This window comes from Lepeophtheirus salmonis, chromosome 5 (genome assembly GCF_016086655.4).
Source record: "Lepeophtheirus salmonis chromosome 5, UVic_Lsal_1.4, whole genome shotgun sequence".
Taxonomy (NCBI): domain Eukaryota; kingdom Metazoa; phylum Arthropoda; class Copepoda; order Siphonostomatoida; family Caligidae; genus Lepeophtheirus; species Lepeophtheirus salmonis.
Genome location: NC_052135.2, coordinates 69,369,579 through 69,513,757, shown reverse-complemented (window position 1 = coordinate 69,513,757; position 144,179 = coordinate 69,369,579). Strand labels below are relative to the sequence as shown.

The following is a 144,179-nucleotide window of genomic DNA, read 5'->3' as shown; positions in this document are numbered from 1 at the left end:
AAATAAAAGTTAATGATTAAAAAATCACTTATGATAATTGATACTGTCCTTCCTGTCAATGAGTCATAAATAGAGATGTTCAAAAGCTAGTATAAAAGAGGGTCAGGATTTTTTTCAGTAGTTACCTGATCTATGATGAGTCCTCCCTACTCTTAATATGGGTTTTTATTTATCAAAGCTGTTATGATTATCATTTTATTGCTTTTTATACTCACTACGCCATTTAAAAGTCAATGGAGTCAAAAAGTAAATTAGTGTTGTCAAATATGACTTAATTTTTCCATGAACTCAGAACCAATAAAATCCCGGAGCATGAAGACTCGGACTTTATTTGAACACAGAAAAGTTGGACTCAAATACAGCTCTGAGTATTGAACATTTACTCTTTTCTTTAATTATACTTAGTATTTACTATTTTGAATGAGTAATTAATAATTATTTATGGCCTATGAAAAGGATCTAGAAGAAGATGCAAAATAACTAAGTAGAATTATGAATATAGGTAGATACTAATATAGGATTATCCCCTAATATTTAGTTTCTAATTTTGATTGTACTATGCAGGTTTGATCGATGATAACCCCGACCAAAATGTGCTCCGGCCTCATTCAATCGTAGAAATTTAAGCGTACAAACTTCCCTATAACTGCGGTTGTATATTTACAGCAATACTTTACTTTGGGACTCCATTAACTTTATGATGTAGTAGCGAGAAGGAATGGCTTTGTAAATATAAAGTTCCATTAATTTTACAAGATTTGGATGAATATCATCAGAGAGTAGGACATTGCAGGAGACATGCATCTTATTCATATTTGACATAAACTATAAAAAGCATCTGGATTTGATTCATTTATATTATTTTAATTGAGCGTTAAATTATTATCGTGAATACGATTTTTACTCTGCTGATGCAATTCAAATTTTCTAAAGGCTTGGCTCCCAAAATCAAAACGACCACATGACAAAATTCTAGAAGCCTTGCCATAAATCTACACCTTTTCTCCTTCATTATTGGGGAAAAAGGAATTAAAATTTATATTTATAGCAAAATTGAATGTTATTAAATGTTAAAGAGATTAAGTATAATTGGGGTATATATATTTGCTCTTTTTAGATGCCTAATATTTTGTTTAAAGCATGTTCAAATTCTTCATAAGAAAAGTAAATACTATTGGAATTGTAGGTACAATAAAAAAAAATTCTGCATCATTTTTATTTAATTTTTAATCAAACTTTGGGAATTTCCATTACAATTACACATTTAAACAGTTTGGGTTGTCTTTTTTTGGTCTTGATGATGACGAAGGAATTTTTCTTTGACTTCCTACATAACATTGAATGCGATTCATAGCAAAGCCAATTTTGTAATTAAAAGGCTAACATCATTTCAATATTATGAAAACAGGATAATGAAATATTGCCATATCAAAGACCCATATCACCAACTCTTTCCATACTTTTATTGAGAGCAATCCCATTATAGGACACTAATCATTCAGACTGGATCCTTTTCTTCAAATTTGAACATTTGGTAAGGCATTCAATCTTGATAAAACTGAGTAATATAATGTATTAATATTGTAACCAATCTTCGCTATACAAAATTGCCTGGGAAGCTATGATATAAAAGTCATTGTTGGACTCAAATGGGAGTGTAGGATAGTCTTCGAAGTAACTCCAGGCAATTTTTTCACTATACACCGATTAGGATTGATGTCCCCTTCCTTTTCAACCCTCTTGGTGCTGCTAACAGCTAATCTAATAAAATGTCATGACAGTTGAGCTGTTCTTCTGCACTCAAAAGTGTAAAAGATTAAGAACACAAATTTTTACATGCTAAATTGGGATTCTTTGAGAAAGTAATTGGGCGCTTCCACCAATCAGAGCTTGACGGAAGCAGAGATGCACCTTATGATAATTTAAAAAGTATATTAGCTAAAATGTAAGCTCCTTTGGAAGAATCTCGAATGCATAAATATATTGAATTATTACAAGCTAAAGTAGGACTTGAAGAATCTTATACAATACAAAGTAAATTGATATTCCCATCAAATACGAATCCACCTAAAGATTTAATGAAATTTGCAACAATGAGCGAGTTCCACAAGAATGCAAGCCAATATTAAAATATCGATTTTGGATAATAATCTATTGATCGTTTTTATGCACTCTACAATGTGTTTGATTAGACATAGTTCAGTTCAACGCTATTCAAAAGAAACCTGATAAAATAAATTCATCACCTCGACATCAATCAAGAAAAAATGCTCTTATTATCAAAAATTCGGATAAGGAGCTTTGAAATGTGTTACTACATATACGTATATATTCCCCTGTTAAAATTTATTCAGTCAAATATTAATGTCATTGATAGTAATTACGGTGATTGCTTTGATAAAAAAATGAATATGAAAATTACTCTGTCTCCCTTTTTTATTTTCCAGACTTAAAAAATAAAAATAAATATTTAGTTGAGACATGTTATTATTCAAGTATTCTTCTAATCAAAAATAGTCTCTAACAACAACTATCGTCTAAAATTAAGTTCTAATAGATTATTTGCAGCCAATGGGTCTCAAATTAAAAATAAAGTACATATTGTTCATCAAATATTAAAAGATAAAATCTTTTATACATTTACAGTAGCGGAAGTCAAACACCCTATACTAGGATTCAATTTCTTCAAACGAACCAATATAACCCTCGACAACGAAGTCATTTCCTCATTCAAGGCAAAAAAACACCTTTTGAAGCATCCCAAGAAAAATCTTATCAAATATCCTCGATCTATTAATATACAACTTTTATTAAGGAAGAGTTTCCCAAACTGCGTACAAACTTATTCACATTTAGCAAGTTTATCATTGACAAGAATATATATCTCACAGTATTTTAACTGCTGGTATACCTGTACGATGTATTCGTTGTAGATTAAATAAAGAAAACTTAGAAACAGCGAAAGCAGAGCTCGATAAGTTACTCAATGCAAAAATAAATGAAATATCTGATAGCTCATGGAGTTCGCCTATTCACGTGGTTGGGTGGAGATTATAGTCTTTTAAATAATCCTACAGTCCACGACAGCTATTCACCTCCTCACATTCATGATCTTCAAAAACTTTTTAGCTGAGTATGAACTTTTTGCCAAACTGGATATTGCAAAAGCATACCACCGTGTTCCATGCTTCCCGAAGATGGAGATAAAGCTATAGTTTCTACCCCCTTCGATTCATTTCAATATATTATAATGCTATTTAGTCTAAAACATTCAGGAACAACGTTTCAAAGATACATTGGCTTTATAACATAGGGGTTCCGCGGAGTCTACGTGTATATAGATGATTTATTAATATCTAGTAAAACAATGAATCATCATCAATTGCTTGGACAGGTATGCAAGCACCAAGAACAAAGCAATCTGATACTAAACATTAATAAGTGTGAATTTGGAAAATAAAAAATAGAATATTTGGATAAAATATCAACCGATTTGGAATATCTAAAGCACTCTAAACATTAAAATCACCATCAAGAAATAAAGTTATCAGTATATGCTCATTTTGCAACACAGATAATGAAACAACGGACCACCTCTTCTGGGACTTTGACATATTAAAGGACTTGTACAAACGGATCTTGTAGCTTCTTTCTTTTAGAGAATTTTAAAGCCAAGACTAATCGAGAAAACTTTTTATCATATTCTAAAAGGCAAGAAAGAAAATAAAGTAAACCCCATACTAACAAAAACCCTAGAGATTATTTATGCTAAAAGGACGACAAAAGATAAAAATATTCGAGGCGTAATTCCTACGATAAAATTGGTGATCAAAGTTCTTAAATCAATTAAATAACAGTTTTAAATCCTCATTTAAATGTCGCATTTTATTTTCCTTATAATTTATTCATTATTTTGTTTTACATTTTCGTTATGTTGATCCTTTTAATAGAGTTTTAAAAGTATATTTTAAAAATGAACTGTGATGTTTTTGATATCACGATTAATGAAATATAGAATGCCATATGTCAAAAAAAAAAAAAAAAAAAACTATCAGTATGTTAATATGACTAATTAATTATTATCATAGATTCGTACAAAATTGTGCAAAAATAGTTGGACCTCGATATGAAAAGAAAAAAATTTGATCGGTTTTCGTGGACCTCGGATGACAAGTTATATTTCAATAAAATAAAACAACTCCTTTCCAAATAAGTCAGACTAACTTTCCACGTAACAGGAGGTCAGATTATAATTACAACTGATGTATCTGGTAAGACCATGGGAGGAGTTCTGGAACAAGAAATGTATAATGATGTTCTTCCCCTTTCGTTTTATAGCAGGAAATTAAACAGAGCTGTAAAAAAAGAAATCAACATTTGATTGTGAGCTATTATCAATTTATCAAATAATAAAAAAAGTACAATCACATGATTGAAGGTAGTGATGTTGAAGTACAAACATATCACAAGCCGATAGTGGATGCATTCAGAGCAAAAATACAGATTGGACAAACAGACAAATTTTATATTTATCTCTCAATTTAGAATACATCTCCAACTTGAGTTATAAAACAGGCCTATAAAATTTCATAGCCTGCCTTCTATCATGTCCTATAAATTCTATTACTGTTGGCCAGCCAGTTTTATCGGTAATGAAGAAAGAAAAAGCAAGTCAATACATGAATCCACTGGGAATGGTTGGCGAAACGCACCAATCGCACGTATCAAACAAAACTTTTTATTAGAACATGGAGCAATAAAAATGATTAAAAGGGATCATCAGCAACGAGTGTCATCAATGACAAAAGACAAAAATTTTGGGATCAAACACACAGCTACTCTGTCCTACAGACAACAAGCTAATTGATTTAGAGAGGAGGCACAATAAACTAAAGGAATTAATTTGAGCAAACGAGGGTAAATGGGATGAAAATCTTTCATTATGCTTGTTATAGATGAGAATCAATCAAATGACCAATACTGAGTTTACCCCAGCAGAAATGGTATGTGGAGAAAATATACGAATCCCCAGCGTAGAATCTCGTAGAGATTCAGTACCAAATTCTGTTAGAGAATCATTCAAGCTATATCGTATCCTGGAACTAATCCTCACTAACACAGCAAAGTTTTGACATAGAAGGAAATACGTCAATTTAAGAGAGTTTGGGTTAGATGATAGAATTTGCAAAAACAGAATGCTATTTAGGTGCGTATATCGTTCTGGCTAGACACAAAACAACTTTCAAAGTGGTAATAAAAGGAACGCCAGAAATAATCCCTATCAACTGACTGAAAACTGCCTTGAGTTCATCAGAATAAAATAATTTTTATTTTGTATGTGTTGCATTGTTATATTTAATTTATAATTTTGTGGTTTTTTTTTGTTCTTACAGTTTATTATTGGTTGTTTTTATTTCTCTTTCGAAAGGGGAGAAGTGCAGTAAGCACGTTTAGAGATGGAATGTGGCACCCCTAATCAGAAAAGGTTCGAAAAGGGGGAAGCGGAGTGACCATTTCTAGAAATGTAAGGGTGCATCACTAATCGGAAGAGGGGCCAGAGGAAATGAAGTAGTTAATGAAGGAAGATATAAAATAACTAAGTGTGTTAACTTCGTTTTTTATAACAAAGTCTCGTTAAGGCCCAAGCACCACAAATATACTTATATATTAGAATTCCAACTAAATGCCTTTTGTGAAAAAGTATAAAAGTGAGTATTCAAATGCGTAACTTTTGATTAAATTAATAGAATTAACAAAGTATGAACAAATTCTATAAATATTTAGAGTTAGCTCAACGGCCCTAAAGTTTTGAAGTATACTACACTTTACTGCTTGTTAATAAAATTAACAAATGTATTTAAGTTAAACGTCAGTCAAAAATTACTCATAAATTTTTTATGATAGGTCATTTTTTACGTGCCTAAAAGATTGATCAAAATATTTAAATGAAATTTAGCCTTTTTGCCATCTGTCTGTTTATCTGCTCCTCACATCCAATGAGTGGCTACTGATTGACAATAGGTTTTTTTATACTTAGATGAGCAAAAGAAAGTGCCAATTTTCATGATCTTAGCCTTGATGACCTTTTTTTTTATGAAAAACACATATATAGCCAAGTTTTATAAAATAAATAATAAACTATGTATAATAAAAAAATATTGAAAAGTAAATTTAGTAGGAGCTACTTTTACATAAAAATAACCTCCGAGGTGTTTGAAGAAAGAAATTAGATATTTATAATGAATGAAAAAAATAAAAATTAAAACATGCTTATATAAAAATAAATTATCCTCAAAAATTAAGGAATAATAAAAAAGAGTTCGTATTTTTAAAAGTTTAATTGACAGTTTTTATAGTCCAAAATAGTAAATTTGGTAAAATAGGGGGGTTTTATTTGGCATAAATGTATATTTAATAATGATATATTAGACACTTGGTATAAAAAAAACGAAATGGAGTAGTAAAAATGAAGAGAAACTTCTAAATTAAGCGCACTTAACGCCGTACCGAAAGATAATATATATATTTATTGGCTTTATGCTTGGAACTCAAATACTTATCCTTTGAGGCAAGTTAGAGAAGCATTGTTAAAATACTTTTGCAAAAATATGTTTCATCTATAATACTTAATATAATAAAAATCCTGTAACTGGTCTCAGATCGATAATTTTAAAGAAACTACATCAAAATTTCCTTTTCTTCCACATTTTACAGATTCTTAACTTTTGCCATTCCGGTACACCCTAATACGGGAATATATAATTAAATAAAAGTGGTTAAATTTTGAAAAAGTAAGTGATTTTTTTTTTCAAAACATATAAAAATAAGTAAACACAAGACTTTGACAACTTTTTATTAATGTTAATGTGGAAAGAAAACGATTGATGGTACACAAAATGTATTTTATCAATAAATGAAGCCAAATAGCTATTATTTAATATGCATTAAACTTTTTTATATACTTTTTTATTAAAAGCATGTAAACGTATCCAATGTACAGGAACTTGCTCGTTTTCCCCGATAGCTTTAGATTCTTCTAGAAATAACCATGTTGCCAACTACCTTTCCTATTATTATTTTATTCGTGCCTTTATTCAGTATTTTTTAACAGAATTTTACTTTGATTGCACAATTCGCTAGGTACATTTCAGAACCATTTCCTTGAATAAAAAAAAAGAAAATATTTTACCATTTCACAAGGACACATTGATAGTGTCACTTACTGATAACAGTAAGTTGTTGGGTATATTTTAAGAATATGCCCCCATTTTACTATTTTTTTTTTTATTTAAAAATATATAAAAACTTTTTATGATAGATTTATGAGATATTTTGTCACATATTCCTATAAAAAATGAGGTGCATTTTATTTTTGTATTGATGGATAACATTTTTTTTCTGTTTCTTATAAATGAAGATTGTATGTATTCGTGTTGAGACTCGATACAAGACCGAAAATGATTTCAGTACGGCCTTAAGGAGTTATTTTAGACTGATTTGAACGGATATTTAGGGCCAGACCACAATAAAAATCGTTTTGTAACCGTGGAGCAATTTTTTCGGTCTCAAAATAATGACGGATTTCCTTCTCTATCCTGATTGATGAGTTGAACAAAAATGATTGCTATAACACATTTAACTTCATACGACAGCATTGTATTCCGATGCTCACAATTTTGAAGTACAAAAAAACGGCATCAAACTATAGAATTGTTATTGACCAAATTTTAAATGGGATCGGTCCAGACATATTTTTTTGTAAGATTGATTCGATTTGTTAATTCACAACCTGAACCTTTAGTATGTACTTTGTTGTCAGCTGTTGATGTTTCTTCTTTGTTTCCCCATATCATTTATCTGACATTGTTTGATTCAGTTTGAGTTAACAATTGTTTTGTTGTTGTGAGCAATTTTAGACCATTATTTATAATAGTTCCACAATTTGGAAGAGTTGACTAACTACAGCTGATGTGGAGCTTCTTTTTTTAAAAAGAAAGGCTGCGTGATATAACAAAGTTAAAATGCTACCAAATTTTTACGAATTTTTCATTGAGACCCGTACAGACCAAACTACTTTAGTGGACCAAATTAGTTCGGTCCACTAAAAGTATGTATATATATATTTAATGTCTGTGTTTTTGTGTTTGTCAGACAATTTGGTAATATTTTTCAAAGAGCTTCTTAAGGCTCCAAAAAATGGTTCTGTTAATATTTTTTTTTTGCACGTCAAGGCCATGGCGGTCTTCAAATAACATTTTTCTAAAATCGAACGTTATGACAAAAAAACAAATATTATATATAAAACAAAACAAAAAATAAATAATTTAAAATTCTAAGAATGTATCTTCCTGCATCTTATTTTGTATCTTTTCACACTTTTTTATCAGAGCTTATAAGGCTCAGAGAAGAGCAAAAAAAGAAGAAAGAGTAAGACAAAGGATTTGCAACAATAATATGCAAGATGAGCGAAATATAGTTTAACTTGAATATATTTTCTATCTTACAATCGCCTTTAAAAAAAACAGAAGATTTCAGAATTAATTTTAATTTCTTTATGTCCCGAGCAAACCCGGGAAAACCTACTCTAGTTTATATTCAATATGTACTATACATAAGATGGGTTTGCTCAATATTTTATTTATGTAGATTGTATTATGAGAGTGTCACTTCATATGTTGTGTGCATTAAATTTTTTTTTTTTGTGGATCTTATCTCTAAATTTGTTCATTTTCTAACTTTTTTTTTTGTTAAATAAATAAAATTTTCCTATTATAATGGAAGGATAGTTTATAGATAAATAACATCAAACCTAAATAAGTACTGTCTATTCACACATTCTTTTCTCCTTATCTATTTCCTTCAACTAAATAAATTTAGTATTTATTGTTCAACAAAACTTTAAAAAAATATAACTATTTTTATTTGAATCTTTTATTGTAGACTTGCTTTATAGTCTTAAATAATATTGTCTTTGTACTGATTTATTCGGTTTAAATCAATTTAGTCTTAGGATCAGTCACCATTAGAACTAATTTAAAAAAAAATTAGAGATCATCAAAAACTGAAATATATCATTTTTAGGACAGAACTGAACCGTAACGAGAATGAATATAATATAAAGTTACAGGGAAAGTGTAATTTCTTGCATCAGTAGATATTAAAATATAAGTATTTATTTGAATACACTTCTGTACAATAATAAATATACAATGATTTTACACACTTAATACCTATTTTGGTTATATAAAATCAATGAGAAAATTAAACGAATCATCTGAATTTGAAAATATGAAGTACTATCATACTCTTAAAAAAAGTATCTCTTGTAAATTTCAATAGTTTATATTAACGTCTTCTGCAGTTAATATCAATTTTTTCCTACTCAATTTATTTTTTTTAAACTTTGTTTTTGGCTTTAAGTTAATTTATTCAAAAATCTTGATAAATTAGCTCAATCGCATTTGGAATTATTTTCTGTATATAAGTTTATTGTTTCGATGGGTGAAGATTTTATATTCAAACATTGAAGGTAGTAGAAAATAGGCTTCTGATCTGCCTAGTGTGATAATATGGACACCGCCTTTTTCTCGGCCAAGGACGTTCTTTGTTATCATTTTTATATATTATTTATGTTACATGATTTTTGACAAACTGTCATAATATACTTATTTATTAAATATAAAACAAAGTTTTTATGTAATGAGCGTAAAAATATGATCCATTAAATAAGTTATGAACAAAACAACAAAGAAATTATTTTTTAGTTGAGATCTCTTTACTAGGTTTTTTCTTTTAGTATCCTGCTTTGATGGGATTTCTTGGGGATTTACAATTATGGAAAATTCCTAGGAAACCTTATATCTAATTTTTTTATACTAAAAGTTTCATTTAACTACATTAGGCTGCATTATTGGTCATATAAAGTTAACATAAAAAGGGATCTTTTAATACTGTTGACCTCTTAAACTAGTTTTGGTATTTTGGAACAATTCAAAAGTTAAAAATAGTGAAGCAATGAATGCATTAAATGATAAAATTTACATCTAACACTAATGAGATAACATTTATTCTTAGATAGAGAGAGAGGGAAAGAGTTCAAACTTGTCAAGAGAAGGTCTATAGCTAAAGAAAGGATATGAGTAAAAGAAAAAACTAAATATAGCGATTAGGAAATGAAAAAAAAAAAGTTGATGCGTTAGCACTTTTTATTTTTTGCTCATTATTTAATATGTCGAGGTATGTGAACATTGCCCTATAAAAGAAGAATTATTTTTGGTGTAAATTGATTTAAAAATGTATAATAAAATAAATATATAAGAATTTAAATATAATCATTACAATATTTTCCCTGCACTAATTCTATGTATCCCTCCAAAATCATGAAACAGGCAGCTGATATTAATTGGGTTCTTAATGTAGATGTAACCATATGCCTTACTCTCACCTTCTCCTTACGTTCTGACAAAAAAATACAACATCTTTATCTACAAATAAGTATCCTTCTATGTTAAAGATAAGTTCATATTTTCATCTTTTAGTTATCAGCTCGTTAAGAGAGGGTTCATAAGAACAGCCGGTTAAGGATAACCGGGCACTCCTTCCTTGTTTTGTATTCAACCGTCCATGTAAGTTTGAAAAAGTAACATTTAAAAGAAGGTTCATGAATGAGCCTATGTAATTTGTGTGACCACGAGTCATGGTTACTTTTAAAACTGTTTTTTTTAAATTTATTATGTGACATTCGTTCATGGAAACTGGATAAGGTGACTTTCTTTGGTGACACCCTTAATTCAGATTGCCTTTATAGGAAGTTTGGTTTTAATTTTATCATTCATTAAATTAAAGGTAAAATACTTATTGAAGAATCATTAGGTTTAAAGTTTTTTGTATAATGGAACTTTACGAGAACAACAATCTTGTACGTTCCTTGTTTGTTTTTTAATACTCCATAAATACAGTATATTGCTGGATACAAGTGCCACTATATACGACTTTGAAATAGAAAATAAGTACAAGGAATCAACCCGAAAACTCACACATGGTTTATGTGTGAGGTAAATGATTTGTAAAATCTTCCATACCCGCAACAAAAAGTGTGTATTTTGTATGTAGTATTCATGTGTTTTTTAAGCAGTATGAGATGTGATATTTCAGATCTATCATATTTTTATGAAAAGAGTTGCATATATTGACATCAGGCGCGAGCTGACGTTTAACCCTAGGGTTAGGTTTTATATTTCACAATTCTACAGCATCCTCCTTTCTGGTATTTCCCAGGATTTCGTAATTTAAAAATTTGCTTTCCAGGATCACGACAAAGACAATTTCCCGGTTAAATAGACACCAATCACATTTATGTCTTATGCATTAGATTATGTAATTGATGGTCTGAATAAGCCCTTTAAATCCTGTCAAATAGCCACATATATTTTTTTCAATACTTCAGGATAAAAATTACATCATTAATTACGTCTATTACTGATTAAATTTATATCGTATTCATAAATAATGGCTATATAGTAGAATGGGTTGAAAATCAAAATGTGAGAAATCGATCATGGGGTTATATGGAAATTCATATTAGTAGAAACAGGAGGATCGAACATATTTTGAATGCCCCCAATTCAGTTAAAAATTTGTTTCAAAATATTTTATGGATTTTTAAATATTTTTTACATAAGTCGCAATAATGTCCCGAAATTTGACTCCTGGAGGAACTAAACTGATAATTTTAACCTATTAACATTTAATGGTTCAAGTTTTTTTCTTATAGAAAAAATACTTTTAATTCCACAAATCAAAAGGTTGTATTAAAATATTATTGTGTTACTTTCATCTTCATTAATTAAGAACGCAAAATTAATCTTTTAGCTTTTTCTGTCAAAATAATTATTAGTACCTAATAAGTAGTCACTCCAGAAAAAAAAATTATCGAATAATCTTATCTTTACAATATATAGAGTGAATATGAGTTAGTCATTCACACAAAATTAATCAGTGTAATAAAGTAATACATATTTTAAAAATGGATATGTACTGAGGAGTTGTCTCTGAACCCCACAACCGAAAATTATTTTTATTACAGTACAAATTATTTTTCCAACCCCCTCAAAACGACACACCATACTGTATAGTGTACAATGTACTAATGGTACTCTAAGGAATGAGTAGACAATCCAATTGAAATAATAATCAAATAAAAACCTGTATCTAAATAATTTTCACTCATTCACATACCTTCGATCAAAAATAACCATTGATGGTGCTCTTTTCAAAGAGATAACTTTGTTTTATATCTAAAAAAATCTCACTCCTAAAGATGAAGAGGGTCAAAAGATAAACTTTGCACAAATAAATAATTTCAACCTATCAGCATTCAAGCTCATAACATATATTTCAAAGACTTAAAAATATATATAAAAAAACAAGAATCAATCAAGAGAGATGGTAAATGTCTCTTTAGCGGTTAGAACCAAAATTTAGGTTCCACCCATATTTATAAAAAGGATTTGCCAATTTGATAAGAATTCTAAGTTATATATATATAAATAAAGTGAAGTTTGTTTATCTCGATGTTTGCCAATATCTCATTTTTTTTAGTGTTACTACTTGATCTTAAAAAACAATGTAGCGTGTGTATCTATAGCTCAACGTGTCATAATAAACAAAAATAATTGTCAGGAATAGGTTGGATGCTAAAGTATATTCAAAAACAGAAAAGTGCGGTACATATTTATTTTAATAAAGCAACGTTTTTCTGCCAGTCTGTTGTCGACACCTAATAACTATGAACAAAGCCGAGTATGCCTACTAATTGATTAATATGCTCTGTATATTATAATTGTAGAGTAGGTCAAACATTAAAGGGTATATGTCTAGTTTCAGAGCATCTGAAAAATGTGTCTTTTTTTTACTCACTATAAGGCTGTTGTTATTATTCTTAATAATTGAGAAGAGAACATCGAAGTATAAAGTTTATATACTCATGAAAGATGGTAACTAATATTTAGGATTTGGCGGGGGAGTTCTAAATGGGTTTTTAAAGTCCTAACTATTTTTTAGTGGGCAGTTTTGTTGTTGTCGAGAAACAAAACATGTTTTTTTTTTTTTTCTAGTTTTGCTATCATTATTATTTAATTCTTGAGGAGAGAACATCTACGTACATAGGATAATCATACGGAATTATAAGGATAAATCCTTGTTTTACTGGGAGTTCAATTGAGGATTGTCATAAGAGTCCTGCCAATTTCCTGGGTTCATACAGAGTGGCACCAGTGTTTATCCGCTTCTTCTAATAGATACTTGCGGATAATTTATCGAAAAGCCATAATAGCTTAGCTTCTTTTCTTCCAAACATTTTTCAATTTGTCATAATTACCCTTTCCCTTTCCGGTTTCTTTTTTTACATACCGCAAATCCTTACTGCTTACAACCCTCTTTGAAGAGTAAGCCCTTGTTGGACTTAGAAAAGTATTGAATATCGACACTGCTTCTAGATACAGACTTGGATTTGTATATATTTCCTTGATTTTAATAGCAGCTGATAATTAATCTGATAAATCTTCATTACAGATAAGTTGATCTCCTTCCAAACATCCTTAAAATTGTTAGGGGATACCATGTCAATTTATGATTTTTTTTTTTTAACAGACAAGTAGAATTGACAAATCTTGGACGGTGTAAGGCAATGTGTTACATAAAGGGGATCTTCAAATATCGAGCTTCTATGTTGAAATAAATTTTATCTATTAAAATCAACCAAAAATATAAACTCCCTTTTTATAAATTAAATAATTGATTTTTCAAAAATGATATGAATGAGTAAATATTTAGATTATATATATTTTTATATATAAATTATGTTCCTACAAAAAATATTTAATTCAATTACCGCACATATTCATTTTGAAAAAGATATTTTGGGAATTAGACAGTTTGAAAACATTATTCGCTTTCGTCGTAAAAAGTCAAGAACCAATCAATTAAATCTTCTTTATTCAATTAAAGGTGTTTGTATCATGTTTTCTCTTTATTTAATATGTTGTATTCCCTAGTTTTTAGTCCTTCCCCATGGATAGCTCAAAACTGGTGTACTAGGTCAATGCTGTCGTAATTTTGTGATGGACCAATCGATGGCTCACTTTGATCACTCTTTCTGTATAAATACGTCTGTATATGCTAAGGACATGATTCTAGAAATTTATAGTGGTCCACAGGTAATCGTGATTAGAAAATAACTTCCATTCGAAGATGAAAAAATTAAGACTTTGAGGATCCTTTATTTAAAGTGATTGAGTGTCACTTATATTTTATCAAAGCTGTAGACTCACGCGTACGACTCTTTTGACTCCAGTTACACTCAGGTTTAATTAAACATAGAGTTGAATCAATCATATGACTGAGTTCATAAAAGTGAAGAAAAAATACCGAGTTGTATAAAATATTACTTAAATACGTGCAAAAACTTGTTCTACATAGTTGATACTCTGAATAGTCTTGTTTATTTTTTGAAGTTATTATTTTATTATTATTCAACTCTTGAAGAGGGAACATATATGTAAAGATACATTAATTACTTGTATGGGTCCTCATTAATAACGGAGAGTAACAATGATGATTGGTCCGAGAGTTAAAAGTGTAATTCCTTGTTAGACTCTAAGTAGAATTAAGGATTGACAACGTAGTAATTCATGTATGTTTATTTGGTCTGTCTCTATTTCGTGAGAGATAATTTTCTTTTTCAAATTCTCAGGGTTACTTCTATGATTACTTGAATGTCAAAGATGCTTTAAGTTTGAAAACATGAAGCATTATTGCATAGAAAAAGTACTTTTTAATATGAAAAGACTCTCAAAAAGGCCATGCAAGAACATCTTAAAAATTGAACAGAATAAGGAGGCCCATTTGGTAGAATACAAAAATGAAGAGAAGTCTTCCAGGGTGAACAATAATTTGGGAAATGATCATGTAGAACATGGACGGACCAATTACTCGGATAAGGGAAACGAATGTTCTATTCTGGAAAGTGATGAGACGAATGATAGAGAAGTTAGAAATAATAATAATAAAAAAACAAAAAAATCCAAGTCTCATTTGGACGTCCAAACAATTCTGGACAGTCGTATTCGTGCTTTTTCTGTGGGAAATAGAAGTATTCTGAATACAGATCTTTCCTGAGTAAGAGAGAAGAAACAGTCAAGGAGCATTACCTTATTTTGAAGGTGAGACGGATATTCTATGTGATTTGCATAGAAGACGATTAAGTCTCCATGAAAACTAGAATAGCAGAATCAATTCATCGTTTAGAGGAATTAATGACTGGGAAAAAATCAATGTCCAATTACAGATTTCCCCTAATTGTATTTTTTTGCTCGGGGCCATGTAAGGTTTGATGGGTGGAGATAAGAGTTTCAAAAAGCGATTGTACTGTTTGGACTTTTACGAAGGCAAAAAGGAGCTTCTTCCGAAACCAAAGCAATTGAATTTACTCAAGAACGGAAGAAAGTATTTCTTGGGGGAAAGGGTCTCTGTCTTCCTGAATAGACTTGGCTGGATTTCTCCTACTTTGACTCATATGGTAAAAAAGCATTTTATAAACCTGAACATTCCTCTGATTCTAAATTGATTTGCTTGGAATTACAAAGATCTTATAAAACTTCTCAATTAAAAATACCAAAATGGCTGATAGAAGGCGATTAATACAAAACAAAATTTAAAAAAATAATTGTTAAGACGTTTAAAAGACTCTTTTTCGTCAAACCAAGTGGGACAAAGGCCCATAAAAGTAGTTCATTCACCGAATTCGCGGTTTCTTTTTGAGAATAGGAAGGAAACAATGTCATACGCCGTCAAGTGGATAATGTTTTCTCAATCGTGTGCGGACACATTGCCGAAAACCTTATCCAACTTTTGCCTTTTTTAATTGATTCAGGAGCATGCAAACAGAACGCAAAATTGAACGGTGTTCCATGGAACGTGCATTCATTGAACGGAAATCCAAAATATTGAAACGCTTACAAGCCTGTAAATATTTAAAGAGCCTATCAATGTTGAAGAAATTTTAAGAAAATGAATTATATAAAATTTACTACTGTTTGTCCAAGGCTCTTAAATATGTTGAAATTATATATTAATTCTATCTCATTTTTATTGAAACGGAAAGATATTTTCTTTATGCGCCTGGACTTTTTTTAGAGCAAACTGAGATCTAACTTCAGTGACGAACTTATTGATAATTTTGTATTTCTGCGATTAAATTTCAAAAATGAATATTCAGTATATTTACAAAATGATAAAATATAGTATACTTTAATTAATTTGAAAGATAGACTGTCAAATTTTTAAATTACTTACTCCCAAGTATTCTATTATTCACTGATTAAACCTATTACTAGTTACAAGTGAAAAAATATCGGAAGCACTGTCTCAGTCAAATATTGCTTCCTTTTTATTCAACAGTGTTTATAATTTAGTTCATTCATAATTTAAATTATTAAATAGGGTAATTAGGTAATTGGAGAATAATAATGAAGATAAATAAATACTAGATAGTGGGTCGTTGAGTCTGATATACATTATATCACTCTTTCTTAGTCCTTACGGTCCTCGCAGTTCTTTTCTTTTAATTAAAGTTCATAATTTTAGCTATCTAATGCAATATTTTTAAACTTTTTGAATCTTTTTGTCTTGAAGCTATGAGCCTCTGAATAGAAATCATCTATTTTCCACTTTAAACAAAGATAATTCTATTTAAAAGTATGATGCAGACATTTTAAAATTTTTTAACACTCGTCTTTAAAATATATTAACATAATTTATCCCTATCTTCAACACCTAGGGCTTAAAACAGCTTTTAACCTTAAAAATATGCAAAAATAGCAAAAAAATATAGCCTTTTTCTGAAGGCCACGAACCTATGAGAGAAAAAATAAATCCATATTTGTAATCAGGCGATCAAACTGTACTAGGTTGAGTATATACTGTTTTTGTACCATTTTTGCTGTTGGACAGTGTAACTGAAGTGTCCTCAAATCTAGACGAGCATGGACTACCTTTGCTTCCAAGTTTAACGAATTTGTCTCAGAACATTCGAAGATGGAGGCAAAAAAAAAAAAAAAAATCAGGAACCTCCAATTCCATATGGAAGAACGGGTTATGTAATTCCAGAAGAATATTCCCACTTTGAAAATGGAGAAAATTTTCTTTGATTCGTCACCGGAGTAGAAGATGTCAATAGAATTCTTGTTCTTGGAACTCAAAGTGGTTCCTCGGGAAATAAATTTTTTGAACAGGATTAGAAAAAGTCCAATAAGACATTGCTTTTACAGCCTTGCACTTCTCCCAGTTATTGATGCCATTGATGGGCTTATAGAACTCACTGACGATGATGATTTCCCTAAGAATTTGTTTCTTACTTTGAACCTAATTAAATTGGAGGGGAACGAAGTTCTAGAGAAAACTGATGGCGCGTACAACCCTCATTTCCTATTGAAATTTCACTAAAGGAGAAGGACTCAAGCTATGACAATTCGAACAAATAATAGTGTAGAAGGATTTCACAACACTTTAAAAAGCTTTGTTACTAGTATTCATCCCAACGTATGGAAAGTAAGAGACGCTCTCAAGAAGGAAGAGAGCATCGCAAAAAAAAGTGATTTAGACTACTATTTTAAATAGTAGCAATATCCAAAAAATATTCAAGTATAAATAGATGGATCCACAACAAAATTTCTTGAATATAATCCAGACAAAAGATGGAATATTAAAGAAACATAGATTGGAGTGTTCATACGTTCTAAGATTTATTCATCATTATACATTTTTTATTTTAAATATAATTTTTTGTAAAGTACTTTTTTGCTTTCTTTACATTGAAAAAAGTTATAGAAATAAATCATGTATGATTTCGGTACTTTTAAGAAACTTGGTGATAATTAATTAGAACTTGTGCTCCTTCTGTTGTGTATGTTGGATTCTACTCCAATGAAAAACACATCTTGATAATTATTCAGACTCAGACGACCTCGAGAGAGTGCCCATCAGAACTTGAGCAGGTACATAGGAGCTTCAACACATTCCATCTGAATAATTCTTCATTCACATTGTCCATTGAATCTCAATCGACACTCATTGAGTCATGGATAAATCTTAATCCACACTCGAATCCCTCTCTTCTTTAAAATGTTTTTTCTTTTTAATTCATTTATTTATTCAGTGGGCAATTGTCATGATTTTTGACACAACAGTTGTTATTGCGGTTCTAACCAACTATCGAATCATCCTCCTAATTAAATAAATCAATTAATTATGAATTATTGCAATTTTTGACAAATAATAAAACATTTTATCATTTAATTTGGAGGACATGAATGGGAATCATAATTACATAGTATTGGAGCATGAATCATCATCAAATATATTTATGATTTTATTCGGGAAAGTGGCCATTCGGAAAAGTATCTGTTCGGTAAAATGTATTTCGGCAATAAGGTTTTGGGCAATGTGTCCTAGAACCGTTCTCAATCATGTGTCAAGCATGTATTTTGAAGATTCCTATAATTTTTAAAACTGCAGAAATTACAGAGGCAGAAAAAAAAAAATGAGTTGGATCTCTGTACAGAAGGCTTAAATTTTTTTTTATTAAAATAGATTTTCTGCCCCTGGTGTTAAAAAATTATTCAGAAAGGAAAAGTTATAATTAAACAGGTAGATGTGTTAGACTTCTTTCACTCCCGTTTGCAAAACATTGTCGGCACAAAAAGAGGCCACTTTGCAAAAAGAAAGGTAATTTCCACTGTTCAGGGGAATGATATCTTCGCCAAAAATATTATTTCTAACTTTATAGGAAAGTATTATAAGGGAGATATAGCCTGTGGTCCAGATGAAGTCTTGGGACAAGGCTAGTCAAATTTTAGGGTTGAATTCATTCCGTATCTTTTCAAAATTGGACATTATATTGAAAAGTTTTGACGCCTACCCAAATCAAATCAAAGGAAGAATCACATTAATTTCGAAAAAAGGGAATGGGACAAGTTACAGACATTGGACACGAATGCCATTCTCAATTAATCCTATCGGATTATATCTGGAGTATAGGCAAAACAAATGGACCAATTCTCAACCAAAAAATGGGGTTTAACAAAAAGGATTTTTAAAGAATAGCAAAAACATCTTGGAATTTGTATATTGGTGGATCAAGTCCGTCTTCTTCAAAAGTTTTCAAATGTTTTATCACTTCATTTATAGCCAAGTATGATATCCTTATATTGTTTGGTCTCTAGAAATCACCTAATAGGTTACATACCAAAATATGACATATTGGGCCGTTTTTAAATTACTTACAAAATTATCCAGCATTGCTCGGAGAATTATACGTCGACGAACAAACAGGCAAGTATTGTTTTCATAATATAGAATATATTATGCCCCTTTATATATATATGACGTGCTGAGCTTTAGTAAGGGATGCTCGATGCTAATTTCTATTTCTTAGATCACGTAGTCACTTAGTTCTTGTGGACATCCAAACATTTTACTTCGTTTACACGGAATCCATGAAACAGAGAGGACAAAGAGACATTATGGCGCGAATACTTTAGAATTTACAATTATCAAATATCAGTAAATAATTACAGTTTTTTATTTTTAAATTACAGTAACTCCCCCCCCCCCACTTCCAAAAATTGTGTAGTAGACAAACAAATTGTGAAGTTTTCATTTTTGTTCATATAGCTTTTGTACTGAGGCACAACAGCAAATGATATACAAACGATTATTTATTTGTCAAAAAAAAAGAAGAATTTTTCATATTGTTAATATATGTATTTTTTGGTAAATGGAGAGAGAAATTGTACGCACAAACAAATAATAACAACAATATGATCCATTGTAGCTCTGTTTACATCATTCCAATTACGTATTTTACAATATTGTACATATACTTAGGTAACTTATAATAGCCTATTAGGCTCTCCAAGAAATATGTATATAACAACAATCTTACATTTGTATGTAAATAGACTATGTATTAATTAGTATGCATCTGGATAGACAATAGGTACGCAAATAACATTCCTCCATTTAGTTGAAAAGAATAATTAAATATTTTTTCTTAAATGTTTAAAAGGGATTAATCCTGTGAAGATTTCATTACTTGAAAATGATTCAACTAATGTAGTGCTCCAAATACAAAAGACAATTCGTACTCATCGTCAAGTTAATATCAATTTAATGAAAGTGATTAACAAATATCGTTCGAAAGTTAAGGGTAAGCAAAGTCTTGTTTGTTAAGATGGTTGAGGGAGCGGGGGGGATCAATTATCAAATTACCAAACTGGTGCTTGCAAAATCTTTGAACAGACAAAGGGAATATTCAAGGAAACTTGTAGCAGGATTGACTGCCAAGGATGATCCAAATCATCGTACACACCCACTTGAAAAAAACTTTGAACTATTTTTACAACAAACCTCGTCTGCATCCCAAGCTTTCTGAAGATCAAATAAAAGGTCAAATTGAATCCTCCCGTGAATGTAAACTCTAGATCGAGAATGAATAGAAATGTGTCCTCTTTAGTGATGAGACGGCGAAAACAAACTGTAGCAGCCGAATATTATGTGATAGAGATCCTCAATAAATCTCTGTTATCAGAATCTAGTAAACTCCCCCAAGGAATAGGAGAATGTTGTTTGAAAAATCAAAGGCAATTTTCTAACAGGTACTTAGCTCACCACTCAAAAAAGGAAGATAATTGTGTTCAATAAATAGGATTATTTCTAGGGTTAATGTAGATAGTCCCCAACAGTTCTGACCGAACAGTATAATCAAAATTTTTGACCTTTAGTCCAGATGTACCTAATAAACTTAAGCAACGTCAGAAGATAACTTCGGGAACAAAATTCACCTGAGACTTTTGTGCAATCTACTTGAGGGAATGCCAAAGCACATTAAGAAATGTATTAAGCTTAAAAGTTGACATATAAGAATGTAAGTACATTCATTTGAAAAAAAAAGAAAATCATATGTTTTGTTCATTTTTTGAAGCTATTAAAAAAACTAACATCAATTTCTGGACACACTGTATATAATTCAATCTGAAATGTCCCATAATATTGAGTATGAATTAAATATTTTTTTTTTAAAACTCATAGGGAAAAAGTTTTAAAGAAGAAACTGAAATGATTTTATAAATTATCTTTTTCATAACAATCTGTGTTTCACAACTGTCCACTCCTTCATATCTTTGATGCATGTTGTCACTTGTATTCGAGAAGAGTGTCTACAGATAAGCTTATTATCATCACTAGAAAAACTCATCAAATGAACAAATCAGTCACTATTTCTAATAAGTAAAAGTTTAAAAAAATGTCCTTTTGATAGGACTGTGAAAATGTACTTATACATGTGGTTCATTCCTGCAACATTTATTATTATGCACTTATATTGAATATGCAAGTATATATGCTTTCTGCTTGACTCTACAGCTGTCTCTATTTAGAGAGAAAAATTTAATTTAACTAAAACCTAAGTGTATTTAGTCTCATTTAATGAAAATAGTCCCTATCTTTGGTCAAAGCTCAAACTAGAGAAGAAGTCGGATTTATTTAATTTTAAACTATGAAAGTGATGTTCTACTTAATACGTTGTTTGTATAAAGTTATACAGCCAGAATTTTGGACTGCAAATTCTTTTAGCTTATAAACTTTAATCTTGTCTCTCTTACTTCCTTAAATCAAATATTATAAATAGTAAATCAAAGTTTAAAATACTACCCAATATGATCTATAATTTATTTACATAACCAATGTGACTTTCTTTTAAAAAATTGAGCCAGCCTTTACTGTTCATTTCAATGTTTCATTTGTACGAGGATAGCCAATATTCTAAAAATGAGGTTTTGAGCACCTTGTCTCGGTTATGAAAGCTACAACTATTTACCTGCAGAGACGATTTGAAGCATAATATCTTAAATTGAATAGCATATTCAGATATAGAGTAGTACTTCATGTCCTCTGTATAGTATAAAGGTAGTATACGGGGAGAGAATAAATAGTTATTTGTCGCAACAAGTATACGCTTTATCATCATAATTTTGGGTGGAAACTTCAAATTTATGGTGTTCAAAAGTTCCTTTTTGGAAAATTTATCGTGGGATTACTTGCCTTTTTTATTTAGTATAAATATGAAGGTTTTAAAAAACTTATTTATGAGGCTAATCATCTTTCATAGTTGTAGGAAAGCATTGCACAAGTTTATTTATAAGAGTTATCCTAATACAAACAAACTAATCCACTCAGATCAACACTAACATATCAATTTCATATCATAGATGTTCAAATAAAAATTTATACTACATAAAATGACCTTAGAATGGATCAATGTCAAACTTTTAAGCACATTTATAATTCAAAGTTCTGAGATTGTAAGTGTTTTATTTGAAGAAATTTGGTTTTACCAAGGTTAAGAGAAATAAAATAGACTTGATATAATTTTCAATCTGATGTATTGAACCGACTGCATGGCAAGACAGACAGATTCTAACAAAACACTGCAACCACTCATAGTCTATGACGTCACTACTGCTAGAATTTTTCATGTAATGGATCGCATCGACTACTGGGCAAGAAATACAGATTTGGACAAAACCTGCAACCACTCATCAAGTATGACTTCAATATTAAAAGCGTGGTGGAAATAAACCATCAGTTGTACATGCGTTATTAACCTTGGGGTTTACAAAGTATCTATGAAATATCAGCTGCCAATAGATATGTAAGTTGTTTTTTTAGTCATGATAAGAATAACATGGGTCAGACTCCAGCTGATATTTCAAAGTTAATTAGAGTGGCCAGTAAAAATGTTTACAATATTAAAACAAATTTCCGTATCTTAAGAAATGATGGAGCTCCTAAAAACACAGACAAAATGACTCAATCATTCTTGGCTAAAAATAGCTACTACTGAGAGATGTCGAAATGACTGCTACTCTATAGCCCCCATGCTAATCCCCTTGATGTCTCCCTCCGATCGGATGTTGAGATGAAGGTTCGTAGAGAATGTCATGAAAGTATGGAGTAAATGAAAACAGCTTTTAGGCAAATTAAGCTTGGAATGGATCCGGATACATCCGTAAGCCAAGCATATCTTTCCGTAAGGAGATTACTGCCATACTCAAGAATCCCAGAGACAAAGTATATTAGAGACACTGTTTTCATTTGACAATCAATGCAGGGATGAAACTACAAATAATTAATTATTTAAAACGTCAAGAAGTAGTTTAAAATAAATAAATAATTGATTTACCTTGGTGCTAACTATCTTGGCCATAGGGTGAGGGAATTGAATGGACAAATAGCGAAGAGTTTTGTAGATAACATATATTATAAGAAATATATAAGACCTTATAGTAAGTACATCCCTAGTTTCCACCCTGTAAAATAATATCCTTTCAATGAGCGCTCTTTTATACAACGGCGTTCCCTATTTCTGTGGAGCACAAACCAAGACGTAGAAGAATAAGAGGGAAGGTATTGAAAGAAAATGAGTAAGTGAGAGTTGTACTGAAGACAAATATACAAAACAGTCCAAGAGCAGCTTTTCTTAAAAGAACAACTAATTCGTCATTCAAATAAAAATAGAAAGCGGCCGGTTACCAGAACATGAAAAGTGTTGATGAAATATATAATAACGGATATTAATAAATCATGATTATTACATTGGGTAAGATTTGTTTCTCATTAGAACATTTTTTTGTTATGTAAACCCTTTGCCAACATGTGCAAAATAAAAATAAAAGAGATAGTAGAACAAGAGAAAAAGCAAAGATTTTTAGTCACTTTTTTTTCTAATTTATTACTTCATAAAGAAACTAGAGGTATATAATTCATATAATATATAAAATTCAACTCTTCAATAATTTCTCCACATTATAAATACTCTACTATCAACTCCTTATTTAATTTTCTGATACTCGAGTGTACATTTAACTTTAATTCAGCTGATAAATGTATTTCTTATTTTTTATGTTTTATTGAGATATTTTAATGAGTAATACCCTTAGATACTGTATTACAGATTTATTCCTCAATTTCTATCAATACATTATTCTTATGAAACCTTGGGTTTCAAATATGTTTTTCTTGAGTACTCATTGGAGTTATAGATCTTCCTTACTTGATAAAAGAAAACCATTTGCGGCCTATTTCTATTAATAACTTATTCTTACTAAACCTTGTGTTTAAAATATGTTTTTCTTGAGTATTCATTCGAGTTATAGATCTTCCCTACTTGATAAAAGAAAGTCATTTTGTGTGGCTTTCCAACACAAAAGGAATTAAAAATGATTTATCGCAAAATTGAGTGTGAATTAAATTTGTATACTTGAAACAATTAATATGTATTAACGCTTTTTGAGAGTTGCCAATTGCTTTTAAAGTATTCCAAATTGATAATCATACTAAAAGAGTGATAAATTAATGGATTTTTATTAGAAAGGCCGTATTGGGACTAATATAAGTATATTAACTATAAAGCTTCTAAACTATAGTTAATATTCTTAAGTATCTTAAATGATCCTACAAATATTGCATAATATGTTTAATAAATATGAAGCTCTATATATTTATGATGTAAAAAATATATTGATATTTTTTTTTTCTTTTGATATTTGTTCAAGATTTTTTATTTTTGTTTACACAACATTTTTTTTCTTAAAAAATGTTTGATTTTAAATATTTTTTTGCCTTTCTATTAAAAAAAAAAAAAATTAGGTTTTAAATTTACATAAAAAGTGTATATATATTTACAAAAGCAAATGGAAAAAATTGATTTTTGTAAGCATACAAAAGTTTACCAATCAACGTGTGTGTTGTGTATTTTATTTTGTTACAAAGCTACATTTAAGATTTTTTAATATTTAATTTTTTTCTTCAAATATACATAATATTTTATTAATTTGTTATAATTCCTAAGAAATCCATTCTCATTATACTTTTAAAAAATAATTTAATTTATGTTAAACAAATGAATATTTTTTTTTTTTCCTAAAATCCTTACTTTGTTAGAAACTTTTCATGGTGTTGAAACATTTTAGTATTCAAACTAGTTTATTCATTAAATATATATTAATGTATATTTTCTATTTTTACTGCGCACTTTTTTTAAATTAGTTTCTTAGAAAGGAATGAATAAATACATAAATTAGTATAATTGGGATAAATCAAAAATAAAAGAGCACATTTTTTAAAGATATGAAAAAAATATATATTTTACAAATAAAAAAACATCCAAAAAATCCTAGTTTTTTCCCATTCAGTCAACAATTTTTCCTTTCCTTTTTTGAATGTCCAAAAAGAAGCATTGAAATTCAAGCATCCCAGCCTCCGTCATAATAGGTCATGATTAGATAAAATAATATAAATATTCTCCACAAGGTGGAGTGATACCCTGTAGCTTGTTGTATAAAACTTATTGTTCTTATAAAATTGCACATACGGAGAATTATTTTCACAGCACCGTCTGTTTGAGTGACAATTACTTTTTATATTCAATAATATTATCATTGAGGGAGTTGTATTATTTTGCCAGTATCGAACGCTTTGCTTACAAACTCATATAAGTAAACAACGCTTATCCCCCATTGTAAAGAGTGCTGTTGTGTCGACTTGAGTCGAGTATTTACAGAATCCGAGTCGATAAATTAGAAAAGGAAAAAGGAGATTTTTTTTTATCTACTATTATTGAGTTTCGGTCGGAAAATACAAGAACGTTGTAGCTTTTAGTGGACCTTTAAAGAAGTTTGGTTTTACTGGTTAGAAAGAAAAATTTGGTTTGGATCGGTATAAAAAAAAAAAACAACGTCTAGATTTGAGGCGAATCAGGCTAGAAAATATCTGGCTTTGGGCTAACTTGAGCTAGAAAGCGTTGGGTTTCTGGCCATCATCTCACGGGCTTTTGGGCTAAAATATGATAATATTTTCAATAAAATATAATCTAATATATACTTATAAGCCCTAAATATTTACAACACCAGTATAAAATGACTAATTCATAGAGTCATATATCCCACAACCAAATCTCGATCAATTTAATAAAAATAAATTAATTTTGAAGCTTTAAATATTGATAAACTTATCAAAATGTGCTTTTTTTGATCTTACAAATACGCCAATATTTCCATTTCTAATAATGGAGGTTGGTTGATTAAACATTTTAAGTGCTTTACATACGTTGCTTTAAAATTCATCATACAAATACACTCTAAAATAGATATTTGTTATTGCAACACTTATAAATAATCAATAACGTCGTCCTCAGTTTTACTTTCCATAAGGTGTCAAACAAAAGATGATGTGATCTATAAGTTGTAAAGGAAAAAATTTAAATTAGAAATAAATATCGGCCTGGAAGTTCGAGCTTGGCAAAATGATGTTCGGAAGCAAATCCACCTCTTTTCTGGATTTGTCTCATTTAAAATTTGGTCTAGAGCGATTCCATATATGTATATATTTTTATTTTTTTGTACCTCGGTACAACTATATTTCCACTTATTATTTTATGAAAAAATTACTTTTAATTTTTTAACATATTAAATACAATATTCTTGTGCATCTAAACTTAATTCACAGAACTTGTACTTTTGCAGGTATGTGATTAATTTCCGCTTGATATGGGGCGGTATGAAAATAACAAAAATCTTTATGCACAAGACTTAACTTAAAATTTAAAAAAAAACTCAATCACTTGGTTCATTGTCCTAATTATATGAGTACACTCAAATAAAAAATATTGAGAAGTCTCAAGTGATTGTTTACAGAGGAAACATGTTTCCTCTTCCAATGTTCTACCATATAAACTAGCCAATGTTACTAAGTTGGTAACTACTCTGAACTTGATCCAAAATAATGAATAGTTTATCATCCTATTAAGGCCTCTGATTTTATCCCCGACCAAGCCATTAAAGCCTATCCTATCTTTCTTGATATGATATATATCAAAAGAAATTATCGATGGTTGTGAATTATCTTTGGAATGGGAGATTCCAGTGAAGGAATGTTTCTACAGAAGTTAGAAGCCATGATATGTGTAATGTGGTTGACACTTCTATATACCCATCTTTTGCAAACAAAATAGATTTACGACAATATTATTCTATATTTCCCAAGAAAATTGAAGTCCAAAGACCAATTGTGCCATTCAAATCAAGGTTAGCTACGATTTCAGTATCATTGTTGAGAAAGTGTACTCCATCCCCTACACTAAAACCTTTTATTGAATATCTGAAACGAAGAACAATTAAAAGAAACATACACGAAGTTATCGGAGCCTGTAGTAGTAAACTTCTAACTTCTACAGAAACATGGTTTACTTATCGTAAAATATCCAGTACCCTGGAAGATGGAAGTAAGAATTATGAAGACAAACATGGAGAATGCCATTTTTTCTGTTTAATGGAGACTACATTCTTGAGAGCAGAGCCTGTGTACCTCCCACTAAGAATTTGGACGATCTGAAGGTCAAACTGATGGCTGCCTGTGACTTCATCCCCGTATACATGGCGCATGAAGCGTGCAAGTTCCTTCCAGAAAGACTTCGAGCTGTGGTCAAAGCTAAGGGTGACCATTTGAAATGAAAGTTATGTCACATGTTTTGTAACTTGTCTCAACCTATGTCCATAATTATATGTAAATTATGTAATTTGTACTTTAATAACCATTCAACAGAACTTTCTGTGGACCATGTATATTCCTTACTTGATAAAAAAAACTGTTTGCGGCTTGTCAGCACGAAAACAAGCTAAAATGTTTTTATCAAAACTAACTGTGGATTACTTTTGTATTCTTCGACAAATTATCGTCAATTTCTATGAACAAATTAATTTAATAAACCCAATGGATACACCGTAAATTAAACTTAAAGTACCCAAAATTGATCATCTTAATAAAAGAATGATAAATTGATAGATTTTATTTAAACGAGCATATTGGGCCTATATAAAACTAGTAAGTAATATGAAATTTGACTCAAATATATCATAAATTGGGAGACCAATTTTTTTTCGGTTTGATCTTAAGTTACTTTTTCTAGACGGATTTGGACCGAAATTTTTTTCCCTGTCTCAATGTATGGACCAATTTTCCACCTTATCCACCAGATTTATGGGTAACACAAATAGGACTTATACATCACATTTACCTTGATATGACACAATGATTCTGATTGTTACAATATTAAAATACACATGACATATCAACCATTAATCAACAGAATCGCTCTAGGCCGAATTTTAAATGAAACCAACCCGTCTAGGCCCGAGCCCAAAAGCCTGCTTTCCGAACATGATATTGCCAACCCTGAAAATCAAAAATTTTATTTACAAATTAAACATAAATATGATAAAATATCTGTTTCATGCATTAGCATTAATTCTAGACTGCTCTAAAAGAGAGTATATTAAAGTAGGTATTAGATTGAACGAGGAAAGGAAGAGGAGGCATGCTAACCTATTCCTAGTCAAGGCAAGAGATCTAAGTATTGTAGATACAGTTACGAATGAAGAATTACAATAAATTCTTCGAACTACTTCTCAAGGGCATTTAATTAGGCCTCGGCTCAATTATGTTCCAAAAGAATAGGTACCTGTCATTTGGATAAAACGAATGGAACGAAGTGGTATGGCCAGGAAAGATTTCTGGATGCATGAGGCAGAGTGGAAACAAATCCAAGGAAGATGACCAAATTGTCTACTTAATATTATCAGGGAATGTTTAGGTGCATAAATTGTATGTATAATAATGAAAAGTCATGCTTAAAATGTACTTTTAACTCAACATACTTTACTGGTAAGGTTAAAAATGGTGAATGTAACAAAAATGGATGAGTCTTTTAAGAAGTCGTTTGAAGGGAAAATTGGTGTTGAAGAAATTACATAATTTATACGGTCATATAATAAAAAATAAATCCCCTGGACCTGATGGCTTTCCAATGGAATATTATACGAAATATACTATACTTTTTCCCCCATTGTTAGAAGAAGTTTTCAAGGAAAGGATTTCTAACGTGTTTTTTTTTTTAGATACACATTTCAATAGGAAAACTAATTCTTATACATCAAAAGGATAAGGATCCAAGATTTATAGAAAACCTTCGGCCTTTCACTATGCTCAACCTGTCGTATAAAATCTATAATGGAATCATAGCAATGATATTAAGCAAGGTTTTGCCTCATATTTTAAACTTGTCACAAAAAGGGTTTGTTCAAGGTAGAGTCATGGAGGATGTGGTCATAGGAAGTAAGAATTCACAGTCAACCAAACACAATTCCAAAGTAGAGCGTTGGCGATTGATTTTATGCAGGCATTCCACAGTATATTATCACACGAATGGAAATAAAAAGTTGAAAGGCACACGGGTAGGGAGATAAGTTTATTAGAAGGATGTCAGTAAGTCTCTGTGACTTATTAACTTTTATAAAAGAACAGAGTATAGTCTCGATGTGCTTAGAGGATACCGTCATGAAAATACCATCTCCCCGGCTCTATTTATTATTGCCTTAAATCCATTATTAGAGGGAATCAATGCATCAGAGTATATAAAGGATGTAAAAGTGGGAGGGGTAGAAAATAAAATTGAAGTATTGCTCCCGTTTTCCATGGATTTCTCGAGGTTTTACACCTACAGAAAATCCCAGCTTTAATTATTCCATTATATAAGTTTCATTTAATTATCTACATGTATAATTAATTAATTACGTACTTTTTTAAGTGTCAAGTAAATGAGCTGTATCCTGTTCCACTACTCTACAAAATTTTGTATTTTTGAAGCAGTATGAGATGTTTCATGTTTTTATTAAAAAAAATCACATGGATTCTAGTGATACGAAAGTAAATATTTAGCCTGGAGGTTGGATTTTGTATTTTGCCATTATAAAACTCCTGGTGCCACTACAACTTTTATTTTTGCAAGTGGGATTTGGTATTGGTTTGACAGTATTTATTATTCCTTAACAGGATTTTTATTCAATGAGAAACCCTCAACAGGTAAAGTACAAAAAAAGTATTTAGTTCTATATTTGTACGACGCTACCTGTTTTTTTTAATCCATCCATCATAATTGACGATTACTTCCCCTTTTGTACACGTACTTGATGTACAAGGGTGAATTAATAAACAATGTTGTTCTTTTTTCATGTGACGTCATCCTATCTGTAGAAAACTTATCTAAAAAAATTAAGGGGGGGGGAGGTAATGTCTTATAAAACGTCTTTCAAAAAGTCACAGCCCACTGCTCCCGTTTTTTTCATTGTGGCTTTTATGTTCATCACTCATCAGTAACTAAGTTGCTTTAGTTCATTGTTTTGTACTTTTGAAGGTCATTTGTAATTAATTTATATAGCTACAAATTACCAATACCCAATTTTAAAGTAAAATTAACCTTGTTTACCCGATTCTATTTTCTACTTTCTATTGCGAAACTAAGAACAAAGGAATATAGGAAATAGTTCACTGAGTTAATTCCAGTTAAAAACCAATCAACCTTCACTAATTGTAAAAACATCGTTACAGTTGTTTAGGAATAAATAAAGAGTAATTAGAAAATTTACCTATTTTTATTTTGAGCCTTCAATTTATTTTTCTATTGGAAAAGGAAAGTTCAAGAGATAAATATAATTAAAAATAAATTACAAATATGTCGTCTGATTTCAATACTTTTTTTTTAATTTGAACATCTAATAAATCTATTTGTAGAATCCTAAACAATAGAAAACTACCAATATTTTTTTTTTTGAGAATAAAATAATGGTGCGTAGCTTGTGATTGAGCAATAATATGTGTGGAACATTAAATAAACAAATGATACATTTTTTTTTCTTGTTTCACAAACACCTTTAATTAAAAATTTCTACATCTCCACCCATTGCTATCACTAAACTTATTCAGTGCTATAATTGTAAGTTGATTTTAACTCTTGCAAGTAACTACGCTACTTTTATTACCGAATTTTAATTTTAAGATATTCAAACCAAAAGTGAAGTTGAACTTAAGCATAGCTTTTATCAATACCTTTGTGCCCGTCTACAAATATTTTTCCATCTTTACCTCCAGACAATATTAAAGGGACAATTAGAATTCCCAGCCTCCCATAATTGGTAAACCCAGTGTATATTACCTAGAGTCATGAATTTTAACGTGATCTTGATCCTGAATCCTAATTTTTATGTCAAAATCCTTCCAAAAACTTTAAGAATTTGTTAAACATTCTTTGGTCACTATATCTATCGATTTTGATAGTTTTAAGAATCATTATTGAGTTATTTTTCTGAGGAAATTGATGCTTTATTTCCGAGTAACCATTTTTTATTGGTTTCAATACGTAAAATTAGAGTTTCAATCAGTCGACAAGAACTCCAAATTTGACTAATGTCTATGAGATTAAAAGTATATAAGGGATTATTACTAAATAATTGTACAGTTTCAATTAAAAATATTTTGAAAGAAAATTTTACTAAGGAGTCAAACGATGTATTTTCTAGTTGAAATTGGCTACTTTTGTAAAAAGTATTTATTTACAATATACAATAAATTCAAATGGACTTGAAAAAATAAGTACTGTAGAACTGTACATAATCTGTCATAAATATATTTTATGTTATCCATCGAAAATGGATCCTTTCTACAATAAAAAAAGACCACAAATATTTACAAGCTGTACATGCATCGTTCACAGCACTCAATGGTTTGAAGACTTTCCTTCTAGAACAACTTTAAAATTAGTGATTAATAAAAAATAGGTTATTGATTTAATATAAAATTTAAACTTACTTGTCTATATATAATAGTATTTTCAAGAGATTTTTTTTCCATTATATCATCTTTTTTTTACATTTTATTTCTATTTTTGGAAATAAATCCATCAATTTCTAGTTTATTTTTCACCTAGATTTGTCCAAAACTATTTTTTAAATTACATTTTATATCAAATGATTATATTTCTTATCAAAACATTTATTTGTCAAATCTAAAAATATGTATTTTAGAAAATAATATTACTTATAAACAAATAAGTTTTAAATATACAGAGAGCGGGGATCACATTGTTGCCTACTTAAAACCTTGATAACTTGAAGACGACATTATCAAATAAAAAACCGGTTACCAAATAGGAAAGCTATTCTCGTCAGCTGACGATACGTAGTTCAGTTAGCATCATGCCGTCATCATATGAGGAGATAAAGAGCTATAAGTGGAACGAGGAGCTTTCGAGGTCCGCCGTAGTCAAGGCATTGGTTAATAATGGAGGTGAAATCTCCAATTCAACGATTGCTTCAATCTTAGGAGTGAATTTACGGACTGTTCAGCGTATCTGCGTAAGAAGCTAGAGGACACCTGGGATGTTGATGCCACCATAAAGAAGGCACCCAAGGAGGAGGGCGCCGACAGGAAGGTCAGGGACACCGACTTTGTCGACAAGGTGAAGAAGATGGTTGAGGATGACCTATATTTAGGTCCATGAAGGCCATGGCGAGGGATCTGGGCTGCCATCATGAAAAACAATAAGGGATTGTGTATCTGAGGATTTAAGGTGCAGGAGCTACAAGATGCAGGTGGGCCAGATCTTGCCACAGAAGGCAAAGGACAACAGGCTGATGAAGTCAACAAAATTGCTCAACAAGCTCAAGCACCAAAAGCAGCACGGGATGCTGTGGTTTTTATCTGATGAACAGGATTTCTGTCAAGATCAGAAGGTCAACAAGAAGAACAACAGGTGGATAGCCACCTGCACCCGCCATGTGAGGAAGGTAATGAAGACCAAGTTCCTTGCAATGGTCATGGTGTTCGGGGTGGTCAGCAGTGAAGGTCATGTTATGCCTCCCCACATGTTTGAAACGGGTCTAAAGGTCAATACAGAGGTCTACCTGGATGTTATGGAGAAGTTGGTTCTGCCCTGGAGCCAAGGGGTGGCCGGAGGAGAGGCCCTGGGTGTGGCAACAGGACTCATCACCCTGCTGTCCAAAATCTCAATGGGAGGCTCTCACAAAAAAAAAAAAACCAGCAAAGAATACGTAATATTTGTGTTCAGTCTGTTTTTTTATTGAGAAGTTTACTTTCCCTCTCATTCGACATACCAAGCTACACAATGAGCCTATTCCTTGGCATTAGAAAATGAATATTTCTAATACAAAAGAAGACTTTGGATGGTCAAAGTGTCATGGATTGATTAGGGAATTAAATCTATTTAGTAATAGGATGGATAGGATTATCCTATCAACTTCCCAAATGGATAATGGAAGAAAATTAACTACTGAGTTTCAAATAGACAGAGGAATTATGTTTTTCAGAGCTCCATGTAAAGATTGAGGTAAATTATCATCACCATAAGACACACTTTTTCAGAATGATCTCAGTTATATATTCTGAGATTATTGATTAGTTTAAGCCTGGAGGTCAATAACGTTGATATAATTAAAGCGATAATTCTGTTCGGCGTGTCATCAAAAAGTATAGATCGTACTCCTAAAACTAAATCGATAGAGAATTCTTCATAAAATATTAAGAGTTACCTAACAAAGAATATAACCAATAGTTTTGGGAGATATTCGTGCAATTTTAATTTCGGCGGTTGTAAGATACGGAGTGTTCCAATCGAAGATTCCTAAGACGATCGAATCTCCTTAGGATTGGGCCTCTGATATTATTAAATATAATCCATCAAACTCATCTAGGTCTTTTAGGACATTTCGGAAGATACTAAATTTTATTTTAGAAAGAGCTTGAAGAAACGAGCTAATTCTCAGTCTAAATACAATTTTGCAATTAATATTACATATTCATCATTTATTGATTTTAATGGTTTGTTTGTTATTTATATGTTGACGGGAATTGATATGAATTTGACGTATTTCCTATTCTTTATTTTATTGGTGTTTATTCAGTTAACATTTTTATGCATAGTTTGTTCTTAAGATGACAATGTTTTTAAATTGGATTTATAAATGTTTATGTTGATAAGTCTTAATCTGTTGATGAAATATTAGACTATAATGTTTAATTATATTTCCTCAAATGCATCTTCACCATAAAATTCTAGATAATTCTTATTTATTAATGCTACTTAAATAAATGTATATATGCATATTTATAAAGACATTAAGGAACGTTATCAGCTTTCAAAAGTTTTGGGAACGGTTTCGACTATTTAAATCATGTTTTTACAAGGGTTTGTAGTTAGTTATTATCGTTGAGACTCGGTATGAAACCAAATTTATTTTGGTTTGGTCTTAAGTGACTTTTCATAACCAATCTGGATCGTTATTTTGGTCCAGGTCCCAATTTTGACCGTGGGTTGAAATACAAATTATTGACCGCAATTTTAATCGTCGACTGATTAAAATCAAGGACCTAAATTTCCTTTTCTAAAAATACAAAATGCCGCTAATAAAAATGACGACCAAATTAGTTAAATTTAAAAGGATCCCAGAACAATTTAAGATATCCAGACCGAAACCTACACAAGTATATTTTTTTTGTTTGGGGACACACATCGTTTTGGGTTGGCAGGGTCACATAATGCCCTCCTGTTGTTAAATAACAATAAGACATGAAATTACTAAAATCAGAAAAAAACTTTGAATAATAATTGTTTATTTGGCATAGTGTCTCATTTATCTTGAAAGTTTGTTTTATCTTTTTGCCAAAAGTCACGTTGTAATGTCATGTTTAAATATTTATATATATATGTTTGTTTTCATTTTTGCACAAAATAATAACTTATAAAGATACACACAAACAAGAAAATTGCTTCATTTATTTGCTAAGCAAAAGAGACATATTTAATGAGACACAATGTATTTTAGCCAGTTTCAGATTAAGGGCATTTACCCATAGCTCCACTTTTCATAAAGTATCATATACATTCAAATATAAGTAAAAATTAGTATTAAAAAACCATCGAAATTAGAAAGAAGACAAAATTTGAAAAATAGGAAAATAATCTGGATCTTAAAAAAAAATAATCGATTAAAAAAAACATTTGAACTATTTTATAACTAAAAAAAACCTGCATTAAATGAAATATGAATACAACCCATCAAAAAAGGCTATAAGAAGGCAGTCAAACCTGGTTCAAGCCGTCATGCAAGAGATACTGAACAACTGACTGTTTTTTGCATGTGAACTTTTAAACCATATTTCCTATTTTTTAACATTTATAAACAGAATATGGCCACTTATTGCAGTGACTCCTTAAAAAAAGAAGGCCGTTAGTCCAGTTTTTAGATTCATCAATTTAAAATTAAAGGCCGCTAAAAATACTCTTTTTTTCTTCTAAAATATGTTCATTTGAAGAAAAAAAGAAAGGCCCCATATTATATTTTATAAACAAGTGACCATATTTAAAGAGGTAAGAAAGAAAAAGGGTATTTATTCGTTTAGGTTAGGCCCCGCTCCTGCTTAAATCCGCTTTATCCAAAGTAAGTCTTTATCCAACTCTTGAAACCTTTTGAGAAAAATAATCGTATATATAGCCCATCATCCACCAACAAGTATGATATAATGATCTTAATCAAAAGTTTGGATTACATTTGCATTATTTAATAAATTATCATCAATTTCTATCACCAAATAATTCTTATTAACCCATTAGATGCCTCGCAAGTTACCCTTACAGTAGTCAAAATTGATCCTCACAATAAAAGAATTAGAAAATAATAAATTTTATGGTTAAAAGACCATATCGGGCATAATTTAAATAGTTTAAATCCAATAAAAGTTATAACCTAAAGCTAAAATTAAAGAGTATCTTAACTCATCTTAAATATGCAGTACATATGTAGTTTTGAAGTTAAAAATATATTGGGATTTTCTAAATTTTTATTCACTATTGTTTTTATATTGATGCATCCCATATACATTTAAGTACATATACTTAAATAATTAGATAGCTACGTATATTTAGGTATATTCAATGCGTAGGTGTAATATATATAATTTATAATCTACTATGTAGTATTTGGTAATGTTTTTTTGAGCATCATATGTACTCGTACTTTGAACATGTGTATTTATCATAAACTACATATTGACGTCGCTAGATACTTACCGTTAGAACAACACTTGTCAAGAAAGAAACAAAAACAAATGAAAAACATATAGGATGCGTTGTTGTGAGTCAACAAAAAAAAACAACATGAATGAATATAATCAACTAACAATGAAATATTCCATTGTTTAACATTTTACTTTATTCATTCGTAAACAGTGATTATATAAAATTGTGATTTTCTTCAAAAAGTATTTTGTTAAGGGATATGAACAGTATCAGGGATATCAAATTATTATAAAAAGTAATAATTTGGTTAAGAGTCATTTAGTTCTGGATAAAATCACTCAAAGATACAACTGATAAGTCCATTTGTAATCACTCGGGAATTATAAATGCATCCGAAACGGCAAGAGTCGGCCTATTTTGAAGTATTGGAATCGGCTCAAAACTGCCAATTCCACCAATATCTATGGATATTTATTTGTACATATATATAATATGACTTATTTGAGCTCATTTTTGGAGACAAAATTACTGTTCAATAAAATCAATAAATAGCTAGACCAGGCAACGTTGTTTAGGCAAATTTAAAAAAGAAGAAGGGGGGAAATTTTATATATTGTATATTATATTAATTTAATATATGTATATCCCTTAACAAGCTCTCAAATTAGTACTGACAAGTACATAGTTTAGGTCTCAACTTCAATCTTAAATTATGCAATAACTACACATTTCTCCTTAATAATATTTTCAAGACAGTTACTTTCAGCTTTGAAGATGAAAATATCATATAAAAAACTCAGGTAATAATGTGGTATTTCGAAATCTGCATCAAAAACTGATGAGACATGCTTATTTTTATTTCTTTATGGTGTTTATGGATTGACGTCATGATAGTGACTAGGAATGGAATCCCGATCTTTGGATAATATTTATGGCTTGGGAATAAAAGTAAATCCCTGCATTCAACTTCTTATTAGTATATTTCCCAAGGTATAAACACTATGAATCATTCGTATCCGTCTCCCATTTGTCACTAGTCCTGGATGAATTATCACTCCTCTCCAGTAGTTTAGAAACATTAACGGTATGACATTACTAAATATGCCTCATCAAAGTGGAAAGGAAAGGTCCGGAGATGAATTTTACAGGGAATGAAATAACAGGGAAGGAATTTACAAGGAATGAAATCAACTACCACCATTTAATATATTTTATGAAATTTAATTGCCTTCCCCAAGCAGTTGTGTTGAGTAAGACAATATATTTGTATGTATGTATGTATTGCCATATTTCAGGTAGGGAATAAATAATCAATAACAAATAAAAATTAATTAAATAACACTTATGATAAGTATTTTTTTTGCTAATTTGATTTCAAGTATAAAGTGCTCTAGTCTCCACCACACTTAAAGTATATATTATATTATTAATAATTATATCCCAGCGAGTCATAAATAAAACTTTGGCAAGGTTTTTATTGAATAAACTAAATAATTTACCGATTGTTTTCGGTAATATCAATTAGTAGAATAATAAAAACAAATTATTTTTGCCGAACAAATTTATTCATCAAACTAAAGACAATTTCTTGACGCAGGAATTAGTAATGAAGAGATCTTTTACATCGTCCCCTGCTCCAAGGGTATCATTAACAAAATTAAAAGGGTAAAGGGCAACAACAAAGGACTTTTGGAGGAAGCCTGGAAGTGGGAGGAAAAACTAGAAAAAGGGACAAGTGGATTTCAGAACTTTTTGGTTGGCAAAAGGTCACAAGATCGGTGAGGACGTGTACTTGAAGACATGCCCCAAGGGCAAATATGTTCCTATTAAGACTCTCCCTGGCAAAAAGACCAAAACTATTCAAAAGTGGCCTGAAAACAACTTGACAAATTTATGCTCCTGGTTAATATGGTATCTGACGTCACTAGACTTCTACCCTCAGGACTATAAGATCTAAAGTGCCATTAAGAAGAAGACTTGTGCCACCTGTCATCTGAATGGAGATGTCATAAAGGCTGTTGTAAAGAAAGAATGGACTTATATGTCAAAGGAATACGTGAAGAAGACCTGCAAGGCCTTCAAGTATATGATTGATACCCTTATAGAGGCAAAGGATGGTCAAAGGCTCATTGTTAGAATATTTGTACCTTTTTAGAATCTGGATAAAGTTGAGCTCGGGAAAATTTCGTCACCATTCACGGGGACACACTGTAGTTTCATTTCAAATTGGCACATGTTATCCCTGTTTTAGGGCAAGAGAAAATCATATTTGTGTGGCTGAGATTAAATTAAAACACATAGGGGTTATACATTTTTTTTTGAAATGACTTAGCTTAATTTTTGTTGGACACCTTGTGTATATACAGTCTACATTAGTAAGGATACAGCCCCTATGAAATAATAATGTTACATTAATATAAAAGACAATTAAGTGTCAAAATGAGTCATATTCGTGTCTGTACTACTTATATACATACAAATGTACTCTATATATTATCCATAATTGGAAGTTATTATAACATTGCCATGTTAAGTCTAATAATACCTATATGTTTTTGGACATATATTATGAGTATTATAGTATATTTTGGAAAATTGACTTCTTCATAGATTCAAAGGTAGGTAGAGTTATTTTTCGCGCCATGGACTAAGGAAGAAGATCTTGACATTGTTTTAACATTAGAAGTGCTGCAAGGAGGTAGAAGAGGATTAAAGAATGTAGAAGGTGCAGAAAGGGCATCTTTAAAAAAAGAAAGCCATTTTTAACAATATTCTGAACAATCCTTAGCTGCTAGTGTGACTAAAGGATGATGCCTAATAAATACATAGCTAAAGTACTTGATAAGCTAAAAATCCCTATTAAGAGACGAATATAATCATCTTTCAACCAAAGCCTATCTCAATCAACAAGAAGGGTTGAATTTCAAATCAACTTGGAAAGAAGTTGTTACAAATTTATTGTATGGACGTGTCCTTTTTTTAAAATGCATTGTGCCGGCTTGAGGGAGAAGGGGGGGCAGAAGGGGATGAAGATTGGGGATGAAGTGAGTAGAGGTTTAATAACTCATATCAAGATTAAGTCTTTGTTGTACAACTGTTTTATCGAAATTTTTAAGGAGGAATAGTAAAGCTTCTTTAAATAAAGAAAATTGGACACAGAATTACATATTTGTACGGAATGTGTGAAAACAAGGGGTTTTAGAAAGCTTGAAACAAAGATTTTAGGGAGTATGGATTTGAACGAGAATTCATGGACTTTTCTTTTTGGGCCTGTCCAAGGAGGTAAAAGTGCGGCTATCAGAAATGTTCTTTTTTTTGCAAAATTATCATGTCTTGTAAAATGGATGGATGAATAAAGCCCATAGATCTATTGAAAGGTGCTAGGTCATTACATTTCCAGAAAAATTCATTCCCTGTCTATTAATTCCTAGTAATTTAATTCCCAGTAAATTCATCCCCTATAAATTCATTCCAGAACCTTTCATTCCCACTTTAAATATGGATGTAATACGGTTTCAATCCAGAGATGAACATAAAATAAGTGAGTGTAAGGGATTCTGGAGAAGGGTGCAAGAGGCCCAAGTAATTTTTCTTATTATTTACGTTGATCTGAACGGCGAGAAGATAAATAAGGTGGATGATAAAATTGATTTGAGGGAGTACATAATTATAGACGATTGCAGGGAAGAGTAATGACGTCATTTACTTCTACTTCCTCAGCTCTGAACAATATCCACTGATCAGGATTCCAGTCCTACTCACTATTTCAAATTTATGATGACGTCATTTCTAATTCATAAATACACTAAATCCTTCATATCCGTGTCCTATCAATTATTAGTCATCAGTCTTCTTCAGTGCCGACTGCCAGGCCTCCCTACCTACTTAAAAACTACCCACTGATAGTATATATATATATATATATATATTAGGGTGGGTCGTACTTTTCATTCTTTTGAAAATCAAAAGCGGGTAGTGTTTTTTTACTTTGTTTTTTTCACGTAGATTTCAAAAATGTAATTTTCAAAAAGATTGAATGACCGGAAGCTAAATCAATTTCACTTTGAAAATGAGAGAAAATGCAGTTTTTTCTATATTTTCCAGTGCAGGTTTTCTTAATTTAATTTATAGATATTCATATTAAAGGAATTTATATGTATTCTTCTTGATGTGAAAAATTCAAATTTGAAGAAATTTTAAAAATTAAATCATTTTAACCCAGTTATTTGTGCACTTTAAAATAGATATATATCCAGTAATTTAATTGCTGTTTTGTTTGAAGAATACTTATAAACATATACTTATATCTATGAAGCTTATGACACATATCTGATGATGCTATAATTATATTATTGTGTTTATTTTGATTTTTTTAAACACTCTGTTGTCAACATTACCACAGTTTTCGAACTTGAACTATATAGATTTTATATTTTGAAGACTTCTGACTCGACTTGATCCCACAATAACTAAGACTCAGTACTTGATGAACTCGAAAACAATTTTCCACTTTACTGAACTAAAAATATATTTTTTAACACTATGGACCATACTATATAATTATTGAGTTGAAATGAGCTCAAAAGATATCTATGTAAGGACTCAAACTAGACTCGAAAAAAAGATTCAAAGACTTGGACTAGAGACTCGACTTGAAATGGTCTCTTTTCTGTTTTCTTTTTTAGAGAGATTACCCAAATTTAACATTTATATATGCGACAATTTTCTTATACATATTTGCCCGTCAACACAAAAACAAGCTAGAATATTTTTCCGAGAAAATTAGTCGATATTAAATTTGTGTTACTCCATTTCTATCAATAAACTATTTTTATGAAACCATTTGGAGGCACCGTACATTGCAATTAAAGTAAGAAAAATTAGATTTTAACAATACAATATATATAAATAGATTGATTTTATTTAAAAAGTCATGTCGGGCAAAATTAAGCTTTATAAAATATAGTGAAAATTTTAAACTGTAACTGACATTCTTGAATCTAAATTTGAATAGCCAGTCTATAATTTACCCAAAATATGTGTATGAAATATTGAAATATATACTTATATCATTTAAAAGAATAACATTCACTTTATCTTTGCTCAAGACCGTTTTTGTATTAAGTCATTACATTCCTATATGTATTAGAATTTTTAAATGATGTTTTTTCTTTTTTTTTTCCCAGAATTCATTTGGTTATTTGTCCTTCTTCTACCAGGGATCAAATCCTACAAAATTGAGAATATTAAAACAAATGCTTCAGAGTCGATCAACTCCTGTGACAGGATAGAAAGGATCGTTCATCACAAAGAGTCAATCGTGAAAACAAAGGATTTGAATAAATATCTTCTAGGGAAATGGGTCTCGTCTGAGTAAGTTAAAATTTATTTATTGATGCCTAATGTATTATATGCAACATTTATTTAAGGAAAGGGGTATTTTATTTTTGTATGAATATCCATTTTAATGCTAAGGCTACTAAACAATCCGAGGGAAGTATTCATGTTAGGATTTGAAGGGATTAACAGAAGGTTAAAAAAAATATTTTTCCAATTTTTAATATTCAATATATTGTCTTTTTATACCCATATTATTTATTGAAATATATAGATTTCTTATGAAAAGCCACTTTTTAGAGACAAAAAAGGAATCAAAGCATTAATTGACAAATATATGGCTTTTTTTCTAACATCCCCTAAGGGAAATGTATAAAAATCAAAGCGATTTTGTCTTTGAATATATTTAAAGCCTTCATAATGCAATTCATTTAATTATTGTTCTAAGCTGAAAAAAATATTATCGTAAGATTATCCTTCTACGAAACATATAAAAAAATATTCATTTTGAACAATTTAAAAAAAAAAAAGGTTTATTGGGAAAGATTTGACAAAAAGTATTTACAAAAAACATACAAAAAAGAACATCCAATATTTAAGATTTTTTCAAGCTTTCCTTGATATAAAAATCCTAATGAAATTCACATTAGGAAATAAGAATGATTTTTTGGAAAAAAATTATTATATATAAAATTTGCATTCTACAATAAATTATTTTTAGTTATTATGAATAATTTTAAAAATTTCAAGTAATGCCCCTTGGTGACAAAAAAGCAAATGAACAAGAATGTTACTTGAAACCCCATATTTTAGGCAAATAAAGATTCATAAATCATACGATGGCTCTTGACAAGGGTTAGATCATTTACAGATGTGACTCGGCATACACTTTTTCGTGGACCGCCTAAAAACTTGTAAAAACGTCATGATGTGATTTAAGAGAAGTTACGACATAAAAATAGTATTTTATATATTACAAAAATATATATAGTCAAAAGTGTTCTAAGGATCACCTAATTTTAGCGTGTTACACACTAAGCCACCATATTCAGTTCCCACGCAGGAATTTCATAACATAAAAAGCTATACAAAACGTGTTTCCGCATCCCTTGTCAGCTGTCCCACAAATTAGTAGCTTCTACATAGGTTTATAGATTAATCTTCTTTTAAATGTCACTTTTTTAAAGTTACAAAACTCTTGAGTACAAGACAAAGAAGATGTGACCGGCTATCGTCTTGGTTATAGACCCTCTCTTGACAAGTTAAACATAAAATATGTATGTTTTGCCCACATTTCTGTGGGATCCTTCCTCTCCATTTGGGAATAAATGTAATCCCATTAGTGCCCAAACAAAAGTTAATGGGCTCATTCAAGTTCAACCAATCAATAAACATTCAAAACATTAATAAGAGATGAGAAAGTTAAATAATCCACAGTTGACTAAAAAAAAACAATCTGATCAGCTCCAAATTTGGGAAAAAATTTTTTTTTTGTTATAAATATTATATACACTTGTCCTCAAAATTATTTATACCCTTGTTAATTTTTTACTGAACATCCATATGGCCAAATAGCTCTAACTTTGTCTCATCAGACCACAAGACGGTTGACCAAAAGCTGGGCTATTGCTTCAGATAACCCCTAGCAAAAGCCAGGCGAGCGTCTACATGTTTTTCCCTGAGCAGTGGTCTTTTCCGTGGCCTACGTCAATAGAGGCCTCCTCTGTGCAACACTCGCTCGATGGTGGACCGTGACACTTTCGTCCCTCCCTGGTCAAATGTTTCCATTAGAGTCTTAGTTGTTGTCCGGGGGCTCTTGATGACCTCTCGGCAAAATTTTCTGTCACGTTTGGGGAACAAATTACGTTTCCTGCCACGCCCGCAGAGGGTTTTATTAGTGTTGAACCTCTGTTGCTTGTTAATTATACACTGGTTCGTTGCCATAGGGACATCATACTACTTGGAAATGGCTCACTGTCCTCCTTCATCTTCGGCATTATGACCAAAAATTGAGAGTGACGAGACGACTATTTCACTATTTATACTCTTCCGGAAGGATGTTATTTTTTATATTATCTAACATTTGCTCATCAAAAGAGGTATTGATTCTCTTAAGATATCTTGAAATAACTTTAAGACAAAGATCCAAACGTTTGACACATTTTCATTTATATTATTGTCACGGATATGAATAATTTGGAGCATCACATTCTTTGCTTATCCATCAATTAAATTGAAAAATTCCTTGAATTGTATATTGATGGGATTCTTTCACTTGTTAGTAGATATAATTCATAAACAAACTTGACAAAAAAGTATTATATTCATCACAAAAATTAACCGGGGTATGAACAATTTTGAGGACAAGTGTATGCATTATTATAATAACCCAAAATTCCACAACATTTTTAATTTTGTCAAACAACTTTTTTTTTATTATTTCATTGACCTAATCTTCAATATCGATAAATATATTAGTAAAAACAAAAGTTACGATTTATAAAAGTATTTTTCGTGTTGATCAAAGTAACAGCAATCATAAACATATTTTCTGATATCCGTCACCAAAAGTTTATTGACTAGTGTTATCAGTTTTAAGCAAACATATGTGTGTATATACTGTAAGAAAAAAAACATTTTATACATTTGGAGAAAAGGAAAAACCCCAATGTATTTTTTACATTATATATGTATTTAACAAAGTATTTTTACTTCCAACCACTCACAACTATTTGTCTGACAATTCTTCTTGCCTCTAGTACAATATAAATAGAAAAAATCATAGTCAGGAGAAGGTACCGATCTTAGAGCTAAACGAACTGTAATGGAACAATCCGTTTTGAAATTAGAATTCACAATAATGATTTTTCTAATCTTCATTAGATTTGTCAATAATCATAATTGTTTTTAAGTAAACATATATATATTTTTTAATTTATTGATTATGAAATCCCTGGAAATGTTAATCATTCCACATACTGACTAAAATTTCCAGGTATTTCATGAAATTCCTAGTTTGACAGTAACATATATACCTTATTAATGAATATTAAACATCCATTGAAGCGGTCTCGATCTTTAATTTATGGAAAAAAATATTAACATCATGATCGATAAAGGCACATAAAACAAATGGGCAAAAATCTATATAAAAATTAAAGTTAAAAGTTGGTAATAACTTTTAATGGATTTATTAGGAAAAAAATAAAATACTTGCAACGTTTTATACATAAATTGTTCGTTACTAAAGTAAATAAAATATCGACATTTTTTGTCTGACTTTAAATTTACATATACTGGTTTTTAGTGTTGGATTCGAGTATGTCTTGAACTCGAAAAAAAAAAAATCAATTTTTTTATTAGTCAAACACGCTGAAATATTATTTGAAAAACTCGACTCATCAAAACTCAAAATATTCGAGTAATGATTAATTTTATCTTCAGTTGTATCTACATTTTAATTGAGTAGTTTCTTTCAAATTTCTTAGGCATATTTTGAACGGGAGATTTTTTTAATAGTCTAATTAATTATTTGACAGTCTCATAGATGTAATCAAAATGTATTTATTGTTGGCCTAAGATTTGATCAATTCATTGCAAAAAATATTAATTGCATGATACTTTACTCGAACTCAAAACTTGATAATTATATCTAGAGTTGTAAATAAATAGCACTTTAGGTATTTAAACCAACACCGAAAATTTAAATGGGATATCCTTCAGAATTTGAGGAAATGTTTGGAATGAGATCCTCCAAGCGTTCATTACGTTTCATTAAAATAGCTATTAGGATTAGTACGTGAAAGGAAATCAACACAAATCTCACTTCTTGTCAATCAAAAATATTCACTAATATTATTACTCCATTCTTGATCTTTTTCCAAATACATTCAATTATATTTAAAACCTGATTGAACATGCGACGTGTTCTCATAAAAGAAGGAACGTCACCCTGAACACCTACTGTTGAGTTATAATTGTAAGTCCTAGTTGGACTCCGAGTAGAATTAGGGATCAACTTTGGAGTAACTCTAGCAAATATCTTTGTTAATATCCTTTTCTCCTTCCTCGTCATAGCAGATTGTACCTGATATAATGGCACATCATGACATCTCAGCTTATCTCCTACCAAAATTCTTCAAATTGCAAGATTTACCATGTTGATTTTAGAGTTTTTGAGTAAATAACAAGCTCGTTGTATACCTAATATGACTACAGGGTGTCCACGATAAATTGGAACTATCTTAAAATTCAACCTGCTTCATAAAAATGGAATTTGGAGTGTATTTGTTAATATGAAAAAGTTAGACAGGATATTAAACAATAAATTTATTCAACATGTCCTCCCTCATCAGCCACCATCTTTTCCATCCTGCCCCTAAAGGATTTGCATGCCCTGATGACTTCCACAGAATCGACAGCATTCCACTCCCTCGTAATGAACCCCTTCAGGGCCGCGATGCTCTTGTGGCTGACCTTGCACACCTCCCTCTCCAACTTCCCCTACCAGTAGTAATCACACGGATTGAGGTCGGGTGAGATGGAGGGCCAATTGTTGCAATCCCAAAAAGTGACGTCGTGGGAGTTGAAGAGGTTAGTGGTCTTCATGGTGATGTGTGCAGGCGCTGAGTTTTGTTGGAATATGAACTCCCTCCCAGCAGCCTCAACCTCCCAGGCATTGAAGACCCGGTACACCGTGGTCTTGGGGTAGTTAAGAAGCTTGTAGATAGTAGAGGGCTTGTGTCCCGTGCGAGCCAATTCGAGGATGGCGTCTCTCCTTGCTTGTTCCATGATGACTATTGTTTGTTGTCAAAACAATTGTGGTGGAAGTTATAGTGTATTGTTCATGCAACCTTTTATATAAGTATGATTTAACCCCGAATATCCACATTATGTATCTGGATGAAGTTTAAAGTAGTTCCAATTTATCGTGGACACCCTGTAGGGTACTACTTATCAAACTGTGATTGCAAGGTACAATATTTTTTCCCTTTATTGGTCTAGGGAAGTTATATACGAAATAATTTATAAATAAACATTATAGGTTATGAGTAAATTCCTAAACTAAAAAGACAGAATTACTATTAACATGTTTTACAGATAATGTACATTATTACATGTATTTTCTCAAAAAGATTGATAAAATGTGTCCATAGGTATAAGACTAATATTATATGAATCCCTAAAATTCACATTAAAATATTTATAAGAAAAAAAAAAAAAAAAAGCTATAGTTTCAATGGCAATAAAAAAAGACGACTATTGAACTTTTGAGGGGGATAACTTTTTGCACTGTCTATGAATGCATATCAAGCGACGTAGAAACTTCCTATTGTTATTCAAACTTGAAGGGGAGTAGCAAATAAGATCCCCCGCCTATTTCCACGATAGACCGTTCAGATCAGGGATTTTGGATGGTGAATGCTGAAAACATTGCTGTGGTCGCAATAAAAATAGCTCTCAGTTCTTACTGTCTGACTGGTTCACCTTCAGTTAACATCCCAGTTATTTTAATTTTAGATATCGAGAAAGCAAACGCCAAGGCACGTGTCTTTTGATGTGACCCTGCAATAATAGAAGAAGAGTTACAAACTTATCCCGTAGTCCAGATATGTTAAGGAAGATAAATTCCTTCACAATACAAAGAGCAAGGCAGTGAGCAAAAGTATGTATTACTATGTTAAATAATATTCAACAATCCTTGAGAGGAGCATTAAATATAGACAGCCTGTGGAGATTTGAAATTAAAAAATAAAACTTTTTTCATCATTAATGTTCGCAATTGAGCTCATAATTATCTTTTTCCATGATATCTTGTCGCATATTTCTTCAGCATCTTCCTTAAAATTTGATTCAAACAACATGCTCATATGCCATGGAATGGGCATTATACAGGGTGCGGGGATAAAATTGTTGTCTACTTTAAACCTTGATAACTTGAAGACGACATTATCAAATAAAAAACCGGTTACCAAATAGGAAAGCTATTCTTGTCAGCTGACGATACGTAGTTTAGTTAGCATCATGCCGTCATCATATGAGGAGATAAAGAGCTATAAGTGGAACGAGGAGCTTTCGAGGTCCATCGTAGTCATGGCATTGGTTAATAATGGAGGTGAAATCTCCAATTCAACGATTGCTTCAACCTTAGGAGTGAATTTAGTGACTGTTTAGCGTATCCGTAAGAAGCTAGAGGACACCTGGGATGTTGATACCACCATAAAGAGGGCACCCAAGGAGGAGGGCGCCGACAGGAAGGTCAGGGACACCGACTTTGTCGACAAGGTGAAGAAGATGGTTGAGGATGACCCTACCAGGTCCATGAAGGCCATGGCGAGGAATCTGGGCTGCCCTGGGTATTTTTAACAGGACTCAGCACCCTGCCATATGTCCAAAATCTCCATGCAGTGGTTAACCGAGAACTGTTATGACGTCGTAACCAAGGATTTGTGGCCTCCTAACTCTCCCGACCTTAATCCTTTGGACTATTTTGTCTGGGGCTATGTTGAGAGACATACCAACAGACATCCCTATACCACCAAGGCCAGCCTGATGGACTCCATCAAGGAGGTATTCCCCAACATGGACAATGAGATGGCCAGAAGAGCCTACGGCCGGTTCAGAGGCCGTATTGAGGCCGTTATTGATGCCAACGGTGATTATATCGAATGAATGGCTACTCTATACCTATATGCTCGTCATAGTTTTGATTTTCAATAAAAAGTTAAAAAATGTATTTTTGTGTTGTATTTAGTAGAAAAATATTTTGGCGACAATTTGATCCCCGCTCCCTGTATGACATTCTGAGGCTTTCATGAGTTGATAAAAATTTACCATTGTCGAACATTGAGTTGTTGCTCAAATCGTGAATCGTAACAAAATTATTTGATGAAGCAAACTATTCCCATTTTCTGGGTTATAAAAGGGTTTTAAAACTAAACTTCCTACTACAATTTTGTCTCACCACGTCAATGGTCCAGGAAGATGAAAAAGACAATGTTCCTTTCCATAAAATCCTTTGAATTGCTGCTAAAGATGGAGAAAATTTATGAAATCTGTTCTAAGCATAAGCCAAGGGTAACACGGACTTAATGAGATAGTGGATCGCCATTGAATATTTGGATGTCGCGTAAGATGAATCAAAACTTTTTGGTATATTTTAGGGATCATTCTGGCGAGAAGAAATAGTCCTCCTTCGATGAGAGATTTGGGTTTTTTGATTGAAAGTAAATAAAATCTATGAAAAAGTCGATTGAGGGAGCTAGATTCCATTCCCATTGCTTTCTCGGCCAGCCAGTAATAGTAATGGGCAGTACTTATCGAACTTTGATGGCAAGTTACAATATTCCGTATAATAAAATATTTTTCAATTTACAATAGTTGTAATATATTATCGAAGAAAAAAAATAGAATAATTATATGTAAAAAAAATTGGTTTTGCAATGTATAACTCGAGTCCAACACTTCTAGTTTTTACTTACTTTTTCCTTCCTATAGATTAATAGGGGGGAATGGAATGTTGAACTTCAATATCCATAAAGTTACATACTACGTCTTACATATACCATAGAGCAATAACTTCCTAAAAAGAAAGTGTTTTTAAAAGTTATATTTACATTATCCATTTTCCATTTGCAAATGAGTTCTAATATATTATTATTTTTTATCGCCAGCTATTTATAAACATGTTTCATATCGATGTAGATATCGTATGTCAAGTATGTATCTATGAGCTTCTGAGTGAACAATTCTCATAGTTAGACGTATTTTAATAGACGATTTGCATTTAAAGGAGAAGAAATGATTTAAATTGTATTAGCAGATATGAACAAGTATATATAAGTAATGAATTTCACTAAAGAAATGTTGTAACAAACTCTCTTCTGACCATGGAAAGATTCAATAACAATAAGTTCTACACACAAACTAAAGTTGTATAAAGTATGACCTGTTCACGTGCTTTTTTTAGTTAGTAATCTGAAGAGTGTTTTATATTTCCCAAATCTGTTATCATTGCACTTTTATTCTCAAGGGAAAACACATGAGTATGAAAAAATTACTATTTTGCGTGCTCATCAATGACAATGAGTAAGGCAGATTATTTGTTGGGGAGTTTGGTATAAGGGTAAGTATTTGTTAACTTCAATGTAATTCTACAAATTGTAAGAGTTACCATACATTTTTTTTTGTTTCTTTTATTTTTACATACTGGTTGACTCCATATTTAGTTATAGATAAAGAGGGGATTTGAATAAAGAAAAATCTAAGTTAGCAATAAAAAAGGGAAAAAACAGTGAAGGCGTGTGTTTTTTCTTCTTTTTCTTTCATTATTTAATAGATCGTCGTGGTGTTAACATCTCTCACGAAAAGAAAAACTATTTTTATTCTAAATTGAATTGAAAATACATAACAATATAAATATAATTACAATATTTTCCCTGCACTTAAGCTATTTAAATGCAGAAAATTCCCTGATTATAGCAGACATTCATTTTCTCCTCTAAAATCATGTAACAAGCAGCTGATATTTGCAAAGGTCCTTATTCAAGAATACTAAATGTCTTGTATATCGAGCTCTAACAAAAAAAAACCATCTCTAGTTATAGAGTAATATTGTAGTATACATAACGCCCCTAGCTAAAAATAAATTACTGTGACTACAACCACTACGTTGTACAAATATTACGTGCTGTTCATTTCACCCCTGTGCGTATCAGTTTGATTCTGATTCATAGGATTTGGGATTATCCTAGAAAATCCTTTGATTATTCTACACAAAAAAGTATTTTGTATATGGGGAATTAAATAAAATGAAACATATCAACGTTTGTATTTCATTATCTAGTAGTATCTAGGCAACAACCAGTGGCTTAGAAAAATTATATTATATTTGGCTTATGAATCTAATAATTAGATATTCTTCTTCCAAATATATTCATCCATTTAATTCTGATGAATCTATTCGTCGTTAGTATTTTTAATTGCAAGTTTGATGAATATTTTGATCTTCCAATTCAAAAGAAATAGATGTATGACCGTACGCGGAAAACTTCCTTCTGAAAAATTGCCAGTGGAAGATTGCCCTGGAGAATTCCCATGGAGAAAAATTAACAGTTAGGAAAATGGCTGTTTTTTGTTCAAACTTAATGATGAATAATTAGACATTATAAATTCACTTAACATTATTTATGACAAATATCAAAACCTATGTGTTTGGTCCATTCTAATCTTTTAAGAAATGAATCGAGAGGATTGGTAAGGAGGGGGAGGGATAAATACCCTAGGTCCTCTTAAAATATGGTTGAATACCCTCACGCCCTCGAATTGACCTAGGGGTATTGTGGGATTGCTAAAGACCACCGCCAATTCATCCAATATATCAATAAAATCCCTCTAATACCCAAAACTAATTTAAATACACAAGTTGCTTGGTGTACTAGGGATACGCCTGGATCCTTAAAAACACCGCCAATTCATCAAATAAATCAAGGAATCCCTATATAACCCCAAACTAGATCAAAACCCTCAGGTTGGCCGGGGTCCTGGGGGTATTGTAGGATAGTTGAAAACTACTACCAAAGCACCACATACATTCAAAGAACCCCTCAAATATCAAAATATAGTTCCAAGATATAATATTAAAACAAGTTAGCTATCGCTAAAATCTATTTAGAGAATATATTAGTCAGTATATTCATCAAGGGAATTAGACTACAGAGTATTTATGTAGGACTAACTCATTAGACCTAACCAGATATTGAAGTTTTAATATTCAATGTTCTATAGATCACTTCTCAAATACAGGGTTGTTTTTTAAAATGGTCCCATAAATATTGCCTCGAAATCAAAAAATACAAGTCCAATTTTGTTGAAATATTTTGGAACATTAAATTTAACTATTAAAAATATGATATTTTTCAATTTGCCCATCTTTGGCCTTTTTTAGAGCAACCAATCTCTTCCAAATCGAATTACAGCTGACACGTACTACATCATTTTAAATTTGGTTCCATTTCTTCTCAAAAGTTGCCATAAGAGCATCCTTATTTCTTGAAGGCATAGCATTGATCTCCCTCTCCAACATTCCCTAAATGGGAAAGTCCAGGGTATTTAAATCAGGTGAAGAGGAAGGCCACATAGATTTGCCCAAAAAATGTGGTATTTGGATTGAATGGGCACTGGGCAACATTAGCTCGTGCTGAATCCTCAGTGAAGCAAACTTCTTGACGTGGAAATGCTGTTTTAATCCAGGGTTTCACTTTTCAATCCGGAATATAGATAATTTTTACCCATTTGAAGCCACAGCGGCCCATAATGTGATTCACTTTGGTTTTTGCATTTTGTAGACAAATTTTTGCCTTGAATCAAAGCTATCATATCTTTGTAGGCTCTGTCATTTTGCTTGTCGAATTCCCGACTGAAAGTAAATAATTTTTCAACAAAATAAATCATGATCACATTCTTATGTAATGCATGCTAATTGAGCAAAACTTTGCTTCTATCCTTTTTCTTTGTAGTAGAACCCTTTGAAAAAACAAAAATAAAATGACGATACTGAATTTTGTAAGGTTTGACCCAATTTCAAATTAAAAAATAGTGGTGCTGCTTACATTGTGATCCTGGGCCAGCTTTTGTATGAATCTTTGTGGATTTTGCCGAATTTGTTCACAGATACCCTTGATCAACATTGGAGTTCTCAGAGTTGTTTTTCTACTCCCTCACCTCCAATTCTATCCACCAATCACTTTTTGCACCTGTAAACAATTTTAAAATTGGATTTGGCAATCTTCGGGATTAACTTGGAAGTGTGCATTGCTTTTAATAGAGTTATAATCTGTTCCCTTTAGGATTTATCCATTTTTTGCCAAAATTATATGTTCCACATATATGAATTTTAAATATTTTGTTAACATGTATTTTTGCAAAAAAATATATTTGATCACAAAGTCTCTCAGACAGTTGTTTTATGCAATACAAGTCTTTTAAATATAGGCCAATTTTAAAAAGCATCCCTGTAGAGGATGTGATATCATAACTGCCTTTTTATAAGGCGTAGCAATCAGGCTGATAGTGGCAGAGTGGGTGGGATTTCATTATAGAGGCAAGATTTTAAAGTTTTTTTTTGAAAATACAGTCAGTTACTATCATGCGTTGGAGTAGTTAAAATTTGCGTTTGCCGTCGAAAATAGATATTGCCAGAAAATGGCTTAGAATAATAAATATTAGGAAAATTGCCAGTTATGAAAATTGTCAATATTTGTTCAACTTCATGCTAAATAATTATTCATTATAAATTCGCTTAATAATATTTACGACAAATTTATAAACATACATGTTTGTTCTATCCTTTCAAGTGTGAGTAATATCTTGTAAAAGTCAGTTTTTCTCAAATATCTTAATTAAAAATCGACTAAATTATTCTATAGTTAATAATCTGTAGAATGTTATACAATTGTATTTTAACTTTTTTGGCTGCAGCATTTTTGATGTTCAACAAAAAAGAGACTTTTGCAACTGTGGGTCTCACTTACAATTAAATAGTCTTAAATATAAATTTATTAAAGACAGGGCTATCTGTTATGTATCCCCTAACCTATCCTTAAAAAAAAGTGAAAGGAAAAAAGATAAAAGAACGTTGTAATTCGCCGATTCTCCCACTGTAGGACTATTTATCATTTAATATTAAATAATTAATCGCAGTAACTTTATAACAGATAATTAAAAATTAACCAATCAACATTTAGAATAACCATAAGGAGTCAAAAAAGTATAAACCTGACAGATGAAAAAACAATTAGAAATTGTAAATGATTTGGAAATACATTTCTGAAAAATGAATTATTTTTTTTAACAAATATAACTTTAAAAAAAATGTTCTTTTCTGAATGCAGCTTTTTAAAATATACAACTTCCTTAATGAAACCGTACACATAAATGTGTGCACAAGATTCATCTTTATAATATAGGTATGTATCAACCTTGGTTACCAGAGATGTGGGGAAAGTGTTCTTATATGTACTACAAGCCAAGGTAGAGTCCCATGCCTTTACACACAAGTCCCAGTCCTTGAATATTTTCAAAGAGTTCAAGTCTTTAGAAAGCAGAATATACTTTAGAGATTATCTTATGTCCATTGAAAAAATGGAGTTTACTTTAGGATCCATGTCGAGTCGAAAGTCTTGCTTTCGAGTACAAGTCAAGTATCAAGTCTTTGATACTATGGTTGAGTCAAGTCTTGAGTCCCTCCCAACACATATGACCAGGTAAATCTTAAAGGATCGAGTGAACTTGATTATAAATTATTCTATTTATCACGACTACAAAAGACATTTATCTTCATCTCCTTGTTGTCTTTTTCCTCATTTAATTTGATCCCCGATTACTTTGACACTGACTAAGTATTAGAGCCATAAATCTTTTTGCAATACTAGTACATAAGACTATAAAGAGGATCATAATATTGAATAATGTATATTTAGAAAGAAATGGGTATTGTCAAGGAAGCCCTTGTACATTTTAATCAGTGAAGAGCCGCACATCCACAATTTGTATAAAGATATACTATTACAACAAAAATAAATCTTGAGGTTAATGGTGTAATTTGATATGGTTTGATATAGTTGTATTACTCTAAGAAAAAGACTCTTACATCAATATAACTTTATTTATGTAATGACGCTGTTCTATAGTACGTACCAATGAGAGTACTACGTAGAGGGCAGTCCACGTTAACTCATACAAAATCGGTCATAATGTCCCCCCCCCCTCTTTATTTAGCCGTTTTACACCATATTTATTATTTATCCGATAAATAATCTAAGGTTTAAATTCTAAAAAGCAACATTTTGACTGAATTTTAATTGTGTTCATGATAGTCTGACTCTAACTTTTTCATCCTTTATCTCACAATTTTTTAACTGTTTTACTGTTGTCGTTCCTATGTTAATCAATCAAAGCCAAAAGATAAGATCAGAAATAAAACCAGCTAAAGTGGTCTTAAATAATAAAAAAATCGGATTGGAAAATATTTTGAAATCAGATCATTTTAAACGTATAAAGGTGTTAACATTTTTGTAAGGAGAAAATTAAGTATAGAAATTGAAAAAGAAAAAAAACAGTTGTTGCATGTGGATTTTCTTCTATTTAATAGGTCGGCGTTGTGTTAACTTCTCCCTCTGAAATAAGGATTCTTGCCCTTTAAAAATTCTAGCTCAGTTTCCTCATAAAATGATTGTCTAATAAATACAATCCATAGAGTAGATTTATAAAAAGTAAACCGTAAAATTTAATAACAAAAGCAGATATAATCTACTTTTTCCTTCTCCTTCCATTCTGTGTCCGAATACTGACTATATCAAAATCTAAGTGTCCAAGTATAAACAATTAACTTATATGAATATGTATAAATTATTAGGATAACTTTATCCTTATTAGTACTTTCCTCTATATTTGCTGTAAATTGCTTTAAAAATACATAATAAAATAAATGTATATTTGAATTTAAATAAAATTATACTATTTTCCCAGCAAGAAATGCTATTTTAAATATAGAATGTATATTTGAAATTAATTTTCTCCCCCAAAATTAAATACATATCAGGCAGCTGTTATTAGCAAGGGTCTTCATTCAGGAATACCATAAGACTCGCTCACTCTTCTCCCTGCGCTCTTTTTTTTCTTAACGAAAATCCCAACTCCAAGTATGAGACAATGTCAAATAGTTCACCGATATCTTTAGTACATTTTTTCAAATATATAAATTGAAATAATTCCCTTTAAAAATAAAATTCTTTTTTTTCTTTTTGAAAGACACGTCAGCTGATTTGATGATTATTTTAATCATTGACTCTAATGTAGCTTATCTTTCTTGTATTAGACCATATTCTGTAGTTTGTTTTTAGTTGTTTATCTTCGTTTTACTTACCTATAACATATATAGGTATACTTACAATTGATACAAAAAAGTACGTTTAATTTAACATTTCCTTTAATATTAAGAATACTCAATAAGGCATATAAAATATTAAGTAACAAGGCAAACGGAAATTCTCTGAAGAGAATCAAATTTTATTTTCTTTGCTTCAACTACCATACTCTTTGGTTGCTTGTAAGTTCTTTGTAGTTATAAATTTGTATTTTGCATATTCAAACTGTCAGTCTATATTTATATGCCATTATTTTTAAATTTAAAAAAATCTGTACATCAATTATTATTCAACTTTTTTAAAGAAAATATAACACTCTTACTATAGCAATTATAATATGGTACACCGACATGCACTTGAAAGGGGGTAATACATAAATATGCTAACGCAACACTTCTTTTTAAAGTTTCTTGAAGGAAAAAGATAAACTAACATTTTTTGTCATAATTATTTCTTGACGTTGATCATTTTTCCCGTATTTTCTAAAATGAAAAGCTTTCAAAAGTATGTACCAAAGAAGTTAAATAAAAAAAGTCCATGAATAAATAAAAAACAAAATTTGATAGGGGCATACATGCACCCACATAGTAACCATTCTGTTTGTACAAGGATCAGGAGTAGATAGTTACTTAGGATCATTTCCATTTATATACGTTCTTTCAAATTTGGTCAAATATCCGCTATAATAAGTGGCCATATCCGATTCCCACGCAGGAATTTTATACAATAAAAACTGATAAAAAACACAGAAAATGTGCTCCTGCAATCCCCCAACACAAATTAATGCATGGCTACTACATAGGTTCATAGATGAGCCTACTTTTAACAATCAATTTTTTTAACCTTCCCAACAGAATTGAGTAAAAAACAAAGATGGCTATAGACTAAAATATAGACCTTCTCTTGACGCGCTAATAAATTTATATTTCAAAATACGAGACCTGCCCTAAAAGGTCACCCGCAATATGCCCTCACTTTTTCCATTTTTCTTGCATGACCGTTAATTATAGGTTTGACTGTATGTTTGTGGATAATAGAAATTATTTCATAACCTTCTACATAGTTCTTATAAAAGAGAATGTTTTTAATGATCACTTTTTTAATCTCTTAAGACTGTTGACTGCAAAACAATGACGACTATAGACTTAGTTATAAACCCTCTCGTGACGAGTTAATAAAAAAATATGTATGCATGCTTGTTTTGCCTTTCTCAACTTATTTATTATAGAATGTATATTATCATACTAGTGCCCAGACGTATCTTGTATCCCTTATTGAGTTATTGAGCCATTATTTTCAACTTTTGAAATGTTTCAAAATGCCAAACCTGACTTAAGATGTCACTTACAATATGTGCTCATTTTTTCAATTTCTCTTTCATGACTGCTAAATATAGGTTTGATTGGGTGTTAGTAGATAAAGTTTTTTTGGGGGTGTATAGTCCACCATATACATATACTTCTGATGTTTTCTCTTCATAATCACCAAAAAACTCCTAGGTTTTTACCTCCAAAGAGATCTTATACAAAATTTCTCTCAACCTTTAAAAAAAAGGGTACACTCTTAATTTGGTTGCAGTCTTGACTGAAGGCGTAAAAGCTACACAAATTTGTAAAACTAATGTCTTCTTATTCAAATAATTTTCTTATAAGTTTCTAAAAAATTGTTTCCTATAAGAGTAACCAAAAGTAATTCAAAATTTTTTTTTTTTTTTTTTCAAAAATCCTAGTCCCCATTTGTATTGAATTAGAAATTAATATTAATAGTCAAAAAGTGGTCTCGTTTTATGCCGATGTAAATAATGCACTTTAGAAATAAGACGTTGTAAATTAGCCCATTGAGACAAGTTATTTTAAAAGTAGGGAAAGGTGGGTTCCAAAGGATCAACGAAGATACATATTTCATTGGGTCTTATTAAGTGGTAGAGTGGATTCAATTTCAAAAGAATGGGAGAGGTATGCGTAGATATTAACAGCTCTAGGCTGCATATTTATAAAAAAAGTAATGTCTTATTACATATACTTTTTTTTAATTAAATGACCTTTTTAAAAAAAAAAAAAACACGTATATTCTTTGCCATTTCTTCAAATTTTTATCCTATCTTCCCTATGACGTAATTTATGCCATTTTGACATATTACTCAGATCAACCTGCTTATAAGTTGACTTCCCCTCCCCTCCGAAGAGAATGTACGTGGTTTTATAACTTATCCGTCTCTCATAAGTGACCACGTCGTGGTTTAATAATGTCCCCCAAGACAAAATTTACCCGGCTCCTCCTCCACTGACAAATAAGATACACATGGCATTTGTAGAGTTTATTAATGTACATATTATGTATATTGCTATCTTGATACATGAAAATGTAAACAAATGCATTTATTTGACTATGTATTTATTATGCAATAAATATACATCCACATAATTCTATCCAAGAAAAAAAAAAAATGTAATCAAAAAGTCCAATCTCTTTTTTCCCCCTTCTCAGTCTCTGTTTTTCATTAAAATATGCATTATATTAGACTGCACCGAAATGGCATAAGTTCGACAATTGATACTACAATATTTTTTTCATTTTGCATTTGTTTCATTCAAACAAGAAAATCCCTTACAATTGTCCGAAAAGGTCCTTTATGGACGCATTTTCATTTGAAAATCTGTAAAATGTTTTAAAAAAAGATTTGTTTTTCATTTAGTTCCTATAAAATTTATAAGTTTAGTCGAGATGTAGGATTTTCGTTAAAATAAGTATTATAGATTATATGTAGATACCAAAATCAATCACAATCGACCTTTTTTAAATGCAATTTAAAAAAAATATAAGGTATATTCTAAAACTTCAGCTAGGATATAAAGCACGTGAAGAAAAAAATAAAAAGGATACCTGCTTCTAAGTAAGGGCATCCCTTTTACATAATTTTTTCAGTAGTTATATACCTTTATAATCAACATCAATTGCAAAATATTTCATTTTTCAAATGTCTGAATGTTTGTATCAATTTGTTATTTGTTTTCATCTATAAAGGTCTTTCATGTTAAGAAAAGGCACTGAATCGTAGCTATACCCTAGAAACTTGATTTTTTTTTAAAGGCTTTAAAGGCCAAACCTACATTATTCAAAAGTTTTAATGCCCATATTCGTGTTCTAAGGCTAAATGTGGTTTTCAGCCTGCATGCACTCTAAGACATTCATTTTGTTGCATAGTACTGTAGGTGTATGTTACTCACCCAGAATAAAAAAAATTCCGAGGATAGACCATTTTTTTTTAAACGTCAAGCTACAGAATGTCACACCATCTCATAAAATATATAAATTTTGAGTTTGTTCAGCCTGTAATGTATGTCAATACATAAAAAAAAGAATGTTATTTTATCTTTAAGGTCAAACCTTTTTTCAAGGAATTTTCCATGACGGTCAATAGTTTATTTAACGAATTTTTATCTAGTCTAGGTATATCGCATATTTTAAAATGGCTTGCAAAATTTGTTTTTCAATTATTTAAATCAAATACGTAAACTATGAAAAGTGTCCCCCCGATATCAAACACCCCCCATCAAGATTTTTTAATGATTTCTACAGAAGTTTAACAGAAAAATTCATTTATAATTCATGAATCATGTTCAGATAGAGCAAATTAAGCTGTAGATACCTACATAATTAATAATGAATATAAAAATTATATAAAGTTTTTCCACATGAGTTTTGCCATTAAAAGTTTTTACTGAAAAAAAGTAGTCTAAAATAACTTCTCCACGCTTCAGAGTAAAAAAAAATTGGTTTTAATATTTTTATCTATTAAATACAACCATATTACAAGGATGGTTGATTCTTAATTAAATATATATGTACATACACATTATTTATAATGTGAAATATGCCATTTTAATTCTTTATAAATCTTGTTTTCATAATTATAGGAACCCCTTTACTGTGGCTTTGAGCTCTAATAAGTAGCCAAAAGATGTATTTTCCACCTATTTTATACCCTGAAATGACAGATCCGGTGCATGCGGTAAATAATTAATGGATTGTTTGAGTACTTTTTAAACAAAAAGTCTAGTCTGATTTGAGCAAAATGTACTTTTGACTTTGTTTAAATATATTCCATTGAAAATGAATATAAATAAGACAGACCAGGAGGAGATGTAAAGTGAGTTCTTTTAGCCTATGATTTTTTAAAAGGGTCAGATAATTCAGTCAATTAAAAAATATATTAAGCATTTAAACTGAACCAAGGAATCAGTTTTCATTCGAAAAATCCAAGAGACGCTTCCACATCCCAAGTTTAACTCATCGCACGGCTTTGACGGCAATAGACATGGTTCGACCAAAGTGTCTGCCATTTGTCTATGTAATGAGCAAAGACCTTTTCCCTAAGAGATGACCGAGGGATTCCAATAATTTGGGTAGGAGGATGATCCAGAGCTCCAGCTTTGGCTAGCATATCAGCCACCTCATTTCCATTGACATTACTGTGCCCTCTTACCCAGCAGAGGGAGAGAAGTACCTCACTAGGTAACGACCCCAAAAGAGTTTTCGTATCTCGGACAAGGGAACGCTTTGTCTCTATGGACTACAATGCTCCAACTGCTGCTTGAAAGTCTGACCAGATGCAAAATCTGTTAGTACCACGTTTCTCACGATTGTCTTTAATCCGAAAAAGAGCCTCTTTTATGGAAAGTATTTCGGCTTGGAAAACAGTGTTTGTAGGAGTGAGGGTGATAGAGGTTTCTCCCACTACTTGATTTTGTCCTTTTGGAGATAGGAAACAGATTGGAGACAAAACTAAGTGTAACACTCTTCGTTTTTAGAGGATACCATTTATTAATGATCTCATCGTAGTTATTGACGATGCTCGGACGAGCAAGACACTGTACCTCTAAGAGAAAAGGAGAGAATTCCAAAGAATACATACAACCCCCGTGTAGGCGCCCATTGCATTGTATGACAGAGACCCAGCAATGTTAGTCTCTGGATTTTGCCAAGAAGAGTTTGTTGCCCTGACGTAATATTGAGTCCTCAAATAGTATTTATTGACCTTCCATTGAAAAATATGGCCAAGATGAAAGTTAATGTTTCGTTTTACGTGTGAAGACTGTGGCCACTGTCTTGTAGGGGCTCAAATTTAAACCCTTGGAATGACCCCACTGAGTCACAAGAGCTTGATTCATAGTAAAAACCATACTTAGAAGGTCAAGTCCACCAACGATGAGGAGGACATCCTCTGCATAGACGACAACCCCGACCTTAGTATCTTAGAACGTGAGCACTCCCCCCCCCCGCCTGTGCACTATCCCTAGTTGGGAGGACTTTCTTCGTAGTTTTTCGAAGAGCTGTGCTTACAATTCTCCCTTTCATGATAATTTTGTACCAAAAGCAGATAGGGAGATGAGCATATTGAGCTTGGAGTTCTGTTAGAGCACCAGCAAAGGAAATGTCATCAAAGGCTCCAATAAAGTCAAGACTGACAAGGAAAGTATGGCAATACTAAAATATTTAACAATTTTTTATGTATCAAATCACTGATTTGCTATTTATAGAACATAACTAAAAAATATTCATTAAGAAAATGGCCTTTTAACCCAGGATTCCTCGGAGATCTTGCCAATGGAAGGACACTGTTGTATAGATTATTGATAGTTGGCTATTTTATCAATGACTTCACAGGGATATTACATATTAATAGTAAAAAAATATAGTTGTACTTAAATTGTCCATACCCTCAGCCTCAAATGGTCTAAAAGGTGTTCCTTTTGGATTTTTTTTTGATCCTACTAAGTTTTATTTTCCAACTTTTTATTTCACATAAATTTTGTACTAATTTTTTTCAAATTTAGCTATACCAATAGTTATAAATTTAAAAAAAGTTTATAAATAGGCAAAAGAAAAAAAAAAGATTAAACCTCTATAAATCGTATTTGTTTATCAAAAGGAACAATTTTACACCTTTATATCTTTAATTTTTTACAAAAAAAAAAAAAAAATAATACTCAACCTAATGTACAGTGAACACATTTAATCAAGTCTCTTGTTATGAAAAGTAGTCAATATAGAGGACATAAAGGAAATGATAGCCATTACTTAATACAAAATTTATGTATTAAGCTCAATAGCTCTCATTAATAGACCCTCATGATAAATTATGTTTAAAGACATATAGGTATTAGGGATGTGAGAGATCCTTCAATTATGGGTTCTGTACGGTCTTTTGGTCTAACGGTTCCCTGATCTGAACGAACCACTTAAATTTTAGAGATTATGATCCAGTTCCGATTCGGTTCCTCGATTGGACTAGCGATTTGATTCTTTTTTACCTTATTTTCTATAAAAATAGTAAATATGTATTACCTTGGAGAAACAGAAAGGGATAGAGGGAGGCGCATCTCTATTGTTATAGGAAAGTTAGACGATCATTTAGGTTGATACCCATATGGGGGCGGCAAAATATCTTTGTTAATTAAGTAAAGTGTTTTGTGCCTTCTTTTTTATATCTATTTAAATAATCATAAGTCTCTTAATTTTCTACTTTCCTTTCTTACTACCACACTATTTTTTTGAAACGGTCAAAGGACGTATATTTTGTATAATATCAGATCTTTTTAAGAGAATGATTTATACATTCTATGGGTATTCATGAATGTTTAGGAACTCCTATGAAAGAAGAAAGAAATCACTATCCAGATCAGTTATTCCTGAACATAATATATATCACTGTAAAGTCCATAGGAGTATTTTTGGGGGAAAAAGATCGGCTAATTTGGGAAGAAAAACACTTTGCAGAGACGTTACGAAACTCAAAATATTTGATGGAGTTTAGTTATAAAATTCAATCTTACTCAATAGAAAATATGTTTTTTTTTTAAATTTATAAATTGACTCACCATTTGAGCGATTCGAAAAATCGTTTTGTGTCGAGTCGACACAAAACGCTAAATAAAATTCAACTATTGTTCCTTTCTATTTTCTATCTAATTTAGTGCACTTATAACTTTTACTACCATTTAAAACATGCATCGGTTGGAGGTCATGGACCCAGTGGACCCTTCCCCTTCCACAGTTATTTTTTTTATATTTATTACGCGTTATATTTCCTTCATTTAATTACGATCAACATATCGCCAAGTATGCATAGTTTTAAAATTACAAAGAAAAATGAACTTATATACTTTGATAAATTTATTCAACAAAAGAATTTATACTCTATATATTTATATTAATAATGAAAGGAACATCATTTCATTATTAAGAGAATGAAATCGGTTGTTTTTTTTGGGGGAGGGAGTCAAATTTATGTACAATAGCACAAAATAAGAATGCTGCCAAAAAATCATACATGCACATCAGAACAAGAATTGATATGGTCCACGTATTATTTGATATATTATCTTGTTACATCATTAGCCTAATGAATGGAAGGTTTAGAATGGTGTATATGGTGATACCCATAACACATTTTATTCCATTGTTTCATTGACCTGATTCCATTGAGTCCATTAACTTAAGTCTATAAATAAGAAAATGTAAAGGATTAAACAGACATGCACCCCTTGCCAAATTAGTATGAAGGAATAGCCAACATAGATATGTATGAATGTACAGAATCCAAACTACAAGTTTGGGAAATACTTTCGTTATACATTACATTTCATCGAGTTCCAATTTTCGACATTGAAATAATCAACTCTGTCTATAATTTTGAGATCGAAAGAAAAACTATGATATCTTGGCCAGATTGTAAACCGTTTATCCATATTTGTAACTTATGCACAAAATAACCGGTCAAAACTGTAGTCAGGGAATCTGAAATGTAACCGCTTAGTACACGTCAACTCTTAAACCTCATTTGTTACTGTTAACAATTCAAAAGTTGAAAATAATGGATCAAAAAAACAATTAAGGAGAAATTTTACATCTGGGTATGAATATGATAATATTCATTCTTAGATAGAGAGGGCGGGAAATTTTTTTTTGGGGGAAAACATTCATTTGTCTACTTGCAAACACATTTCTGTTTATTTATCTTTTAGAAAAAAAAAATATATCTATTATCCTTTGGAAAAGTTCAAAGCTGTTCAAAGAAAATTTCAAAAAAGAAAAATAATAAGTTTTTAAAATGAGAATTTAAAAAACAAAATAACACTTAACAGAAAATTAAATTTTTTGGAAAAAAATAGAATAATTAAAACTTTTAGAAAAATATTTAAAATAAATTTAAAATATTAAATTGATTGAAGAAAATTTGCAAAATTCAAAGCTATTCCCAAAAATTATTTTTTTGGTGAAAAGTTTTAAAAATTCAGAGCTTTTTACAGAAAATTTCAACTATTATTTTTTTTGGAAAAAGAAATAAAAAAAACTAATCACAAAAAGTTAAATTTTTCGAAAAAAAAATTGAATAATTAAATCTCTTAGAAAATATTTCAAAAAAGAAAATTCAAATATTAAATTGTTTGAAGAAAAATTGACAAATTCAGAGTGGTTCATAGAAAATTTTATGAAATAAAATTTTAAACATAAACTTTGTGATTTTTTTAAAAAAGAATCCATAATTATTTACAGAAACTTTAAAAATTTGGAAAAAAAAATTGAATAATTACATCTCTTGGAAAAATATTTCAAAAAAGAAATTTCGAATATTAAACTGTTTGAAGAAAAATTACAAACTTCAGACCTGTTCCAAGAAAATTAATTTTTACGGAAAAAAAAAAAAATTAAAAGATATTGACAGAAACTTTCAAATATTAAACTTTTTGGAAAAAAAGTTTTAAAGAAAACTAATCACAAAAAGTTAAATTTTTTGAATGAAAAAATGAATAATTGAATCTCTTAGAAAATATTTCAAAAAGAAAATTCAATATAAAATTGTTTGAAGAAATTAACAAATTCAGAGCGGTTCATGGAAAATTGTACACAATAAAATTGGAAATATAACATTTTTGATTTTTTTTTTTAAATCCATAACTATTTCAAGAAAATTAAAAATTTTGGAAAAAAAAAATTTGAATACTTACATCTCTTGGAAAAATATTTCAAGAAAGAAATTTCGAATATTAAATTGATGGAAGAAAAATTTGCAAAATTCAGACCTCTTCAGAGAAAATTAATTTTAACGAAAAAAAAATTACAAAATTAAGAGACATTCACAGGAAATGTCAAATATTAAACTTTTTGAAAAGATTTGCTACTGTGGGATTATTAAAAACCCTCACCAATACATCCAAAGAACCCCCTCTGATACCATAAACTAGTTTAAAGCCCTTGGGTTGGCTGGAGTCCCAGGGGTAGTGTGAGATATTTAAAAACCACCGCCAAAGCATCATATCTTGGTGAATTGAATTGGATGAATTGGCGATGGTTTTAAAGGATCCAGGTGTCCCCTGAAGTACCTTGCCGCAATTCGAGGGGTTGGAACTATTTTTTGGTGTTGGAAAGCTTTGTAGGATGTATTGGCGGTGGATTTTAGTAACCCCACACTATCCCTAGGACAACTCAAGGGTGGAGAGTATTTAACCATATTTTAAGAGGTCCTAAGCTATTTATTTCCCCCCGCTCCATACCAATACTCTTTATCCGTTTTTTAGAAGATTATTGAATTGAATTTAAAAAATTACAAGGCAATTGTATTGCAATAATATTACTCCCCCATGAAGGTACTCCCTTGGGGGATGTATAAAAAAAATATGTTTTGATCATTGTTATAAATAATATTAAGAGAATGATACAATTTTCTATTATTCATCTAGAAGTTTGGTCAAAATACGAGTAATTTTCCTAACTGGTAATTCTCCTCCAGTGAAATTTTCTCTAGGGCAGTTTTCCTATTACCTTATTATTATTATGCATACATATTTTATTGATAGACTCGTCACAAGTGGGTATTAATTAAGTCTACATTCATCTTTGTTTTCTACTCAAAAGTATTTGTAAGTTTTTAAAAGTGATCGTTAAAAGCCGGTTCATCTATCAACCTAGAAAATAGCCATGAAATAATTTGGATGACTGCTGCACGGGGATAGAATGACACGCTAAATACAGTTTCTTACGCTCCGAAATTCTTGGTGGGAACTAGATTTGATATTTTAGTGCAGTAATACGTTTAAATCAGCTGGCCATTAAAATAAGTTTGATTGTAGTTGGAGAAAGTAGACATACATGCATACAAGGCTTCATGATCATTTTCTGCTTTCCGATTGGCTTTAAATTGTCAGTTGTAGATTATTCCCTAATTTTGAATTTATTCACTACACAAAATTAAAATATGATTGAAATATTTTTTACTAAGATAAGTGTATCGTTAACTTTAATGAATTCCCCCCTCTTTCCTCCTCCAAAAAAGTAAGTGAAAATATGGGCCAAAATCAGTCGGATTAGCTAACAAATTAATTCCAACTAAGGGATGATTATTTATTCAAATATTGGAACTTATTTACAGATTAACAGCTCAATATAAGTTTTATTTAATGTCGTAATTTATGAGTTAGAATATGTATAGTATAATTTTTGCTATACATTAAATTAATCTACATAATTTATTCAATAGATTTCCTTAAATAGTATTATAAAACATAACTTATTCAATATCTATAATGAATTTCCTACTTTTTGTCACACAAGATTGGAAACATCACAACCTTTTCTATTTTATTTTTAGTTTCATGTAGAATTCTTAAAGTTTTCTATTTTCAAATTAGTTATTTTTTAACTTGTTTTTTCACATTACGTCTCGTATATTTTTTGGGTTTTTTTTCATTAAAAGTGTTTATATTTCTAAGTCTATGTCTTACAAAATTGGCACTTATCCTACGATGTACAAGATTGCAAATCCTCTATAAATGAAAAAAGTTATTTTTTGAAACTGCAGTAAAAAATAAAAGCAAAAAGATAAACATTTCGTCAAATATCGTCTCCTCTTTATTTCGTCAAGAAGATTAAAGATTTGTTTTAGTAAGAGAACGAATTTCAATAAATAGTTTCATTTTGTGGATCAACAAAAAAAAGCATTTAATTATGTTGTATTTTTTTTTTATGTTCCTTTAATTGGTTAGATTGAATTGCACTGATTAAGTATAAGTAAACATTATAGTATTAAAATTACTCCATTTAACCTAGGAATCTTTTGGTGAAAGTATATTCTTTTCTCTAGGAATCACCGGGGCTTGAACGTACACACCTCAAGTTCAAGAGTATTTTTTCCCCTTCACTGTATACATCATTTAATCTTTGAAATTATATTTCCCTTCGAAACATTGTTTTTTAAATATATTCTATTGTTATACCTTTAGGACTTTCAAGTACTATTTGCAAGGTTTTTTTAAGTATTAACCATAATAGAAAATAATTATAGTAATAAGTTCACTAATACATAACGTGTAATTACAAACTCGCTCTTCAAAAAAAATCCGACCATGATTTAAAGTGACGGACTACATATCCTAATTTTGAGAGATTTCAAATTATATTTGATTTTAATGAATAATTCGATTTTGGAGAACCGCTCTCTTCAGAGTCTTTTCAAATATATATGCAGTGCCGAAATCACAATACTTTAACTTTTTTCAATTAGTAGAGTAGTTATTAAACTTATGATAATATTGAATCATAACAATCATGTAATGATTGTTTTCAGGCATCAAACCAACTTATTAATTTTTATTCCGATAACCTGAAATAAATAGAGCATGCAAAAAAATATTTTAACTCCTTTAAGCATTCTTAACAAGATTGTCTTAATTCAATTCAATTTTTATTTTTAACTATACTACTATAAAGTAACAGTTAGGGGGGGGGTGGGTGGTGAGAGCGTAGAAAGCCCAAAAACTTAAGGAGGTTCACAAAAAGGACAATTGTAGGTAAAATTTTACGTCTAAACTTTAGTTGCTACTCATTCTTCCAAAAATGAAGAGTTTCTCATTTTCCAGGGTAATTGTCGTTGAGCATGATCCACAGAAATATTTTTTTTAATTTAGGGATCCTGAAAAATAATGGGATTTAAGTTTTTCTTATTATACTACTAGCAAAAAAAAACAAATTTGATGGTAGTCTTACTAATGTATGTTTTTATTTTGCCATTATCAGCAATAGTGGCTGGGTTTTTGTAGAACTCACAGATCCCCTTTGTTAAAATTATGTAGACCATCCAAACCACTACAAAAACTTAAGTAATAAGTAATGAAGGAAATTAATTTTTTCTGGGACTGGGGCCTGTATAATTATATAATACACGATCCAACCCACAAGTTAAAGGTCCACTCACGCATCACTAAAGTATATATATATATATATAAATCACTAGAGATTTTCATGTAATATGTACTCAACATTTAATTTAATTTATAATTAAATTGTATCCTTTTACCCTGTAAAAATATGTCAATTTTCAAATCTCTAACTATGTCAATGTATTTTATCATTAATCACATTATAGGTACTTAAAATAAATGACAAAACATTAATAAATATTAAATATTCACACATTTGAATATTTGAAAGACAAGAGATGAAAGAATCAATGATTTATTTTAAAGATTAGATAATTAAACATTCATAGAGTTTAGAAGCAAAGAATGATTCAGACTCAGAAAAAAAATTACGATGACTATTGCTATTTTTGTATTTAAAAGTAATCTCGAAATTCGCGTCGAATCGTAAAATGAACAATAATTTTTCTACTTGACAAGACACTAGTGTATTACTCCCATATGAGGGAGAAAACCAATCAAAAATCTATTAACTAAATAAGGTTCTAAAACATTAAATCCACATAACATACATTTTTCTAATAATTTTCAATTTAATTTGTCATAGCTCATGAAAATATAAATACATATTAATAGTAGGGGGATTTCGGAAAGTTGTATCCCTTTTTGTTTTTGTACTCAATAGCTCGGAGCTGGTTTGACATAAAGAACCTCGAAGGAAAGAGGAGACAAGCTGGTTGAAATAATAATTAATAAAGAAGTAGTTTTATGTAACTAAGTTCACTAATTAACACACTCTAGATAAAAAATGAATAGGAAAACTATTATGTTTGTTTACGAAAAGTTCCATCCCTAAAATGCAATTCAAACTTTAGACCTATAACAAACCCAGGTGTATCTGTCATCTCTTTCTTTTTTAAGTTTGACTCTGATATACAAAAATTTAACACAAGGTATGTCTGTTTATAGATATTATGTTATCAGTGAGTAGTTTTTCTAGAAAATACGAACAGATTAAATCGGAACATGTGTGCTCCTGCGATTTTTTGATGATACAGCTTTTTGTTGACGTCTTTTTTCTTTCCTGGAAGAAACGTTGTTAGATCAAAAAACTTTAAGCAAGTTTTGAGGATCATGGGGACAACTGCTCCAGATATAAAGAATATTGATTTTACAGAGGAGGAACGAAGTGATGATTTTTGTCCAAAACAACAATATGTATTTTTCCAAATTGGTAGATGTAAAATGTGACTAGTGTCTCAATACAGACTGGAAAACGATTTGTATGGCTCCTCTGGAGACTGAATCCCAATTTTTGGCATTAGCCGCTGGTTAAGTAAGTACTACTTCATTGGGAAGGAAATATGGCCTCCAGTACTCCGGATCTTAGTCAGATGGATTATTTTGTCTGGGGCTACGTTGAATCAAAACTAAATCGAAGATTGTATGCTGTCAAGCACTCTGTGATTGCCTCCATCAAGAAGACGATGACCCATAGGGCAAGAAACTACCTAGTCAACGCCTACTCGTCCTTCTGGGCACAGATCGAGGCTGTAATTGATGCTAGAGTTGGGTCAATCAAGTGAGCACTTTTGTAATATTACTTTGTACAATTCTAGCAAATTTGCAAATAAATCCGGCAAAAAGAACTTGCATCAGTGACCATTTGAAAATTGTTGAAAACTGTACCGATTTGATCTTAACACTCTGTAGATTAAATTTTAATGCAATCCGTCAAACGGTTCTTTTAGGGAAGAGCTGTTGCAATAGCAGGGGCATCCGCAGGGGGGGTTGGAGGTTTAAATTTTACAAATTTTTGTAGCTGTAGCTTTGTAGATGTTTGTTAAAAAGAGCTTTTTGTGACCCTGCCTTGTGGGTAGCTGTTCTCAGTCTACCCTATACATTTATTTTTATCATTTATTATATTAACTAATATTTTTTTACCATTTGTATGTACGTATAATGAATTTTTTATCACGTGAATGAATTCTTACTTTGAATGGATATTTAATTAAGTAAACGAATACAAAAAAAAAAAGTCCTTTTATATTTATAAAAAAGAGTAAGATGCGATTATATCAAAGACAAAAAAGGAAAGCACCAAAACGACAAACCAAGACAATGGATGCTGTAGGTTTTTTTTATTATTGTTGTTGTTGAGCTTTGTATTATCTCATCATTCTCATCTTATCTGAATACCTACAAACATACCAATATATCATATAAGTAGGTTGTATGTACAAAGGGATCATTGTATTGAGATTCTTAAAGATAAGTAGATGAAAAGCACACAAAGTATTTACATATTATATATGGACATTAATATATCATGTGACAAATAACCATTATTCATTACCATCCTTTTTCCTTAAGACCTCGTTGCTTTCTTGGGGGGTATAGAAAACCCCTGTGTAAGTCTTCATTCACAGATTGATTCTTCTTTAAAGAAAGATTTATCTTCATTATTCTACCGCGTTTCGAACCGTGAATGAAACTTTTGTAAAGGTTTTATTGACTATTGACTTACTAAATACTTCAACCTCTCCCCCCTTCCCCCCAACAAAAATAAAGGAATTTTACTTTTTGCTGAAATTTTTTTTTGCCTGAATAAAAAAAAATTATGCAAATTTTGGAGTAAAAGTTTAAACTTTTTCCCAAAACTTTAACTATTTTTAATTTTTTGAAAATAACTGTAGATTTAAGAAAAAAAATTCTGCAAAATTTAATTTTTCAAATTTTGTTCCAAAAAATTCAATTTTCTGTGAATAATAAAGGATTTTGTAAATTGTTTTTCAAAAAAGTTTTGTAAACAGCTGTGAATTTTATAAACTTTTTGTAAGTGTAGATTTTTTTAAAAAAATCAATATTTTTGATTTTTTTTTTTTCAAAAATGTCTAAAAACCTCTAAAGTTGTGTGAAGACAACTTGTCGAATATCTGACCCTTGACAATGTGGCCTCCGTCCTCCCTAGACTACAAACCTTTTGATTATGGGATCTAGGTTACCTTCGGTAGGAAGACTTGTGCTGCCTTCGATATGAATATATATGCCCTAAAGGCTGCCATTGAGAAGGAATTGGCTGGCATGTACTTAGAATAGGTGAACATGACACTTTGAGATTTAATTGATTATATAAAGTAAAATAATTTAGAAAGTCTTAATTGTCTTAGTTCTTGTCCTTTTTTAGAATCTTGATAAAGTTAGTCTTGGGAAAATTTGGTCACAATCCACAAGAACACACTGTATATGAGGGATCCAACTGCAAAATAGTATATAAAAGGAGTTAAATATTACTCTCTATTAAAAATCTATCTCTCTATTGGTTAGTTTTATTAAAGAACTGACCTTAATATCTATTATAACTATGTTATTACATCGTTACACAATCTTTTTTTTTTACAATATTGTAGACAATAAATTAACTATAACAATGGAAATAATATTTCTCTAATTATCCTACTTTTATCGTTCCTAAACCATCCAAAAAAAGAAAATAATCATTGTACAAATTAAGGCCTTTCATACGGATTTTCAGTAAATATTATTTCGATTGAATTCAAATATCATTGTTTATCATCAGCATTAAGGAGTATTTAATGAAGTTCTCAAGTTTTTATGTACTTAAATTCACTTTATGAAGTTTAATGAAGATTTATTGGAAATTTCTTTATTGCATGCTGTAAAAATATCAGCTATGAGTCCCACAAAGTGATTTATCTTCACATATAATGCCATTTATGCCGTCCTGAAAAGGGGTTTATAATAAATTCTTATTCGAGGATTATTTATTTTTTTAAATCAAACGTTGGCTAAACATAATATAAAATATATCAAATCGAAAATTATCGAAAGGCAAATTTATTATAATTTTTTTTACAGATTCTTTCTGTGGGCAGTTTTATAAAAATCACGTTATAATATTGTTGGCAGCATAATTAAGCAACTTTTCATTGTTATTGTCTTTCAAGAGTGATAATGGCATTGAAACTATTTTGACACCGATACTCGTCCATAACTTAGTTGTATTAATGAATAATTCTTTACTCTTGAAGGTTCTTTATAATTAAAGATATAAGCCTACAAATTAATAAGGAGTATAACCTTCCGTTCATGAACATCCTTTTTAAGGCAGTTTTTTCCGGAGTAGAAAAAAACAACCTAAAAGCAAAACCTATTTAATTACATGATAAAGAATTGTATTATTTTAATAATTAGGTCATTTAAATTTGGTAATATTTGGTAAATATAACAATTAAACAACTGGTGAATTCATTTTCTCTTGTGTATTGATAAAAAAAATATTTAAAAAGATTTTAATCTTCAAAGGCCGTATTTCTGATCTCTTAATTCATCTAAAAATGGCATTTTTAAATAGAATTTATCTACTTCTAAATCAATTTAGAGAAAATCGAGACCCTTAACTAACCTTACAATGCAATCAAGACTTTTAATGCCATGCTGATACTTTGAGGGAAATGATCAAATATAAAGACAAAGGTACGTAATCACGTCACAACATTAAACCCCAAACAATAAATTGAAATGAATTGATTCCACGATTTATAGTTAATGTCAGAATTAAAATATAGGTGATGGAATATATAAACTGTTTTGTAATGTTATAGTGTTGACTCGTAGCAGCTGTCAGGACTTGATACTATTTTTATTTTTTTGTAGGCTATAATTGAACAAAATAATATGCATTTATTATTATCAGCTATTTTTAAAAAGATTATCCTTTCTATATACCTCTCTATGGCCCCGCAGTGGCGTGGACCCTGCAGCAGAAATTGTTTCTTGAGTCATAGAATATAAATAATGTATCATCGACACCATAAATACATATAGAAAAAAAAACTGAAAGAAAATTATAGTAAAATTTGATATTAAAGTCCTTCTCTACTACTGTTTTCGGTAGTAGGTCAAAACGTCGACAGACAAAACGTCAAGAGACAAAATGTCGAATGGACAGAACATTGACTGTAAAAATGTCGACCGATATCACGTCGACTGGAAAATATCACATTTCAAAAAAGAACTGATATTCTCTTTATTGTTATGCAAGGCAAAAAAGTATCAAGGGGAAATTGTTACAAGGCAAAATAGTAGAAGGCAAAAGTGTTACAAGGCAAATACGTAAAAGTTGGGCGCGTTTAAGGTAAAAATATTCAAAGGGAATCCTCCCAGAACTATTTTTACCCTTCTTTCCACAGTAGTAGGTCAAAACGTCGACCGACAGAACGTCGACCTACCAAATTTCGAATGGACAAAAACGTCGAATAGATAAAACATCGAATGGACAAAATGTCGACCCATAAAACATCAACCGACAGAACGTCGACTGGAAAATATTACATTTCAAAATATGAAAAACTGTTTCTACAACATTTTACTCCAGACATTTCCAGCCCGAGATATTTACCCCATTACCCCCCTACATAAGCTAACAGTAAGGAACCATCACAAACCCTCATTTATACTTCGAAATTCGGGGCTATTTCGGGTACTGCCGGTCCTCAACATGAGATAAAACCCTAAACAGTTTCAAATTTCGGGGGCCCTTTTGGGGTGTAAATGGAGGTGGGGTAAATTTAAATAGTGTTGGTGGGTTTTATCCCGAAAACTGCTCAAACATGTAGGAGATACATATGGGTTGTGAGGGGTCTCAGTGGTTGCTTAAATAGTGGGGGTGGGTTTATTTCATCCCATTTTGGGATACGGCAGTGACTGAAAACACCCCCAACATGTATAAGGGGGATCGAAAGGGCCCCTTACTGGTAGTTTATATAGAAATGGTGCGGCGAGGTTATGTTTCAGGTGGGAAATGTCTGAATGGGATATATTGCAACAACATTTGGAGTAGCCCTTTATTTTATATTCTAAGGTCGACCTTCTGTCAGTCGACGTTTTGTCTGGTCAACGTTATGTCTTTTCTACGTTTAGTCTATTCGACATTTTGCCCATACAACGTTTTGCCGGTCGACATTTTGTCCAGGCACCCACATATAAATACACTTTCAAAAATTTACCCATTATCTTTTCCTCTCTTTATTTTTACCATTACTGGCACCTGATGTTTCGTATTAACCGTTATATATAGATAAATAATTATATTTTTATTTATTTTCCTTGCATATAAGTTCAAAAGAAATACCTATGGTAGATACCTTTATCAGTAATGGACTTGATCAATCCAATAGGTACAACGTTTATCAGCTATTTTTATTATGGACAAATTAATATTTTGGTGATTGGGACCAATATAGATTAAACAAAGATGAATTTCCTTAAATGTACCTGTACATTTCTCGTACAATATCTCTGAAACTCAACTTCTTATACCCTCAGTACTTTTACTGTTCCAGAGTATTTTCAATTTTAGAGAAATACAGAATGTTCTCTCCTACAGAGTTTTTCCATAAATGGTTCCAAATTGTCAAGTATGTTCTGCAACTTTAACCAATATAGTCTTTTACAATTTATGACAAGCAATAATTCCGTAACCGAAGCATTTCGCCCATAGATTTTCCAGTGGTGGTTGATGGATTTTATATAGTGTGTTTTTTTTAGATTCAAGAAGCTGTGATCTCTGAAGCTGTCAATTTTTCAATCCCATTATGAAACTTAAAAAAACTATCCTGAGGTCAAATCTTTCTTACAAGTATGAAAGACCAACTATTTTAACTTTTAATGAAATCCTTTGGGCCTAAAAAAGAATGAAAGCCAGAGGCATTATCATTTCCAAAACAAAAGTGTTTTTTTGTCGCTTTAAAATGAAAGAACTGAATGATTTAGTATAAAATATAAACCCATATTTGAAATTAAAGCTCTACAGCTTTTTATGTGAATTCAGCATGTTTGATTTTGGCCATTTTGGGGGCCAAATAACTCAGTTTTGCAAAAGTGAAAACTTTTTTTTCATTCATTCTAAGAAAAATAGTGAGCCATCAAGATTCAAAACGGGAGCAACAAATAAATGGACTTAAACCTTACTGTCTATCAAAAATGTACACCTTTGCTTGCATTATGTATATAAATATTTAATATGTTTTTATGAAATATCATTATTTCAAATTCCTTGAGGTAGAACATTTGAAATTGCAAAAACGTATCACTTGTCACAGTAAAATATTATATACACAAATCAAAATATAAGCAACATACCCATAATATAAGCTCAAATATCCTCTCTTACTGTATCCTTATTTTGTGTGCGTGCGTGTCTAAAATTCATATTTGTTTTCCACTTCTCCTCTGCTTTTTGGGTAATTTATGAATGTGTCTCAAAAATTGGATTTGGTTTTTGTGAATGCTTTTTTTCCCCATATTTTTTCCTTCATGTACTTGAAGCTCCACGCCAATGAGTTACTGTCACGTACAATATAAGTATGTACAATAATATTCTTTATGTGACCAAGAGGAGGGAGACACATTTTGAATCTATAATTGACTCAAGGGTCCAACAGTCGATAAAATTGCCTTTTTATGTAGTAATATAATTTAATAAAAGTGACCAAATAATGTTTTCTTCAAAATTGCTTGTACTTCATCTCCTTTTTTGTACTCATTTTTTGCTACAAAATTTTTAATTATTGGACTTAATAAATTGGAAAAACGAAAAAGACTTATATATTATTAATTGTAATAATATTCTGGCTTGGCTCCAGGGAACTGACAAAATGCCAAATCAAAGAGAGCTACAGAATGATTATTTAAAAAAAATTACAACCAAAATGTGTTTTTATTCAAAAAGCAATTAGGACCTGTGATAGGATATTTTTTTTACCAAACTTTTCGACTGACAGATCTTTTTTTTCCGATTTTATTATGAGATTACTATTTTTTTTCGAGTAGAAAAAATAATGACCCTCGATTAAATGAGTTTTCAAAGTGAGTATTTGAGGTGACTACAAGAAAATTAGTTGAGACAAAACCAGTTTAGTATTCTTTTTTTAATGCTCCACAATTTCTAAAAGATAATTATTTCATTTAACTTTTTGTTTATAACGTTGACTTTTTAAAGTATTATTTTTTTGAGATTATTTCATGTATATCAATCTTAAATTATTTCACCAATGTAATATTTTCTTAGTTTGCTAAGTTCAATTACTAATTATAATTAATGTTATCTATTCACTGAAAATGTACGCCTTGTAATAGAGTTAACAACTATGCATGAATTCTGCTAAAGGGATCATTTGGAGGATGTCAGAGGAGGAGGGTACCTTTTATATTGGTTTGTAATAGCTTCTAAAATATAAACTTAATGATTCTAATAAACTATAAACCCATATTTCAAATTAAAAATATAAATTGTTTCATCAGTTAGTTAAGTATTTAGACCAACTTTCTATAGCATGTTTGATTATTGCTGAAATATGCTTTAAATGTTTGCAAAAATAGTTTTAGTTAAATTCGCACAATTTAAGTATCCATCACAGATTTTATACACACCAATTCTTCAATTGGATGGAAAAATCTCCAAATCTTTTAAGATGCCATCACTGTGGAATTTGAGATGGAATGATTGCAGCTCTTTTCAATGGAAAACGAAAAAACTTTTCACTTATTGAAATTTAAGAGTTATGGTCCCCAGATTTAACCGTATTATATTCTTATATAATTATTAAGTATATTTTTATAATGCTGTCAGGTCTATGAGATTTTTAATTAAAAACTTTTTATTGCTATTCTGACGCACAATATCAATAGTAAAAGAGTCTAAAAAGACTGGTAGATTGATTTTGACCATAAACGTACTTAACTTTTTTTTACTGAATCCTGCAAGCTTCATCAGTACATTTACCGAACCCGCTCGTTATTGGAAAAATAAAATGTGATTTCTTCAGAACATAGGTGTATATTTTATTAGTGCACAAAATGAACCATGCAGCAGATGTAACAAAGAACAAAACCAACGAAACATGAATTTTACACAAAAACATCAATGAATATTTGCTACAAATCAATGTGTATTCTGCTATTGCCTTTCAGACACAAGTTCGGAAATGGACCTCTTTCACCTTTCAAGTGCAACTCTCATATCATTTCCGCACCAAGTTTCATACAATACCGATATCAAAGCGTAGCAATGTGGCCTTATCCCCTACAGCCAGTGATCGGCAAACTGAACGCATTGTCACAAATTACAGGAAGGGGCTGTATTTATTTTTTGTAACACATTTTACTATGCAACTAAATATTTGTAATCTAACACAAAGAAGAAACACTTTTTACAATGGGTCCATAGTTTTTTTCAGATTGGTATTCCCCCACTCTAAGTGGTGCAACGCTGTTGCGACGCACTTGCCCTAAAAGACAGGTTAATCCGATAGCGTCAGTGGATACAAGGGGCTTTCCGAACCCTTGAGAGTGTCTCACCGAACCCCTGGGGTTCGATCGAACCCAGGTTAAGAACCACTGATCTACACTAAATACTCAATAAACATTACTTATTCACATCTCTTTATAGGTATTTGCTACTATTAAAACCAAAATTACGTAAATAATAATCAATTACAAATAAATATTATATTTTGGGTATTTTTAATAACAACCAAACATATCATTTTATAAGATAAATAACATCTATATGTAATTAAGCTTTCCATCACAACCAAAATATGGATGGAAAATTTCTCAAATACTTATTTTTTCCCACTTTAATTACTTAATAATTATTAAAATATACTTAATTAAAACGATTTACTTAATATATTAACCTTCTAATGAAGTAACGAAAAAATACATAATAGATTATAAATCTATTGATAAGTTTGCTTCTTTTAGAACTTAACGTTAAAGAAATAATCAAATAATGAAGAAATTATTTCTATATGAGAGTATTTTCATCTAAATAACGAAGCTAAGATACAATCGATGAATTTAGAAAAAGTCAAGGTTGACAAGAAAGTGTTATGTTACGGAAAATATATACTTATTAGATTTATGTTATTTTTTTTTTTTTTTTAATTTGTTGTTTATTTTATAACAAGAAACCGGAAGAACGACATTCTGGGAATTAATGACGATTGATGATAATTTAATAACATTGATCGATAGAATAATATGTCGAAGAATTAACTTGATAAAAAAAGAACCTTATCCATCGGCTATTAATCTAATCCTACCAATATCAATTTACACTCATCCTTACAATCCAATTCAATACCTTCTTTGAGAGACTAATATGGATAATTATAGGTCACATCGGATCATACGATAAGGCTTTGTAAAGGTGTTAGCGTATACTACAAATTAATTAATATTTGGGTTATTTTTAAAAACAGCAGAATTTTGTTTGACCGGTTAAGTCGGGAATTATTGTGTGTCAAGTATGGAGGTGTCAAAGGAAAAAATTCGCCATTTTTACTACCAGAAAGGGAAAATGCGTCAAAAGCAACCAAAAAAAAAAATTTGTGATGTTTACGGGGCCGAATCACTTTGGTCCGTTTGATGCTGGTAATTGATCAAAAGCCCCCAATGAATTTTTGAATTTGTGAATAGGAGACAACAAAAATTATCGAGACAGCACCATGCCGCACCCATCTTTGATGACGTGTAAGAAACTCCGTAGCTCGGATGGGGTGTTATTATGCATCCATCTTACAGGTCAGACATCGTAACAAGTGATTACCACTTATTTTTTTCTGCGATCAACCCGCTTGGGGGTTTAAATTTAGCCTCAATAAAGGCCCATGAAAATTGATTGTCCGAGTTTATTCACAATAAGGACAAAGGCTTCTACGAAAAGGGCTTCATGAGGTTGGATTATCGTTGGCAACAAGTTATCGAACAGAACAGGGCATACTTGGCTTAAATCGGATGTTTATAATAGACAATATTTGATATATACAAACCGGATTGAGCATTTTACGTGGGCTCATATATAGCGAAGAGTAACCTTGAGAAATTGTTGGGGAGTTATAATTCTAAGTCTTTGTTCGACTCAGAGCATTGATGCCAGAATTTATTTGCAAATGGGAGCAAATTATATAATGGTGACGTCGTATGGGGCGTCCGTAACGGAGGGAGGAAAGCCATTGCTTGGATTTTTCTTTTTTTATATAGATAATTACCAAATTTAAAAAATAATTTTTTTTTTTTAAAGACAAAAATCTTTCTTTTTAAAATTTATAAAAAGAGAGTATTCGAATTATTTTTTTCAAAATTAAGAAATTTAAATTTTTTCCACCAAGATTACTATATATTATTAAGATAACTATATAAAATACTTCAAAAGTGGGGAGGCCAATGACCCCTTGACTCCAATCGATCAAGCGCCATTCAATCAGAGTAGAATTGAGATCTACATTAGAGTAATTCTTGTTTATTCCCCGTTACAGCTGCGCCTAGGTGAATTAATGCAGAGATTCTCAACCTTCTGTTAGGAAAGTAACACTTGTAAAATATTAATTTAACCCAAGTACACCCTTACCGGGACAAATAATTTTTAGCTTCAGTAACAGGGCCGTCCACAGGATTCTAATTTTTTTTTGGGGAGGGGGAGGAGGGTGAAGCCTTGGATCATGGATTTTTTTTTTTAAACAGAAACTCCAAAATTATTTTTTTTTTGGGAAAAAATATCAAAAAATTAAATTTTTCGAAAAAAATATCAAAAATTTATTGTTGTTAAAAAAACCTTTTTTTAGATAAATTTTTTAAAAATCTATAACAATTTTTAAAAAATTAAATTTTTGCAAAAAAAAAATCAATCAGCTGTTTATAAAAAATTTTAAATATTAAATTGTTTCATGAAAAATTTAATTTTTTTAAACAGTTGAGGAAGATTATTATTTTTTTATTCAAACAAACTTCAAAAAATCCATAGCTAGTCACAGAAAATTAATTTAAATATCAAATATTTGACTTTTTTGAAAGAAAAATTCAAATATTAAATTTTCTTGTAAAAGATAAAAATCCCTTAATTTGTGAGGGGCTACCACCCTCCAGCCCTCACCTTGCGGACGCCCCTGAGTTATATATCACTTGTAAATATTCCTTCAAATATCTCAAGGTCCCCTTTGGAGTGCCTCCAAGTACCCAAGCGTGATCTATACCCCCATTTGATTACTACCGATCTAATGAAATGTCAATGTCTTCTCCAAAACATTCTTCAAATTGACAGGACTACAATTTTGATTTTCGTTTTCTTATTTTTAACATGCCCAAAATGCTAACAAATAGGATCACTCGTAATGACCTTATAGTATAGTATGTGAGTAACAAATCTAATTAGTTATATTTAAAATTATTTTCAGTACAGCAAAGAATAAATGATTTTTATCAATTTTTATCTACTTTAAAATATTCGAAAAATAATATCAATTCATTTTCATCATCAGAAAAGCTCCATTAAAAGTGCTAAAAATATTTTATATCTTAGAGAAATAAATTGTATAGTCCAAATTTCCCAATAGTACAATTTACACTTTAAAACCATTTTAATACACTTATATTTGAAAATAAAAAATCATTTTTACGGAACACTGACATTTTTCGAACAGTTCCATAAATCTGGGGTATCAATTAGGCAGACTATTAAGAGTATTATTGATGTACTTTCACACAAGAATAATAGATATTTTTATCTAACGTAACTTCCAAATCTTATTTGATTTTACAAAAAAGATCAATGATTTCGATAAAAGTGTGCGCGTCTAAAACTGAACACACTCCTTTAAATTTTACGCAGAGCACATATTCGTGATTTTATTGAGTTGAAACCGGCTTATACTTCTAGGCAAGGGTCTTGACTAGTTATAAACAAAACTCCAGTAACATCTAAATAGCAACAGTGAAACACCAGCCGATAATATGGAGAGACGTCGAGTCGCAATTTTGGAACTTTCCGCGCGGGGAAAAACTCCCCCTGAAATTGCCAAGGTTCTGAACTGCAGTCGCACCACCGTTTACAGCGTGGTAGCCAAAGGAACTCCTGAAGCGACTACAGGATCTAAGTCAAGGCCTCGAAGGTCGGACTCGAGGACAAGAGAAGCAAGGTCACCGTCAGTGGCCTCTCCAGGGATTTCAACGTCAGCAGAAGGACCATGGCCCGGCTAGTTAAGAAAGATCTTGGCCTTAAGGTCTACAAGAGAACCCCTCGTCAAGCCCTCAAGCCTGTAGACAAGGAAACCCGCCTAAAATTTAAAGGAGTGCTCAGTTTTAGACGCGCACACCTGTATGTGAAACAATTTTGCGTGGTATTATATTTTTTGACATAAATATAGAATAAACCAGCAAAATTGTAATCCGCCTGTTTATTTTAAAATGACAAAAATCTTTTCAACCAAATCATTGTTCATTGTATCCCCAAAAATGTACCCCAAAAAATTGAAGTTCCTTAATAAGTTTTAACATATTGACATTAGCAAGGATAGATGAATACCTAAAAATGTTTATAATTTAATATTGAAAACTACAATTTTGATTAGACTGGTAAACAAATTATCATTTAAACTGATCCAGGAAAACAGTTTGACAAAGTCTACACAAAAGAAAACCCATCATATTTATCCGTTTTGGGCTTGGATCCATGCAAGACCATGCCATTTCACCTAAAACGATTTTTATAACAATTTCTAGAGTAGAAAAATCTGACCACTTTAATCTCCCTTTAATTTAACTTTTTGTAACTTGTATCAACAAAATGTACAAAATAAGAGAAGGAGTTAATTTTTTACATGCCAATTACGCTACTTTTCCCATCTTTAATAAAAACAAATAAGATTTCCATTAAACACATCAGTATTATTAAGCAGCTTGGATTCATTATATTTCCTCTTTTTGTGGACGTGAAACTTTTTGAATCTGATTTTTTTTTTAAATCGTTTTGAATATTTTGCCACGTTTTCAGGGGGCCAAATTTAGCAAAATATTTTTCTAATGGAATAATTTATTTATGCGAAAACACGCCTTACTATTTTCTTCTTTTTTATATTAACTTTTTTGTATGATTTTTGACATCTTTTTGTTTGACAGCTGGCCGAATAATTATTTTTATGAGTCTTCTAAATTATATGTATATTATATATATATACAATAAACATAGTTTATTTCCCAACATCCAACATAAAAAAGCAAAAACTGTCAGTAAAAAATATTTATTTACACTCAAGCAACACTTTCAACAATATGTTTACATTTTTAGCACTCATATAACACATTCATACACAAGTTTATAAAGCTCAGAGTAAAACAGCAATTAAAACAAAAAATGTAAATATATTTTCATTACACAATTAGTTAAAGCAAGGAATAATATGACGTAGTTTAATGGACAACATTCGCAGTAGAAGTTACTATGCCTTTCATCTTTTTGTATCAAAAGCAAAACAATCATAGTTCAATTTTTTATAGCCTAATAATTATCATCAATACTTGATAAATAGTTACTCTTCATAAATTAAGAGGAGTTATCTTTTATTTATTATAGAGTGAATGGAGTTCGTTATCATAACAAAAGAAATTAATTATATAGAAAAAAATAAACTTTTTAATTGTAATGTTGTATTGAAATATGAAGTATAATATATTACACAAACTATTTGTGTACCAATACACAGCCATTCCTGATACCCCGATTTCAAAATTAAAAAAAGTTGATCATTTGATCCCAATAACACATTTTATGCCACTTTGAACTTGAAACCTAGGTGCTATAGCGGCTGTTGAAACAGTGATGAAACCATCTAAAAATATAGCTTTGAATAGGTTTTGTTGATTAAGTATTAAAGTTCCGACTATTTTTGAATAGCTTAGATTCTACGCCTTTGATTGATGTACATGTTAACACAAAAATTATGTATATAGCATAATAGAGTCAAGAAGAGCCATCATAGGTAATTTAATCTGCGCTGGGAGAACCACTTCGGAGATCATGAAGGCCTTAAACGTCAGCTAGACAACTTTAAGGACAAATCTAAGTGTGGAACACACAACAAAGTGAAGCCTGAAGACATCATGGAGGACTTTAAGGTCAACCCAACGATGAAGATGTCAGAATACGCCAAGAAAAAGAAGGTGCACTGGTCTACTGTGCAAAGGGCATCTGAAAGACTAGAGGAAGGTTGCTTAGAAGAATGGAGAGGTCATTCCTGTCCCAACATCAAAAAGAACTCCGTCTTCAGGGATGTGAACAACTCTTTTTTCATTTTATTTATGTTATTTACTTCCTTCAACTTTAATTCAACCAAGCAAATTTAATGCTATTATTGGGTATTTCCATTACATTTCAACAAATACAACATACCCATTGTTTAGTTATGTGAAAAAAATTTTAAAAATGGTATAAAGGAAGTTAAACTTACACTTGAAAAAAAAAAAAATTTTAAAATCTGCTGACTGGTTAACAAAATATGGACCTTTTTAAAATATTAACCAATAAGTGTCACATATTGAAAAACATTCATTACTGATTTTACAGGTCATTCTTATGATAGAAGTATGATTTTGGTATCAAATTATATGTTTTCTTGTTGTTGTTGTGGGTTTTTTTTTTCTACTACAGCAGATTCTAAAACCTAGTTTACATTAAAATTTTGTTCAATTATATTTTTTTACATTTCATAAATTTTAGAATACAAAAGTCTTCGTTTTCCTCATTCATTGGTTGATGTATTTCGTAAGATAGGGCAGTCCATATATTGATGAGACGGTCTGTAATTTGCAGTTCTTCCATACAGACATTGCTTATATATTTTCACTTGCTTAAGTGGCCTAAAACAACGGCCATGTCCAGTGTAAGCTTGTACAATGAGTCTCAATTTTTCTCGTCTGAGCTTGATAAACTTTGAGTTAGGCTTATTAAGCATAGCATGTGTATGTTTCATTCTTTGATTTTTTTTATATCAGTCACACCAATATTGATAGATAGATAATTATCTACCTTGAAGGCGTCCTAATAGTAAACTGGCTTTGGTTCTCAGTACTCCCTCTTCGCAAAATGGTCTGCAAATTCATATCCTGCAATGGCAGTCATAGATTTTCATTAGTTTTACCCTAATTATACAAATTCACGCTCGTAGCTCCAAAAAACATATAATATGAAACCAAAATCCTACTTATATCATTAGTATGACCTCTAAAACTAGTGATTAAAGTTTTTCAATATGTAAGCGCCACCTAGTGGGTAAAATTTAAAAAAAGACTTTATCTTGCTAACCGGTTGTCCGATTTTAAAATTATATTTTTAAATGAGCATGTTTAAAGATACTCTATACAATAAATTTGGTTTTAGTGTAGATAAAATTGTTTGAAACACGGGACTGTAATTTTTATTTTAATATAATAGGGTGGAATATGTCTTTGGAATAAGAACCATAAAAAAGGAATGAATGGTGTTGAAGGTTTTTTTTTTTTTTTCTTCACTTAAATGTTTAACTTTAGATGATCAAAAATAAATAGAAAGCTTGAACTGAACTCATTTTCCACTCTATCTTCAAGTCTGTTTTTACTTATCATATTCATCTTTTAAATGGTTAGAAATACAAGGCAGAAAACAGGATACGTATCTCCAATAGAAAATATGCAACACAGTATTACATTGACAATACGAGTTTAATTCGTTCGTGGACGGAACTTATTAGTCGAAAAAATCCATTCTAATCGAAATAACTTTAAAAAATAGCGCTTGATGCGGCTTTTGCGTCTCATCATCAACTCTACACCAGCTACGAATCTATAAAGAAAACTGTCAACGCAAATTTTTGCTTCGAGTCCTATCTCAGTCAGTATTTTCATACATAACTATGTACTCTAAAAATAAGTCCAAGTCTTTCTTCCCATTTGATATATTATTATATGGGGAAATAAATAATTGACGTTTTCTTAATACATTAATGAATTTGATGTCTAATTAAGTATATAATATATATTTTATAATTTTTGTCGAGTGCTTAATGAAGTACACCAATTACATTTCGATGTTAAAGTAATTGCTATACATTTCATGAATTCATATAGATGAACCATTGAACGGAGAATACTTAAAACTATGTACATATATAGTTTCATACACTTGTTAGTTATTCATCATTTTATACACTATGGAGACAATCATCCCCCCATAATTTTGTCTGAAGGTCAATAAAAGAGATCAAAACTAATCAGATAAAAAATAATGATTGTTTCATTATAAACAATCATTGTTGGAGGAGAGAGAGGATAGTTGACACGAAATCCACTTTTTAACATATTACACTGTTTGTACAAGTGATATTGATACTTTTTTTTTTCTTAAAAAAGTTGAAAAGAATATAATTTTTTTTAAGTGGATTTTTTACCTAAGTTAACGGTATTTCACCTACAAATATAACATATCAATTCACTGTAGGAAATTTATTATATAAACTTGCCCCATAAATTAAAATATTTTTTTTGAATCTGGAAATGTAGGTTTTTTATTTAGTTTAGATTTTTCAAGGCAAAAAATAACACTACATTAAGTTGCTGTAAAAACAATTCATTCTTCAAAAAGAATTTTTATGTACCTTGACGTAAACGCAATCAGAAACAACACACTTTATCAATCAAAGAATAGAAAAAAGTTGAAATTTTCTTGACTTGTGAAACCTACGGTGTCTGAGAAATAGGTATATTTTGCTTTAAATGACATTAAATAGTAGTGATTGGACGCTTCTTAAAAAAAAAACCATGGCAATTTCGATGCCAATTCTTTCATATTTTAAAAAATAGTTAAAAGATACGATTTTGCTATAAATTTCTATAAATTACAATTGATAGAATATTGTTTTATTTAATGTAAATAATATGATCATATTTTTCTTTAATTTTATATTTATTAATATGACTTATTTGGTCTCTGGTTCAAACTCATTAATCATTACATAAGTGAGATAATTATTTACATTAAATATAGTAAGGCGATTCCTCTGCCCGGCGAGCTTTTCCAGGGTGAGTAATCCTACGGAAACTTTCCATAGGCAAATTTTGCAAAAACTTCCGTATGTATTTAACAGGCTTGTAAGCGTTCCGCTATTTTGGCGTTCCAAATACACTGTACGATAGCAAATTACAACTTCCACTTTGATAGTGTCAAGGAGTTCTCATTTGAGAACTATGTTGTAAGATTTTTTAACACAATAATTCGGTAAATATTAAAAATATGTTCCTTCATTGTTGAAATGGAGGCTAAAAAGTAAGAAATAGTCGATTTGATTTGTGCCTAGCACAGCAACAAGACCAGAAAAACTAGACCATTGTCTAGTCAAAAATTATATGAACAACGCTACATTACCTACGCAGTTGATGAAGTTCCACCAATCAACCAGACTACGCCCCCGGTCTCTGCAATGATGCTGGGAGTCGTTGCAATGGCTCAACGAGAATTTTTCCGATTTCTGGAAAAACAATTTTTGGCCTCACTCCTCGCATGACATGAATCCTCTCGACTATGATACCAGGGGCTATGTTGTGCCTGTGCTGTTCCCCATCCTAGCGCCAACATGTATCAGCTCCCTGTGCCACTTCTGAAAATAGGTCTCCCAAGCATTCGTCCTTGCTTTACCAACCCTTTAAATCAAATTTAAAAAAGTAAAAAATATATATAAACTTTGATTTTTTTTTAAATACTATTGAAAATCAATGCTAAAAGCTCATTTTTAGTGTTCAAAAAATCTGTTCCGTTCAACGGAACGCTATTCAATTTTGCGTTCTGTGCACAAGCTTGATCTAGAATTTCATGGCTCAGCCAACGAATTTGAGCGATGGTTATGTAATCGTTTTCCTTTATATTCCTATTTGTAAGCAGGATTACGGAAAAAGTTGCCTACCGATTTTTGTAAAACTTTGTATAAAGATAATATATGCTACAAGTAAGAAGCCCTTAAATTTTAAGAGGTCACAGTGATATAAATCTAATATCCTTTTATGTAAAATGATTTTTGGTAGAGGTTTGTCCCCCGACGAGTACTCTTTCTAGTTTCTGCTATTTTTCCACATTTATAATCACATCAAATTAGCGGTTGATTTACTTTAACTGATTAAAAGTTCAAGTTTGCAAACTCTACCTCTAAAACGGGGAAAACTATGCTCACAAATATATGCATATATAGGCAATATTAGGAATAAATTAAGAGTAGTATGATATTTAATGAACAAAGCAAACTATTTTAATTATTTAAAACTACGTTTTTCTCATTTATTTAGATGATGTAAAAGCAAAAAAATAAAACTTATATTTTTATTAGCTAAAATCTTGTGAAAGTAATTTCATTATTAATTGACAACTATAAAGTAAATTAATTAGTTATAATAATTTACTTATATTTTTGATTAACTAAGTTAGAAAGTCAAATAATAATTTAGTCTTTTCAAATATTGTGTAAATATAAACCGTATAATAATATGTTATGTTCAATATAGAGATCTATAGAGAGGACTTTCTTCGTCTTACCGAGTGGTCCATGAAAATCTGAGCACTTTGAATTTCAAGAAGATATCATTAATTAATTAGCAGTATAATTTCAACAAAGTTATTACTATAAATAGCACTGTGTCTGAGTTCTCTTAATCATTAATATAGCCGCCCTTAGCGGCAATGATAGCTTCCAGGGGGCGGTGAAAGCCCTGACACCCACTGCAGATGATATCATCTGTCATAGTGTCCAGTAGTGGCTTTGGGGGTCTTAGTATTTTGACATGTACCCAAATGTGTGGTCCAGGGGGTTGGGATCAGGGCTGTAGGGACCCCAGAAGTGGAAAAAAAAAGAATTCAAAAGAGTCTTGCAACAGAGGAGATGGGTTTATTTCCTTCTAGTTGTTAAAAGTGGCCTCTCCATCCTCACAAGGCTCTTTTACGCACTTTTTTTATGGCTCTCTGGACAGTCTGGTGGGAAACAATCTCTTGGATGGGCCCTAATGGATTTGAGGGGATTGGCATGGGCTGTTTTTGTTCACTTCTCCGGATCCAGTTTGACCTTTTTGACAAAGTCTTTTTTCTTCTCCGACGCTTCGAAATTGCTAACAGCGTAAAAAGTGGTCTTCCAACTGCATGGAATGGACGAATATAAATTCGTCCATCAGGCTCAAGTTTCATTTCCTCGATGTGTACCTAAGCTAGAGAGCTCAAATTTGTTCCATTTTATAACTAATTGTTTACGCTTTAATATATCTAAAGATGAATTAATTTCAATCGCTCAACCATCACTAATTATTGAATTAGTAAGTGTTCAGATTTCAATGGACACCCCAGAAATTATATACCTCAAAACATTGTTTGAATAAGTTGGTATAAATACTTAGTTAACATAAAAGTAATCTTTAAAAAAAATCAAGAAAGAAGAAATGCCCAATTTCTTCTTTTTATACGTAATAAGGTCTTCTCTCTTTGGATCCTGTTTTCTTGAGGTTTCCCAACTACGGGAAATATTTCTTTTGAGAGGAAATCCTATATGTCATTATTTCATAATAACAGCTTCATTAAATTAAATATCAAATACATAATAAGGAATCATTCGGCTTAAATTTGACATTTCAGATGCAATTTTAATATTTTTATCAAAAGAGTTAAATGGGTTCTAGCGATACGTAGGTAAACTTTTAGACTGTGAGTCAGGAATTCAAAAATTTTAAACCCCCGCTCCAAACAAAATTAGGTCGCTCATGATATACTATTTAAGTTTGTTTAATTGCTGATTATAGAATTCAAAATGGTGGGACCCACATGTTCTAAAAAAAAAAAAACCCACACACTATTTGTGATAATGATAAAATGGAATCGCTATAGATTATGGACAGCACGCTCGGGAGTTATTCTCTTGAACTTGATGTGTTTACGTTCGCGCCCCGGTGATTCCTAGAGAAATAAATATACTATATGTATATGGATTTCACAATAAGATTCCTAGGTTAGATGGAGTAAATGTAATGTTTACTTATACTGAATCAATGCAACTCCATCTAACCAATTAAAGGAACAAAAAAAATGGGGAAAATTGAAAATATATGAACTTTACTACCCAAAATGTATTCCTTTTAGATCAATATTTTATTGACATATTTGGGTCAGTTAAAGACATTTTATTCAAATTTATTCAAAATAGTATCCACTATATTTAAAAATATTCATTTTCCTTATAAGGCTCCATTTTGTCTTCCCAACATTGCCTTATGTATATATATTATATAATCTATCAATTTCTAATAATTTATTGTGACAAAGATTTTTTTGGTATTTTAAGTTTTATTTGCAGTTCCTTTAAAAGATTAATCAGTACAATTTGTGATCAGAAATAGATAATTATTTATGAAAATACAAATTCTTTTTTTATAAATCGAGATGAATTTTTTCGACATCTTGCGATTGCAAAAGTTTTTAAAGCCAACTTAAATTGGCTAAAAATTGATAACGTGGTTGTAATTTGATTTTTTTTAAATGAGCAAATGATTGGAAAGAAATTTACAAATGATCGCCATAGCGAAATTTTTCAGAAAAGAACGGATGAACGGAACAAGTGTGAATTGGTCCAAGTTTGAATCGCTTTCCCATATGATAAAATCTAAAAATTCAGGCATTTTTTCATAGAAAAACATAATCTTCTTTTATCTCTAAATAACTAATTTATACCCTCTAGTGTGCCAGTAATCAGACAATATTTAAATCAGATCTCTGCAATAATATTAAAACTATATATCTGATGGCGTTCATCCAGTATCAAGGGTTTTTGTTAATGTTCATCTTTTCTAAATGCCACAATATGGATAATAAATTCGGAGTTAAAGAACAAATCTTCTAAATAGCTGTTGATAAATAATCTCACTAAAACTCTTAACAAGGTTTTTTTTATATTTACTTTTTCAAATTCAGAATATCAATAAATTCCATGTTTTAATTATGCTCATAAATTTAATGACCCTGTCTAAAAGAAAAGTCACTTAATAAAATGCTATTTCAATATGTAATCAAAGTATTTTTAGACCATAAATTATTACAACTTTTTATAAAAAAAGATATTAATATGATATTTGTTATCTAGATGGCGTTTATAGGAGACATTAGTTATCCTACTAGATTTTAGAATGTTACAAATTACCCCCCGACTAAGGCACACTACTTTAAACGTGACTGTTACAATGTTACTGATTTGTCAAATTTAGACAAGAAGTGCATAAAAACCCATTTTGTTCAGCACGGACCTTAACTGTACGATATATCCCAGAATATACGATTTTAAAATTTAAAAGACTTAATTCTACATCCCTTGCTCAATTTGTTGAATTATATTTTGAGCAAATGAACTTAAAATGTGATAATAAATCAATTGGTTATTCTTGCAAACAGGAATGAGAGATAGGAAATATATAAAAGTCCTACTCTGTTTCTATAAAGGACAATCCTTCATTCTACTCAGAGTTCAACTAGGAATTACACTTATAGCCATTCATGGCTATAAAAATCGTAATCCTTGAGCAGGTGATTCAGCTTACGAAAGAGAAATCGGTCACAGAGATTGATAGAACTCCAAAAACTGCTTCCCGTGATCCTGGAAGAGCTTAATCAGGGTCATATAGCACTTCACTTGTTCATCCTTGTTAGTCTGAGAGAGACAATTAGGTTCACTCACGCTGATGAGGTTTTTGAACCGGAGATCATCAGTCAGGATTCTAAAAATCCCTGTGGGTGGTAGTAAAGGATCCGCTGAGACCTTCCCAACGCTCAATTAGGGTTTTTTCTTTACCAAGTCCTTCACTTGGGCGATATTGTTAGGTATTCTTATCTCCCAGGGACGTCCTGATGCGACACCTTTCTCGAACGTGCCATCCCAGATTTCACCAGCCTACCGAAAGATGGTTTCACAAATAGGGGAAGCATCAAGGTCAGCGATAGTGAGGTATTGTGGATCTCAGGCACTGTTTTGCTCAGTTTGTAGAGTATTAAAAAGGACGATAGAAAATGGTGAGCCTTCATATTAAGCGACAAATGAAGTTAGTAAAGCAAGAGGAGCTCTCCAGGCATTGGTGGGAGAAAGAAACCCATTGCCACAATTATCCTAGCCGGAGGAGACTATTTAACACGATTGAGTTCTTTTTTTTAAACTTTAGAATCTAATTTATTTTCTTACTGAGGCAGTCCCAATAATTTCGGAGCAGCCTAATATTTGTAATGAAAAAAAATGGACTAGAAGATGGTGAGAATATGGAACTACTGAATTAAGACCCTTTCTAATATCAGCTTCCTGTTACAAAATACTTCAATTCATATATATTTATTTTTAAAACAATTTACAGAAAAGATAGGCGAGATAGGCACACGCAACAACCGTTTTTCCTTTTCTAATTTTTAAAGATAGTTCTTTCTTTACAAACTACTCAACTCTACTAAATATATTACTCCCTAACAAACCCTTGGTGTTACTATCCGTCAATCATGCGTTCACGCACTTATTATTACTTATGCTTAAATGTGTCCTTCTCAAGAGTTAAATAACAATTATTTTAGATTTGGAAAATATAAAAAAACCCTCATTAGAATGACAAGTTTAAAAAATATCACACGTGCTTCGGTCATAATTTCTAGAATAATATTTATAACTTTGATAATTGGAGTTCAAAAATGGCTATCCCATTTTTGAAAAATAAAAGTAATCCACATTGTTAGAAGATTAAGGAGCCTTAAGTCACTCAATTATGAGGGGAGAAATCCTACTTTATGTTTGCTTTACATAGATGTATGCACAAGATTTTCCATCAATCTCTCTTTTGTCATTTTTTATGTAGAGGAAAGGCATATGCATTTAATTCCCTGATATATATTATTACCCATGAGAGCTTTAGAGAGATAGTTATGTACATGTAATACGTTAGACATATCTTACTCTATTTTCATGCAATTGTGATTTCAAATGCAATTATTTTGTATTTTCATCATCAACAAACTATAAAATAATTGATATAATATGTACACAAACAATTACTCTCACTCTAATAAAAGGCATTGACGTCATTATACCCGATTTTATTAAATAACCTTGGGATATTGATTTATTACGACAATTTAATTTAATTAAGACAAATCAACACCGGATAATAAAATACGACCATGGTTAATAGAAATACAAGCTCATATAATAACGCGTGTTCGACTTATGTTTGACACGCTTTTTTATATTGATGTCATGGTGTATGAGTGGTTGCATGCTTTGTCATGATTTGTCTTTCTTCTCCACGATCCAAATGAAAATTCTAGCAATAGTGACGTCATAGACTATGAGTGGTTGTGTGTTTTGTCAATAAGTGTTTGTCTTGCCCAGTAGTCTACGATACATCAAATTGAAAATTTTAGCAAACCCTTGGTACATTATAAATTACTCACCAAAAAATTTATTTTTTTCTGAACAGATTAAATATGAAGCAAGCATGTTTATTAGACCTTCATTAGGTATCCAATTTGAGCTCTGTATACAGGGGCGTCCGAATGGAGTAGGCTGGAGGGACTGTAGCCTCCCCCAAAAAAAAAACACAATTGAAACTTTTATCATAAAAGTTTCAAAGTTTTTTGAAAATAGTAAAGGATTTTTAATTTTTGTTTCCAAAAAATTTAATTTTTCCGAATAGTTGTGGATTTTAGATATTTTTTTCTAAAAAACTTAATATTGAAATTTAATTTTTGAAGTTTTTTTCCACCAAATTTAATTTTTAGTGAAAAAAAATGTGCCTTTTTGAAATTTTTCTCAAAAACAAATATTATCTTAATGAGAAGAGCTATGGATTTTTGAAATTTGTGACCCAAAAATTTAATTTTTGAAATTTTTTCACAAAAAAATTTTTAATTTATTGTGAAAAGAAGTTCATTTTCGAGTTTTTTTTTCCAGATAATTTAATTTGTTGAGAGTAGCTAAAAATATTGGAAATTTTTTTGCGAAAAATTTAATTTTTTCAATTATTTTTGTGAACAGCTGTGCATTATTTAATTTTTTTTTCAAAAAAAAATATTTTTCTCAGAATAGCTATGGATTTTTGAAATTTCTTTCCAAAAAATTTAATTTTTCCAAGTTTTCTACCAGGTTAAATAAAAATTGATCCGTACTTTTCCCTTAATCCTTGTGACCCACAGACAAACAACCAGTGCAAAAACATGAAGTCTGTTAAACTTCGTTGGTGGATATAATAATATATAAAAGATCGTCAGGTTCATTTTTTGTTGTTTTTATTATAGGACATTATTATATTTAAGAGACTTACATGTTATCTATTTATAATCTTAAATTATTTCGATGAGTGTCTATATCAAAATGAATTAGTTCATTCTTTTTCCAGAAATTAGTATATTATATGTAATTCCCAGGATTTTAATTCATTTATCTCATAAATAAATATAAATATGATTGTTATGTCACAGTTTCCTGTTCTGTTCTTTTATCCCTGTCTTTCGCATATCTACCGAAATATTCCTGCAAAATCATCTTACATTTTGTCAAAATATATTCTATGAAAATATTGAATGTATTATACCTTAAGTTGTGGGGATTTGAACTCTCAAACATATTATTCTCTAATTGTTCCAGGCGCCAGGAGACGATGTCAATTGATACCGCTTGCACTTTTTGTTCGTAACCAAAAACAAAAAAAAACCATATTACGTAACGCATTTCCTGTTTTGATAACCTACTCATTTTTTTAAATACATAATTCCCGGATGTAGAAAAACTACTGAGAACTCCCTCTAAGTAGTCATTAAAATACTAATAATTGATCAGGATGATGTTTTAAATAGGATTTTTTTATTTTTTTTATTTGTAATATAACATTATTTATGAATCTGGCCATTATCAGTCACAATGACACCCTCCAACCACCTCCAGAACCCCTTGCACACATTGGCAACGTTGTCTTTTTTCTTGATCCTTCACTGCTGGTTAACAGAGGTCTTCAGGGCATCAATATTCCCGTAGCTGACTTCGAAACCCTTCTTCTCGATTTGCCACCAAATTGAGTAATCCAGAGGTAAAGATCTAGGTTCTGAGGGGCCAAAGGTTCTTGGACCACAAATTCATGTCGCTACCCATCATGAACGTACGTACGTGGCCTTGTTGGATTTCTTCATGGTCTTGATGATCCATGGGAACACATTTTCCTTCAACATCATCAAGTAGTCGGCTGTGGGTAACCGGTATCCAACAGCAAACCAAATTGGAGGCATTTTTCACCAGTTAATGCCGCAACCCCCAACATAATCACAGAGACCGAATGTTTGGTCTTCGTGTCTGTCATGATGTCTTCTTGGGTTCATTTTGGTGGGTCTTCCACTCTTGGGTTTGTCCATAAGGTTGTCCCCATGAGCCAAACGATTTCTGATCCAACTGACTGTGGCCTTGCTGACGTTTAAGGCCTTTATGATGTCCAAGGTGGTTCTTCCAGCGCGGATTAAATTGCCTAAGATGGTTTTTCTTACCTACTTCAGGACATTTAGATATTTTTGTTAGCAACATGTACATCAATCAAAGGCTTACAATTTAAGCTATTCAAAAATAATCGGAACTTTAAGATTTAATCAACAACACCTATCCAAAACTGTATTTTTAGAAGATCTCATTACTTTTTCTACAGCCGGTATAATCAAAAAAAAAAATTATAACAATTTTTTAGGGGTATCGGCTGCAAATGCCCCACATCTTTTAAAATCAAGATGTGAAAAAAAATATTCAAATTGTGAAGATTCATTTTTTTCCCCTCGTATAATATTTAAATGAAGCTAATATTATCAAATTATTAAATAAGGGGTTTTTCACAGGAATAAATATATTTTCTGCAAATTTCACATTAGAGATCCAGGTAGATAAACCTTAGTGTATCTTTCTTTAAATAAATTTATCAAGCTTTACCAAACTTTGTAAAAAAGTTATTAACTTACGTATTTTGAAGAAATAAGATTCATTTGAATGCATTGCACACACAAATGGTCGTTTGATTGGTTGGTAGGTAAGTCCGTAAAGAAAAGAGTATTTTTATTTTTACGTTTGATTTCATCATTTATGCATGAAAATTGATTTAAAAGAAAGAAAATTATATTTTCCACCAAATATATATAGAAAAAGTACAAAAACAAACCCTTTTGAAACTAAGTTAATGTATGACATTGGATCACCCATTTCAAATTTTATCATTTAAACACTTATAGACAGAGAAGTTCTTATTTATGTAAAGAAGTTATATTTTCGGAGATGTCTCCGAACATCCAATATATATATATATATGTACACGTATGTACATATCAGTATACGTTCAGTCGAATTAAGTATAATCCGTTATAAAAAGCAAATCTACATAATAATTCATAAAGTTAGGTTATGGTTTGAGATTTGAAAATTTTGTTGGAATCCCGGTGAGGGATTTTTTTGTTTTTGTTTTTTAAAGAGCAAGTCAGTTGGTACCCTCCTAAACATTTGTCTTTTATTAATTATTCCTTTCCTTCCGATTGTTAATACTCAAATTGGTATCAGGAGTGAAAGTTCTCCCTTCGTTAAGTATCACTAGAACTGTAAATTATAAGTAATTTCGATGTGCTAAGAAAAAGTAAATTGGGAAACATGACAATTGGAAGAATTTTTGAGAGGAGTGGTTAGCTAGGTTATATGTTTAGTGAAATTTCTCCAAGTCGGTTCTCAATTTTACACATAGTACCACAAGTAATTGTACTTATAACTCCGAAACAAATTCACACTAACCGTTTTTCATAGTTACACATATTAGTGGTTCGAATTTATACTTCGATTTTTGCTTCTCAAGAATTTAAGATTAATGATAACAGCTTTGGAAAAAAAGAAAAAAAAATGTTCGGATTACCAACTAGAAAAAAAAATGACAACCGTTAAGCATCATACCTGAGATTTTGCCCACCAGGATTCCATTCATTCTTACATGATTATATCAAAAGAAGTAAAAACTAATTAGATAATCAACTATGGTGATGAAGGAAGGATAATATTTAGTGTTGATACATCATAATTATTTTTAGAAGCAGGCTTGTTTATTGAATGTCAAAAACTTCATTAAAGGACATATACATTATATACACATATTTTTATCAGTCCTTTTTTTATTAAAAGAATAATTGAAGGGGAAAAATACCCTTTACAAAAGTAAACTTTTGACCCTTGATCTATGCCTATAGTAAACTTTTTTTCTTCTTCATTGTTTGGTGAAGTCATCATTAAATACAAAACATGCTCATCATTTTCTATTTTTTTATTATAAAATTTCACAAATAACTCTATAACAGACATAATAAATAAGTACTTTAGACATTTCTATTCATCAACTATTATGATTAACCCATATGTATGTATTATATCTTGTAATTAATTGGAAGTATTACGTAGGAACAAGAACTAACCAATTAAAAACCATTTCAAAGGCTTCCTATAATATAGGATATCACGTTTTGTATTGTTTTTTTTTTCATTTCTTTAAAATGTCTTTATTTTCGTATCTCTTCATATTATCAATGAGCTTTTTGTACAAAAATCGATCTGCATCTATGGCCCATAAGAAATCAACATGATTCCAATCATCATATGGTACGATATAGTCGTCATATAGTTGAGGTAAGCGATTAACCACGTGTATCACATCCTTAAAAAAAGTGTCACTAAAGTTATCAATTTATAAATATTACTGCTCAAATCTTACTTCTTCTTGTGCCAGCCAATCATTTTTCCCACGATAAACAGCAACAGGAACGTCAACTGCTTCAATTTGATATCGTGGAGGGACCTCAGACCCATGATACTTTATATTTTGTTTTTTTCCCCAATCCATTGCTTTAAAATCCCCGGTATTGAACTCTTGGGCGTACTGAACGACGGTATATGTTGAGGTTCCTGCAGGAGTGTGCTGTATGATGGTTGGGAGGAGAGATGAATTGGTTTGGGCGTGATCGTATCCACATAAGAGAAATATTGTGGATTTACAAATATGATTCATCCCTGGCTTGCAAAATAGGGCAGAGAGAACATTCATAAGCCATCGACTAGGCAAAAATTCGCCTGCTCCGAGATGATTAAGGACCCACTGCAAAGAAACAACGATTGACTCTACTCAGTCATACATTGGTAACATTTACTCCCTTACCCCAATCTCGTTCCCAAATTTTGCAAAGTATTTGATGGGACTAATGGTATGAGAAATATAAGCAATTGGTGAAAGGAAATGAGCCAAATGAAAGTGTTCTTTCATATCTGGATAAATGTTAAGCATGGCCATGAATACCGTGGTGCCCATGGAATGGCCGACGAATTGAATTTGGGAGCTGTTGGTCAATGACATTGTCTTCTTTATCATGGCTGGCAAATCGTACTTTGCCATTTGGTCCCATCTGTAGACATGATATATATGTATGTTTATTATAATAATTATTTAATCACCACTTACGAAAATTTCCAAAATCTAATTTTTGATGGTTTGAGAGTCAAGTGATTCCGGGAATAGCTATTTCCCCGGAAATTCCCCATCCAAACATCATAACCTGCATCCGCAAGAATATAACCTATAAAGGTATGAGAAGGCATGTTAATACATAGAATTTAGTTTTGCGACGAAGTTCGACAAGTATATTTTTTAAATTCGATTTTAAATGATTTTTGTAGACCTACGGTCTCAGAATGTTGACCCAATTCCTTTAGAAAGTGAACACAAAGGGGAGGGGGGGGGGCGAAAGAAATTGTCAATTGAGCATTATATTATGATAGCTCAAAATAGATTTCCAAGTTAAGTTAAGTATCTATTATCAATTAAAAGCTATGTATCATTGGATCAAATAGTAACATTAAAAACATTTTCTTAATACTAAATAATCATCGTACTGAGCAAATCCTAGGATAGGATTTTCAAATTTAAACATCCTAAAATATTTTATAATCAAAAAGGTAAATGTGGTATGTTATTAGATACAAATGGAAACTTTTACGTAGGTGACGTTTGGAGTTTTCATCCTATTTTTAGAAAAAAAAAGTAAAGTCAATTTGTAAACGTTTATTTTCGACTATTCCTTGCCTAATACTATTATACTCCGATATTGGTACAGGGGCGTTCGCAGGATTATATATATATATTTTTGGGTAGGGAAGTCTTGGTTTTTAAAATTTTTACGAAAAAGATACAAACAGAAATCCATAGTTATTTACAAAAAAAAAGAGTTACATTTTTTGGAAAAAAAAACTTCAAAAATTATATTTCAAATAGTTAATTTTTGGGAAAAACTTATATTTGAAATGAAATTTAAAATATAAGTTTTTTCCGAAAAAAAATTGAAATCTTTCAACTAAAAATGTTTACCCCTTATTTTGTGAAAAAATTATTTCATCCTGACCAAAAAAAAAATTATTCTAAAAAAGAAAAAAGAAAATTAATTTTTGGGGGAGGGACCACAGCCCCTCTATTCAACCAACTGCAGACTCCCCTGGGGTACCTATACTGCTTCTTTAAAAATAATCATATTTCTAATTTTTTAATATAGAGGTTGATTTTCTAAATCCGAATTTATTTAGCATTTTGTAAAAAATAACTATTTTAGAAGAATAAAGAATCTTTCAAAAGTGTTTAAAAATGTTTCCACAAATATTTTTACTTCCGATTTTTTTTTCAATACTAGAAAATTGCAGAACACATCAAAAACGTCGAACCTTTTTATCTTTCAAACACAAACTAACAATGCAAAATGGCTGATATGGTCAACATACCTCCGGTTCTACCCTAAAACTCTTAGACTTATCCAGAATATCCAGACTATATCACAAAAGTGTAATTATTAACGCAATCAATACAATGAAATTGCGTCACTTGTTGCTGTTGACCTCTTTGCGTTACTCTACCTTATCAATTTAAACAGCTAATAGTAAATGATTGAAAAGTTTTAAGTTACAGTAAAACAATGAAAAGCTAACTGTAGTATTACAAAAATATTGCTTCTCCAAAAAAAGGAAAACACTTTTATTTTTCAAAATCTATTTTTATCCGATATTTTGAAGGAAAGTAAAAAAAAAAAATACTGACTATCTTTCAATAATAATCTGCATCATAAAATAGTAATATAAGTTTTGTGGCTTTAGCTTTGTTTGATGTGCAAGGAAGGGGGATTGCAGTGGCGTTGCTGGGGTTGTGCTGGAGGGGCTATTGCCCCCTCAACAAATTAAGAAATTTTTGCATTTTACTAGAAAATTTAATATTTCAACTTCTTTTTTAAACGGATGAAAAAAAATTTCAATTTTTTCATCCAAAGAAAAGGATTTTTCCAATTTTTTCCCTAAATTTTATTGTCTGTAAATAGCTATTGATTTTTGAATGTTTCTCCATAAAAATTAATATTTAAATATTGATTTAATTTTTCAAATTTTTTTCTAAAAATTTAATTTCCTCTAAATGGCTATGGATTTTTGAATTTTTTTATAAAAACTTTAATTTTTTATAGACAGCTGGGGATTTTTGAAATTTTTTGTAAACCTCCGTAAAATTTTGAATTTTTCTTATCCAAAAAATATAATTTTTAGAGACTAGCAATTGATTTTTGAAATTATTAACGAAAAAAATTGTATTTTAATTTTTTTGCTAATTATAATTGTTCAAATTTTTTTATAAAAAAATTTTCTTTGAATAGCTATGGTTTTTTTGAAATTTTTCTCCAAAAAATTTAATTTTTGTGAATATCTGTGGATTTTTGGAGTTTTTTTCCAAAAAAATATAATTTTAATTGAATAGCTTTGGATTTTTGAAATTTTTACAAAAGTTAACTTTATTTAAATATCTGTTTGGTTCTGTGTAAAAATCAATCCCTCTCCAAAATATAATTCTACGGACTGTCCCATGTTTCAACTATTCTCGGTCTCCCCTAAATCACATACTTCTGTATTTGTTCAATAATAAATTATGTGCTTAAACATAAACATAATGCGTGTTGATTTATGCAGAAAATGGCATCAGCGGAAATTAAACCCATTAAAGCATTACATAGTAGATACATGCAATAAAATAAATACAAACCTAAGGCCTTTTTGGGTGAGGCTATAACCCAATCAGCAGATGAAGATAATAGTCCATGTTGAACAAAGACTACAGGTCGAGTCTCTGAAATATTTTGATTGTTAATCCCATGAGGGATTCGATGCATTTCCAAAATATATCCATCATCTGTCGTGACTTTGTAGACTTCACAAGGATAACCCTCAGATCTAATTATTTGTGGCTGAAAAAAATAATGGGAAGACGAAATAATATTATTAAATATTATTAATATTGAGTTTATGGAATAATTATAAGTAGATTTTTTTTTAAATATGACCTTTGACGAGTGCAAAACTTTTTGTTGATGCAACATGAAGAGTGTGTTTTATTTTTCAAAGCAGGTGTAATTATTCTTCCCTTATTAATGAATGAACATTTAAGTTTAATGTAAATGCTAGTGCGTAAAAGACGAACATAATTAGTTGCTTTAATAAATGCAAGTCCTGGTTGAGGATGGAAAACAGATTAATTGCATGATGTTGCATTATGTTGATTTCCTTCATCCCATCGCTGCTCGCAGCGAATATAATGAAACGAGACGACTGCTAAACTGTCTCTTATAAAGAATTATTTCAATTATCAGGATTACTTTGCAGATTTTCATTTTCTTTTCTGTCAAACCAACAAGTTCATATGTGTCCGCATGAGGTGGGCAAGAAGGGCTGTCCTCCCCCCGCCCCAATTAAGGAATTTTTGCTCTTTACTAGAAAATGTAATATTTGAATTGTTTTTTTTTGCAAAATATTTTATTTTGGAAAATTAATTTTGGAAATTTTTTTACATACAATTTAATTTTTCCTGAGCAGCTGTGGATAATTGAAATTTCTTTCCACAAAATATAAATTTTTGAGAATAACTATGGGTTTTTGATTTTTTTTCCAAAAAAATGTAATATTCGAAATTTTTTAAATATAAAAATGCATTTTTCAAAAAAAATTTAAAAAAATTATTTCTTTGTGAATAGCAGATGATTTTGGAACTTCTTTTCCAAAATTTAATTTTAGAAATATTATTCCAAAAAATTTAATTTTAAAAATGTTATTCCAAAAAATTTAATTTTTTGTGAACAGCTGTAAAAAAATTTTAATATTTGAATTTTTGTGAGAATAACTATGCATTTTAGAAAAAAATTCTAAAAAAAATAATAATTGAAATTTTTTGAGAATATGAATGAATTTTTGAATTAAATTTACAAAAAATTTAATTCTTTGTGAATAACATTGGATTTTTGGAGAAAAAAAATCCAAAAAGTAAATATTGGAAATTTTTTCCAAAAATTTAATTTTTGATATATTTTTACAAAAAAAAAATAATTTTTGTGAAGGGCTAAAAAATATTTCAACAACTTAATTCCTTGCGAATAAGTATAGAAACCTAGCCTTCTTCAAAATACAACCCTGCAGACGCCTCTTTAACCCTTTCAACAGCTATAGGATGAATGGAATGAATACATGTCAAACACGGATTTACCCATATAACTCCTCCACAAATCTTCAGTATTACTGGTTGTCTTTCATGGGCACACACACTCTTGGTTACACCTTCTAATTAGATGTTCTCTCCTCAAGAATTTAAGAACAGTTTTGAAAAATAAAAACACTACTCAAATCACCAAATACTAAAAAATCTTGCACAGGATATTGATCATATTTTCTAAGACATTAAGTGTGTATCCAAGAATATTATATCTATGAAATATACAGCTGCTGCATGATGATTTGAAGCTGCCTCAATTAACCTGACCAAAAGGGTTAAGAGCTCTACAACAATCATTCCAAGCAAACTTTAAACACAACTAGAATGAAATATCATATCACAACAACGTAATATTTATGTAATAGTATTTTTTTTTTTCCTGTTATGGATGGTTGTACGTGTGTAGTCTCTCACATTTAACAAACAAAAAAGTCCATGTGTTTGTTACGTGTAAAGTGTCAAAAAACAAATCAATATCTACTCGTGTTTATGAAGAATTAATATAAAGTTTAATATCTTACCGGAGACAAGTCATGTCTATATCCATCATGACTTGATATATCACACAAGACGAGGAATGGAAGAGAGATGGAAAAAATGAGGACTTGAAAATGAGTTTGCATTTTAAGTTGCGTTCTTCATACAGTTGGGAAATTAAATACTAATGCTAGTATCAATATTAAGAGACTTAATATTTATACTACTTCTTATCTTTATATACATATTTGTTTTCTCATCTATTGTTCACTCTGATCTTGATTATGCCTTCATCCTTGGCTTCACTGACTACTTCGACGTATTTTTTTTTTTTTTTTTTTTTTTTTTTTCATTATACGATTTTAAACATCCAAAACTCATTACATCTTAAGTACAGCATTCACATATAAGATATTGTTCTCTTGATTGTATATGACACCCTTTCCTCAAAAAAAGTGGGGAATAAAATGCTTTAAAATGTGATAAAAGTTAGCTAATTTATTCCAACTGTTGAAAATGTTTCAATAATTGTTGAAAATTGATCATAACTACTAAACAATCGGAGTGATTCGAAGTCAACTCATCAACGTTCCACAGATTGATAAGTTGAACTTAAAAAGAAAATAAGCAGCTGGTAACTGAATACGGAATACAGGGTCGTTTACAGTAGTATATATTTATTTTTTTGGGGTGGGTGGAACTTGGTTTTTGGATTTTGTTTGAGAAAAAATCCAAAAAATTACAATGTTTATATTAAAAATAAAAAATAAATAAAAAATCCCCAGCTATTCACAAATATTAAACTTTTTGGAAAAAAAAATCAAAAATCCATAGTTATTTGTAACAAATTCAATTTTTTGGACAAAAAATTCAAAAATCCATAGTTATTTGTAACAAATTAAATTTTTGGACAAAAAATTCAAAAATCCATAGTAATTTGTAACAAATTAAATTTTTGGAAAAAAATTCAAAAATCCATAGTAATTTGTAACAAATTAAATTTTTTGGAAAAAAATTCAAAAATCCATTTTTTTCCAACAAATTTAATTTTTGGAATAAAATTTCTAAAATTAAATTTCAAGTATAACATTTTTTGGAAAAAAATCCTAAGCTATTCCCAAAAATTAAATGTTGTAGAAAAAAATTTAAAAATGTATAGTTCACAAAAAAAAAATATAAAATTTTTGGAGAAAAATTTCAAAAATCAATTGCTATTCACAGACAATTAAACTTTTTGGACAAAAAAATGAATAATTTATTTAAATTTTCTAGTAAAAATAAAAAATTGGGAAGGAGCTACCTCCCTTCCCCTCTCTTTGGACGGTCCTGGTGTACATTTTTATGTTAGTTAAGTATACCCATGCAGAGATGAGGACTTGAACGTACAAAATTTGATCACTTCTTGTCAAAGTTCTGAGACTGGACTTGGAGGGAAACCCTAAGACACGCAACACAACTTGGAATCGAAAATTATTTAAATTTTTTCACTTGAACAAAGCGTACAAAAAATATTTTATATTTTCTGAAGACTTGGACTTGTGAGCAAAGACCTGACACTCGTATCTAGTACTACTTACTGTAAAAGGACTCCTTCCCATATCTGACTAAGCAATGATGATTCATAAATTCAATCAAAAGTCAATTTGAATGTTCAATCGACATTTTGATACTACTCCACATTGACTAATTACAAATATATTTACTAATTCATACATAATACTTCAAGTGCCTTGAATCACGTTGTTCCCAGCAAAGAATGTTTATGTGATAAATTATATTTGATCCACATACACTAGTAATTTTCATATATTCATTTGATTAATCAAATGAGTTAAAAACATTTGAAGGTATGTTGATATGTCACTCAAACATGCATATGTATCCGCCTATTGGTGTCCAATATGTTTATATACATATACCAGGATCCTATTTTGTATTTTGGGACCTCCTTGGCTTTCTCAAATCATTTTCCGTCATAGCAGTGAATAAAATAAATATGTTAATGCATTGAAAACAATTATTCAACAGAAAGTAGTAATTAAGAACAGCCCGTAACTTTTTTTTATTTTTAAGATGCATTTGTAACACTTCAGGTGCGTCAGGAGAATTAAAACTTTTTTTAAATTATTGGAAAAACTTAATTCTGAATATTAAATTTTTTGAAAAACATTTCAAAAATCCACCCAAAAAATTTATAATTTAAAATATTTTGGAAAAAAATTAAAAAAAAATTTCAAATATAAAAATTTTTGAATTTTTTTACAATATTACATTTTCTAGTAAAAAAAAAAATCCTTGATTTATAGGGGGGACTGAATCCCCTCAAGCCCACACCCTGCAGACGCCATTGCCCTTCTTAATATGTAGGCAGTATGCATAGGGATAGTTTTTTCAATTAAGTTTTCATGTTTAGGAGTTGAATAAGATAAATTTTATGATACGGATTATGTTTGAGTGTTAAAAAACTGGTAACTGATTAATCAACCGATTTTCCCCATTTAAATTGACTTGTGTGGAGGGATCATTTCTTGTAGTCGTACATCTCAAGTTTAGGAGTCGGCCAATATGAAATTTTGGAGATCGATAATTATTTGAGAATTAAAAAACGGATTACCGATTAATCGATCGATTTGTTACCTTTAATTGAACGTGCATTAAAATATCATTTGATGTAGTACATGTTAAGTTTAGGACTCAGTCAATAGAGATTTTTTGAAGGTTAAACATAGATAAATAATTCATCCGTAGATATGTTTACGTTTTAGATATAATCAAACAAGAGTTCAAGCCTTATCATTTTATTAATTACTAGGGTAATGATTTTGAAAAATTATATCCTATAATTAAAAAAAAAAATGTGGTTCAGTTTAATTTTATTGATGACAGGTTTTTTCACAAATGGTATTGCTTTTAATTTTCTAAATTTATGAAAACAAGAAATCTTGATGAAACTATAGTGTATTTTAGTAAAAATGTATCATAACAGACAACATTAACAAAAGTATCAAGAGTTCAAAAGTGATGAAGAGTCCCACTTTGAAATTTATTAACAAGTGAAAAAACATCTTTGTTTCTTAATTTCATGTTGTCCAAGTTTCCCCTCAATTGCAGTCTTTATATGAGGTCGAGAGGCCCTGCACACTCTGATAACATAGTCATCAGACATAGATATCCACTCCCACACAATAGAAACCTTCAGCTCAACAGTATTTCTCTGTAGGATAGCACAAGCCTTGGCTTCAATGGTGCCCCAAATCTCATAGTCAAGTGGATTTAGATCTGGACAGGAAAAGGCCACAATATCCAGTCCATAAATTAGCCCTTCATCCAATATAGGAGTTTTTTAAACCCTGGGTTAAACTGGTGGCCTTCACCGTTGCTGATATGGGATGGTGTCTTCGGCGGACATAGCAATTGAGGCCCAAGTCTTCACAGCGTTCCTGATCGTCCTTTAACTAACATTTCACCTTTTTCCCAGCTTTCACATCGAAGTTTGAGGATTTGCCTAAATGCTGTCCCCCCAGCCACTCATGAACTCCTTCGAACTTGTTTTTTTGTGACCTCCAAGGGAAATAGAAATAAAAGGAAAGAAATGAACGGTCAACATAAATAATTCGATATTGGATTTTTCTGATTTTGATATTTAAATGTATTACTATGAAACAACTCATAAAACAAAGTAACCCCAAGTAAAGCTGAGAATTTGACGACAATAATTAATTAATTATTTCACAGAGACAGTGAAAGGGTTTAATCACAACTACATTTACATTTATTAAAAAAATCTTTTGTGTAATATGATAAAAAATCAGAGAAAACACATCGAACCATTATTTTTTCTTAGCAAATTATGAATATCTTAAGGTTATTTTATTCGTTGTGATTAATTACGAATGAATGATTAATGATTTTTTGCCATATTTAGAATAATTAAGAATGTTATTTAATCAATATATTAATTAATTTCAAAGTATAAGATATGCACTTTCCTCCTTGATAAAAGGTAGGGCAAAAGTTTGGATAAGTTTTGAAGGATGATTGAGTTATACAAAAGCAAAAATATATATACTAATATATTAAAAGAGGCGTTCAAATAAGTTTTGTATAATTTCCATACATGGTAAATAGTTAACTCTGACAATTTGAAGATTGTTTAGGAGTAGAATAGATTAGCTATCATGAAGTGATATTATAATAACTGCAATCAGTCCTTAGAAGAAAGAAATAAACACAAATTCAACTCCGCAAGATCATATATCTCTAGGAATTAATCCGATGTCGTTCCTCAATTCTATCCTGAGTCAAACAAGGACTTGAACTTATAACTCTCCATCAAATTATGAATGTTACTCTTCATCTTCCACAACATGGTGATTAGTTTATACTCAGACGTTCTATCTTCAAGAATAAAAGAATAGTTATAACTCCTTGAGAAAATAAAAAATACTTTTCAGATTACCTACCACAAAAAGCATAGCACGCGTATAAAGTCATATTTTCCCCAACTATAGCGAAATGGTACTTGTTATATTTTTCTTCTTGTTGTCAAATTTGAATAATAGTAGGCGGATTTATTATAGAGAAAGAAAATTTTAATTTATCCATGGATAGTATGCACAATATACATATAATTCTTGGTAAAAAATAAGTGACGTATTATTAAGGGATCAGCATAATGTCGTAACAAGTTGATTTGTCTTCCTTTGTCATATTTAGTCGCATTGAGTCTCATTTCTATTTTGTCAAGGAAAGGAAAATTCCTTTTTAATCAGAATAACATTCAAGAAAACTATTTGGCTATAATCGTCATTCAAAAAGCATTGATCGACGAAAACATTTTCACGTAGTTATTACAGACGAAATTAACACTCGTCACAAATCCTCAAACTTGGTTATAAGTGTTGCTTAGTTGATACTTTGTTATTTCTTTATTTGTTTGTTTTTGGGGAAGGAAAGGTTCAGAGATACCATGTAAATTACTGTGTCTGAAGAAAAAATTATGAGACTTTTCATACAGTCAAACTTGTGTTAAGTGGTCAGGCAAGGAAAACTGAAAAACCAACCACTTACTGCAGGTTACCTCTCAAACCAAGTTTCCTTTTTTGAAACAATTCTAAACTAAAATTTGATATAAGAATAAAATAAAGGATAAAACTTTACGTCTGTACGAAATGGGATAACATTCATTCTTAAATAAAGAGAGAAAGACAATAATGCACAGCAAACATTCATTTATGTGTATGCAATATACGTTATTAATTTATTAACTCGTCAAGAGAAGGTCCATATTTTGGTCTATAGCCATATTTTTTTTGTACTCAATAGTGTGTGTAAGTTTTAAAAAGTGACCCTTAAAAGAAGATTTATGAATGAATAGTGTTTTGTGGATCCTTATTTTGGACTGAATACTGCAGTCCCGTCCAGTTGAGTCTTGAAATGTACAGGACAGTCCAGCATATCTGTCCTAAAACTTATAAAGTCTGATCCTTCAAATCCTTTTGATCCAAATTTGGTTCAGTCCACTATTTATGAACATTTATAGTAGCTATCTAATCATTTGTGTAACCCCTGGCCTAAGATTGCAGGGACACGCTTAATATAGTTTGTTTACCTCCACCAACGAAGTTGAACGGAGGTAATGTTGACTTTTTTTTTTTTTTGTTACAGATCAATTTTAGTAAAACTTTATGGCAAGATTATATAAATTAACAATAAGAGGCCATTAAATTTTGAGAGGTTGAGATCAAAACAACACAAAACGTTAGAAACACAGAATCGACCATAATTTTTAAAAAAAACTGAGATAAAAAAAAAATTAGGGTAAATTATTTTAGACGTAGGTTTGTGTTTTAATGAGTGCCTACTGTTGTGTATGTTGTGAAACTACTGCATGGAAAATGAATTGGAACAATCACTTAAATGACACGCTTAAATCAGGCTACTCTAAGACGTGGTTTGACATTTTATATCTTCGCAGTAAAGAAATCAAATATTGCATAAATAGTTGATAAAAAGATGACATGACAAACTTATCAGAATTTAAAGTCGTACATAAAATCAATTACAAAGAATTCGATCTACAATGATTTATTGTCGGTGTGTTTTATCAAAATGAAATCAAAAAAACAAACACCACATATCATTTAGCAAACAGTTGGAGGACAAAACAATTTCAGACAACAAACACTTATTTTTCTTATCACCAATGTGTATGATTTACATATTTTGTGTTCTTCAACTAACAGTTTTTTTTAACTACATATATTTATGAATCAATTATTAATAGAAAATAATATAACTCATATTTATATTTGAAAGACGTTATAGAAAGCAAATAAATTATTCTAATTTAAATGGTATCCATAACCCACATTCATAGGTATCAACTAGTTTTGAGACTCGGTACGAGAGAAACTTTTTTTATGTTTAATTGCTACGGATTTTCTCGTACACTGATTATATTTTCTATAATATTTTTTGTGTGTGTACGGATCAAGACCAAATATTACATTGATACCAGTTTGGACCTAACTTGGAACTTTATAACAAGGATTTTCTGAGTGATCCCCAACAATAGTATTAACATACCGTAATAGAGGATAAGTGAAGGGATTGCACGTCCCTTCTTCAGTAATAATATAAGAATATGACGTCATACATTTTAATACCAGTCCCCTCCTGAAAATAAATGCAACTTGTAGCACCTCTACAGGGTTATTAATTATAATTTTTTGATAGAAATTAACGATAATTTCTCAAAGAATACAAATATAATCCAACCTTAATTTTGAGAAAACTCATTCTAGCTTGTTTTTTATTGAGAGACCACATATATTAGTGTTGGTTCGGCTCGAAAAATTGTAAATTCGGTTAGACTCGAATTATACTATTTATAGGGGTGGATCAGTCCCAGGGGGTAATTCATTAACGATTAAATTTTTCTTAGCATCTCTTGTTTTAAATATACAAAAATATATTTTTAAATACGATATAAATTGAAATGTGAAAGAAACCCCTTCTGAGCGAGCCATTAGAGGTGTCAAAAGTCTCGAAATCTTAGTCAGTGTAAAAACCGTACCTGAGATAATGTCTTGAAAATATAGTAACTTTGACAGGGACATATCTACTGAAAGAGATCCCTATAAACTTTAATAGAGATCCCTTAATAGTATATATTAATAAAGCAAAGTTTGGCTGTCTGCTACTTGATTAAAGAAATAAATAATAACAATGTAGCAACGAGCGTGTCTAGCGTGTCATATATGTAAAAAAAAGAAAACAATACAATAAAGGGGAATACATGTTTGTATTAATAAACAAAGTGTGTGTGCTCTTTGTATCTGTTTTTCCACACCTAATAACTCCAAGCAATGGTGGGTAATCCCACAATTAAGTTTATATTTTAATAATAAGGAGGAATAATTAAGAAAAGCCCTACAAAAATACACTTTTTTTTTAATTTACGCTTTCTATGATTTCTACACAATTTCACATTCCTACAAATCATGTTAGTTTCCAAGCTGTGCCCTAAGTATTTTATTTAAAACTGGACAATTGTTTCTTAGCTCTGACTTAGGACACACCAATTGAATAAACATATGTTTTACATATGAATTAAAATAGGGTCAAATATAGAAGCTGCTTTGGAATGAAACATCAAAATAATGATAGTTCTTTCATTCGCTTCCGTACTCGATATCAAATGACCTAACAGGATGTATCTCAGAGTTATCATATTTTATGGTTTTACACTCAACCTAAATGGACCTTTTTCCCATCTCTAGACGTATGTACATGTATTTGAAAAAGGAATAATGATTGATTCAACTCTAAATGTGAGTAGTTTTTTCAATTTAACAATAAAATGAACTCAATATTGATATACCTGAGTTTCATTTTTTATCACTCAACAAACAATAATGATTCCTGATTAAATGCCTAAGATTCTTGCTAAAGAACTTTAAAATTACGGAGAATTTAATATTGGGGATATCTAAGTAGTGATGTCACGAGAATAATATTTTAAACCCGGTTCGAACTTTAGGGCTTTGTTTAACATCAGATACCCCCTATATTTTTGAACAACATTCTTAGTGATGTCATTAAAAGTCTCGCACAGAGGGTTTTTAATATTTCGGACCTGAGTAATATTGATTATAATGTATTTACATAAGTTTTTATGATTCTGATTTCCATTAATATTAAAAAAAAATCCAAAAAATTAACTTTTTGGTCGATTTATATAATTATGGTGCTGAAATGTGTGAGTTAAATCTTTTTTATTAGATGATTATTCTTTTAACTAAATTTTAAATGGCTCATTTGCTTAAAGGATTTACAACGTTACACCTTATTCTTAATTATTCACTCACTTATTGAACCATTTTTCCTCTGTAGATGTGAAGTTCGTCCCGGTCCGGAGTTCCTTCTCCGTCAGTATGAATTCTCCAAGAAACTCAAATTTATTCTATACATTTATTACTATGGAGATAAGGATTGTCGTGTTTTCCTCTATGGAATCAAAGTCTGGGGTCAACTCAAAACCGAAAGAGCATCATGGATTGTACCTGGAGCCTCTGAAAATGAAGTCAACATTCATAGGGTGGATATTATACCTTATCATGATGAAGCAGCAAAATCCTTGGAGCTAAAGTATTTCTAGATATGTTCGAGCATATTAAAATCATACTATCATTTTCCGCATGTTTGATATTTTGTAGGTTGTCTAATTACTGTCCCGATAACTTTGAGTGGTCCTTATTTCAGTCACATACACTTTATCGCAAAATGCATGACAAATATAACTACACACCTCATTGGGAGAGGGAGGCACATGATATGAAATGTCTTGAGGGACTGGGAACAGTGTTTAACGAGCTTCAGTTGGGGCGTCTAGTATCAAGGCCTCATCATCATGATCACAAATGGAGGGATGAGCTCTTTTTTGGAGATATTCACACAAAAATTAAAAGGCGAACACGTTATAGACCAACTGCCTTACAAGCTCATCCTCTTTTAAGGGGGCATAAGGTTAGTGTAACATAGCATTTAATATTCTAAGTATTTGTACAAATTTGTTTGTATTTTGTATGGATCAATATTATTAAAACGTTTACCAGATATGTAGTATAATTTTGACCTTATTATATATTTATATCAGTTGACACATTCACTTAATTTAAGCTAATTATTAAGCCAATGAACATTGCCTTTTACAAACTTAATTTTTTGGATAAAAATGAAACAATAATTTGGAATTGATATGGTTGGTATTAATGGTCAAACTCGTTCCGAGGCTATAGATAGGACGGGTCTTGAACCGGAATTCGAAGTAAAGGGGTACAGTATAAGTAAAATTATATTATCCGAAAGACCCGAGATCTAACCGGCTTCGGGTACTCGAACTTTAGACAAATCTTAAAAAGTTTGATGTAATACTTAATAAACATAGGTTGGGTCTTGGACCCGGATCTGAAGTACTCAGGAATGGTAAAGGCAAATTTATGTTATTAGAAATCCAAAGACGTTTCGCGTACTCCAACTTTTAGGGATCTTAAAAAAGATCCGATTGACTTTTTATATTTTAAAAAGCTTGTCGTATTGTTTGATACATAATTCAAGTTGAAAAAGAACTCTATTTATCGAACGTAGTAGTTCTACTTATCTTGATTAAAATTTGAGCAAAATCTACATAAATAGTTCCATTGTGTTGTTATTCTAATGTTATCATAGCAATAATTATTTTTTTAAATACCTAATAATTATATAATAACATTGGGGTTTTCATTGTTTTGACATCTGTAATCAGTACAAATTTAACCTTAATTTGGATCCTATTGGTTTAAGGCCTGAGCTTTAAGTAAAATGTTCATAAAATTCAAAACAAATATAAGAATAACTTTGATCTCGGATCTGAATCTGAAGGGTCAAGTACCCAAAATTTATTAGAATATTTACGTTTAAAGATCCCAACCGACCTAGATCTGAGAAAATGTGGATCTGTTATATCGAAGCCACTTTTTGTTGGTTCGATCTTAAGTAATTTTATATGTGCCGGACCGGACCGAAATATTGGTTTCAAACCCTTGACCTTTATTGAAATTTAAAATGGTTGACTGATGTCAGACTGATGTGTCTGTTTTTACAATTATCTTCTTTGAACAGTTTGCACTATTTCCTTTCAGTGATAATCCGTTTAATCCTTTTTACATGTTCTTTATTCAAATTACCCCATTTGTCCATGAAGTGTTTGAATCCGACATTTTTTGGACTAAACTACTTCTACAAAACTACACCTCCAGTATATGGTTCTATGTGCTAGATAAAATGACTATTTGTCTAATTTGTTTTCTATAAGCTTAGCGGCTCCTTTGTGAATTCCACTATTACTGTAAGTGGTGTCAAACACCAGGGCAGTAATCCTATCCGTGAACTTTCAGGTCTCTAATAGATCTATTTATACATTGGCTTGTCATTTTCCTGTTGAGCCGATAATCAGTGGGACTCTCAACAGTTTACTTTCAGAATATCCGAGTTAGCCACACACATATCTGCTAAAAATTCAGTAATTAATTAATTTGATGTCAGTAGATCATCCTGTTTCAATGAGTTTTTGATGTAGATACAATGAAATTATCTGAGTCAGTCCCTCTGGATTTTAAAATGACGCAAACAAAGATTGTAAATGTGTTGTCAGATAGTCCTAAACGCTCAGAAGTATGGCATATTCTTCCACACTCCATAATTTCCAACATCTCATAAAACAACTACCTAATCTAATTTGATAATAACTTAATCCAATAACTACTTGTCTAAATTTTACATTTTTAGTAACAGAAGTCATTCTGATTTTAAAATTGGTATTAGAAAAATTATCGAACATAGGGATTTAAGGTGGCTGTATAATCTTTCGATAATAATATTATACTTTTCCCAAAAAAATGGGTGAATATAAGAGAAAATAATATTAATAGATGAGAGTATAAAATTTTAGTACTGCCTTCCGCGCACCTACCTAATACTATCATAGTTTTAGGTGAAATCGTGTGCTTTATCTATACTTTCTGTCTAGCTTAGAGCATGTGGAAAGATGTCAAAATTCAAAAAATGTACTTAAAATAAATCTACATATCACTAAGAAAAGTCATACTAATATTTTTCAATGAATATTAATGAGTTGTTTTTGACGCTTTGATGGATACAAAATCATTTATATTTATGATATATGAATGCATTTGTTTACAATATTTCGTTTCTAGGAACCCAATATGTATGTAAATAAAATTGTTCTTAAAATGCATGTTAAAAAAATACACTTTTGCCATTCTGGAGGTTGCTAAGTGTATATCGTCAAGGATATCTATATTAATGAAGAAAAGTGTGTTTGTTTCCCATACACCATTTTTGAGTATGCGCATAGTATCTTAAAACTGCATGACTACTTGATCTAAGAAACAACACTATAACAACGAGTTGGTTTAGCTAAAGCTCAGCCCGTCCTACGCCCATTGCAATTGAGACTTAAGTGAGAATAGCTATATTAATAAAAGCTAGTTCAAAAATGGAGTGCTTAGCATTTTGAAAATAGAGAAACAACTTTTTTACAAATTTTCAATTCATTTTTTTATTTTAAAAGTATTGTTTCGAAATAAGCAAGGCTTTTTCAAATTATTCATTGTTTGGACAACAATCAAAAAGTGTATCTTCTGTATTTTTGTTTGTTTATACTTAATTCTTAAGTAATAGTCTGACAATATATGTAGAAATTTTGAGACTTATAAATCTTTTTTTAAACTAAAAAATTATCATTGCATTAAGTAGAAGTGTTCAAATTTCTAATTTTTATACAAACCTTCCGTCTAAATAGGTTCAGATTGTTTATTAATCTACACAAAATAGTTATTTATTAGAAAATGCTTCAATTTAAAATATGTTGACTGTTTTTTAGGTAAAAAACTATTTTTCTCTAAATAAATATCCAATTTCAAAACTTCAAAGGTTGTACAGAACCTTTAAACATGGATTAATATAACTTAAACTTTAGATTTTTTGATTTTAAGGAACATTTTTAGACTATGTTAGGGGCATTTTGAATTTGAATTTGAAAAATTATATTAAATTATTTAGTAAAAAGAAAAAAATCCTTAAATTGGGGGGGACTACGCCCCCTCTCCCACACATTGTGAACGCTTCTGACATTTGATTAGTTGTCTGCTGTCGATTTTTCTTCTTATTTTTCATTTATCTGGTTTTTAGTGTTGATTGGTTGAATTAGTTCTTGATAAACTATGAAATATTCATTTGGAAAGAATTGATTGACTACAAAACGGGTTTAAGTCTTTTTTTTTTTCGTTAAAGCTTTGAGATTTAAAAAGGTATCCACGTGTGATCGATTTCATCGTTTAATGACGTCGAGTGTCTTGAAATCAGCAAAGTTACTACAATGACCTCATACATAGTAAATAAATCTTTATATTTTGTATATTGGAATAAAATATCCTAATGCTAAAGAATTTATGAAATAATTCTCGTTAATACTCACTTAAGGTTCATTGACGTAAATCTCAAATTTAATTTTTTTGTCATTTTTTAAAAATGAATTGATATATATTATATCATTCCCCAAAATTACTAAGACTGAAATATTTTTAAAAAAAATTGCGTTCCAATCTTATAAAAAGAAAAGATTCTTTAGAATTATGTATTGAAAAACTTATAATATGAACTTCAATTTAAAGTATCTTTTACTAATAAAAGAAATGATCAAATTATTTGTACCGCCTTTATTTTTTATTCAATTCATGCTAAACTTAACTTTAAAACTATTAAATTTGAATTATTATAACATGATCTATATTTTAAATTTTCAATCTCCACAGTATTGTGGTCAATACCACCTTATTCAAGACTAAGAGTTTGAGGGATTTAAAATAAGACAATACACATATTTTAAGGTATCGAGACCAAGTCGAGACATGGAGAATTTTATTCTTCAGTATGTTTTCATTTTTAGAAAATGAAAATTTTAATCCAGTTGTTTTAGTCTTGATACGCAAATGAAAACTTTTAAAGATGGTATTTATGTTATACATGGAGCTTTGATAATGAAACTGGTCTTGAGACCAGGATTGACCTAGTTTGAGAATGGCTAAACATTGTACCATAGTCTGGGACAAGCCAATATTGGTCTAAATCGGTCTACATATAGAAAATCATAAGAACGTAAAAAAATGGTACCCGGCCAGTTGATGCACTGTGGGCGCCATCATTCCAATACAGCTTAAGAGGCTTTTAGCTCCCAAATTAGTGATCTAATTGAACTTTAATTGAAAGTATTCGAAAGAACCGAGTCTTTTATTTTTTTACAAATCCACCGAAATGCAAGCATATTTTTTTAAATAAAACTACATAAAGTGTTCTTTATTTGCGGCCCACACCTTCCAATCCTCTCTCTGTCTTTGGCGCATACCCCTTTGATCTTGGATGCCTCCAATACAGTGCCACAGTATTGGTATTATTGTCCTTGAGAGCCTTAATGTTGGAGTTTCTGCATACATGAGGGCCACTCCCCATCCACCTTCAACTCAGTCTAGCTCCATTGGCCTTGATGGCCCTGACGATCCATGCGACCGGTACCTAATAGACTTGGCGATCTGGTGGTCAATTTTTGTAGCTTCATGTATAGTCTTGATGACTGCATATTCGTCCGGAACTTTGCTAATGTTGCTTTTGGGTGTCTCAGATGCCATGCTGAAAATGACCAAAGTCACTAAAATGCTTGCCATGTGCATAATTTTGCTCATAGAGTGACTTGATCGGACTAATTTGAGAGCTAATTAGCTTCTCTTTAAATTAGTATGTATAAATTTGCGTAAGATTAGCCTGGCTTTTTTGCAACCAGAAACTGGTCTCAGTGCAATTTTGGTGGCCTAATTTGATCTGGCTTAGCTCAGTAATGTTGTTGTATTTTATTTTGTATAGTATTATCTGCCAATTGTTTATGTTCAAGGCTTCGTGATTTTATATTTAATGCTTCCAGCCCAAATATAAATTGTTACGAAATCGGAGTTATGGCAGACCCTGTACTAATGTTACATAAGAATATTCCTCCAACTCCATAAATAACTCCATTCAACTAAAGTCAAAAAATTTCTGAAAATTACTCAAACTTGACCGGAATATTTTTTGAAAAACTCATTTTTATTAATAAAATAATTCAAACTATTAACCAAATTTATAGAATCACTTAAAATTAGGACAGTCAAAAGCTTCAACAGACTTCTTTTATTAAAAGAAGAGTTGATATTGTATAAAAAAGTGAGATACCACAAAAGCTCTAACTCGAACCTCGAAAATTTTGTGTCATATCTAACATTAATATACAATAGATATTGTAAATAAATGCATGCTTCGTAAACTGTCAATAGAGTTTAATAATAAAGGAGTATTGATGACTTGGAACAAATATTCAAATCAATTGATGGATTATCCTATTATATATTTTAGAAATTATCTACGTTGATGGATCAGAATAATAATAAGTATCTTGAAAAAACATTATGATTAAGAAATAGAAAATAGACTGAGAGCAAAAAATACTTCTAACACAAAAATATACTGTGTATTTTGTTGTTTCTCCCTTTTTTTCCCCCTATCAGTGTTCTCAACATTGATTCGGCGAATTCGAATTTCCTCTTATTAAGTTTTGAACAATTCTCAACAGTTATTGGCTACTAAATCCATAATTGAGGAATAATTAGCTACTCACCATGTTTTAAAGCCTTTTTTCTGGGTTTTTTTTTTCATGAGAGGTTCGATGATGCAATGACGTTAATGACTTAACATAGAATATGCAATCTTTTTTTTATTCCTTTTGTTGATCATGTAAGGATGAATAGTTATGAACGAAAAGAGAGAATTGAATTTAAACAATCCTATTATGTCTGTCTTCAGGAATTAAAAAACAGTAGAACCTTTAGATATGAGAGCCCCAACATACGAGTTTATTGAGATACGAGGTGGATTCTGAGTCAAAATTTGATTTGGCAAAATAGTTGTGTGGTCGAGAGTTGTCTAGCGCAATTCTGCAACAATATGAAAAGGAGAAACCAAACGAATTTCCTTGAACAGATGTGTATTTACGAGCTCTATGTCTACAGAAAGTCTCAGTGAAAGGGTGGCAAAAAAAAAAGCAATGAAATATCTAAAACATTAAAAAATTCGTAACAAAATAAAAATGAATATAAATTTTAGTAGACTTTGGTTTTTTAGGCGATATTTTTTTGACAAAATGTAGAAAAAAAGAGGACATTTGTATTTTAAAAAAATACAGTTTTACAAGGATAATTTAAAGTAAATTTCATTTTTATTTATTTTTACAATAATTTATAGATAGATTTTGCTATAACATATCGGCAAATCAAGATTTTAGAAATAATTTATTTTCTTAATTTTTGCATTCGATCAGTAATGGTAGTTTTAAACATATTCGCAGTAATTTCACCTCCCAATTAGAAGTAGGAGGAAATTTGAAGTTGGGGAGATCTTCAGCCGTGCATCTCATCATTGACATCACTGATTTTAACCCAAGCTTTTGCATAAATGGAAAATCAGGATATAAGTAATTTTCTTTTGAAGTATTTCCACTTTTTCCTTGAAACTGTTTTAATCTTTTTTTGGTGGTCTTCAAAATGTATATTTAGGGAATTATATGTAAGTATTCCTTCTGTTTTGTGATTTGTGTAATACTTTCCGTTAAAAAATAAGAAATTAGCTTTGATGAAGGGATCCAAGGACTGGATCTTCAAGAACTTGCTGAGAATTTTAAATGGCAAGGGCGTCTTTTTGATTCCATTCACATGCAATCTTCTTTACCCCTTCAAAAAAGGTTGTATAGTACATGGGGGCCTTGACACACGATCCCTAGCAGATTAAAACTAGATTACACAATATCCTAATACAATTGGGTAAAATTTTGGTGCCTAAGTATTTATCCTTTGTTTCAAGATTTAAGGGGGAAGTCAACAGTAATTTAGAACGTACTTTTCTCTTCCTATCATTAGCGGTTGTCGTAGTCTGGGTCCAAAACATATTTGATCATATAATTATAAACCAAATACATAGTTTTCCCTCCAAAAAGAGATAAGTTTGCCAGTACGTTATACTTTTTCCTTCCATCTATTTCGAAATTGGAGACAGGGACAATGGATAATTGAAATTAAAATATCGCAACCTTATAATTTTATGAAATAACTGCGCAATGCAAAAAATAAATGATTCTACAATCAGTACATGGGAGGATCATGAAGGTAAATGAGAGGTCTCATTATGTGAAAGAGTCTCATATGAAGTATACCGAAGGAGGAGAACTGGGGTCGATTTGTGTACTGAGGATTAAGTCCGAAGGAGATGACAAATCATTAACCACTACCGTTTTTTCTTGTGTCTACCATGAACCATTACAGTATAATTAGAGGAAGAAGCTAATAGGTATCATGGAAAGGAGGTCATCAAATCTATAACACCAAACTGGGTTGTCAATCCATTCTATGAAGTACGCAGTGAGAAAACAAGAGAGATAGTAGAGCAAGAATTACTTTTAATTAAGAACGATGGGCACAGTCTATAAGTTTTCCCCGCACGTCATACCTTCTCTGAAAATCTTGAAATTGGAGAAAACGACAATGCATGATTGAAATTCAATTATTACAAGCTTTTAATAATAAGGAAATAACTTCGCAAAGCGAAGAATATTTATTGGACTAGGAAGAGATGGACTTTTTCGAGATATTCGAACAGTTGTCACTTTGGAGGATTAGGAAAGTAAATGGAAGGTCACATTATGTGGACTGAGGCCGCAGGAGGTCACATCTAATTAATTAAAGCACTTTAACTTTGTCTGGTATCTACCATGAACCATTAGAGTATTATTACAGGATGAATGTAATTGGTATCATGAAGAAGAAATTCTATGTCATCAAATCCAATAACTCATTAAACAGAAAATTACTATAAATATACATCAACCGTACAAACTTCAATGATTATCTAATCCTACGTGAAAACTTTTTCGAGCAATTGTGATTGATTGAGTCCCGATCCCCCTCCTCCTGCTATCTCCAATTTTGAATTAGAAACAGAAAGTATGACGTAGTGGCAAAGTTATATAATGTACTTGTTTTCTCTACAAATGAAGAAGAGTTTTTGCGTGGGGATTTTCACTCCGAAAAAATAATCATAGCTGTTGTATGATCTAGTTAGAAGTTAGAACCCAATTTTTTTTTCTTTTCATTTCATAAATATAGAAAATTTGGAGTTTATTATGAATTAAATATTCATACCAAACTAGAAAAACAAGCAATTGAGCGATTGCACACAAATCCTTAGTCTATATATAAGTTTAAATTTAGGTATGTTAATTTTAAGGCTGTAACAGATTAAGTTATTTTTAATTATTTATTATAAGATAAATTGCTGACTAAGTAAGTTTTATGATTAACGAGTTCGTTCCAGAAGGGAATTAAATTCGTATGCCAAGGTGTTACTGTATTTTTTTATTGATTTATTTATTCTATGATATCAGAATAATACTTATCTATTAAATAAAGTTATTTGAATTACTTAAGTAAGACATCCCATACACAATTGTTTTAATTTAATGGCCATTTTCCTTTTATAACAATTCTACTCTAAAAAATGAAGATAAAATAAGTGTAAACGTTACAAGTATTAAGTATGCCATGGATAAAAAGATATCAAAAACTTTGCATTTGCACAGCTAGAAATGTAAAAACTATTAAATTCGTAGGAATTATTTTTTGTAAAAAAAAAAATGTAGAAGTAGATCAGAGCCGGATATCAATGCTTTTAATTATAATTCCACACTATCTTAAGAATTTAAAGGTATTATTAAGTAAGGTAAATTATGGTTAAGGTTATTAGCATTTTTTGCTATGCAAAAAAACAAAAATTAAGATGGTAACCTTGACAATTTGAATAATGTTTGAGAAAGAGTAGCGGTTCGATATCAAGACGTTTCAATAAATTAGCACCTTATCAAGCAAATTCCATTAATCTGGCGTTGATACTCATTATACTTTAAGTCAACAAGGAACTTAAACTTATAACTTCCTCCGTAGTCTACAGTTTAACTCTCTAACATTCATGAGAGCTCGCTGTTACACTTTCTACTTACATTTCCTCTCCTCAAGAATTAAATCATAATGATAACAGTGAATAAAGATATAAAACACTCTTTAGCTTCCCAAGAACAAAAAAACTCATGACCTAAAAAAATTCCAAATCCACAACCCAATCTATTTGTAGTTTATAGTAATCCCTTCGGAGATATATCGTCTCTTAATGTTACCCTACTAATATGCCATTATCTCAGGCCTTGTTATTACGCTGACTGGAATTTAAACAACTTTCCCATCCTTATGTATATCTTTATTTTTTTAAATCATACTGAGCATTTTCGCTGACGTAATCAATGGATAGAGGGTTCGGTTATGTACTAAATTTTATAACAGGCAAATAACTCCTACTGTGGTGCCCCCTAATTCATTGTGACATCCAGTAAAATGTTTAGTAATTATCCTATTGCGTCATAAATAATATTTGTATTGAATCGGCCACCAAATGAGTGAACAAAGGAGAATAAGGCGTTATGCATCAAAAAAAATTGACGCACATATAGCCTAAAAAGACATCGTTGCCATCGATGAAGCTAATTTGAGGACAGTCCGTAAGATCCAACATGCCATGAACATTGGTAAAAGAACGTCCATAGCTCCTGGAATGGGAGTTTTGCGCCCAAAGAGATGTACCCCCCCCCCCTTTAATCCTGTGGATTATTTTTAGCAGGGCGCCATTGAGGACATGACAATTACAACTCCACACTGAAATGTGAATGATTTGAAGTACAAACATCTCAAAGGTATGGCCCCTAAAATAAAATTATCAAAGCCTGTACCCACTTGCAGCACCGTATTGAGACTCTCATTGCTTTTAATGGAGACCATATCGAACAAGTTTTTAGCATTTAGCATTTGCATACAATTCTTGTAAACATATTTTTTTAAATCACTTTATAATTTTTTTAGTTTTTGAACTAAAAAGTTTTGTTTTTGCAGACTGAAAAAATTGTTTCTACACCTTGTATTGTATTTAAATTAATGTGTGTTTCTTTAAGACTAAACTATGTCTGTTTGGAATTAAGATATTTGTAAAAATTATTTAAATATTTATTTTTTATACTTTTATTTATCTGTTTATGCACAGATAAATATTTGTTTCTTCAAACTGATAAAAAAATAATAGTTGTAGCTATTATTCAATTATGATTTTATCTACATATTATATATATATATACATAAAAATACTACCTCCTCAGAATATAAGAACAACGTAATTGAAATAGAAAATTACACTAAAGGATGTCGACAACTAGGTATATATAATACATATTCAATCTTTTGATAAATTATCCTTTATCTTAAAAAAACTATGGATTGCTTTGTTTATCAACCTGTAGAATTTATGTATCTAATATCTATATACATAGGCTTAATAAATTATTTATTTTACTATTTGGATTTTGGATATAATACAGAGTTGTATAAAATATGACTTTAATGCCTTCAAGCTTTTTTTTCTAGTTTTGATTTATGCTTTGATTTTTGACGGAAGAACATCTAATTTTAAATTAATCACTAGCGCGTTATAGACGAAAAGACTGAGGATTTATTGAAGAGTTATAAATGTAACATAAGTCCATGTTGAACTCAGAGTAGAATTGACATTGGGTTAATTTCTACCTATATCCTCGTAAGATACGGAATGGGATGTGGTTTTATTTCCTTAATCTGTTCACCCTCAAAGCATTATTCAAATAGTCAGGATTACCATTTTGATTTTCAGTTAATTTTTTTTTGTGCAAATTGGCAGACTTTAGAGTATAGCCACGATTGGATGTTCTCATGACTGATGAAGATTAAAACTGAGGATTGCATGAGGACTTAAAAGTTTAAACAGGGGAGTCTGCATGATTATATTTAGGGGAGATGGGACGTTTGTTTATGGAATTTTTCTGGAAAAAAAATCCAAAAATACATAGCTATTCTAAAAAAATTTCAAATTCCATAGCTATTCCAAAAAAAATTCAAAACTCTCATTGGTTCACAAAAAAGTAAATTTTTTGAAAAAAAAAAAATCAATTTTTTGGAAAACAGATTTCAAAAATATGCAGTTATGTACAAAAATCCATAGCTATTCTCAAAAACTCACAAAAATATTTAATTAATCGCCGTAGCCCTTGGACAATGCACTCGGAAGAAGTTATTTTCTTTAACTTAGTGTGTGTAAATTCACACCCAGGTGATTCCTAGAGACAGAAATATACTTTATGTATATGGATTTTACCAAAAGATTCCTAGGTTAGTTGGAGTAATTGTAATACTATAATGTTTACTTATAATCAAGGTAACTAAAAATACAAGGTATATCAATTACGCATAATTGGAATGATGTGTATCTTCCACCACGTGTTTCCCTTGTTTTCCTTTGTCGATGAAGTGTGACGTCGTAGTCGATATACTCTTAAATTCATTGATTGAATTCACGCATATTTATGAATGATTGATAATAATAATTAAGATTAAAATACTTTTCAGTTTTTAAAAGTAAATATACCTTCAAAATAAAATGTTATCGAGGAAAATTATCTATATTTAAAAAACATAAAAAAAATACATAAATTACGTCAAAACTTTCAATAAAAATAAATTAGAATAGATAAAAATTTGATATTTAAATACTTTAAAAGTTAAGAGACAAAATGAGTCATCTTTCTTATTTTCCTAACTAATCTATTTTTTATACAGCTCTAATTTAATTTATTAATATATTTTAGTCGAGTAAATGTTTGAGTACGTATAAATTTTTTGAGAACTTCAAGAGGTTCATTAGGGTATTCACAATGAACCATTCCTATCGGTCTATCCATAACAAATGGTTTGGTATCTATAGAGTTGCCGTATAATTGATTCAATTTGTCCTCCATTTTCGTAGAGAAATAGTATGGATATAAATTTTCATGATATCTGCAAAAATTGTTCGATTTTTTTCAATGAATGGCTAATTGAATTTATAACAAATTATGGTAAAAATAATTTATTATTTTAAATGGTCGTCATACCAGAAAATATATTGTACAACTTTACTATAGTTTTCAACAATAAAATGTTAATGAACGTAAGATATAAATAGTACATATTTATGTATTGTACTTATATGTAGTTAAGTCATGGATTACTTTAATAATTCATGGTTAAGTATACACGACAACAAAATGCAAAAATAACCACAAACTAAACAACTTAGCTCAATTTGTGTTCCGATAGGAAGAGTTTCACATACATTCTGCCACAATATGAAATAATTTTTAGAGTAAACATATTAAAATAATGCTGAGACATATTACTTTATTAACCTTTTTATCCAAGGCCTTCAATATTATACATAGATCTAACGGATTAAAATATCATATATAAAACAAAGGGTATACCAAATAAATCATTATAAATGTATAAGCAAGAAATTGTTTCTTTGCATTGATATTTTTGAAATGTTAACTGTTTTATTGGCTATTAAATGTACAGGAGTTGATGATTGAATAACACTGATACAAAATGAATCCCTGGAGTTATAAAATAGAACTTCTTATTCGTTGACACCATCATGTATAGATAAACTGGGCGTGGCTCGAAGCATGATCATTTATAAATGTATAAATTCACATAAATGGCAACCACACAAATCCAAGTTTTATTGCGGGACTCTATCGCTAGTCACATTATAAATGGAAGTATACTATGTAGATTTATGAATTTAATATAATAGCAATTTATTACTAATTACTATTAAAACGAGGACTTAATAATATTATATTATGAACTCTTCACATCGACTCTGACGTCTAAAAAACAATCCTTTTAATTCGATTGACCAACGGTCAATACTGTACAAGAATTTGAAAAGGAGGACTGGCCCAATTGGCACACCTTGTATTTCTAGTTACCTTGCTTATACTTAATCAGTGCAACTCCATCTAACCAATTAAAGGAACATTAAAAAAAAAAATATTGAAAAAAATTTCAAAAATTGAATTTCAAATGTTCTATTAAAAAGCAAGATTACACTAATTTGGGTGGGGATACAGCCCCTCCATCTTACCCCCTGCGTACACCCCTTTTAATGGTGGATTACCATTTATTTCGCAGTGGCAAGCCACTTTCAGTCCTCGTTGGAATCAGATTAGAATTGAGGATCTACATCAGATAATCGATAGTTTATATCAATGCCCTTTCTCTAATACAGAGTGGAACTTATGTTGATTTTTTTACTCATATCTATTCTAATAAAACGTCATGACAGCTAGGATGTACTTTGACGTAAAGTTCTTCAAATTGTCAGGGTTACCATACCATTTTTCGTTTTTTGTTTTTTACGTAATGTAAGTGCATATTTTATGCAAGTCTAACAATATCGTGATGAAATAAATATATCTCCCAAGAACTGTGCAGAATAACTAAAAGACTAATGAATGTGTTTGTACTTATTTCAAAAATATTTATGCATTTACATTTGAGGCTAAGGTTTTCCATGAGGTTAATATAAGGCTTATTTAACTTTTCTAATAATGTCATATGATATAAATCTCAAAAGATGTATTATCTAGAAAAAACGGTCCCTTGTCTCGATGGTCCTACATTCTAAACAGGACTATTATATGATTAATTATTGAGAAACATAAAATGAACGCTACTCCACAATGATGGAATTTTTTTCCTTTCTACTTTCAGAGTTAAAAAGAAATCATTTAGAAATTCAATCTATTCAATACTAGAGGGAGTATGCCGTACAAATTGTAGTTATTAAGTGTCAACGGACAGGCAAACTTTGCTCTAATAATATAGGTTTACTTTATTTTATAGAAGATGACTTCCGATCAAAATCCTCAATTTTTAGAAGGTCTCATTACTTTTTTAAACCTGGAATCTTCTATATACTAAATAATGTATATGTGTGTCTGGAAATCACGGCTACAATAATGGATGGATTTTGTTAAAAAATTCCATGTAGGTTCTAAAGGCTCAAGACATGGTTTTGGTAGTAATTTTTTTGGCCTTCGAGTTCATGGAGGCCCTAAAATAGCATTTTTCTAAAACGAACTTTTTGTCTAACAAACGACTACTTCAAATAGAACAAAAAATAAACACTCTAAAATTCTCAGAGTTATTCTCGCTGTATGTTGGGATCTTTCTACACTTTTTTTAAAGGAGATTATTAGTTTTTGGGAAGAAGAGAGAATAAGGAGTTGAGTGAGTGATAATTTCTTCTTGAAACCTTATAAAAAAGTATACAGGGATACATGACGACATGCGGCGAGAATAGATCTTCATTTTTTCTTTTATATGAAGCAGAAGAGTTCAGAATTAATTTCAATTTCTTAATGTACGGGCAACACCTGGTAAGCCTACTCCAGTAGATTTGCAAATAAATACAAAAAATGGTGTAGTACCAATATTACAAAAGCGGGAGAAGTTATTGTTTGATGATGTGAAAGCCTTATTTGATAACTCATACAGTGGGAAGGAATTAATTATACTGTTGACTTTCTTATACAAGTACCAAATTTTTTTGCTTAGATTGAGTTTGTGTGTTTCTAATTAATTATGCCTCGATAAACATAAAAACAACCTTTAAAGCTTAAAATTTATGTTTTTGTGGTTCGCTGAGAAAAGCGTCCACAGGAATATATTTTAGAAAGGCTGATTTTTTTGAATTTTTCCCAAATTTTTCTTTCTTTTTTTTTTAACCATAGCCAATCACAAATAAAAATATCAAATATTACACTTTATAAAAAAAATTTTAAAATTAACAGCTGTTCACAATAAATTATTTTTTTTTGGCAAAAAATTTGAAAAATTAAATCTTAAGAAAATATTTCAAAAATAAAATCTCTAATATTAATTTTTTTCGAAAAAAAAATTAAAAAATCTACAACGATTCAACAAAATTACATTTTTTTGAAAAAAATTTCAAAAAACCATAGTTGTTGACACAAAATTTCAAATTTTTCGAAAAAAAATTCAAAAATTAAATTGTAAGGAAGAAAATTAAAAAATTTAATTTTAAATATTATTTTGCAAAAAAAATTCAAAAATCAATTACTATTAACTGACAGTTAAATTTTTTGGAAAAAAAATTAGAAAATATTTTTTGGGGAAATTTGGATATGGGGGAGGGGGATTACACCCCTCTAGCCCACCCATTACGGACGTTCATACTGAAAGCAATATTTAATTTACTTTCAATAAGACTTAATAGCTAAATACATATAAAAAAATATATTTTCCAGAAACAAATATTAAATAACTTAAAACATAAGTTTTTTAAGAGTAACTATTATTTTTTCAATTATGGGCAGAAATGTGGAATTATTAGATTTTCAAAGAAAGGATCTTTCTTTTCTTCTTTTTTCTCGGGATGAACTGAGGACGATCTGTTGGTTCTCTAAGAAGTTCATGATGCAATTCTTTGTGCCAGATATGTTGTACTCCTTATTGATGAAGGTCCTTCCCGAAAAGCCTCCCATAAGCAAGTTTAAGCTTGATATTATAAATTAAGACTTCATCTCATGATTGTTTATAGAGTTTCTTCTTCTTTTATCTCCTCAGAAGTATAACGGTTTTTAAAGAAGTCGGTTCGAACTCCTTATAAAAAGGTGCAACATTCATGTTTAATATGTTCTATTTTAAAATATATTAAAATTGAATTAAATACCCTCATTTTACACTAATGAATGCAAAAAGGCATTACAAATTATTTCAATTGTAGGGAAAACTCATTCTAAATCTTAAATTATATGTGGAATATACATTTATGCTATGATATATGTATAAGGGCGAAACTTCTACAGGACGAAACTTCCCAGGGAAAAACTGTCCGGGCTGTAACATCCTAGAACCGTAGCTACAAACTATATTTTCAGTTTTTTTTCTTTTATATAGATATTTCAGGGCAAAAAATAATATCGTGTTGATGACGGCATAAAAATATTTAAGAATTTTTTTATCCCCCCCCCCCTCCGACCCAGAAATATCTGGTACTAAAGACCATTTTCATGTTTCTCCAGGTAACAGCTGTTAGGTACATACCACTTCAACTCAAGGGCCAAAAAAAGTTAAAATTATGTGAGTTAGTCCATAATTAAGAACAAAACAACCCTAATATTGGGGTAATCAAGAAATGATTATGTTTCGATTTGTTTCAGACCATGTTTCTCAGTTCTTATCGACTGAAAATTAGGTTAAACAAATAATAATTAGTCATCATCTGAACCAAACAATTGGATATATCTCTTATACATTAAATTTTGAATAAAATATTACTTTGACTTTAAAGTATACAAAGACAAAAATGAACTTAAAATAAATCTTTTTTTCTTTTAAATAAATTAATAATGAAACATTTTCAAGTCAAATCGATCTTTTAATTAATACGCAAGTTTTTTCTTCATGTTTTAACAAAACAAACTATAACTTACTTTTAACATTTGTTTTTGCAAATAGGGTTTGTTCATATATATAGTCATATTGTCATGTGATTCAGAAAGTAAATCCAATCTTTTACTATTTTTAAGACTATACATCATTTCAAGATTATTTTACATAACACAAAAAAAAACGGAGAGGTCATTATGCCCAATTACACTTTTGATTTTTAAATATACCATAAGCCACAAGTGTAATTGTAATTGAGTGAAATATTTTGACTCTCATAATTATTAGATTAAGTTTTGAAATCAATTTGTTCATTAATTCATTATATGTACATGCAAAGATCTACCTAGAGAGACGGAGAGTTCAAATTAAACCATAGTTCCTATATCAAATATATTTCAAGCATGAAAATAATTCACAAAAAAAGTTAAATAAAATTAACTATGATCTGTTCTCAACTTTTTAAGATTCTATAAAGACTAAAGATACTCTTAGGAAAGAGGAGACAAGGCAGTAAAAATAATATTAGAAAAAAAAACATGTATGTTCATTCATTTAAATTCAACTTTTCTTGACAAAATAACATTCTTAACAAAGTCGCGAGTCAAAAGATGAACATAGGCCAAGCAAACAATTATAAACCCATCAAAATTGAAGGTGATTATTGATGTCTTTTTCATTTTCTATGTTTCTAGCCTCTTTTGATAGAGTTTCTTTAACAAAATAAAATATAATATTCATGTATTATGGCCTAGTAATTTTCATAGTTCTTTTTTGATAAGATGTCATCGAGAAAACTCAGTACTTTATTGACTCCAGAACATATTGAATATTTTCTCTTTTCTTCTCCATTTGAAGAATCCGATGAGGATCTTTTTGATAGTGTTAATAGTCAGCTTACATTTGTATCCAGCTTTGATAACTTTATCATAAGAAAACAGTAGTAAACCACAAAGAACGTTTAAATTACTTACTTTAATTGAATTGACTGTTGATATAAGTGTGTATTATATAACTATTTTACCATTGTTCCACTTCCACCGAAAATTTTAATTTGATTAAACAGTTTTAATATCTTTTTTAATTCATTATGACAATTGAATTATGGTGTTATTTTGAGATAATTTTTGATGAAGAGGCTAAAGCAAAAAAGGTTGGTTTTAAAAACTTTATTCTTCCCCAAATTACAAATTTCATCTCACTCCATCCCTCATCCTATTAGAAATACTTAAGATAACCGCATTTACTTTAAAGATGATTAATATACACATAATCTGCACCTTCATTAAGACTGATGCCACTAATGAGGTCATAAAATAAGCAAATTATTCCCTCTGGTAGAAAGAATAATGTTAAACGTTAATATTTATTCAATGCTACATACAAATAATTGCTCCCATCTTGATTAGGGAAGTAAAACTTTACCGAAGCAAAATGCCAATTATTTTTCACTTTGAGGGAACCTTTTCAAAATGATGAGGCGTTTCTTTTATTCGAACTCCACAAGTTTATCCTCCACACAAAGAAGAAACCCGCTTAATCCCAGCTGTTTAAGAATGTTTATATATCTAATATCACTGTAATAAGACTGTCATTGTGTATTTTAAGAAATTATGTCAAGGGTTGGCAGGATTTCATCAATTAGAGCGAGATATTAACAACAAGACAATCTATTAAAGAATGAACTAAAATTTTAAAAAAGAGCAAATTCACCAACCTTACCTTTTTCTAGTCTGAAACCTGTTATAAACCGGTTTTCCCCGGAATTTTGACAGTTGATACGTGTGTTCTTTCTTCTTTCTTTTTTTTAGTATTCAATAAGTCGTGGGGGTATTACCATTTACCTCTAAAAGAAGAAGTTATGACTTGTACAAGCTATGCACTCCTAAACGGTATTGTCTAGATCAGTGGTTCTCAAATGGGGTTACGCATATCCCTTAGGGTACTTGAAGGAAGTCCAGGGGGTACTTAAGGTTTTGAAAGAATATTGTGCAGAGTTACATAACTCAGGGGGCTGTGTAGCGGGTGGGCTGGAGGGGATGTAGCCCCCAAATTAAGGATTTTTTTTTTTCAAAAAAATTAAACAAAATTATCTGTGAATAGCTATGGATTTTTAAATTTCTGAACTTTTTTTCAATATATTTAACTTTGGAATTTTGAAATAATTCTAAAAACTAAGATCTCCCCCACCCCAAAAAAAAAAAAAAAATAATAATAGACGCCATGTCACGGAAGTTAAAAATCCTTCATGCAATTAAGTACTTGGGTGAAATAAATATTTACAATTGGTACATCACTAAAAAAAAAGGTTGAGAATCCCTTGTTTAGATCTCTGAGAAAAAAAAACATAAAACAGGCCCAAAACCAGTGGAATAGTCAGGCAATTCTTCCCCACTACGGAATTATTATACAATAATCCCAGTTAATTGTTTACAGCTTAAATGAGCTATTTATAAATGAGCTATTAAACTGTCAAAATATATATTAATACTTTAATGTACGTTTATCCACAGGGGCGTACGTAGGGGGTGGGTCGTCTGGGATATATCCAAATTTAAAAATAAAATAAAATCTTCAAAAAACATTTAATTCATCCAATTTGAAAAAAAAAAAATTTCCTTTCAATAGCTAAAGATTTTTAATTTTTTGAATTTAATTTTGAATATTTTTTGTGAATAGCTGTGAATTTTGAACTTTTTTTCGAAACAATTTAATATTACTAATTTCATTTTTGAAATATTTTTCCAAAAGATTTAATTTTTTGTGAACAACTGCGGCTTTTTTTTTTTTTTTTTTTTTGTTGTTTTTTTTTGTAAAAAGTTTAATATTTTGAATTTAATTTTTTTTGGAAATGGCTATGGATTTTTTTTTAAATCCATAACCCCCCCATATAAAACCCTTCAGACGCCCCTGATCAACTTTTGAGATATTCCAAGGTACTAAACCTTGTTTAAGATATCACCTGCCCTAGACGGCCACTTTTTTTACTTTCTCTTGTTTGACCACTTAATATAGATTTGACCGTATTTTATTTTTTCGATTTTGAAATTTGCTGCATGTAATGTAGACTATGCATACTGTATAGAGTTGTAGATTATATGTCTTTTCTAGCGTGTGAGTTTATTTGTGTAGTTGGCAATCTGAGAAGTGTTTTTACAGCTACCTACAATATCTATATAAATATCCCCTGTAATCTTTGTTCGAATTTTCACCCAGTCAAAAGTTACTCTTGACGGTAGTACTAATTATTTATAAGATCATACCATTAATTATCAAATAAAAGAGGTCATCAAGTAATGAGGATAATTAAATAATGTACCCTTTTGTTGTATGATTAAAACAAATGTGTTTTTTTTTATGTGCTCAACTAATTACTTATTTCATTATTACTTACTTTCAGACACATAAAACCTGCAAGATTTGTCGAAAGGTGGCGCTGGCAAATCTCTCTAATCCACCAAGATTAACCCAAAGATTTTTTGTTCCTGTAAATCTTGAGGGTGAATGGATATCGCGGCGTTGTGAAACAAGACCCAATTCCTTGTTCCTTATGAGACGACTTACTTTCTATCCCTCAAATAGATCATGGGAAGGAATTTATTCCTATTTTGCAGATGAGAAATGCTCGAACGGAGTATTCAAAATCCTTGCTAAAGGAAAATATCTTCAGAGTAAGTTCTGTGTAAATATATTTATGTAAATATGCTAACTCTCATCACAAAATAAGCTCGTAGGATCTTTCTCAGATGGTTTTCTGAATAATATTGTTAAAATTTGTAGAAGTCCACCCAATTATAATAAAATAACATCAAAGATTATTTTTGAAAGTCCATGTTCGAGCTAAACAAAGTATCATAGAGAGTGAGCGGGAAAAAATGTAAAATTTAACCATTTTTAAAGTTTGATATATATTTACTATCGTTAATATTCTTGGATATCTCGATCAATCCCATAAATTAGAATATTAAGGTCATATTTGATCGAAATAAATCAAATAAATATTGAAGTGTTTATTTTTATGATTAGGAATTTCTCATTTACTTAATTTCTGTTTATAATTACTTTTTTTGTTGACACACTCCATTAGAGTGTGTCTTACGAAACCAATTTTTACTAATCCAAGATCCGTTTCCACCATGATTTGATGTTTAGTATGGGTAAGAATGTCCTACAATATTTTTTCCCTGCAGCAAAAATTCGAAGGGGTACTTCCGTTCAACACTTCCGGTTAGTTCTAAAACTTCTCCAAAAATAAGGTTACATGCACAATTTTTTTTTTTGTAAGGTAATATGAGTATTAAAAAAATCTCTTTGTTAATTAAAAACGAGGTTTTTTACTACACTTGTGGACTTTATCAAATAGTGTAGAGTAATATAATTTTATCATGGAAGATCAATAGGACCCAACACATTTAGAGGAGAATTAGGAATGCTTATATCAAACTTTTCATGCCTAACGGATACTATAAAATAGGAAGCCATCAAAGGATGCGTTCCAAACGTCGATGACTCTTTTAAAAACAAACTCAGTAGGGATCAAAAGTTCTTTTTAGAAATTTGCACAAATGTTCAAAATGGACCACATTCAATCACAAAGCCTTTCCTAAAAAAACATCCAGGAACTGTTCACAATGCTAGATGGATACCTACAGCATCCACTCTTCTGAGACTCTATATCCAAACCAGAAATCCATCAGAAGAACTTAAAAGAATGGTTGTGATCATTCTTAATATTGATGGACCAACATTCGTAAACATTAAAAAGAATCATCACGTTAGATATGCTTCTCAGCACTATTTCTGTGCATTGCATCAAGGACGTCAGCATCTTACAAAAGAGGAACGAGATGTAGTTGCAAATTCATTCAAATTTAATTATTTCGGTACACACCCAGGATCTATACTTTTAGGCTCTTTATTTGATTCGGACAAAAATACCAGAAGGACAACAGTCAATATGGTCATAAAAGACAGATAAAAAAGAAAACTGGCAATATATTTGCCCAACTGATTACTTAAACTTCAATTCAAAAAGTTATTTGGAGTTAGTTGATTTATCATCGATTCCAAATAGTTTTTTAACGGAACCTCCTTTAACTTTTGATATTAAAAAAGAAGAATTTCTGAAGTACATTGAAGGAGAACTTTCGGGATTTACCAGACATCCCGTGCGTTTCCCAAAATGTGGAAAGATGTGTCGCATCAACTACTAAAGAATCTAAAATAACACCAGATGAAAGAACTAGAACTCATAGATTATTAACAATTCATCATTCAAGATCAAAAATATCAAAGAACTTTCAAAAGTCAGATATTATAGCTTTAGATAGTGATAACTAATTATCAATGTTACTCTTGCAATCCTTTTTCGATATTTTTATACACATCAAAAATAATATTATCTTATATGTTTTTGTTATTTTTTAAAAGCTTAGAATAAGAATATAACTTATATTACAAATGTTCATATATGTGTATTGTACATAGTTTAGTTTACTATTATTTGTTGACTAAACTGTAAACGAAGGACGAAGAATTGCAACGCGCTTTATATTACTTTACACTATATTTCTTTGATAAAGTCCACAAGTGTAGTGAAAAACCTCGTTTTTTAATAAACAAAGTGATTTTTTTATAAAATAAAATATATTTTTTACACTCGTATTACATTACAAAAAAATTATTGTGCATGTAACATAATTTTTGGAGAAGTTTTAGAACTAACCGGAAGTAGCCCTTCGAATTTTTCCTGCAGGAAAAAAATATTACAGGACATTCTTACCCATACTAAACCTCAACTCATGGTGGAAACGGATTTTGGATTAGTAAAAATTGGTTTCGTAAGACACACTCTAATGTGGCATTGTGAGCCCTCGACAGGCTACAGAAGAGGAAAGGAGACTAAGGAGCTTTGGTTTGAGTTTTGGTTCTTTCAAAAGGAAACTATCTTTGGAATAAGTTTTTTTTTTTTACTTATTATATAGATATGTGACCCAACAACATAAAATCAAGCTACCTGGGCGTACGCCCATATGAGACTATGAGCCCACACACCCTTAAATAATCATTCAGAAAATTGTTCGTCATAAAAATGGCACTTGTCCGTGTGTTACACAAATTACGGAGCTGCCCTCAAACATAACTCTCCGGGACGACCCCAAAAACTAGGAGGATTTTTCTCAAGAATAATTATTATAAATTCTGAAAGTCCTTTGGTATAGATTAGTGTTGGGTTTGGTGCCGAAATCATAGACCGGTCTGAGACCGTTATATTTTTGCTTGAACCGAATTAGTTTGGTCCAACAAAAAATCTCGGTTTGGACCGGTCTCATACAAAAATTCGGTCTTGATTGGTCCATAGGAAAAGTTTGGTCTAAAGGAAAAATTTGGTCTAATTAGGTACAGAAAAAAATCGGCCTAGACCGTTTTTACAGATAAATAGTTTATAACATGACATCATATGTTTTTTAAAGTACAATGACGTTATATGAAGTTTAAACAGAGATAGCTCGTATTAATTATGATCCCGCTGTCTCTTATATGTATACAGTATTTGTTCTAGAAAAAAAATCGGTCCATAAAGTGAGACCGAATCAAAAATGTGTCCACGGTCTGAGACTGCAGTTTGGACCAAAAAAATTGGTCTATAAAAAATCACTTAAGACCGAACCGAAAAAACAATTGGTGCTGCACCGAGTATCAACATTAGTTACCACACGTAATTATAAGTTTAAATTTTATACCTACTTATCCACATTACTTGGATTTGTTTTATCAATATCCTGGAAGAAGTAATAAAATTTTAATAGTCAATTCTTTCCTTAATGTTATCCTAACTAGATTGTGAAAATAATTTGAATATATGGTGTGTCAGCTCTAAAACAATCTTGAACAAAATTCAGTAAAAGGATATATTTATAATCTATTATTTTTTATTACGTAATAAGGTTGTTCGCTAAACCGGTACCATATTTTTACAAGAGTACTGCTATGTTTAAAATTGGTATTGAAACCAGTACTGAAAGTACCATTTTTTGATAAAAGTATTGGCCCAATGATGACGTATTTCTCCCCCTCACCTATCAAAGTTGACTTCTATAAAAAATAAAGTAATCTAATATCTGAGGCCCTCAAAGTACATATGAATTGATCTGACCGGGTACTAAAATTAATGTTAGCTATATTCTACTAGGTTGGACACCTAAGCAAGTACTCAAGAGTTTGATTTAGAAATACTTCAATATTTTTTATTTTCAATATAGCAAAAAATAATAATTTTGACAAAACTTGTACACAAGGCCTTTCCAAACTTGATCACTCAATATGGCTACCTTCAGCATCAAGCACAACCACTACACATCGCCGCAAGGCCTTGCAGATATTGATGACAAACTCATCAGACAAGTTATCCTAACGCAGCCACTAAATTGGTCTACAGTGAGTCCACATTGAGGAATGGAGTTTTGTTGGTTTCCTTCTCCAATGTGTCCCACACAGCAAAGTCCAACAGGTTCAAATCTGGGGAGGAAGGAGGCCACCTCTCTTTGCCTTTTTACCTCTCGAGCCTTTCATCATGTACGAGGACAATCCCAAGTCACCCTTCACGGCCCTCCTGATGGGCTTAGTAGCTACAGAGAAGTTGTTGGCGAGGAGATTCATCGGATCTCCACTTCCTACTTTCCTGGAGGGGTCTCTTTTTATATAATGTTCCTTTAATTGGTTAGATGGAGTTACACTGATTAATTATAAGTAAAATTATAGTATTACATTTACGCCATCTGACCTAGGAATCTAAGGGGTATTTCCCATCATTATTCATCTTGACCATCTTAAAAACCGGGCTCCTGGAGCACCTCACAATGTCCATAATCCTCGCCACCTCAACTTCAGCATCTAGGAGATCTGAAATGAGCTACCTTTTGGATTTTTGATCACTCATGATGACGAGATGACGAAGTGTTTAATTTAGTTTGTTTATGTACCAGAATGTCAAACACACTAAGAAAATTAACATTAATTAAGGGTCCACGTTTTGCTGCCATTCCTGTAGAACATGGATTCCCAAACTGTGATACCTCCCTTTAGAGGTACGTGGATGCCGACCGTCGAAGGATTATCCAAAGAAATAGATCAAAATGGTAGTTGATGGAGATCTTATATATTTTCAGGTGGTATCCAGCATAAAAAGTTTGAGAGCCACTTGTCTATAACCTTTATTTGATTCACAATACTTTATTTGACTTTAATATGGCCTTTCAAATAGGATAAACTAGCATATTATTTATCTTTAACCGTGACCTAGTGATCTTTATGTTCAATTTATGGCATTTCTGAAAAATCATGATTAAGAAGGATATTTATTTTGTTTATTTTTCCTCGGATTGTTTCTTTGTCTGTTTAATAAGAAGTATTACGGAAAAAGTAACCAATCAATTTTGGTGAAACTTTAGCAAAAGATTCAGCATTGTGTAAACAGTAAGATGACATTAAATTTTGAAAGGTCAAAGGTCAAGTTCACACAAAATGTCTAAAACAATTTGAGAGCCATAACTCAAGTGAAAGTTAATTTTGAGGGAAAAAGATTTTGGGGGAATTTGCGTTCTTCTAAACGTACATTGTAGTTTATTAATAGAAGTTGTAGGTAATTAACAGATGAAGAATACATCTTTGGGGCGAAAAATCATTCTAGCGAGCATTTACTATGTTGAGAGACATTCTTTAGTGTATATATCTAATAATGAATATTCCTTATTTTTAGAAGGGTCGTCGGAAATTGTACATGGTGGTACGAATTTTGATTTTAAAATCAAGACTGCACACCTGACTCCAGTAGCCCAATCCCTAGCCAATCAGCTAAACCACCTTCCTTCGGGATCTTGTGGCATAGCAGGCTCATGGAAGGTGGGGTGATACAGGAAGTAACATCCACAGGAGGGTGTAAAGGACTTGGATTAACTATACCCATAACAGAGTTGGACCTCCTCAAAATGGAATCCAATCTGGATGGAAGTCGACTCCTTCTTAGTTTGGGACAAACTGATACCGATGCAGTATTACACAACCATAAGAAGGAACAAGAAGGGTTGAGACCCACATCCTATCAACCTCCCCTTTTACAGTGTAGAATGTTTTCAGACAGCTCAAATCCTAATAATGAACTTTTCCCTGTTATGAGTCACTTGAAAAGTAATCCCTTAAGAAACCTAGTATCTTCCTCCAACAGTCTGCTCTATCCCTCAATGACTTGTACCTGCTCCTTTCTCATCATATCGTGTAACATGTTTTGTCTTCTATTCTACTCGAGTATTACAAATTATGTATACTTCATGTAAATTTAAACCCTTCTAAATCCAGTTAATATTACATATGTAATTAAATTTCCTGTTACAAATATGCATTGTTTTATCAAGAATTAGTTTTGTTTGTGTTTAGTGTGCAATGTGCATTATTTTTATAATAAAAATAAAAATATATTCAAGTTTATCTATTATGTAAATTTTGTATCTTCTAAGCAAAATTAATGAAATTAGATCATTTATAATTAATAGTATTGTTCCTCATATATTTTCCTCCAATGATGAGGACACATAATACATTCGAATATTACTATAATGAACCAGAGCTGGGGACATCGACTCGACTTGCAAGTAAAAATTGCGATTTCAGACTTGGTGAGAAAAGGTAGAGACTTGAGTATGAGGAATTAGGGTTTAGGACTTACACTTATCCCTTATTTTAAAATGTTACTACTAATATGCAATAGTGATTAATCTTTTTATACGTAAAGGTAAGTTTCCACATCTATCGGACATGTAAATTAAACTATTTATTATTATTTTTTACTTCGAAATGTTGGACAGACATAGTCCATATTTTTTGTTTTTTTTTAAAGCAAGAAGTATAAATATTGAGCCATATATATGAATGTTTAGAGGTTGCTTACAGCCGTCGGATCTATAATTTTTTGTATAATTTTGCTCTAAAATGATTTTTTTATAACGTTTAAATTTTGATTTAAACTTTTTTGGCAAGCCTTTTTCAAATTGAAAAGTGTATATCTTCACAACCTTTATATTTTTAGTAAAATGGTGTTTTTTCTTGTCATCATACGACTAACATATATTATAGTTATTGATGACATACAAACATGAAAGATATAAAGTAATTATAAGTTTATTTAGTGCTACTTTTGATTTTATAAAAGATGTATTAAGAAGTGGGAGCGGACAAGGTTAATAGAAATAGAATATCATGTCATATCTAAGACTGATGCTTGACTTCCACCACGCTTTTTAATATTGACGTCATAGCGTAAGAGTGGTTGCGTTTTTAGTCAAAGTCTGTATTTCTTGCCCAGTAGTCAGTATGATACATCAAATTTAAAATTCTAGAAATAGTGACGACATAGAATATCATTGGTTGCATGATTTCTCAAAAATTTGTCTGTCTTGCCTAGCAGTCGATACGATACTTCAAATTAAAAATTCGGGCAAGCCCGATGACAGATTGGTCTAACCTTGTGTTTCAATTAACCCCAGAAGCGTATTTTTCTAGTTGGCAATTCGGAAAGTGATTCATATTCCAGAGCTGTTATCAGCATAATTCAATTCTTGAATAGAGAATATCTACATATAAAGCAATCACTAGGGTGTGTGTTAATGGAAGACGGAGAGTAATCCTTAGGTTTGCTCCGGAGTTATAAGTGTAAATCCTTGTTGGACTTGGAATAAAATTGAGGACGGCTTCAGGGAGTACAAAAGAATAGATTAAGGGGTGGTATACTTAGCGGAGCGTATTCTCCAAAATACTGGGAGAGCACGAACGCAGGACGAACTACTACACAGCTTCTTACCGGACAGCCAAAATGTGGCTTTGAGGATAGTGTCCAAAGCAGCGGTAAAGTTTCAGACAATGCTGGTGAAAAAGGTGTCCCTGGAATGCCATATCTCAAGAAAAGTGTCCCAGGTCGCGGTGTGTGAATTTAATTTCAAAGAAGTCCTTAGCCGGGAAAGTAATGAGATACATACGGCGTGTTATTAGTTTGCTATAATTTCTTTTTACTAATTAATTGCTCGGTACATTTCTAGCAATCGACAAAACCTCGAATCTATTAATTGTTTTTTCAAATATTTATATTTATTTCTAGTGTGGTTTTTATATGTTTTAAGGGAATTCAATTATTTTATTCGTATACATTATTGAGTGTATATGTTGTATGATTCTCCTATAATCATCGACCAGTGATATTTGTGTGAAATAAATAAAAAAAAGTGATAAAAAAAATTAAGGACTGATATCGGAGTTATTCCAACTTATATAATATATATCCTTGCTATAAGCGGAGTGGAATTTATGCTTATTTCTTTCATCTAACGCCTGATTGTAGCTAATCTAATAAAAAGTCATGATAGCTCTCTTCCCAAACATTTCTTCATATTGTCAGGATAACTTTTCATATACTTTTTTGGGTTTTTTTTTTAATGTGTGCACAACCTCTAAATATTGATCAATATGGCTCAAAGTAAATATTTCTTCATTTATTATCAAAAGGAACATTTTTTGATAATGCCCCCCCCCCCCCCTCTCTTCAACATTTTGAGTAAAAAAAAACCAAGAGTCTAATGTACACGTCACGACGTGCTTGGAATTTATAGTTTATTTCTGAGAACTCTGTATATTATGGTCTTCAAACCAAAATAGTAGTCCCCTTTTTTTTTCAAAATGAAGAGGTTATTTGATTTAAAACGTTTCTTGTTTGTAAGAAAGAAAATCCCACAAAAATATAAATTTGCTAACACTAAAGTCCTTCCAAAATGTTATATATTGTGGCTAGGGTTTGCCAACTCTCTAAAAAATGAATAAGAAATCCGCCTACCTGATCGCCCTCACCTCTCCTTGTGCGGTGATTTTGAATGGAATTAGATGCATTTTTCTAGTGACATGAACACGTGGAAAACAAATGAATTCAATTTAATAATAAACAAATCAACTTTTTCTACCTAGGTATGGGCGCTTTCTCCCATTCCTCCAGCTATTTTTGCATCCTATTCATTTCCTTGGAAGAATGCGAGTTGAATGGCTGTTTGAAGCTAGATACCTGCTTCTTCAGTACCTCCTCGACCAATGGGATGAATGAGGGATTTCTGTGTCATCGTACACGTGTGTGAATATATTGGTCCTAGAAAGCCCTGGTCAAGGAACACGTTTACCGTAAAATTTCATATAAAACGCGTTGTTATTCACTTTCCAGTGGCATTTTACTGAAAAAAAAATTATAGTATTACGGAATAAAGTCTGTTCCGTTTCAGCTCAATCTGGGACGGGTGCTTTCTGTTCTAAATATTTCATTTTTCAAGGGGCAGTTGGTAATCCTAATCATGATAGGGACGTCCGCAGGATTATATTATCATTGTTTTGTTGTTGTTGTGGTTTTTTTTGGGGAAAAAATTCTTCTAACGAAATTGTTTATAGTAAAAATCAAAAATTCCTTGATTTGGAATTCCTACAGCCCCCCCCCCCACCTACAGAACCCCCTGAGTGGCATTTTTAAGCGTGCAAGAATAAAATTGCATATAATTTACAACTGGTCCTATATAGTCCTGAGAGTAGAAATACCCCTTAAGTTTAATTAAAAATGAGACTTTAGATTCGATTTTGACACTAACTCAAGGACCCTAAACTTGACTCTGCCACGTCAACAACTCTGTAACTTTTAGAGTGGGTCCATAGGCCAATGTTCATGATTTTTGTATTGTGTTTATGATATTATTAATCTCTGGACAAGGTGGTTCCAATACAATGATAAGAAGTGCTCAAATTTAAATATAAATATACTGAAAGCTGGGAATATCGACTTTAAAATATCATATGGATGGAGATCAATTGAGCATGTTTGCATTAACTTATCTTCTTTCGATGGCAGATTTATTATTTGCCTTGCCATTGACGTGTCCAACTATGAAACAGTTTTAAGGTTTGAAGTGTATCAAAGCTGTATATACAGTCTCGTTCCCAATTAAGTTGTTTAATGATATCAGTATGGTTAATTTCAGAGGTGGAGGAAAATGTACTCAAGACTTGTTTCTCGACTAGAACTTGACCCCCATATTGAAGACTTGATGACACAATCAAAGACTCGATACTTGTCTCACGGCTCCAACTTAAAAGTGATTGCAATTTTTGATTGGATAATTTTTAAAGTACATTTTATTTGCAGAGGATTTGTACTGGGCGCGATTAAAATATTGATAGACTTGAACGTGTGGGCAAAGACTTGAGACTCGACTTGGACTTGCAGTTTAAGAACTTTTCCCACTTCGATTAATTTCAGACTTTGATTCGTCAGAAGCAGTTGATAATGAGATGTGTTTTCTTTAATTCAATAGATGCATTATAAAACATCAGGGGTTAATGGGATGAGTAATACTCGAGGGATTCGAGAGAATCGGGAAGGGAATTGTTTAAGATTACCCTATGTATGAACCGCGTGGTCCATTGAAATCTGAACACTTATTAATTCAATAATTAATTAAGGTTCGTTGGAAAGGAAGAATGGCTCCGTCAAAAAGGCCAAACTGTACGCGGAGTTAAATAGAACAGCACAGGACAATCCCCTCAAATCCATGAGAGCCCATGCAAGAGATCCCAGATTTTCACACCAGATTGTCCAGAGAGCTATCAAACATTTTAGTGGAAAGAACCTTGTAAGAGTGGAGAGGCTACTTTTTAGACCAGCAAGGAAAGAAGGTATCTCCTCCGTTGTAAGACTCTTATGAATGAGTTTTTTGAACTCTTTTCTGACACTACTGCTCCCTTACAGGCATGGAAGACATCATTGTCACTAACGGCGTCCATATTAAGGATTAAGAGAGCTCAGACCCACATCTATTTATAGTATTAATTTTGTTAAAGTTTAAAATTCAAAGTGGTTGTATTTTAATGTACGACTCTGTAAATGTAAGTCATAATTAATTGAAGAAATTGCATTCACTTCTTCATTTTACTCAAGCCATAAGTTACCAAGCCTAGGCGTAAAAAGAAAAATTAATTAAAAAATTACAGACCCCACAAAAAAATCCTTTACAATAAACTTGATCAAAAGTCTTTAAAGATATGATTTTCCCAGACAATTAAGGACAAAAATATGTATTTCAAGAGCCATAAGATAAGTTTGATGAATTTGCCAAAAGGGTCTCATTTATAAACCATATAGTTATTTTTCTCACAATTCTAACACCACTCCCATGTGGACATATGTACTTCTTTTCTTCAACCCCTCCGAAGAACCAGTTGTTTTTTACCCCATCCCTAAATAAATTGATATTTTCCATATTTCATTAAATAACTTGTTTTTGTTTTTTTAACATTCTATTAAGATGTTTTCCTAATGGGCCCTATGAAGTCATTGAAGGCATCTTGGCAGATTATTTAAGTCTAGTTTCAAGTTAACCCCTCCCTCTCCATCGTGGATAGACGTCGTTTAAGGACTGATCCCCCTCACTCAAAGTGGTCACGTGGGGTTTGAATCCCCCTAAGTCCCTATAAAAGGAACCATGGGCCTCTCAAAGTTGAAACTACTTGTATTGCCACATAACAATAAATATTTACTAAGTCTAACAACGTTGTCAGAGGAAAACACAAAATATTAAATAGTTTTGGGGTTGCATCACATCGAAGCTCGCGTTTTGTTTCATCTAAAATGATTATTATTATGCATTTTTGTGTGGACACTGGACAGTGTAGATACTTATGTACATATATATTAGTGTTGGGTTTCGGCCTGCAAATCCTAGACTGGTCTAAGACCCGTTATATTTTTTGTTAGACCGAATTAGTTCGGAGCATAATAAAGCTCTGTCTGGACCGGTCTCATATAAAAAATCGGTCTTTACCGATTTTAGAAATAAATTATTTATAACATGACATCATATGTTTTTACAAGTAGAATGACGTTATACGAAGTTCAAAAATAGATAGCTTCTACCGTCTCTTATATTTATACAGTATTTGGTTCTAGAACTGATCGTGTACTTTTCAGATTTTTGTTGAAAAAAATGAATGACAATTGATCTAGAAAAAAAAAATGGTCTCTCAAAATATATGAGACCGAAAAAATCGGTCAAAAAAAATAAATTGAGACCCGAAAAAAATCGGTCTACATTGTGAGACCAAAAAATAAATCGCCCCACGGTCTAAGACCGCAGTCTGGACCGAAAAATTGGTCCAAATTGGTGGAGAAAAAATTACTTAGGACCGAACCAAAAAAAAAATCGGTGCTGGACCGAGTCTCAACGCTAATATATACCGGGCCGTGCAGAACTATTTACCGATTGTTGTTCAGAACATATGGCGGACAATAATGACATTTGAATGATTTGAGAAACAATTTGTTCATAAATTTTTAGAATAATAAAATAGTTTGTGATCAAATTTAATCAATGTATTTGACTCAATGACACTGGTCAGGCACGTCTGAAGTGCCACAGACTTTCTGGATGTAATTCCATGGATCTTAAAAGCCTTTAAGCATTTATTTCTAATGTCGTTTTTTGCAACATTGGTCATTCTAATGCCCTAGATAGGGATTAATTGAGATCTGGGCTCTGACTTTCATCTTGATTCATTAAAACTCCTACAGCTTTTTAAGCGTGGGCGGGTGCTCCATCTTATGAAAACCCCAAAAGTTGCTTGGATTTGATCCAATTACACCAGAATTTCACATAATTTGAATATTTTGTAAACACCGTTCGGATGAAACAGATTTCCTTCAACGTTCCCATCTTTCTGGCCTTAATGTTGTTATGAGGCGTGTCGGCAAAAAGTATATTTACATCATCGTTAAATAATTTTGCACGGCCCGGTATATGTATGGATGGTACAAGTTGCACGTGGTTATTATCCTGGACTTGAAACTTTTTGAGTACAAATAAAATATAAAACAGCATCGTTTTAATAATGTTGCTATTGTGGTCTCACTTGTGGAAGGTTACGCTCACAGCCCAAATAAAATTATCGTTTCATTTGAAGCTGAGAGGGGCGTTTGTAATTTTTGTAGGGCTTTGTTAAATTATAATTCAAACACTTGTTATTTACTAATATATTGAGATATATTTGAAATTCTGTATATATATATATATACAATCTTTAGACTTGACATGTGGATCAGGAAAATAATATTAGGGGGGAATATCCAATTTTATTATCCTTTTCACTCAGGGTTTTTTCAACATATACCTACATATGGATGATCCACTCTACCGGTGGGGCCATAGCGAGGTATGGTCCTTCACTTTTTTGCAATTTATGCAGAAAGAACAATTTGAATCTGGCTCAAGGATAGGCTCAAAAAAAAAAATGATGATATCAAGTTCCTGACAGCTACCTCGAGCCAACACTATAACACAGGGATCGACAACCTATGGCACGTGTGCCACTGCTTGCACGCAGAGGTACTTCTGTAGATTGTTGTGTATGTTTTTTACAATTATTGTTGATAGTGGCGCACTCATTAATTAAAAATTTTGAGGTTGGCACTCCATGTCTCAAATGTTGCCTACCACTGCTATAACATTATATAACAGCTTATATATTGTATCGCCAATAGTTTAATTCTGATGTTAACTAGTAATCATGCAATAAGTTCATATTAAAATTGTGTTAGGGATATCGGTGTGCCGTGGTTATGCGCATTTTTCTTCATATTTGATCATTTTACTCAAAATATATATGCATGACACAAAAAGTTTTGCTAAGATTGTAATTTGTTTGGGTAGTTTCGATTATCTCTAATTTGATTTACCAGTAGATAAAACAATACAAATAGATAAATGCAATTTTGTATATGTCTGAAGATTTGATGTGAACAGCAAATTATATCTAACCAAAATAAGTTCATAGATGTATTAAATGATTCCTTGCACAAATCATCTTGAAATACAGTTTCAAAGGCCAATAATCTTTATGTCAATGAAACTCTCATGAATTTGACAACTGCTTTTTACACAGTCTTTCTCCTATATATTGAAAGTCGAATAAATATAAAATGGAATCAATAAATTATTCTAAAGCATACCCCAAGTTATATATTTATCGAAATTCTTAATATTGATTGATTTTCTTAAAATGATTCAATATAGTTTCTTTTAGAAGA

At 30.8% G+C, this 144,179-nt stretch overlaps 2 protein-coding genes across 4 annotated transcripts; one reads left to right on the top strand and one right to left on the bottom strand.

Moving 5' to 3' along the window:
* Window positions 1-23,542: 23,542 nt before the first annotated feature.
* LOC121118060 (protein APCDD1) lies at window positions 23,543-136,499 on the top strand. The gene is given in 7 exon segments (XM_040712605.2): window positions 23,543-23,716; window positions 41,227-41,413; window positions 109,863-110,117; window positions 110,186-110,495; window positions 130,431-130,701; window positions 135,789-135,932; window positions 135,935-136,499. Coding segments are annotated over 7 exon segments (1,611 nt in total). The 5' UTR covers window positions 23,543-23,700; the 3' UTR covers window positions 136,363-136,499.
* LOC121118059 (lipase 3) lies at window positions 95,688-101,698 on the bottom strand. 3 transcript variants are annotated; one of them, XM_040712601.2, is made up of 6 exons: window positions 101,510-101,698; window positions 99,492-99,693; window positions 96,888-97,002; window positions 96,588-96,831; window positions 96,147-96,527; window positions 95,688-96,089 (listed from the first exon to the last, which is right to left on the bottom strand). In XM_040712601.2, exons 1-6 carry the CDS (start codon window positions 101,609-101,611, stop codon window positions 95,916-95,918), a joined length of 1,218 nt encoding a protein of 405 aa, XP_040568535.1. In that variant the 5' UTR covers window positions 101,612-101,698; the 3' UTR covers window positions 95,688-95,915. The 3 variants fall into 3 exon arrangements, with proteins under 3 accessions (XP_040568535.1, XP_040568536.1, XP_040568537.1); XM_040712602.2 differs by lacking the exon at window positions 101,510-101,698 and adding an exon at window positions 101,214-101,346; XM_040712603.2 differs by lacking the exon at window positions 101,510-101,698 and adding an exon at window positions 100,983-101,309.
* Window positions 136,500-144,179: the final 7,680 nt, after the last annotated feature.

Bases quoted from the DNA above. Each gene is read 5' to 3' on its own strand.
- LOC121118059 (XM_040712601.2), bottom strand. From the start codon at position 101,611: ATGCAAACTCATTTTCAAGTCCTCATTTTTTCCATCTCTCTTCCATTC. The intron at 99,694-101,509 runs GTAAGATATTAA...TATTTTTTTCAG, and splicing joins ATAGACATGACTTGTCTCCG to CCACAAATAATTAGATCTGA. The intron at 96,528-96,587 runs GTAAGGGAGTAA...GTTTCTTTGCAG, and splicing joins AATTTGGGAACGAGATTGGG to TGGGTCCTTAATCATCTCGG.